Source organism: Rhamphochromis longiceps, linkage group LG20 (assembly GCF_057381845.1).
Source record: "Rhamphochromis longiceps isolate RC_006_pf linkage group LG20, R_longiceps_female_GT1.1, whole genome shotgun sequence".
In the NCBI taxonomy this organism is placed as follows: domain Eukaryota; kingdom Metazoa; phylum Chordata; class Actinopteri; order Cichliformes; family Cichlidae; genus Rhamphochromis; species Rhamphochromis longiceps.
This window is the reverse complement of record NC_140576.1, coordinates 19280608-19424786: the sequence shown is the minus strand read 5'-3', so window position 1 is coordinate 19424786 and position 144179 is coordinate 19280608.

Here is a 144179-nt window from a genome sequence, read left to right as displayed (position 1 = left end):
AGCCATAAACATGTGTATCCGAGTCTTCTATCAAAAGTTACAGCTATTTCTATGAAGTTGTACAAAAACGCTTTCTTTCGCCAAGACAGTGCGTTTCTCACTGTTACATGCATTTGAATGGGGAACTCGACCGAAACAAAGTATAGGTTTTCATTATGTGAATAACTTGGAAATCTTAGCTCAAACAGCTGCAAAACCTGATTTCCCAGCACGGAGACCTTGAGTTCTATAAGATAAAGCCATAAACATGTGTATCCGAGTCTTCTATCAAAAGTTACAGCTATTTCTATGAAGTTGTACAAAAACGCTTTCTTTCGCCAAGACAGTGCGTTTCTCACTGTTACATGCATTTGAATGGGGAACTCGACCGAAACAAAGTATAGGTTTTCATTATGTGAATAACTTGGAAATCTTAGCTCAAACAGCTGCAAAACCTGTTTTCCCAGCACGGAGACCTTGAGTTCTATAAGATAAAGCCATAAACATGTTTGTCTGAGTCTTCTATCAAAAGTTACAGCTATTTATATGAAGTTGTACAAAAACGCTTTCTTTCGCCAAGACAGTGCGTTTCTCACTGTTACATGCATTTGAATGGGGAACTCGACCGAAACAAAGTATAGGTTTTCATTATGTGAATAACTTGGAAATCTTAGCTCAAACAGCTGCAAAACCTGTTTTCCCAGCACGGAGACCTTGAGTTCTATAATATAAGGCCATAAACATGTTTGTCTGAGTCTTCTATCAAAAGTTACAGCTATTTCTATGAAGTTGTACAAAAACGCTTTCTTTCGCCAAGACAGTGCGTTTCTCACTATTACCTGCATTTGAATGGGGAACTCGACCGAAACAAAGTATAGGTTTTCATTATGTGAATAACTTGGAAATCTTAGCTCAAACAGCTGCAAAACCTGTTTTCCCAGCACGGAGACCTTGAGTTCTATAAGATAAAGCCATAAACATGTGTATCTGAGTCTTCTATCAAAAGTTACAGCTATTTATATGAAGTTGTACAAAAACGCTTTCTTTCGCCAAGACAGTGCGTTTCTCACTGTTACATGCATTTGAATGGGGAACTCGACCGAAACAAAGTATAGGTTTTCATTATGTGAATAACTTGGAAATCTTAGCTCAAACAGCTGCAAAACCTGTTTTCCCAGCACGGAGACCTTGAGTTCTATAAGATAAAGCCATAAACATGTGTGTCCGAGTCTTCTATCAAAAGTTACAGCTATTTCTATGAAGTTGTACAAAAACGCTTTCTTTCGCCAAGACAGTGCGTTTCTCACTGTTACATGCATTTGAATGGGGAACTCGACCGAAACAAAGTATAGGTTTTCATTATGTGAATAACTTGGAAATCTTAGCTCAAACAGCTGCAAAACCTGTTTTCCCAGCACGGAGACCTTGAGTTCTATAAGATAAAGCCATAAACATGTGTATCCGAGTCTTCTATCAAAAGTTACAGCTATTTCTATGAAGTTGTACAAAAACGCTTTCTTTCGCCAAGACAGTGCGTTTCTCACTGTTACATGCATTTGAATGGGGAACTCGACCGAAACAAAGTATAGGTTTTCATTATGTGAATAACTTGGAAATCTTAGCTCAAACAGCTGCAAAACCTGTTTTCCCAGCACGGAGACCTTGAGTTCTATAAGATAAAGCCATAAACATGTTTGTCTGAGTCTTCTATCAAAAGTTACAGCTATTTCTATGAAGTTGTACAAAAACGCTTTCTTTCGCCAAGACTGTGCGTTTCTCACTGTTACATGCATTTGAATGGGGAACTCGACCGAAACAAAGTATAGGTTTTCATTATGTGAATAACTTGGAAATCTTAGCTCAAACAGCTGCAAAACCTGTTTTCCCAGCACGGAGACCTTGAGTTCTATAAGATAAAGCCATAAACATGTGTAGCCGAGTCTTCTATCAAAAGTTACAGCTATTTATATGAAGTTGTACAAAAACGCTTTCTTTCGCCAAGACAGTGCGTTTCTCACTGTTACATGCATTTGAATGGGGAACTCCACCGAAACAAAGTATAAGTTTTCATTATGTGAATAACTTGGAAATCTTAGCTCAAACAGCTGCAAAACCTGTTTTCCCAGCACGGAGACCTTGAGTTCTATAATATAAGGCCATAAACATGTTTGTCTGAGTCTTCTATCAAAAGTTACAGCTATTTCTATGAAGTTGTACAAAAACGCTTTCTTTCGCCAAGACAGTGCGTTTCTCACTGTTACATGCATTTGAATGGGGAACTCGACCGAAACAAAGTATAGGTTTTCATTATGTGAATAACTTGGAAATCTTAGCTCAAACAGCTGCAAAACCTGTTTTCCCAGCACGGAGACCTTGAGTTCTATAATATAAGGCCATAAACATGTTTGTCTGAGTCTTCTATCAAAAGTTACAGCTATTTCTATGAAGTTGTACAAAAACGCTTTCTTTCGCCAAGACAGTGCGTTTCTCACTGTTACATGCATTTGAATGGGGAACTCGACCGAAACAAAGTATAAGTTTTCATTATGTGAATAACTTGGAAATCTTAGCTCAAACAGCTGCAAAACCTGTTTTCCCAGCACGGAGACCTTGAGTTCTATAAGATAAAGCCATAAACATGTGTATCCGAGTCTTCTATCAAAAGTTACAGCTATTTATATGAAGTTGTACAAAAACGCTTTCTTTCGCCAAGACAGTGCGTTTCTCACTGTTACATGCATTTGAATGGGGAACTCGACCGAAACAAAGTATAAGTTTTCATTATGTGAATAACTTGGAAATCTTAGCTCAAACAGCTGCAAAACCTGTTTTCCCAGCACGGAGACCTTGAGTTCTATAAGATAAAGCCATAAACATGTGTAACCGAGTCTTCTATCAAAAGTTACAACTATTTATATGAAGTTGTACAAAAACGCTTTCTTTCGCCAAGACAGTGCGTTTCTCACTGTTACATGCATTTGAATGGGGAACTCCACCGAAACAAAGTATAAGTTTTCATTATGTGAATAACTTGGAAATCTTAGCTCAAACAGCTGCAAAACCTGTTTTCCCAGCACGGAGATCTTGAGTTCTATAATATAAGGCCATAAACATGTTTGTCTGAGTCTTCTATCAAAAGTTACAGCTATTTCTATGAAGTTGTACAAAAACGCTTTCTTTCGCCAAGACAGTGCGTTTCTCACTGTTACATGCATTTGAATGGGGAACTCCACCGAAACAAAGTATAAGTTTTCATTATGTGAATAACTTGGAAATCTTAGCTCAAACAGCTGCAAAACCTGTTTTCCCAGCACGGAGACCTTGAGTTCTATAATATAAGGCCATAAACAGGTTTGTCTGAGTCTTCTATCAAAAGTTACAGCTATTTCTATGAAGTTGTACAAAAACGCTTTCTTTCGCCAAGACAGTGCGTTTCTCACTGTTACATGCATTTGAATGGGGAACTCGACCGAAACAAAGTATAGGTTTTCATTATGTGAATAACTTGGAAATCTTAGCTCAAACAGCTGCAAAACCTGATTTCCCAGCACGGAGACCTTGAGTTCTATAAGATAAAGCCATAAACATGTGTATCCGAGTCTTCTATCAAAAGTTACAGCTATTTCTATGAAGTTGTACAAAAACGCTTTCTTTCGCCAAGACAGTGCGTTTCTCACTGTTACATGCATTTGAATGGGGAACTCGACCGAAACAAAGTATAGGTTTTCATTATGTGAATAACTTGGAAATCTTAGCTCAAACAGCTGCAAAACCTGTTTTCCCAGCACGGAGACCTTGAGTTCTATAATATAAGGCCATAAACATGTTTGTCTGAGTCTTCTATCAAAAGTTACAGCTATTTCTATGAAGTTGTACAAAAACGCTTTCTTTCGCCAAGACTGTGCGTTTCTCACTGTTACATGCATTTGAATGGGGAACTCGACCGAAACAAAGTATAGGTTTTCATTATGTGAATAACTTGGAAATCTTAGCTCAAACAGCTGCAAAACCTGTTTTCCCAGCACGGAGACCTTGAGTTCTATAAGATAAAGCCATAAACATGTGTATCCGAGTCTTCTATCAAAAGTTACAGCTATTTATATGAAGTTGTACAAAAACGCTTTCTTTCGCCAAGACAGTGCGTTTCTCACTGTTACATGCATTTGAATGGGGAACTCGACCGAAACAAAGTATAGGTTTTCATTATGTGAATAACTTGGAAATCTTAGCTCAAACAGCTGCAAAACCTGATTTCCCAGCACGGAGACCTTGAGTTCTATAAGATAAAGCCATAAACATGTGTATCCGAGTCTTCTATCAAAAGTTACAGCTATTTCTATGAAGTTGTACAAAAACGCTTTCTTTCGCCAAGACAGTGCGTTTCTCACTGTTACATGCATTTGAATGGGGAACTCGACCGAAACAAAGTATAGGTTTTCATTATGTGAATAACTTGGAAATCTTAGCTCAAACAGCTGCAAAACCTGTTTTCCCAGCACGGAGACCTTGAGTTCTATAAGATAAAGCCATAAACATGTTTGTCTGAGTCTTCTATCAAAAGTTACAGCTATTTATATGAAGTTGTACAAAAACGCTTTCTTTCGCCAAGACAGTGCGTTTCTCACTGTTACATGCATTTGAATGGGGAACTCGACCGAAACAAAGTATAGGTTTTCATTATGTGAATAACTTGGAAATCTTAGCTCAAACAGCTGCAAAACCTGTTTTCCCAGCACGGAGACCTTGAGTTCTATCATATAAGGCCATAAACATGTTTGTCTGAGTCTTCTATCAAAAGTTACAGCTATTTCTATGAAGTTGTACAAAAACGCTTTCTTTCGCCAAGACAGTGCGTTTCTCACTATTACCTGCATTTGAATGGGGAACTCGACCGAAACAAAGTATAGGTTTTCATTATGTGAATAACTTGGAAATCTTAGCTCAAACAGCTGCAAAACCTGTTTTCCCAGCACGGAGACCTTGAGTTCTATAAGATAAAGCCATAAACATGTGTATCTGAGTCTTCTATCAAAAGTTACAGCTATTTATATGAAGTTGTACAAAAACGCTTTCTTTCGCCAAGACAGTGCGTTTCTCACTGTTACATGCATTTGAATGGGGAACTCGACCGAAACAAAGTATAGGTTTTCATTATGTGAATAACTTGGAAATCTTAGCTCAAACAGCTGCAAAACCTGTTTTCCCAGCACGGAGACCTTGAGTTCTATAAGATAAAGCCATAAACATGTTTGTCTGAGTCTTCTATCAAAAGTTACAGCTATTTCTATGAAGTTGTACAAAAACGCTTTCTTTCGCCAAGACAGTGCGTTTCTCACTGTTACATGCATTTGAATGGGGAACTCGACCGAAACAAAGTATAGGTTTTCATTATGTGAATAACTTGGAAATCTTAGCTCAAACAGCTGCAAAACCTGTTTTCCCAGCACGGAGACCTTGAGTTGTATAAGATAAAGCCATAAACATGTGTGTCCGAGTCTTCTATCAAAAGTTACAGCTATTTCTATGAAGTTGTACAAAAACGCTTTCTTTCGCCAAGACAGTGCGTTTCTCACTGTTACATGCATTTGAATGGGGAACTCGACCGAAACAAAGTATAGGTTTTCATTATGTGAATAACTTGGAAAGCTTAGCTCAAACAGCTGCAAAACCTGTTTTCCCAGCACGGAGACCTTGAGTTCTATAAGATAAAGCCATAAACATGTTTGTCTGAGTCTTCTATCAAAAGTTACAGCTATTTCTATGAAGTTGTACAAAAACGCTTTCTTTCGCCAAGACAGTGCGTTTCTCACTGTTACATGCATTTGAATGGGGAACTCGACCGAAACAAAGTATAAGTTTTCATTATGTGAATAACTTGGAAATCTTAGCTCAAACAGCTGCAAAACCTGTTTTCCCAGCACGGAGACCTTGAGTTCTATAAGATAAAGCCATAAACATGTGTAACCGAGTCTTCTATCAAAAGTTACAACTATTTATATGAAGTTGTACAAAAACGCTTTCTTTCGCCAAGACAGTGCGTTTCTCACTGTTACATGCATTTGAATGGGGAACTCCACCGAAACAAAGTATAAGTTTTCATTATGTGAATAACTTGGAAATCTTAGCTCAAACAGCTGCAAAACCTGTTTTCCCAGCACGGAGATCTTGAGTTCTATAATATAAGGCCATAAACATGTTTGTCTGAGTCTTCTATCAAAAGTTACAGCTATTTCTATGAAGTTGTACAAAAACGCTTTCTTTCGCCAAGACAGTGCGTTTCTCACTGTTACATGCATTTGAATGGGGAACTCCACCGAAACAAAGTATAAGTTTTCATTATGTGAATAACTTGGAAATCTTAGCTCAAACAGCTGCAAAACCTGTTTTCCCAGCACGGAGACCTTGAGTTCTATAATATAAGGCCATAAACAGGTTTGTCTGAGTCTTCTATCAAAAGTTACAGCTATTTCTATGAAGTTGTACAAAAACGCTTTCTTTCGCCAAGACAGTGCGTTTCTCACTGTTACATGCATTTGAATGGGGAACTCGACCGAAACAAAGTATAGGTTTTCATTATGTGAATAACTTGGAAATCTTAGCTCAAACAGCTGCAAAACCTGATTTCCCAGCACGGAGACCTTGAGTTCTATAAGATAAAGCCATAAACATGTGTATCCGAGTCTTCTATCAAAAGTTACAGCTATTTCTATGAAGTTGTACAAAAACGCTTTCTTTCGCCAAGACAGTGCGTTTCTCACTGTTACATGCATTTGAATGGGGAACTCGACCGAAACAAAGTATAGGTTTTCATTATGTGAATAACTTGGAAATCTTAGCTCAAACAGCTGCAAAACCTGTTTTCCCAGCACGGAGACCTTGAGTTCTATAATATAAGGCCATAAACATGTTTGTCTGAGTCTTCTATCAAAAGTTACAGCTATTTCTATGAAGTTGTACAAAAACGCTTTCTTTCGCCAAGACTGTGCGTTTCTCACTGTTACATGCATTTGAATGGGGAACTCGACCGAAACAAAGTATAGGTTTTCATTATGTGAATAACTTGGAAATCTTAGCTCAAACAGCTGCAAAACCTGTTTTCCCAGCACGGAGACCTTGAGTTCTATAAGATAAAGCCATAAACATGTGTATCCGAGTCTTCTATCAAAAGTTACAGCTATTTATATGAAGTTGTACAAAAACGCTTTCTTTCGCCAAGACAGTGCGTTTCTCACTGTTACATGCATTTGAATGGGGAACTCGACCGAAACAAAGTATAGGTTTTCATTATGTGAATAACTTGGAAATCTTAGCTCAAACAGCTGCAAAACCTGATTTCCCAGCACGGAGACCTTGAGTTCTATAAGATAAAGCCATAAACATGTGTATCCGAGTCTTCTATCAAAAGTTACAGCTATTTCTATGAAGTTGTACAAAAACGCTTTCTTTCGCCAAGACAGTGCGTTTCTCACTGTTACATGCATTTGAATGGGGAACTCGACCGAAACAAAGTATAGGTTTTCATTATGTGAATAACTTGGAAATCTTAGCTCAAACAGCTGCAAAACCTGTTTTCCCAGCACGGAGACCTTGAGTTCTATAAGATAAAGCCATAAACATGTTTGTCTGAGTCTTCTATCAAAAGTTACAGCTATTTATATGAAGTTGTACAAAAACGCTTTCTTTCGCCAAGACAGTGCGTTTCTCACTGTTACATGCATTTGAATGGGGAACTCGACCGAAACAAAGTATAGGTTTTCATTATGTGAATAACTTGGAAATCTTAGCTCAAACAGCTGCAAAACCTGTTTTCCCAGCACGGAGACCTTGAGTTCTATCATATAAGGCCATAAACATGTTTGTCTGAGTCTTCTATCAAAAGTTACAGCTATTTCTATGAAGTTGTACAAAAACGCTTTCTTTCGCCAAGACAGTGCGTTTCTCACTATTACCTGCATTTGAATGGGGAACTCGACCGAAACAAAGTATAGGTTTTCATTATGTGAATAACTTGGAAATCTTAGCTCAAACAGCTGCAAAACCTGTTTTCCCAGCACGGAGACCTTGAGTTCTATAAGATAAAGCCATAAACATGTGTATCTGAGTCTTCTATCAAAAGTTACAGCTATTTATATGAAGTTGTACAAAAACGCTTTCTTTCGCCAAGACAGTGCGTTTCTCACTGTTACATGCATTTGAATGGGGAACTCGACCGAAACAAAGTATAGGTTTTCATTATGTGAATAACTTGGAAATCTTAGCTCAAACAGCTGCAAAACCTGTTTTCCCAGCACGGAGACCTTGAGTTCTATAAGATAAAGCCATAAACATGTTTGTCTGAGTCTTCTATCAAAAGTTACAGCTATTTCTATGAAGTTGTACAAAAACGCTTTCTTTCGCCAAGACAGTGCGTTTCTCACTGTTACATGCATTTGAATGGGGAACTCGACCGAAACAAAGTATAGGTTTTCATTATGTGAATAACTTGGAAATCTTAGCTCAAACAGCTGCAAAACCTGTTTTCCCAGCACGGAGACCTTGAGTTGTATAAGATAAAGCCATAAACATGTGTGTCCGAGTCTTCTATCAAAAGTTACAGCTATTTCTATGAAGTTGTACAAAAACGCTTTCTTTCGCCAAGACAGTGCGTTTCTCACTGTTACATGCATTTGAATGGGGAACTCGACCGAAACAAAGTATAGGTTTTCATTATGTGAATAACTTGGAAAGCTTAGCTCAAACAGCTGCAAAACCTGTTTTCCCAGCACGGAGACCTTGAGTTCTATAAGATAAAGCCATAAACATGTTTGTCTGAGTCTTCTATCAAAAGTTACAGCTATTTCTATGAAGTTGTACAAAAACGCTTTCTTTCGCCAAGACAGTGCGTTTCTCACTGTTACATGCATTTGAATGGGGAACTCGACCGAAACAAAGTATAGGTTTTCATTATGTGAATAACTTGGAAATCTTAGCTCAAACAGCTGCAAAACCTGTTTTCCCAGCACGGAGACCTTGAGTTCTATAAGATAAAGCTATAAACATGTGTGTCCGAGTCTTCTATCAAAAGTTACAGCTATTTCTATGAAGTTGTACAAAAACGCTTTCTTTCGCCAAGACAGTGCGTTTCTCACTGTTACATGTATTTGAATGGGGAACTCGACCGAAACAAAGTATAGGTTTTCATTATGTGAATAACTTGGAAATCTTAGCTCAAACAGCTGCAAAACCTGTTTTCCCAGCACGGAGACCTTGAGTTCTATAAGATAAAGCTATAAACATGTGTGTCCGAGTCTTCTATCAAAAGTTACAGCTATTTCTATGAAGTTGTACAAAAACGCTTTCTTTCGCCAAGACAGTGCGTTTCTCACTGTTACATGCATTTGAATGGGGAACTCGACCGAAACAAAGTATAGGTTTTCATTATGTGAATAACTTGGAAATCTTAGCTCAAACAGCTGCAAAACCTGTTTTCCCAGCACGGAGACCTTGAGTTCTATAATATAAGGCCATAAACATGTTTGTCTGAGTCTTCTATCAAAAGTTACAGCTATTTCTATGAAGTTGTACAAAAACGCTTTCTTTCGCCAAGACAGTGCGTTTCTCACTGTTACATGCATTTGAATGGGGAACTCGACCGAAACAAAGTATAGGTTTTCATTATGTGAATAACTTGGAAATCTTAGCTCAAACAGCTGCAAAACCTGTTTTCCCAGCACGGAGACCTTGAGTTCTATAATATAAGGCCATAAACATGTTTGTCTGAGTCTTCTATCAAAAGTTACAGCTATTTCTATGAAGTTGTACAAAAACGCTTTCTTTCGCCAAGACTGTGCGTTTCTCACTGTTACATGCATTTGAATGGGGAACTCGACCGAAACAAAGTATAGGTTTTCATTATGTGAATAACTTGGAAATCTTAGCTCAAACAGCTGCAAAACCTGTTTTCCCAGCACGGAGACCTTGAGTTCTATAAGATAAAGCCATAAACATGTGTATCCGAGTCTTCTATCAAAAGTTACAGCTATTTATATGAAGTTGTACAAAAACGCTTTCTTTCGCCAAGACAGTGCGTTTCTCACTGTTACATGCATTTGAATGGGGAACTCGACCGAAACAAAGTATAGGTTTTCATTATGTGAATAACTTGGAAATCTTAGCTCAAACAGCTGCAAAACCTGATTTCCCAGCACGGAGACCTTGAGTTCTATAAGATAAAGCCATAAACATGTGTATCCGAGTCTTCTATCAAAAGTTACAGCTATTTCTATGAAGTTGTACAAAAACGCTTTCTTTCGCCAAGACAGTGCGTTTCTCACTGTTACATGCATTTGAATGGGGAACTCGACCGAAACAAAGTATAGGTTTTCATTATGTGAATAACTTGGAAATCTTAGCTCAAACAGCTGCAAAACCTGTTTTCCCAGCACGGAGACCTTGAGTTCTATAAGATAAAGCCATAAACATGTTTGTCTGAGTCTTCTATCAAAAGTTACAGCTATTTATATGAAGTTGTACAAAAACGCTTTCTTTCGCCAAGACAGTGCGTTTCTCACTGTTACATGCATTTGAATGGGGAACTCGACCGAAACAAAGTATAGGTTTTCATTATGTGAATAACTTGGAAATCTTAGCTCAAACAGCTGCAAAACCTGTTTTCCCAGCACGGAGACCTTGAGTTCTATCATATAAGGCCATAAACATGTTTGTCTGAGTCTTCTATCAAAAGTTACAGCTATTTCTATGAAGTTGTACAAAAACGCTTTCTTTCGCCAAGACAGTGCGTTTCTCACTGTTACATGCATTTGAATGGGGAACTCGACCGAAACAAAGTATAGGTTTTCATTATGTGAATAACTTGGAAAGCTTAGCTCAAACAGCTGCAAAACCTGTTTTCCCAGCACGGAGACCTTGAGTTCTATAAGATAAAGCCATAAACATGTTTGTCTGAGTCTTCTATCAAAAGTTACAGCTATTTCTATGAAGTTGTACAAAAACGCTTTCTTTCGCCAAGACAGTGCGTTTCTCACTGTTACATGCATTTGAATGGGGAACTCGACCGAAACAAAGTATAGGTTTTCATTATGTGAATAACTTGGAAATCTTAGCTCAAACAGCTGCAAAACCTGTTTTCCCAGCACGGAGACCTTGAGTTCTATAAGATAAAGCTATAAACATGTGTGTCCGAGTCTTCTATCAAAAGTTACAGCTATTTCTATGAAGTTGTACAAAAACGCTTTCTTTCGCCAAGACAGTGCGTTTCTCACTGTTACATGCATTTGAATGGGGAACTCGACCGAAACAAAGTATAGGTTTTCATTATGTGAATAACTTGGAAATCTTAGCTCAAACAGCTGCAAAACCTGTTTTCCCAGCACGGAGACCTTGAGTTCTATAAGATAAAGCCATAAACATGTGTGTCCGAGTCTTCTATCAAAAGTTACAGCTATTTCTATGAAGTTGTACAAAAACGCTTTCTTTCGCCAAGACAGTGCGTTTCTCACTGTTACATGCATTTGAATGGGGAACTCGACCGAAACAAAGTATAGGTTTTCATTATGTGAATAACTTGGAAATCTTAGCTCAAACAGCTGCAAAACCTGTTTTCCCAGCACGGAGACCTTGAGTTCTATAATATAAGGCCATAAACATGTTTGTCTGAGTCTTCTATCAAAAGTTACAGCTATTTCTATGAAGTTGTACAAAAACGCTTTCTTTCGCCAAGACAGTGCGTTTCTCACTGTTACATGCATTTGAATGGGGAACTCCACCGAAACAAAGTATAAGTTTTCATTATGTGAATAACTTGGAAATCTTAGCTCAAACAGCTGCAAAACCTGTTTTCCCAGCACGGAGACCTTGAGTTCTATAATATAAGGCCATAAACATGTTTGTCTGAGTCTTCTATCAAAAGTTACAGCTATTTCTATGAAGTTGTACAAAAACGCTTTCTTTCGCCAAGACAGTGCGTTTCTCACTATTACCTGCATTTGAATGGGGAACTCGACCGAAACAAAGTATAGGTTTTCATTATGTGAATAACTTGGAAATCTTAGCTCAAACAGCTGCAAAACCTGTTTTCCCAGCACGGAGACCTTGAGTTCTATAAGATAAAGCCATAAACATGTGTATCCGAGTCTTCTATCAAAAGTTACAGCTATTTATATGAAGTTGTACAAAAACGCTTTCTTTCGCCAAGACAGTGCGTTTCTCACTATTACATGCATTTGAATGGGGAACTCGACCGAAACAAAGTATAGGTTTTCATTATGTGAATAACTTGGAAATCTTAGCTCAAACAGCTGCAAAACCTGTTTTCCCAGCACGGAGACCTTGAGTTCTATAAGATAAAGCCATAAACATGTGTATCTGAGTCTTCTATCAAAAGTTACAGCTATTTATATGAAGTTGTACAAAAACGCTTTCTTTCGCCAAGACAGTGCGTTTCTCACTGTTACATGCATTTGAATGGGGAACTCGACCGAAACAAAGTATAGGTTTTCATTATGTGAATAACTTGGAAATCTTAGCTCAAACAGCTGCAAAACCTGTTTTCCCAGCACGGAGACCTTGAGTTCTATAAGATAAAGCCATAAACATGTTTGTCTGAGTCTTCTATCAAAAGTTACAGCTATTTCTATGAAGTTGTACAAAAACGCTTTCTTTCGCCAAGACAGTGCGTTTCTCACTGTTACATGCATTTGAATGGGGAACTCGACCGAAACAAAGTATAGGTTTTCATTATGTGAATAACTTGGAAATCTTAGCTCAAACAGCTGCAAAACCTGTTTTCCCAGCACGGAGACCTTGAGTTCTATAAGATAAAGCCATAAACATGTGTATCCGAGTCTTCTATCAAAAGTTACAGCTATTTATATGAAGTTGTACAAAAACGCTTTCTTTCGCCAAGACAGTGCGTTTCTCACTGTTACATGCATTTGAATGGGGAACTCGACCGAAACAAAGTATAGGTTTTCATTATGTGAATAACTTGGAAATCTTAGCTCAAACAGCTGCAAAACCTGTTTTCCCAGCACGAAGACCTTGAGTTCTATAATATAAGGCCATAAACATGTTTGTCTGAGTCTTCTATCAAAAGTTACAGCTATTTCTATGAAGTTGTACAAAAACGCTTTCTTTCGCCAAGACAGTGCGTTTCTCACTGTTACATGCATTTGAATGGGGAACTCGACCGAAACAAAGTATAGGTTTTCATTATGTGAATAACTTGGAAATCTTAGCTCAAACAGCTGCAAAACCTGTTTTCCCAGCACGGAGACCTTGAGTTCTATAATATAAGGCCATAAACATGTTTGTCTGAGTCTTCTATCAAAAGTTACAGCTATTTCTATGAAGTTGTACAAAAACGCTTTCTTTCGCCAAGACAGTGCGTTTCTCACTGTTACATGCATTTGAATGGGGAACTCGACCGAAACAAAGTATAAGTTTTCATTATGTGAATAACTTGGAAATCTTAGCTCAAACAGCTGCAAAACCTGTTTTCCCAGCACGGAGACCTTGAGTTCTATAAGATAAAGCCATAAACATGTGTATCCGAGTCTTCTATCAAAAGTTACAGCTATTTATATGAAGTTGTACAAAAACGCTTTCTTTCGCCAAGACAGTGCGTTTCTCACTGTTACATGCATTTGAATGGGGAACTCCACCGAAACAAAGTATAAGTTTTCATTATGTGAATAACTTGGAAATCTTAGCTCAAACAGCTGCAAAACCTGTTTTCCCAGCACGGAGACCTTGAGTTCTATAAGATAAAGCCATAAACATGTGTATCCGAGTCTTCTATCAAAAGTTACAGCTATTTATATGAAGTTGTACAAAAACGCTTTCTTTCGCCAAGACAGTGCGTTTCTCACTGTTACATGCATTTGAATGGGGAACTCCACCGAAACAAAGTATAAGTTTTCATTATGTGAATAACTTGGAAATCTTAGCTCAAACAGCTGCAAAACCTGTTTTCCCAGCACGGAGACCTTGAGTTCTATAAGATAAAGCCATAAACATGTGTATCCGAGTCTTCTATCAAAAGTTACAGCTATTTATATGAAGTTGTACAAAAACGCTTTCTTTCGCCAAGACAGTGCGTTTCTCACTGTTACATGCATTTGAATGGGGAACTCGACCGAAACAAAGTATAAGTTTTCATTATGTGAATAACTTGGAAATCTTAGCTCAAACAGCTGCAAAACCTGTTTTCCCAGCACGGAGACCTTGAGTTCTATAATATAAGGCCATAAACATGTTTGTCTGAGTCTTCTATCAAAAGTTACAGCTATTTCTATGAAGTTGTACAAAAACGCTTTCTTTCGCCAAGACAGTGCGTTTCTCACTGTTACATGCATTTGAATGGGGAACTCGACCGAAACAAAGTATAGGTTTTCATTATGTGAATAACTTGGAAATCTTAGCTCAAACAGCTGCAAAACCTGTTTTCCCAGCACGGAGACCTTGAGTTCTATAATATAAGGCCATAAACATGTTTGTCTGAGTCTTCTATCAAAAGTTACAGCTATTTCTATGAAGTTGTACAAAAACGCTTTCTTTCGCCAAGACAGTGCGTTTCTCACTGTTACATGCATTTGAATGGGGAACTCGACCGAAACAAAGTATAGGTTTTCATTATGTGAATAACTTGGAAATCTTAGCTCAAACAGCTGCAAAACCTGTTTTCCCAGCACGGAGACCTTGAGTTCTATAATATAAGGCCATAAACATGTTTGTCTGAGTCTTCTATCAAAAGTTACAGCTATTTCTATGAAGTTGTACAAAAACGCTTTCTTTCGCCAAGACAGTGCGTTTCTCACTGTTACATGCATTTGAATGGGGAACTCGACCGAAACAAAGTATAAGTTTTCATTATGTGAATAACTTGGAAATCTTAGCTCAAACAGCTGCAAAACCTGTTTTCCCAGCACGGAGACCTTGAGTTCTATAAGATAAAGCCATAAACATGTGTATCCGAGTCTTCTATCAAAAGTTACAGCTATTTATATGAAGTTGTACAAAAACGCTTTCTTTCGCCAAGACAGTGCGTTTCTCACTGTTACATGCATTTGAATGGGGAACTCCACCGAAACAAAGTATAAGTTTTCATTATGTGAATAACTTGGAAATCTTAGCTCAAACAGCTGCAAAACCTGTTTTCCCAGCACGGAGACCTTGAGTTCTATAAGATAAAGCCATAAACATGTGTATCCGAGTCTTCTATCAAAAGTTACAGCTATTTATATGAAGTTGTACAAAAACGCTTTCTTTCGCCAAGACAGTGCGTTTCTCACTGTTACATGCATTTGAATGGGGAACTCCACCGAAACAAAGTATAAGTTTTCATTATGTGAATAACTTGGAAATCTTAGCTCAAACAGCTGCAAAACCTGTTTTCCCAGCACGGAGACCTTGAGTTCTATAAGATAAAGCCATAAACATGTGTATCCGAGTCTTCTATCAAAAGTTACAGCTATTTATATGAAGTTGTACAAAAATGCTTTCTTTCGCCAAGACAGTGCGTTTCTCACTGTTACATGCATTTGAATGGGGAACTCGACCGAAACAAAGTATAGGTTTTCATTATGTGAATAACTTGGAAATCTTAGCTCAAACAGCTGCAAAACCTGTTTTCCCAGCACGGAGACCTTGAGTTCTATAAGATAAAGCCATAAACATGTGTATCCGAGTCTTCTATCAAAAGTTACAGCTATTTATATGAAGTTGTACAAAAACGCTTTCTTTCGCCAAGACAGTGCGTTTCTCACTGTTACATGCATTTGAATGGGGAACTCCACCGAAACAAAGTATAGGTTTTCATTATGTGAATAACTTGGAAATCTTAGCTCAAACAGCTGCAAAACCTGTTTTCCCAGCACGGAGACCTTGAGTTCTATAATATAAGGCCATAAACATGTTTGTCTGAGTCTTCTATCAAAAGTTACAGCTATTTCTATGAAGTTGTACAAAAACGCTTTCTTTCGCCAAGACAGTGCGTTTCTCACTGTTACATGCATTTGAATGGGGAACTCGACCGAAACAAAGTATAGGTTTTCATTATGTGAATAACTTGGAAATCTTAGCTCAAACAGCTGCAAAACCTGTTTTCCCAGCACGGAGACCTTGAGTTCTATAATATAAGGCCATAAACATGTTTGTCTGAGTCTTCTATCAAAAGTTACAGCTATTTCTATGAAGTTGTACAAAAACGCTTTCTTTCGCCAAGACAGTGCGTTTCTCACTGTTACATGCATTTGAATGGGGAACTCGACCGAAACAAAGTATAGGTTTTCATTATGTGAATAACTTGGAAATCTTAGCTCAAACAGCTGCAAAACCTGTTTTCCCAGCACGGAGACCTTGAGTTCTATAATATAAGGCCATAAACATGTTTGTCTGAGTCTTCTATCAAAAGTTACAGCTATTTCTATGAAGTTGTACAAAAACGCTTTCTTTCGCCAAGACAGTGCGTTTCTCACTGTTACATGCATTTGAATGGGGAACTCGACCGAAACAAAGTATAAGTTTTCATTATGTGAATAACTTGGAAATCTTAGCTCAAACAGCTGCAAAACCTGTTTTCCCAGCACGGAGACCTTGAGTTCTATAAGATAAAGCCATAAACATGTGTATCCGAGTCTTCTATCAAAAGTTACAGCTATTTATATGAAGTTGTACAAAAACGCTTTCTTTCGCCAAGACAGTGCGTTTCTCACTGTTACATGCATTTGAATGGGGAACTCCACCGAAACAAAGTATAAGTTTTCATTATGTGAATAACTTGGAAATCTTAGCTCAAACAGCTGCAAAACCTGTTTTCCCAGCACGGAGACCTTGAGTTCTATAAGATAAAGCCATAAACATGTGTATCCGAGTCTTCTATCAAAAGTTACAGCTATTTATATGAAGTTGTACAAAAACGCTTTCTTTCGCCAAGACAGTGCGTTTCTCACTGTTACATGCATTTGAATGGGGAACTCCACCGAAACAAAGTATAAGTTTTCATTATGTGAATAACTTGGAAATCTTAGCTCAAACAGCTGCAAAACCTGTTTTCCCAGCACGGAGACCTTGAGTTCTATAAGATAAAGCCATAAACATGTTTGTCTGAGTCTTCTATCAAAAGTTACAGCTATTTCTATGAAGTTGTACAAAAACGCTTTCTTTCGCCAAGACTGTGCGTTTCTCACTGTTACATGCATTTGAATGGGGAACTCGACCGAAACAAAGTATAGGTTTTCATTATGTGAATAACTTGGAAATCTTAGCTCAAACAGCTGCAAAACCTGTTTTCCCAGCACGGAGACCTTGAGTTCTATAATATAAGGCCATAAACATGTTTGTCTGAGTCTTCTATCAAAAGTTACAGCTATTTCTATGAAGTTGTACAAAAACGCTTTCTTTCGCCAAGACAGTGCGTTTCTCACTGTTACATGCATTTGAATGGGGAACTCGACCGAAACAAAGTATAGGTTTTCATTATGTGAATAACTTGGAAATCTTAGCTCAAACAGCTGCAAAACCTGTTTTCCCAGCACGGAGACCTTGAGTTCTATAAGATAAAGCCATAAACATGTGTATCCGAGTCTTCTATCAAAAGTTACAGCTATTTATATGAAGTTGTACAAAAACGCTTTCTTTCGCCAAGACAGTGCGTTTCTCACTATTACATGCATTTGAATGGGGAACTCGACCGAAACAAAGTATCGGTTTTCATTATGTGAATAACTTGGAAATCTTAGCTCAAACAGCTGCAAAACCTGTTTTCCCAGCACGGAGACCTTGAGTTCTATAATATAAGGCCATAAACATGTGTATCCGAGTCTTCTATCAAAAGTTACAGCTATTTCTATGAAGTTGTACAAAAACGCTTTCTTTCGCCAAGACAGTGCGTTTCTCACTGTTACATGCATTTGAATGGGGAACTCGACCGAAACAAAGTATAGGTTTTCATTATGTGAATAACTTGGAAATCTTAGCTCAAACAGCTGCAAAACCTGTTTTCCCAGCACGGAGACCTTGAGTTCTATAAGATAAAGCCATAAACATGTGTATCCGAGTCTTCTATCAAAAGTTACAGCTATTTATATGAAGTTGTACAAAAACGCTTTCTTTCGCCAAGACAGTGCGTTTCTCACTGTTACATGCATTTGAATGGGGAACTCGACCGAAACAAAGTATAGGTTTTCATTATGTGAATAACTTGGAAATCTTAGCTCAAACAGCTGCAAAACCTGTTTTCCCAGCACGGAGACCTTGAGTTCTATAATATAAGGCCATAAACATGTTTGTCTGAGTCTTCTATCAAAAGTTACAGCTATTTCTATGAAGTTGTACAAAAACGCTTTCTTTCGCCAAGACAGTGCGTTTCTCACTGTTACATGCATTTGAATGGGGAACTCGACCGAAACAAAGTATAAGTTTTCATTATGTGAATAACTTGGAAATCTTAGCTCAAACAGCTGCAAAACCTGTTTTCCCAGCACGGAGACCTTGAGTTCTATAAGATAAAGCCATAAACATGTGTATCCGAGTCTTCTATCAAAAGTTACAGCTATTTATATGAAGTTGTACAAAAACGCTTTCTTTCGCCAAGACAGTGCGTTTCTCACTGTTACATGCATTTGAATGGGGAACTCCACCGAAACAAAGTATAAGTTTTCATTATGTGAATAACTTGGAAATCTTAGCTCAAACAGCTGCAAAACCTGTTTTCCCAGCACGGAGACCTTGAGTTCTATAAGATAAAGCCATAAACATGTGTATCCGAGTCTTCTATCAAAAGTTACAGCTATTTATATGAAGTTGTACAAAAACGCTTTCTTTCGCCAAGACAGTGCGTTTCTCACTGTTACATGCATTTGAATGGGGAACTCCACCGAAACAAAGTATAAGTTTTCATTATGTGAATAACTTGGAAATCTTAGCTCAAACAGCTGCAAAACCTGTTTTCCCAGCACGGAGACCTTGAGTTCTATAAGATAAAGCCATAAACATGTTTGTCTGAGTCTTCTATCAAAAGTTACAGCTATTTCTATGAAGTTGTACAAAAACGCTTTCTTTCGCCAAGACTGTGCGTTTCTCACTGTTACATGCATTTGAATGGGGAACTCGACCGAAACAAAGTATAGGTTTTCATTATGTGAATAACTTGGAAATCTTAGCTCAAACAGCTGCAAAACCTGTTTTCCCAGCACGGAGACCTTGAGTTCTATAATATAAGGCCATAAACATGTTTGTCTGAGTCTTCTATCAAAAGTTACAGCTATTTCTATGAAGTTGTACAAAAACGCTTTCTTTCGCCAAGACAGTGCGTTTCTCACTGTTACATGCATTTGAATGGGGAACTCGACCGAAACAAAGTATAGGTTTTCATTATGTGAATAACTTGGAAATCTTAGCTCAAACAGCTGCAAAACCTGTTTTCCCAGCACGGAGACCTTGAGTTCTATAAGATAAAGCCATAAACATGTGTATCCGAGTCTTCTATCAAAAGTTACAGCTATTTATATGAAGTTGTACAAAAACGCTTTCTTTCGCCAAGACAGTGCGTTTCTCACTATTACATGCATTTGAATGGGGAACTCGACCGAAACAAAGTATCGGTTTTCATTATGTGAATAACTTGGAAATCTTAGCTCAAACAGCTGCAAAACCTGTTTTCCCAGCACGGAGACCTTGAGTTCTATAAGATAAAGCCATAAACATGTGTATCCGAGTCTTCTATCAAAAGTTACAGCTATTTATATGAAGTTGTACAAAAACGCTTTCTTTCGCCAAGACAGTGCGTTTCTCACTGTTACATGCATTTGAATGGGGAACTCCACCGAAACAAAGTATAAGTTTTCATTATGTGAATAACTTGGAAATCTTAGCTCAAACAGCTGCAAAACCTGTTTTCCCAGCACGGAGACCTTGAGTTCTATAAGATAAAGCCATAAACATGTGTATCCGAGTCTTCTATCAAAAGTTACAGCTATTTATATGAAGTTGTACAAAAACGCTTTCTTTCGCCAAGACAGTGCGTTTCTCACTGTTACATGCATTTGAATGGGGAACTCCACCGAAACAAAGTATAAGTTTTCATTATGTGAATAACTTGGAAATCTTAGCTCAAACAGCTGCAAAACCTGTTTTCCCAGCACGGAGACCTTGAGTTCTATAAGATAAAGCCATAAACATGTTTGTCTGAGTCTTCTATCAAAAGTTACAGCTATTTCTATGAAGTTGTACAAAAACGCTTTCTTTCGCCAAGACTGTGCGTTTCTCACTGTTACATGCATTTGAATGGGGAACTCGACCGAAACAAAGTATAGGTTTTCATTATGTGAATAACTTGGAAATCTTAGCTCAAACAGCTGCAAAACCTGTTTTCCCAGCACGGAGACCTTGAGTTCTATAATATAAGGCCATAAACATGTTTGTCTGAGTCTTCTATCAAAAGTTACAGCTATTTCTATGAAGTTGTACAAAAACGCTTTCTTTCGCCAAGACAGTGCGTTTCTCACTGTTACATGCATTTGAATGGGGAACTCGACCGAAACAAAGTATAGGTTTTCATTATGTGAATAACTTGGAAATCTTAGCTCAAACAGCTGCAAAACCTGTTTTCCCAGCACGGAGACCTTGAGTTCTATAAGATAAAGCCATAAACATGTGTATCCGAGTCTTCTATCAAAAGTTACAGCTATTTATATGAAGTTGTACAAAAACGCTTTCTTTCGCCAAGACAGTGCGTTTCTCACTATTACATGCATTTGAATGGGGAACTCGACCGAAACAAAGTATCGGTTTTCATTATGTGAATAACTTGGAAATCTTAGCTCAAACAGCTGCAAAACCTGTTTTCCCAGCACGGAGACCTTGAGTTCTATAAGATAAAGCCATAAACATGTGTATCCGAGTCTTCTATCAAAAGTTACAGCTATTTATATGAAGTTGTACAAAAACGCTTTCTTTCGCCAAGACAGTGCGTTTCTCACTGTTACATGCATTTGAATGGGGAACTCCACCGAAACAAAGTATAAGTTTTCATTATGTGAATAACTTGGAAATCTTAGCTCAAACAGCTGCAAAACCTGTTTTCCCAGCACGGAGACCTTGAGTTCTATAAGATAAAGCCATAAACATGTGTATCCGAGTCTTCTATCAAAAGTTACAGCTATTTATATGAAGTTGTACAAAAACGCTTTCTTTCGCCAAGACAGTGCGTTTCTCACTGTTACATGCATTTGAATGGGGAACTCCACCGAAACAAAGTATAAGTTTTCATTATGTGAATAACTTGGAAATCTTAGCTCAAACAGCTGCAAAACCTGTTTTCCCAGCACGGAGACCTTGAGTTCTATAAGATAAAGCCATAAACATGTTTGTCTGAGTCTTCTATCAAAAGTTACAGCTATTTCTATGAAGTTGTACAAAAACGCTTTCTTTCGCCAAGACTGTGCGTTTCTCACTGTTACATGCATTTGAATGGGGAACTCGACCGAAACAAAGTATAGGTTTTCATTATGTGAATAACTTGGAAATCTTAGCTCAAACAGCTGCAAAACCTGTTTTCCCAGCACGGAGACCTTGAGTTCTATAATATAAGGCCATAAACATGTTTGTCTGAGTCTTCTATCAAAAGTTACAGCTATTTCTATGAAGTTGTACAAAAACGCTTTCTTTCGCCAAGACAGTGCGTTTCTCACTGTTACATGCATTTGAATGGGGAACTCGACCGAAACAAAGTATAGGTTTTCATTATGTGAATAACTTGGAAATCTTAGCTCAAACAGCTGCAAAACCTGTTTTCCCAGCACGGAGACCTTGAGTTCTATAAGATAAAGCCATAAACATGTGTATCCGAGTCTTCTATCAAAAGTTACAGCTATTTATATGAAGTTGTACAAAAACGCTTTCTTTCGCCAAGACAGTGCGTTTCTCACTATTACATGCATTTGAATGGGGAACTCGACCGAAACAAAGTATCGGTTTTCATTATGTGAATAACTTGGAAATCTTAGCTCAAACAGCTGCAAAACCTGTTTTCCCAGCACGGAGACCTTGAGTTCTATAAGATAAAGCCATAAACATGTGTATCCGAGTCTTCTATCAAAAGTTACAGCTATTTATATGAAGTTGTACAAAAACGCTTTCTTTCGCCAAGACAGTGCGTTTCTCACTGTTACATGCATTTGAATGGGGAACTCGACCGAAACAAAGTATAGGTTTTCATTATGTGAATAACTTGGAAATCTTAGCTCAAACAGCTGCAAAACCTGTTTTCCCAGCACGGAGACCTTGAGTTCTATAAGATAAAGCCATAAACATGTGTATCCGAGTCTTCTATCAAAAGTTACAGCTATTTATATGAAGTTGTACAAAAACGCTTTCTTTCGCCAAGACAGTGCGTTTCTCACTGTTACATGCATTTGAATGGGGAACTCCACCGAAACAAAGTATAAGTTTTCATTATGTGAATAACTTGGAAATCTTAGCTCAAACAGCTGCAAAACCTGTTTTCCCAGCACGGAGACCTTGAGTTCTATAATATAAGGCCATAAACATGTTTGTCTGAGTCTTCTATCAAAAGTTACAGCTATTTCTATGAAGTTGTACAAAAACGCTTTCTTTCGCCAAGACAGTGCGTTTCTCACTGTTACATGCATTTGAATGGGGAACTCGACCGAAACAAAGTATAGGTTTTCATTATGTGAATAACTTGGAAATCTTAGCTCAAACAGCTGCAAAACCTGTTTTCCCAGCACGGAGACCTTGAGTTCTATAATATAAGGCCATAAACATGTTTGTCTGAGTCTTCTATCAAAAGTTACAGCTATTTCTATGAAGTTGTACAAAAACGCTTTCTTTCGCCAAGACAGTGCGTTTCTCACTGTTACATGCATTTGAATGGGGAACTCGACCGAAACAAAGTATAAGTTTTCATTATGTGAATAACTTGGAAATCTTAGCTCAAACAGCTGCAAAACCTGTTTTCCCAGCACGGAGACCTTGAGTTCTATAAGATAAAGCCATAAACATGTGTATCCGAGTCTTCTATCAAAAGTTACAGCTATTTATATGAAGTTGTACAAAAACGCTTTCTTTCGCCAAGACAGTGCGTTTCTCACTGTTACATGCATTTGAATGGGGAACTCGACCGAAACAAAGTATAAGTTTTCATTATGTGAATAACTTGGAAATCTTAGCTCAAACAGCTGCAAAACCTGTTTTCCCAGCACGGAGACCTTGAGTTCTATAAGATAAAGCCATAAACATGTGTATCCGAGTCTTCTATCAAAAGTTACAGCTATTTATATGAAGTTGTACAAAAACGCTTTCTTTCGCCAAGACAGTGCGTTTCTCACTGTTACATGCATTTGAATGGGGAACTCCACCGAAACAAAGTATAAGTTTTCATTATGTGAATAACTTGGAAATCTTAGCTCAAACAGCTGCAAAACCTGTTTTCCCAGCACGGAGATCTTGAGTTCTATAATATAAGGCCATAAACATGTTTGTCTGAGTCTTCTATCAAAAGTTACAGCTATTTCTATGAAGTTGTACAAAAACGCTTTCTTTCGCCAAGACAGTGCGTTTCTCACTGTTACATGCATTTGAATGGGGAACTCCACCGAAACAAAGTATAAGTTTTCATTATGTGAATAACTTGGAAATCTTAGCTCAAACAGCTGCAAAACCTGTTTTCCCAGCACAGAGACCTTGAGTTCTATAATATAAGGCCATAAACAGGTTTGTCTGAGTCTTCTATCAAAAGTTACAGCTATTTCTATGAAGTTGTACAAAAACGCTTTCTTTCGCCAAGACAGTGCGTTTCTCACTGTTACATGCATTTGAATGGGGAACTCGACCGAAACAAAGTATAGGTTTTCATTATGTGAATAACTTGGAAATCTTAGCTCAAACAGCTGCAAAACCTGATTTCCCAGCACGGAGACCTTGAGTTCTATAAGATAAAGCCATAAACATGTGTATCCGAGTCTTCTATCAAAAGTTACAGCTATTTCTATGAAGTTGTACAAAAACGCTTTCTTTCGCCAAGACAGTGCGTTTCTCACTGTTACATGCATTTGAATGGGGAACTCGACCGAAACAAAGTATAGGTTTTCATTATGTGAATAACTTGGAAATCTTAGCTCAAACAGCTGCAAAACCTGTTTTCCCAGCACGGAGACCTTGAGTTCTATAATATAAGGCCATAAACATGTTTGTCTGAGTCTTCTATCAAAAGTTACAGCTATTTCTATGAAGTTGTACAAAAACGCTTTCTTTCGCCAAGACTGTGCGTTTCTCACTGTTACATGCATTTGAATGGGGAACTCGACCGAAACAAAGTATAGGTTTTCATTATGTGAATAACTTGGAAATCTTAGCTCAAACAGCTGCAAAACCTGTTTTCCCAGCACGGAGACCTTGAGTTCTATAAGATAAAGCCATAAACATGTGTATCCGAGTCTTCTATCAAAAGTTACAGCTATTTATATGAAGTTGTACAAAAACGCTTTCTTTCGCCAAGACAGTGCGTTTCTCACTATTACATGCATTTGAATGGGGAACTCGACCGAAACAAAGTATAGGTTTTCATTATGTGAATAACTTGGAAATCTTAGCTCAAACAGCTGCAAAACCTGTTTTCCCAGCACGGAGACCTTGAGTTCTATAAGATAAAGCCATAAACATGTGTATCTGAGTCTTCTATCAAAAGTTACAGCTATTTATATGAAGTTGTACAAAAACGCTTTCTTTCGCCAAGACAGTGCGTTTCTCACTGTTACATGCATTTGAATGGGGAACTCGACCGAAACAAAGTATAGGTTTTCATTATGTGAATAACTTGGAAATCTTAGCTCAAACAGCTGCAAAACCTGTTTTCCCAGCACGGAGACCTTGAGTTCTATAAGATAAAGCCATAAACATGTTTGTCTGAGTCTTCTATCAAAAGTTACAGCTATTTCTATGAAGTTGTACAAAAACGCTTTCTTTCGCCAAGACAGTGCGTTTCTCACTGTTACATGCATTTGAATGGGGAACTCGACCGAAACAAAGTATAGGTTTTCATTATGTGAATAACTTGGAAATCTTAGCTCAAACAGCTGCAAAACCTGTTTTCCCAGCACGGAGACCTTGAGTTCTATAAGATAAAGCCATAAACATGTGTGTCCGAGTCTTCTATCAAAAGTTACAGCTATTTCTATGAAGTTGTACAAAAACGCTTTCTTTCGCCAAGACAGTGCGTTTCTCACTGTTACATGCATTTGAATGGGGAACTCGACCGAAACAAAGTATAGGTTTTCATTATGTGAATAACTTGGAAATCTTAGCTCAAACAGCTGCAAAACCTGTTTTCCCAGCACGGAGACCTTGAGTTCTATAAGATAAAGCCATAAACATGTTTGTCTGAGTCTTCTATCAAAAGTTACAGCTATTTATATGAAGTTGTACAAAAACGCTTTCTTTCGCCAAGACAGTGCGTTTCTCACTGTTACATGCATTTGAATGGGGAACTCGACCGAAACAAAGTATAGGTTTTCATTATGTGAATAACTTGGAAATCTTAGCTCAAACAGCTGCAAAACCTGTTTTCCCAGCACGGAGACCTTGAGTTCTATAATATAAGGCCATAAACATGTTTGTCTGAGTCTTCTATCAAAAGTTACAGCTATTTCTATGAAGTTGTACAAAAACGCTTTCTTTCGCCAAGACAGTGCGTTTCTCACTGTTACATGCATTTGAATGGGGAACTCGACCGAAACAAAGTATAGGTTTTCATTATGTGAATAACTTGGAAATCTTAGCTCAAACAGCTGCAAAACCTGTTTTCCCAGCACGGAGACCTTGAGTTCTATAATATAAGGCCATAAACATGTTTGTCTGAGTCTTCTATCAAAAGTTACAGCTATTTCTATGAAGTTGTACAAAAACGCTTTCTTTCGCCAAGACAGTGCGTTTCTCACTGTTACATGCATTTGAATGGGGAACTCGACCGAAACAAAGTATAGGTTTTCATTATGTGAATAACTTGGAAATCTTAGCTCAAACAGCTGCAAAACCTGTTTTCCCAGCACGGAGACCTTGAGTTCTATAATATAAGGCCATAAACATGTTTGTCTGAGTCTTCTATCAAAAGTTACAGCTATTTCTATGAAGTTGTACAAAAACGCTTTCTTTCGCCAAGACAGTGCGTTTCTCACTGTTACATGCATTTGAATGGGGAACTCGACCGAAACAAAGTATAAGTTTTCATTATGTGAATAACTTGGAAATCTTAGCTCAAACAGCTGCAAAACCTGTTTTCCCAGCACGGAGACCTTGAGTTCTATAAGATAAAGCCATAAACATGTGTATCCGAGTCTTCTATCAAAAGTTACAGCTATTTATATGAAGTTGTACAAAAACGCTTTCTTTCGCCAAGACAGTGCGTTTCTCACTGTTACATGCATTTGAATGGGGAACTCGACCGAAACAAAGTATAAGTTTTCATTATGTGAATAACTTGGAAATCTTAGCTCAAACAGCTGCAAAACCTGTTTTCCCAGCACGGAGACCTTGAGTTCTATAAGATAAAGCCATAAACATGTGTATCCGAGTCTTCTATCAAAAGTTACAGCTATTTATATGAAGTTGTACAAAAACGCTTTCTTTCGCCAAGACAGTGCGTTTCTCACTGTTACATGCATTTGAATGGGGAACTCCACCGAAACAAAGTATAAGTTTTCATTATGTGAATAACTTGGAAATCTTAGCTCAAACAGCTGCAAAACCTGTTTTCCCAGCACGGAGATCTTGAGTTCTATAATATAAGGCCATAAACATGTTTGTCTGAGTCTTCTATCAAAAGTTACAGCTATTTCTATGAAGTTGTACAAAAACGCTTTCTTTCGCCAAGACAGTGCGTTTCTCACTGTTACATGCATTTGAATGGGGAACTCCACCGAAACAAAGTATAAGTTTTCATTATGTGAATAACTTGGAAATCTTAGCTCAAACAGCTGCAAAACCTGTTTTCCCAGCACGGAGACCTTGAGTTCTATAATATAAGGCCATAAACAGGTTTGTCTGAGTCTTCTATCAAAAGTTACAGCTATTTCTATGAAGTTGTACAAAAACGCTTTCTTTCGCCAAGACAGTGCGTTTCTCACTGTTACATGCATTTGAATGGGGAACTCGACCGAAACAAAGTATAGGTTTTCATTATGTGAATAACTTGGAAATCTTAGCTCAAACAGCTGCAAAACCTGTTTTCCCAGCACGGAGACCTTGAGTTCTATAAGATAAAGCCATAAACATGTTTGTCTGAGTCTTCTATCAAAAGTTACAGCTATTTATATGAAGTTGTACAAAAACGCTTTCTTTCGCCAAGACAGTGCGTTTCTCACTGTTACATGCATTTGAATGGGGAACTCGACCGAAACAAAGTATAGGTTTTCATTATGTGAATAACTTGGAAATCTTAGCTCAAACAGCTGCAAAACCTGTTTTCCCAGCACGGAGACCTTGAGTTCTATAATATAAGGCCATAAACATGTTTGTCTGAGTCTTCTATCAAAAGTTACAGCTATTTCTATGAAGTTGTACAAAAACGCTTTCTTTCGCCAAGACAGTGCGTTTCTCACTGTTACATGCATTTGAATGGGGAACTCGACCGAAACAAAGTATAGGTTTTCATTATGTGAATAACTTGGAAATCTTAGCTCAAACAGCTGCAAAACCTGTTTTCCCAGCACGGAGACCTTGAGTTCTATAAGATAAAGCCATAAACATGTGTATCCGAGTCTTCTATCAAAAGTTACAGCTATTTATATGAAGTTGTACAAAAACGCTTTCTTTCGCCAAGACAGTGCGTTTCTCACTATTACATGCATTTGAATGGGGAACTCGACCGAAACAAAGTATAGGTTTTCATTATGTGAATAACTTGGAAATCTTAGCTCAAACAGCTGCAAAACCTGTTTTCCCAGCACGGAGACCTTGAGTTCTATAAGATAAAGCCATAAACATGTGTATCCGAGTCTTCTATCAAAAGTTACAGCTATTTATATGAAGTTGTACAAAAACGCTTTCTTTCGCCAAGACAGTGCGTTTCTCACTGTTACATGCATTTGAATGGGGAACTCGACCGAAACAAAGTATAAGTTTTCATTATGTGAATAACTTGGAAATCTTAGCTCAAACAGCTGCAAAACCTGTTTTCCCAGCACGGAGACCTTGAGTTCTATAATATAAGGCCATAAACATGTTTGTCTGAGTCTTCTATCAAAAGTTACAGCTATTTCTATGAAGTTGTACAAAAACGCTTTCTTTCGCCAAGACAGTGCGTTTCTCACTGTTACATGCATTTGAATGGGGAACTCGACCGAAACAAAGTATAGGTTTTCATTATGTGAATAACTTGGAAATCTTAGCTCAAACAGCTGCAAAACCTGTTTTCCCAGCACGGAGACCTTGAGTTCTATAATATAAGGCCATAAACATGTTTGTCTGAGTCTTCTATCAAAAGTTACAGCTATTTCTATGAAGTTGTACAAAAACGCTTTCTTTCGCCAAGACAGTGCGTTTCTCACTGTTACATGCATTTGAATGGGGAACTCGACCGAAACAAAGTATAGGTTTTCATTATGTGAATAACTTGGAAATCTTAGCTCAAACAGCTGCAAAACCTGTTTTCCCAGCACGGAGACCTTGAGTTCTATAATATAAGGCCATAAACATGTTTGTCTGAGTCTTCTATCAAAAGTTACAGCTATTTCTATGAAGTTGTACAAAAACGCTTTCTTTCGCCAAGACAGTGCGTTTCTCACTGTTACATGCATTTGAATGGGGAACTCGACCGAAACAAAGTATAAGTTTTCATTATGTGAATAACTTGGAAATCTTAGCTCAAACAGCTGCAAAACCTGTTTTCCCAGCACGGAGACCTTGAGTTCTATAAGATAAAGCCATAAACATGTGTATCCGAGTCTTCTATCAAAAGTTACAGCTATTTATATGAAGTTGTACAAAAACGCTTTCTTTCGCCAAGACAGTGCGTTTCTCACTGTTACATGCATTTGAATGGGGAACTCCACCGAAACAAAGTATAAGTTTTCATTATGTGAATAACTTGGAAATCTTAGCTCAAACAGCTGCAAAACCTGTTTTCCCAGCACGGAGACCTTGAGTTCTATAAGATAAAGCCATAAACATGTGTATCCGAGTCTTCTATCAAAAGTTACAGCTATTTATATGAAGTTGTACAAAAACGCTTTCTTTCGCCAAGACAGTGCGTTTCTCACTGTTACATGCATTTGAATGGGGAACTCCACCGAAACAAAGTATAAGTTTTCATTATGTGAATAACTTGGAAATCTTAGCTCAAACAGCTGCAAAACCTGTTTTCCCAGCACGGAGACCTTGAGTTCTATAAGATAAAGCCATAAACATGTTTGTCTGAGTCTTCTATCAAAAGTTACAGCTATTTCTATGAAGTTGTACAAAAACGCTTTCTTTCGCCAAGACTGTGCGTTTCTCACTGTTACATGCATTTGAATGGGGAACTCGACCGAAACAAAGTATAGGTTTTCATTATGTGAATAACTTGGAAATCTTAGCTCAAACAGCTGCAAAACCTGTTTTCCCAGCACGGAGACCTTGAGTTCTATAATATAAGGCCATAAACATGTTTGTCTGAGTCTTCTATCAAAAGTTACAGCTATTTCTATGAAGTTGTACAAAAACGCTTTCTTTCGCCAAGACAGTGCGTTTCTCACTGTTACATGCATTTGAATGGGGAACTCGACCGAAACAAAGTATAGGTTTTCATTATGTGAATAACTTGGAAATCTTAGCTCAAACAGCTGCAAAACCTGTTTTCCCAGCACGGAGACCTTGAGTTCTATAAGATAAAGCCATAAACATGTGTATCCGAGTCTTCTATCAAAAGTTACAGCTATTTATATGAAGTTGTACAAAAACGCTTTCTTTCGCCAAGACAGTGCGTTTCTCACTGTTACATGCATTTGAATGGGGAACTCGACCGAAACAAAGTATAGGTTTTCATTATGTGAATAACTTGGAAATCTTAGCTCAAACAGCTGCAAAACCTGTTTTCCCAGCACGGAGACCTTGAGTTCTATAAGATAAAGCCATAAACATGTGTATCCGAGTCTTCTATCAAAAGTTACAGCTATTTATATGAAGTTGTACAAAAACGCTTTCTTTCGCCAAGACAGTGCGTTTCTCACTGTTACATGCATTTGAATGGGGAACTCGACCGAAACAAAGTATAGGTTTTCATTATGTGAATAACTTGGAAATCTTAGCTCAAACAGCTGCAAAACCTGTTTTCCCAGCACGGAGACCTTGAGTTCTATAAGATAAAGCCATAAACATGTGTATCCGAGTCTTCTATCAAAAGTTACAGCTATTTATATGAAGTTGTACAAAAACGCTTTCTTTCGCCAAGACAGTGCGTTTCTCACTGTTACATGCATTTGAATGGGGAACTCGACCGAAACAAAGTATAGGTTTTCATTATGTGAATAACTTGGAAATCTTAGCTCAAACAGCTGCAAAACCTGTTTTCCCAGCACGGAGACCTTGAGTTCTATAATATAAGGCCATAAACATGTTTGTCTGAGTCTTCTATCAAAAGTTACAGCTATTTCTATGAAGTTGTACAAAAACGCTTTCTTTCGCCAAGACAGTGCGTTTCTCACTGTTACATGCATTTGAATGGGGAACTCGACCGAAACAAAGTATAAGTTTTCATTATGTGAATAACTTGGAAATCTTAGCTCAAACAGCTGCAAAACCTGTTTTCCCAGCACGGAGACCTTGAGTTCTATAAGATAAAGCCATAAACATGTGTATCCGAGTCTTCTATCAAAAGTTACAGCTATTTATATGAAGTTGTACAAAAACGCTTTCTTTCGCCAAGACAGTGCGTTTCTCACTGTTACATGCATTTGAATGGGGAACTCGACCGAAACAAAGTATAGGTTTTCATTATGTGAATAACTTGGAAATCTTAGCTCAAACAGCTGCAAAACCTGTTTTCCCAGCACGGAGACCTTGAGTTCTATAATATAAGGCCATAAACATGTTTGTCTGAGTCTTCTATCAAAAGTTACAGCTATTTCTATGAAGTTGTACAAAAACGCTTTCTTTCGCCAAGACAGTGCGTTTCTCACTGTTACATGCATTTGAATGGGGAACTCGACCGAAACAAAGTATAAGTTTTCATTATGTGAATAACTTGGAAATCTTAGCTCAAACAGCTGCAAAACCTGTTTTCCCAGCACGGAGACCTTGAGTTCTATAAGATAAAGCCATAAACATGTGTATCCGAGTCTTCTATCAAAAGTTACAGCTATTTATATGAAGTTGTACAAAAACGCTTTCTTTCGCCAAGACAGTGCGTTTCTCACTGTTACATGCATTTGAATGGGGAACTCCACCGAAACAAAGTATAAGTTTTCATTATGTGAATAACTTGGAAATCTTAGCTCAAACAGCTGCAAAACCTGTTTTCCCAGCACGGAGACCTTGAGTTCTATAAGATAAAGCCATAAACATGTGTATCCGAGTCTTCTATCAAAAGTTACAGCTATTTATATGAAGTTGTACAAAAACGCTTTCTTTCGCCAAGACAGTGCGTTTCTCACTGTTACATGCATTTGAATGGGGAACTCCACCGAAACAAAGTATAAGTTTTCATTATGTGAATAACTTGGAAATCTTAGCTCAAACAGCTGCAAAACCTGTTTTCCCAGCACGGAGACCTTGAGTTCTATAAGATAAAGCCATAAACATGTTTGTCTGAGTCTTCTATCAAAAGTTACAGCTATTTCTATGAAGTTGTACAAAAACGCTTTCTTTCGCCAAGACTGTGCGTTTCTCACTGTTACATGCATTTGAATGGGGAACTCGACCGAAACAAAGTATAGGTTTTCATTATGTGAATAACTTGGAAATCTTAGCTCAAACAGCTGCAAAACCTGTTTTCCCAGCACGGAGACCTTGAGTTCTATAAGATAAAGCCATAAACATGTGTATCCGAGTCTTCTATCAAAAGTTACAGCTATTTATATGAAGTTGTACAAAAACGCTTTCTTTCGCCAAGACAGTGCGTTTCTCACTGTTACATGCATTTGAATGGGGAACTCCACCGAAACAAAGTATAAGTTTTCATTATGTGAATAACTTGGAAATCTTAGCTCAAACAGCTGCAAAACCTGTTTTCCCAGCACGGAGACCTTGAGTTCTATAATATAAGGCCATAAACATGTTTGTCTGAGTCTTCTATCAAAAGTTACAGCTATTTCTATGAAGTTGTACAAAAACGCTTTCTTTCGCCAAGACAGTGCGTTTCTCACTGTTACATGCATTTGAATGGGGAACTCGACCGAAACAAAGTATAGGTTTTCATTATGTGAATAACTTGGAAATCTTAGCTCAAACAGCTGCAAAACCTGTTTTCCCAGCACGGAGACCTTGAGTTCTATAATATAAGGCCATAAACATGTTTGTCTGAGTCTTCTATCAAAAGTTACAGCTATTTCTATGAAGTTGTACAAAAACGCTTTCTTTCGCCAAGACAGTGCGTTTCTCACTGTTACATGCATTTGAATGGGGAACTCGACCGAAACAAAGTATAAGTTTTCATTATGTGAATAACTTGGAAATCTTAGCTCAAACAGCTGCAAAACCTGTTTTCCCAGCACGGAGACCTTGAGTTCTATAAGATAAAGCCATAAACATGTGTATCCGAGTCTTCTATCAAAAGTTACAGCTATTTATATGAAGTTGTACAAAAACGCTTTCTTTCGCCAAGACAGTGCGTTTCTCACTGTTACATGCATTTGAATGGGGAACTCCACCGAAACAAAGTATAAGTTTTCATTATGTGAATAACTTGGAAATCTTAGCTCAAACAGCTGCAAAACCTGTTTTCCCAGCACGGAGATCTTGAGTTCTATAATATAAGGCCATAAACATGTTTGTCTGAGTCTTCTATCAAAAGTTACAGCTATTTCTATGAAGTTGTACAAAAACGCTTTCTTTCACCAAGACAGTGCGTTTCTCACTGTTACATGCATTTGAATGGGGAACTCCACCGAAACAAAGTATAAGTTTTCATTATGTGAATAACTTGGAAATCTTAGCTCAAACAGCTGCAAAACCTGTTTTCCCAGCACGGAGACCTTGAGTTCTATAATATAAGGCCATAAACAGGTTTGTCTGAGTCTTCTATCAAAAGTTACAGCTATTTCTATGAAGTTGTACAAAAACGCTTTCTTTCGCCAAGACAGTGCGTTTCTCACTGTTACATGCATTTGAATGGGGAACTCGACCGAAACAAAGTATAGGTTTTCATTATGTGAATAACTTGGAAATCTTAGCTCAAACAGCTGCAAAACCTGATTTCCCAGCACGGAGACCTTGAGTTCTATAAGATAAAGCCATAAACATGTGTATCCGAGTCTTCTATCAAAAGTTACAGCTATTTCTATGAAGTTGTACAAAAACGCTTTCTTTCGCCAAGACAGTGCGTTTCTCACTGTTACATGCATTTGAATGGGGAACTCGACCGAAACAAAGTATAGGTTTTCATTATGTGAATAACTTGGAAATCTTAGCTCAAACAGCTGCAAAACCTGTTTTCCCAGCACGGAGACCTTGAGTTCTATAATATAAGGCCATAAACATGTTTGTCTGAGTCTTCTATCAAAAGTTACAGCTATTTCTATGAAGTTGTACAAAAACGCTTTCTTTCGCCAAGACTGTGCGTTTCTCACTGTTACATGCATTTGAATGGGGAACTCGACCGAAACAAAGTATAGGTTTTCATTATGTGAATAACTTGGAAATCTTAGCTCAAACAGCTGCAAAACCTGTTTTCCCAGCACGGAGACCTTGAGTTCTATAAGATAAAGCCATAAACATGTTTGTCTGAGTCTTCTATCAAAAGTTACAGCTATTTCTATGAAGTTGTACAAAAACGCTTTCTTTCGCCAAGACAGTGCGTTTCTCACTGTTACATGCATTTGAATGGGGAACTCCACCGAAACAAAGTATAGGTTTTCATTATGTGAATAACTTGGAAATCTTAGCTCAAACAGCTGCAAAACCTGTTTTCCCAGCACGGAGACCTTGAGTTCTATAAGATAAAGCCATAAACATGTGTGTCCGAGTCTTCTATCAAAAGTTACAGCTATTTCTATGAAGTTGTACAAAAACGCTTTCTTTCGCCAAGACAGTGCGTTTCTCACTGTTACATGCATTTGAATGGGGAACTCGACCGAAACAAAGTATAAGTTTTCATTATGTGAATAACTTGGAAATCTTAGCTCAAACAGCTGCAAAACCTGTTTTCCCAGCACGGAGACCTTGAGTTCTATAAGATAAAGCCATAAACATGTGTATCCGAGTCTTCTATCAAAAGTTACAGCTATTTATATGAAGTTGTACAAAAACGCTTTCTTTCGCCAAGACAGTGCGTTTCTCACTGTTACATGCATTTGAATGGGGAACTCCACCGAAACAAAGTATAAGTTTTCATTATGTGAATAACTTGGAAATCTTAGCTCAAACAGCTGCAAAACCTGTTTTCCCAGCACGGAGATCTTGAGTTCTATAATATAAGGCCATAAACATGTTTGTCTGAGTCTTCTATCAAAAGTTACAGCTATTTCTATGAAGTTGTACAAAAACGCTTTCTTTCGCCAAGACAGTGCGTTTCTCACTGTTACATGCATTTGAATGGGGAACTCCACCGAAACAAAGTATAAGTTTTCATTATGTGAATAACTTGGAAATCTTAGCTCAAACAGCTGCAAAACCTGTTTTCCCAGCACGGAGACCTTGAGTTCTATAATATAAGGCCATAAACAGGTTTGTCTGAGTCTTCTATCAAAAGTTACAGCTATTTCTATGAAGTTGTACAAAAACGCTTTCTTTCGCCAAGACAGTGCGTTTCTCACTGTTACATGCATTTGAATGGGGAACTCGACCGAAACAAAGTATAGGTTTTCATTATGTGAATAACTTGGAAATCTTAGCTCAAACAGCTGCAAAACCTGATTTCCCAGCACGGAGACCTTGAGTTCTATAAGATAAAGCCATAAACATGTGTATCCGAGTCTTCTATCAAAAGTTACAGCTATTTCTATGAAGTTGTACAAAAACGCTTTCTTTCGCCAAGACAGTGCGTTTCTCACTGTTACATGCATTTGAATGGGGAACTCGACCGAAACAAAGTATAGGTTTTCATTATGTGAATAACTTGGAAATCTTAGCTCAAACAGCTGCAAAACCTGTTTTCCCAGCACGGAGACCTTGAGTTCTATAAGATAAAGCCATAAACATGTGTGTCCGAGTCTTCTATCAAAAGTTACAGCTATTTCTATGAAGTTGTACAAAAACGCTTTCTTTCGCCAAGACAGTGCGTTTCTCACTGTTACATGCATTTGAATGGGGAACTCGACCGAAACAAAGTATAGGTTTTCATTATGTGAATAACTTGGAAATCTTAGCTCAAACAGCTGCAAAACCTGTTTTCCCAGCACGGAGACCTTGAGTTCTATAAGATAAAGCCATAAACATGTTTGTCTGAGTCTTCTATCAAAAGTTACAGCTATTTATATGAAGTTGTACAAAAACGCTTTCTTTCGCCAAGACAGTGCGTTTCTCACTGTTACATGCATTTGAATGGGGAACTCGACCGAAACAAAGTATAGGTTTTCATTATGTGAATAACTTGGAAATCTTAGCTCAAACAGCTGCAAAACCTGTTTTCCCAGCACGGAGACCTTGAGTTCTATAATATAAGGCCATAAACATGTTTGTCTGAGTCTTCTATCAAAAGTTACAGCTATTTCTATGAAGTTGTACAAAAACGCTTTCTTTCGCCAAGACAGTGCGTTTCTCACTGTTACATGCATTTGAATGGGGAACTCGACCGAAACAAAGTATAGGTTTTCATTATGTGAATAACTTGGAAATCTTAGCTCAAACAGCTGCAAAACCTGTTTTCCCAGCACGGAGACCTTGAGTTCTATAATATAAGGCCATAAACATGTTTGTCTGAGTCTTCTATCAAAAGTTACAGCTATTTCTATGAAGTTGTACAAAAACGCTTTCTTTCGCCAAGACAGTGCGTTTCTCACTGTTACATGCATTTGAATGGGGAACTCGACCGAAACAAAGTATAGGTTTTCATTATGTGAATAACTTGGAAATCTTAGCTCAAACAGCTGCAAAACCTGTTTTCCCAGCACGGAGACCTTGAGTTCTATAAGATAAAGCCATAAACATGTGTATCCGAGTCTTCTATCAAAAGTTACAGCTATTTATATGAAGTTGTACAAAAACGCTTTCTTTCGCCAAGACAGTGCGTTTCTCACTATTACATGCATTTGAATGGGGAACTCGACCGAAACAAAGTATCGGTTTTCATTATGTGAATAACTTGGAAATCTTAGCTCAAACAGCTGCAAAACCTGTTTTCCCAGCACGGAGACCTTGAGTTCTATAAGATAAAGCCATAAACATGTGTATCTGAGTCTTCTATCAAAAGTTACAGCTATTTATATGAAGTTGTACAAAAACGCTTTCTTTCGCCAAGACAGTGCGTTTCTCACTGTTACATGCATTTGAATGGGGAACTCGACCGAAACAAAGTATAGGTTTTCATTATGTGAATAACTTGGAAATCTTAGCTCAAACAGCTGCAAAACCTGTTTTCCCAGCACGGAGACCTTGAGTTCTATAAGATAAAGCCATAAACATGTTTGTCTGAGTCTTCTATCAAAAGTTACAGCTATTTCTATGAAGTTGTACAAAAACGCTTTCTTTCGCCAAGACAGTGCGTTTCTCACTGTTACATGCATTTGAATGGGGAACTCGACCGAAACAAAGTATAGGTTTTCATTATGTGAATAACTTGGAAATCTTAGCTCAAACAGCTGCAAAACCTGTTTTCCCAGCACGGAGACCTTGAGTTCTATAAGATAAAGCCATAAACATGTGTGTCCGAGTCTTCTATCAAAAGTTACAGCTATTTCTATGAAGTTGTACAAAAACGCTTTCTTTCGCCAAGACAGTGCGTTTCTCACTGTTACATGCATTTGAATGGGGAACTCGACCGAAACAAAGTATAGGTTTTCATTATGTGAATAACTTGGAAATCTTAGCTCAAACAGCTGCAAAACCTGTTTTCCCAGCACGGAGACCTTGAGTTCTATAAGATAAAGCCATAAACATGTGTATCCGAGTCTTCTATCAAAAGTTACAGCTATTTATATGAAGTTGTACAAAAACGCTTTCTTTCGCCAAGACAGTGCGTTTCTCACTGTTACATGCATTTGAATGGGGAACTCCACCGAAACAAAGTATAAGTTTTCATTATGTGAATAACTTGGAAATCTTAGCTCAAACAGCTGCAAAACCTGTTTTCCCAGCACGGAGATCTTGAGTTCTATAATATAAGGCCATAAACATGTTTGTCTGAGTCTTCTATCAAAAGTTACAGCTATTTCTATGAAGTTGTACAAAAACGCTTTCTTTCGCCAAGACAGTGCGTTTCTCACTGTTACATGCATTTGAATGGGGAACTCCACCGAAACAAAGTATAAGTTTTCATTATGTGAATAACTTGGAAATCTTAGCTCAAACAGCTGCAAAACCTGTTTTCCCAGCACGGAGACCTTGAGTTCTATAATATAAGGCCATAAACAGGTTTGTCTGAGTCTTCTATCAAAAGTTACAGCTATTTCTATGAAGTTGTACAAAAACGCTTTCTTTCGCCAAGACAGTGCGTTTCTCACTGTTACATGCATTTGAATGGGGAACTCGACCGAAACAAAGTATAGGTTTTCATTATGTGAATAACTTGGAAATCTTAGCTCAAACAGCTGCAAAACCTGATTTCCCAGCACGGAGACCTTGAGTTCTATAAGATAAAGCCATAAACATGTGTATCCGAGTCTTCTATCAAAAGTTACAGCTATTTCTATGAAGTTGTACAAAAACGCTTTCTTTCGCCAAGACAGTGCGTTTCTCACTGTTACATGCATTTGAATGGGGAACTCGACCGAAACAAAGTATAGGTTTTCATTATGTGAATAACTTGGAAATCTTAGCTCAAACAGCTGCAAAACCTGTTTTCCCAGCACGGAGACCTTGAGTTCTATAATATAAGGCCATAAACATGTTTGTCTGAGTCTTCTATCAAAAGTTACAGCTATTTCTATGAAGTTGTACAAAAACGCTTTCTTTCGCCAAGACTGTGCGTTTCTCACTGTTACATGCATTTGAATGGGGAACTCGACCGAAACAAAGTATAGGTTTTCATTATGTGAATAACTTGGAAATCTTAGCTCAAACAGCTGCAAAACCTGTTTTCCCAGCACGGAGACCTTGAGTTCTATAAGATAAAGCCATAAACATGTGTATCCGAGTCTTCTATCAAAAGTTACAGCTATTTATATGAAGTTGTACAAAAACGCTTTCTTTCGCCAAGACAGTGCGTTTCTCACTGTTACATGCATTTGAATGGGGAACTCGACCGAAACAAAGTATAGGTTTTCATTATGTGAATAACTTGGAAATCTTAGCTCAAACAGCTGCAAAACCTGTTTTCCCAGCACGGAGACCTTGAGTTCTATAATATAAGGCCATAAACATGTTTGTCTGAGTCTTCTATCAAAAGTTACAGCTATTTCTATGAAGTTGTACAAAAACGCTTTCTTTCGCCAAGACTGTGCGTTTCTCACTGTTACATGCATTTGAATGGGGAACTCGACCGAAACAAAGTATAGGTTTTCATTATGTGAATAACTTGGAAATCTTAGCTCAAACAGCTGCAAAACCTGTTTTCCCAGCACGGAGACCTTGAGTTCTATAAGATAAAGCCATAAACATGTTTGTCTGAGTCTTCTATCAAAAGTTACAGCTATTTATATGAAGTTGTACAAAAACGCTTTCTTTCGCCAAGACAGTGCGTTTCTCACTGTTACATGCATTTGAATGGGGAACTCGACCGAAACAAAGTATAGGTTTTCATTATGTGAATAACTTGGAAATCTTAGCTCAAACAGCTGCAAAACCTGTTTTCCCAGCACGGAGACCTTGAGTTCTATAAGATAAAGCCATAAACATGTGTATCCGAGTCTTCTATCAAAAGTTACAGCTATTTATATGAAGTTGTACAAAAACGCTTTCTTTCGCCAAGACAGTGCGTTTCTCACTATTACATGCATTTGAATGGGGAACTCGACCGAAACAAAGTATAGGTTTTCATTATGTGAATAACTTGGAAATCTTAGCTCAAACAGCTGCAAAACCTGTTTTCCCAGCACGGAGACCTTGAGTTCTATAAGATAAAGCCATAAACATGTGTATCTGAGTCTTCTATCAAAAGTTACAGCTATTTATATGAAGTTGTACAAAAACGCTTTCTTTCGCCAAGACAGTGCGTTTCTCACTGTTACATGCATTTGAATGGGGAACTCGACCGAAACAAAGTATAGGTTTTCATTATGTGAATAACTTGGAAATCTTAGCTCAAACAGCTGCAAAACCTGTTTTCCCAGCACGGAGACCTTGAGTTCTATAAGATAAAGCCATAAACATGTTTGTCTGAGTCTTCTATCAAAAGTTACAGCTATTTCTATGAAGTTGTACAAAAACGCTTTCTTTCGCCAAGACAGTGCGTTTCTCACTGTTACATGCATTTGAATGGGGAACTCGACCGAAACAAAGTATAGGTTTTCATTATGTGAATAACTTGGAAATCTTAGCTCAAACAGCTGCAAAACCTGTTTTCCCAGCACGGAGACCTTGAGTTCTATAAGATAAAGCCATAAACATGTGTGTCCGAGTCTTCTATCAAAAGTTACAGCTATTTCTATGAAGTTGTACAAAAACGCTTTCTTTCGCCAAGACAGTGCGTTTCTCACTGTTACATGCATTTGAATGGGGAACTCGACCGAAACAAAGTATAGGTTTTCATTATGTGAATAACTTGGAAATCTTAGCTCAAACAGCTGCAAAACCTGTTTTCCCAGCACGGAGACCTTGAGTTCTATAAGATAAAGCCATAAACATGTTTGTCTGAGTCTTCTATCAAAAGTTACAGCTATTTATATGAAGTTGTACAAAAACGCTTTCTTTCGCCAAGACAGTGCGTTTCTCACTGTTACATGCATTTGAATGGGGAACTCGACCGAAACAAAGTATAGGTTTTCATTATGTGAATAACTTGGAAATCTTAGCTCAAACAGCTGCAAAACCTGTTTTCCCAGCACGGAGACCTTGAGTTCTATAATATAAGGCCATAAACATGTTTGTCTGAGTCTTCTATCAAAAGTTACAGCTATTTCTATGAAGTTGTACAAAAACGCTTTCTTTCGCCAAGACAGTGCGTTTCTCACTGTTACATGCATTTGAATGGGGAACTCGACCGAAACAAAGTATAGGTTTTCATTATGTGAATAACTTGGAAATCTTAGCTCAAACAGCTGCAAAACCTGTTTTCCCAGCACGGAGACCTTGAGTTCTATAATATAAGGCCATAAACATGTTTGTCTGAGTCTTCTATCAAAAGTTACAGCTATTTATATGAAGTTGTACAAAAACGCTTTCTTTCGCCAAGACAGTGCGTTTCTCACTGTTACATGCATTTGAATGGGGAACTCGACCGAAACAAAGTATAGGTTTTCATTATGTGAATAACTTGGAAATCTTAGCTCAAACAGCTGCAAAACCTGTTTTCCCAGCACGGAGACCTTGAGTTCTATAAGATAAAGCCATAAACATGTGTATCCGAGTCTTCTATCAAAAGTTACAGCTATTTATATGAAGTTGTACAAAAACGCTTTCTTTCGCCAAGACAGTGCGTTTCTCACTATTACATGCATTTGAATGGGGAACTCGACCAAAACAAAGTATCGGTTTTCATTATGTGAATAACTTGGAAATCTTAGCTCAAACAGCTGCAAAACCTGTTTTCCCAGCACGGAGACCTTGAGTTCTATAAGATAAAGCCATAAACATGTGTATCTGAGTCTTCTATCAAAAGTTACAGCTATTTATATGAAGTTGTACAAAAACGCTTTCTTTCGCCAAGACAGTGCGTTTCTCACTGTTACATGCATTTGAATGGGGAACTCGACCGAAACAAAGTATAGGTTTTCATTATGTGAATAACTTGGAAATCTTAGCTCAAACAGCTGCAAAACCTGTTTTCCCAGCACGGAGACCTTGAGTTCTATAAGATAAAGCCATAAACATGTTTGTCTGAGTCTTCTATCAAAAGTTACAGCTATTTCTATGAAGTTGTACAAAAACGCTTTCTTTCGCCAAGACAGTGCGTTTCTCACTGTTACATGCATTTGAATGGGGAACTCGACCGAAACAAAGTATAGGTTTTCATTATGTGAATAACTTGGAAATCTTAGCTCAAACAGCTGCAAAACCTGTTTTCCCAGCACGGAGACCTTGAGTTCTATAAGATAGAGCCATAAACATGTGTGTCCGAGTCTTCTATCAAAAGTTACAGCTATTTCTATGAAGTTGTACAAAAACGCTTTCTTTCGCCAAGACAGTGCGTTTCTCACTGTTACATGCATTTGAATGGGGAACTCGACCGAAACAAAGTATAGGTTTTCATTATGTGAATAACTTGGAAATCTTAGCTCAAACAGCTGCAAAACCTGTTTTCCCAGCACGGAGACCTTGAGTTCTATAAGATAAAGCCATAAACATGTGTATCCGAGTCTTCTATCAAAAGTTACAGCTATTTATATGAAGTTGTACAAAAACGCTTTCTTTCGCCAAGACAGTGCGTTTCTCACTGTTACATGCATTTGAATGGGGAACTCCACCGAAACAAAGTATAAGTTTTCATTATGTGAATAACTTGGAAATCTTAGCTCAAACAGCTGCAAAACCTGTTTTCCCAGCACGGAGATCTTGAGTTCTATAATATAAGGCCATAAACATGTTTGTCTGAGTCTTCTATCAAAAGTTACAGCTATTTCTATGAAGTTGTACAAAAACGCTTTCTTTCGCCAAGACAGTGCGTTTCTCACTGTTACATGCATTTGAATGGGGAACTCCACCGAAACAAAGTATAAGTTTTCATTATGTGAATAACTTGGAAATCTTAGCTCAAACAGCTGCAAAACCTGTTTTCCCAGCACGGAGACCTTGAGTTCTATAATATAAGGCCATAAACAGGTTTGTCTGAGTCTTCTATCAAAAGTTACAGCTATTTCTATGAAGTTGTACAAAAACGCTTTCTTTCGCCAAGACAGTGCGTTTCTCACTGTTACATGCATTTGAATGGGGAACTCGACCGAAACAAAGTATAGGTTTTCATTATGTGAATAACTTGGAAATCTTAGCTCAAACAGCTGCAAAACCTGATTTCCCAGCACGGAGACCTTGAGTTCTATAAGATAAAGCCATAAACATGTGTATCCGAGTCTTCTATCAAAAGTTACAGCTATTTCTATGAAGTTGTACAAAAACGCTTTCTTTCGCCAAGACAGTGCGTTTCTCACTGTTACATGCATTTGAATGGGGAACTCGACCGAAACAAAGTATAGGTTTTCATTATGTGAATAACTTGGAAATCTTAGCTCAAACAGCTGCAAAACCTGTTTTCCCAGCACGGAGACCTTGAGTTCTATAATATAAGGCCATAAACATGTTTGTCTGAGTCTTCTATCAAAAGTTACAGCTATTTCTATGAAGTTGTACAAAAACGCTTTCTTTCGCCAAGACTGTGCGTTTCTCACTGTTACATGCATTTGAATGGGGAACTCGACCGAAACAAAGTATAGGTTTTCATTATGTGAATAACTTGGAAATCTTAGCTCAAACAGCTGCAAAACCTGTTTTCCCAGCACGGAGACCTTGAGTTCTATAAGATAAAGCCATAAACATGTGTATCCGAGTCTTCTATCAAAAGTTACAGCTATTTATATGAAGTTGTACAAAAACGCTTTCTTTCGCCAAGACAGTGCGTTTCTCACTGTTACATGCATTTGAATGGGGAACTCGACCGAAACAAAGTATAGGTTTTCATTATGTGAATAACTTGGAAATCTTAGCTCAAACAGCTGCAAAACCTGTTTTCCCAGCACGGAGACCTTGAGTTCTATAAGATAAAGCCATAAACATGTGTATCTGAGTCTTCTATCAAAAGTTACAGCTATTTATATGAAGTTGTACAAAAACGCTTTCTTTCGCCAAGACAGTGCGTTTCTCACTGTTACATGCATTTGAATGGGGAACTCGACCGAAACAAAGTATAGGTTTTCATTATGTGAATAACTTGGAAATCTTAGCTCAAACAGCTGCAAAACCTGTTTTCCCAGCACGGAGACCTTGAGTTCTATAAGATAAAGCCATAAACATGTGTGTCCGAGTCTTCTATCAAAAGTTACAGCTATTTCTATGAAGTTGTACAAAAACGCTTTCTTTCGCCAAGACAGTGCGTTTCTCACTGTTACATGCATTTGAATGGGGAACTCGACCGAAACAAAGTATAGGTTTTCATTATGTGAATAACTTGGAAATCTTAGCTCAAACAGCTGCAAAACCTGTTTTCCCAGCACGGAGACCTTGAGTTCTATAAGATAAAGCCATAAACATGTTTGTCTGAGTCTTCTATCAAAAGTTACAGCTATTTCTATGAAGTTGTACAAAAACGCTTTCTTTCGCCAAGACTGTGCGTTTCTCACTGTTACATGCATTTGAAGGGGGAACTCGACCGAAACAAAGTATAGGTTTTCATTATGTGAATAACTTGGAAATCTTAGCTCAAACAGCTGCAAAACCTGTTTTCCCAGCACGGAGACCTTGAGTTCTATAAGATAAAGCCATAAACATGTTTGTCTGAGTCTTCTATCAAAAGTTACAGCTATTTCTATGAAGTTGTACAAAAACGCTTTCTTTCGCCAAGACAGTGCGTTTCTCACTGTTACATGCATTTGAATGGGGAACTCGACCGAAACAAAGTATAGGTTTTCATTATGTGAATAACTTGGAAATCTTAGCTCAAACAGCTGCAAAACCTGTTTTCCCAGCACGGAGACCTTGAGTTCTATAATATAAGGCCATAAACATGTTTGTCTGAGTCTTCTATCAAAAGTTACAGCTATTTCTATGAAGTTGTACAAAAACGCTTTCTTTCGCCAAGACAGTGCGTTTCTCACTGTTACATGCATTTGAATGGGGAACTCGACCGAAACAAAGTATAGGTTTTCATTATGTGAATAACTTGGAAATCTTAGCTCAAACAGCTGCAAAACCTGTTTTCCCAGCACGGAGACCTTGAGTTCTATAATATAAGGCCATAAACATGTTTGTCTGAGTCTTCTATCAAAAGTTACAGCTATTTCTATGAAGTTGTACAAAAACGCTTTCTTTCGCCAAGACAGTGCGTTTCTCACTGTTACATGCATTTGAATGGGGAACTCGACCGAAACAAAGTATAGGTTTTCATTATGTGAATAACTTGGAAATCTTAGCTCAAACAGCTGCAAAACCTGTTTTCCCAGCACGGAGACCTTGAGTTCTATAAGATAAAGCCATAAACATGTGTATCCGAGTCTTCTATCAAAAGTTACAGCTATTTATATGAAGTTGTACAAAAACGCTTTCTTTCGCCAAGACAGTGCGTTTCTCACTATTACATGCATTTGAATGGGGAACTCGACCGAAACAAAGTATCGGTTTTCATTATGTGAATAACTTGGAAATCTTAGCTCAAACAGCTGCAAAACCTGTTTTCCCAGCACGGAGACCTTGAGTTCTATAAGATAAAGCCATAAACATGTGTATCCGAGTCTTCTATCAAAAGTTACAGCTATTTATATGAAGTTGTACAAAAACGCTTTCTTTCGCCAAGACAGTGCGTTTCTCACTGTTACATGCATTTGAATGGGGAACTCGACCGAAACAAAGTATAGGTTTTCATTATGTGAATAACTTGGAAATCTTAGCTCAAACAGCTGCAAAACCTGTTTTCCCAGCACGGAGACCTTGAGTTCTATAAGATAAAGCCATAAACATGTGTATCCGAGTCTTCTATCAAAAGTTACAGCTATTTATATGAAGTTGTACAAAAACGCTTTCTTTCGCCAAGACAGTGCGTTTCTCACTGTTACATGCATTTGAATGGGGAACTCCACCGAAACAAAGTATAAGTTTTCATTATGTGAATAACTTGGAAATCTTAGCTCAAACAGCTGCAAAACCTGTTTTCCCAGCACGGAGACCTTGAGTTCTATAATATAAGGCCATAAACATGTTTGTCTGAGTCTTCTATCAAAAGTTACAGCTATTTCTATGAAGTTGTACAAAAACGCTTTCTTTCGCCAAGACAGTGCGTTTCTCACTGTTACATGCATTTGAATGGGGAACTCGACCGAAACAAAGTATAGGTTTTCATTATGTGAATAACTTGGAAATCTTAGCTCAAACAGCTGCAAAACCTGTTTTCCCAGCACGGAGACCTTGAGTTCTATAATATAAGGCCATAAACATGTTTGTCTGAGTCTTCTATCAAAAGTTACAGCTATTTCTATGAAGTTGTACAAAAACGCTTTCTTTCGCCAAGACAGTGCGTTTCTCACTGTTACATGCATTTGAATGGGGAACTCGACCGAAACAAAGTATAAGTTTTCATTATGTGAATAACTTGGAAATCTTAGCTCAAACAGCTGCAAAACCTGTTTTCCCAGCACGGAGACCTTGAGTTCTATAAGATAAAGCCATAAACATGTGTATCCGAGTCTTCTATCAAAAGTTACAGCTATTTATATGAAGTTGTACAAAAACGCTTTCTTTCGCCAAGACAGTGCGTTTCTCACTGTTACATGCATTTGAATGGGGAACTCCACCGAAACAAAGTATAAGTTTTCATTATGTGAATAACTTGGAAATCTTAGCTCAAACAGCTGCAAAACCTGTTTTCCCAGCACGGAGATCTTGAGTTCTATAATATAAGGCCATAAACATGTTTGTCTGAGTCTTCTATCAAAAGTTACAGCTATTTCTATGAAGTTGTACAAAAACGCTTTCTTTCGCCAAGACAGTGCGTTTCTCACTGTTACATGCATTTGAATGGGGAACTCCACCGAAACAAAGTATAAGTTTTCATTATGTGAATAACTTGGAAATCTTAGCTCAAACAGCTGCAAAACCTGTTTTCCCAGCACGGAGACCTTGAGTTCTATAATATAAGGCCATAAACATGTTTGTCTGAGTCTTCTATCAAAAGTTACAGCTATTTCTATGAAGTTGTACAAAAACGCTTTCTTTCGCCAAGACAGTGCGTTTCTCACTGTTACATGCATTTGAATGGGGAACTCGACCGAAACAAAGTATAGGTTTTCATTATGTGAATAACTTGGAAATCTTAGCTCAAACAGCTGCAAAACCTGATTTCCCAGCACGGAGACCTTGAGTTCTATAAGATAAAGCCATAAACATGTGTATCCGAGTCTTCTATCAAAAGTTACAGCTATTTCTATGAAGTTGTACAAAAACGCTTTCTTTCGCCAAGACAGTGCGTTTCTCACTGTTACATGCATTTGAATGGGGAACTCGACCGAAACAAAGTATAGGTTTTCATTATGTGAATAACTTGGAAATCTTAGCTCAAACAGCTGCAAAACCTGTTTTCCCAGCACGGAGACCTTGAGTTCTATAATATAAGGCCATAAACATGTTTGTCTGAGTCTTCTATCAAAAGTTACAGCTATTTCTATGAAGTTGTACAAAAACGCTTTCTTTCGCCAAGACTGTGCGTTTCTCACTGTTACATGCATTTGAATGGGGAACTCGACCGAAACAAAGTATAGGTTTTCATTATGTGAATAACTTGGAAATCTTAGCTCAAACAGCTGCAAAACCTGTTTTCCCAGCACGGAGACCTTGAGTTCTATAAGATAAAGCCATAAACATGTGTATCCGAGTCTTCTATCAAAAGTTACAGCTATTTATATGAAGTTGTACAAAAACGCTTTCTTTCGCCAAGACAGTGCGTTTCTCACTGTTACATGCATTTGAATGGGGAACTCGACCGAAACAAAGTATAGGTTTTCATTATGTGAATAACTTGGAAATCTTAGCTCAAACAGCTGCAAAACCTGTTTTCCCAGCACGGAGACCTTGAGTTCTATAAGATAAAGCCATAAACATGTGTATCTGAGTCTTCTATCAAAAGTTACAGCTATTTATATGAAGTTGTACAAAAACGCTTTCTTTCGCCAAGACAGTGCGTTTCTCACTGTTACATGCATTTGAATGGGGAACTCGACCGAAACAAAGTATAGGTTTTCATTATGTGAATAACTTGGAAATCTTAGCTCAAACAGCTGCAAAACCTGTTTTCCCAGCACGGAGACCTTGAGTTCTATAAGATAAAGCCATAAACATGTTTGTCTGAGTCTTCTATCAAAAGTTACAGCTATTTCTATGAAGTTGTACAAAAACGCTTTCTTTCGCCAAGACACTGCGTTTCTCACTGTTACATGCATTTGAATGGGGAACTCGACCGAAACAAAGTATAGGTTTTCATTATGTGAATAACTTGGAAATCTTAGCTCAAACAGCTGCAAAACCTGTTTTCCCAGCACGGAGACCTTGAGTTCTATAAGATAAAGCCATAAACATGTGTGTCCGAGTCTTCTATCAAAAGTTACAGCTATTTCTATGAAGTTGTACAAAAACGCTTTCTTTCGCCAAGACAGTGCGTTTCTCACTGTTACATGCATTTGAATGGGGAACTCGACCGAAACAAAGTATAGGTTTTCATTATGTGAATAACTTGGAAATCTTAGCTCAAACAGCTGCAAAACCTGTTTTCCCAGCACGGAGATCTTGAGTTCTATAATATAAGGCCATAAACATGTTTGTCTGAGTCTTCTATCAAAAGTTACAGCTATTTCTATGAAGTTGTACAAAAACGCTTTCTTTCGCCAAGACAGTGCGTTTCTCACTGTTACATGCATTTGAATGGGGAACTCCACCGAAACAAAGTATAAGTTTTCATTATGTGAATAACTTGGAAATCTTAGCTCAAACAGCTGCAAAACCTGTTTTCCCAGCACGGAGACCTTGAGTTCTATAATATAAGGCCATAAACATGTTTGTCTGAGTCTTCTATCAAAAGTTACAGCTATTTCTATGAAGTTGTACAAAAACGCTTTCTTTCGCCAAGACAGTGCGTTTCTCACTGTTACATGCATTTGAATGGGGAACTCGACCGAAACAAAGTATAGGTTTTCATTATGTGAATAACTTGGAAATCTTAGCTCAAACAGCTGCAAAACCTGATTTCCCAGCACGGAGACCTTGAGTTCTATAAGATAAAGCCATAAACATGTGTATCCGAGTCTTCTATCAAAAGTTACAGCTATTTCTATGAAGTTGTACAAAAACGCTTTCTTTCGCCAAGACAGTGCGTTTCTCACTGTTACATGCATTTGAATGGGGAACTCGACCGAAACAAAGTATAGGTTTTCATTATGTGAATAACTTGGAAATCTTAGCTCAAACAGCTGCAAAACCTGTTTTCCCAGCACGGAGACCTTGAGTTCTATAATATAAGGCCATAAACATGTTTGTCTGAGTCTTCTATCAAAAGTTACAGCTATTTCTATGAAGTTGTACAAAAACGCTTTCTTTCGCCAAGACTGTGCGTTTCTCACTGTTACATGCATTTGAATGGGGAACTCGACCGAAACAAAGTATAGGTTTTCATTATGTGAATAACTTGGAAATCTTAGCTCAAACAGCTGCAAAACCTGTTTTCCCAGCACGGAGACCTTGAGTTCTATAAGATAAAGCCATAAACATGTGTATCCGAGTCTTCTATCAAAAGTTACAGCTATTTATATGAAGTTGTACAAAAACGCTTTCTTTCGCCAAGACAGTGCGTTTCTCACTGTTACATGCATTTGAATGGGGAACTCGACCGAAACAAAGTATAGGTTTTCATTATGTGAATAACTTGGAAATCTTAGCTCAAACAGCTGCAAAACCTGTTTTCCCAGCACGGAGACCTTGAGTTCTATAAGATAAAGCCATAAACATGTGTATCTGAGTCTTCTATCAAAAGTTACAGCTATTTATATGAAGTTGTACAAAAACGCTTTCTTTCGCCAAGACAGTGCGTTTCTCACTGTTACATGCATTTGAATGGGGAACTCGACCGAAACAAAGTATAGGTTTTCATTATGTGAATAACTTGGAAATCTTAGCTCAAACAGCTGCAAAACCTGTTTTCCCAGCACGGAGACCTTGAGTTCTATAAGATAAAGCCATAAACATGTTTGTCTGAGTCTTCTATCAAAAGTTACAGCTATTTCTATGAAGTTGTACAAAAACGCTTTCTTTCGCCAAGACAGTGCGTTTCTCACTGTTACATGCATTTGAATGGGGAACTCGACCGAAACAAAGTATAGGTTTTCATTATGTGAATAACTTGGAAATCTTAGCTCAAACAGCTGCAAAACCTGATTTCCCAGCACGGAGACCTTGAGTTCTATAAGATAAAGCCATAAACATGTGTATCCGAGTCTTCTATCAAAAGTTACAGCTATTTCTATGAAGTTGTACAAAAACGCTTTCTTTCGCCAAGACAGTGCGTTTCTCACTGTTACATGCATTTGAATGGGGAACTCGACCGAAACAAAGTATAGGTTTTCATTATGTGAATAACTTGGAAATCTTAGCTCAAACAGCTGCAAAACCTGTTTTCCCAGCACGGAGACCTTGAGTTCTATAATATAAGGCCATAAACATGTTTGTCTGAGTCTTCTATCAAAAGTTACAGCTATTTCTATGAAGTTGTACAAAAACGCTTTCTTTCGCCAAGACTGTGCGTTTCTCACTGTTACATGCATTTGAATGGGGAACTCGACCGAAACAAAGTATAGGTTTTCATTATGTGAATAACTTGGAAATCTTAGCTCAAACAGCTGCAAAACCTGTTTTCCCAGCACGGAGACCTTGAGTTCTATAAGATAAAGCCATAAACATGTGTATCCGAGTCTTCTATCAAAAGTTACAGCTATTTATATGAAGTTGTACAAAAACGCTTTCTTTCGCCAAGACAGTGCGTTTCTCACTGTTACATGCATTTGAATGGGGAACTCGACCGAAACAAAGTATAGGTTTTCATTATGTGAATAACTTGGAAATCTTAGCTCAAACAGCTGCAAAACCTGTTTTCCCAGCACGGAGACCTTGAGTTCTATAAGATAAAGCCATAAACATGTGTATCTGAGTCTTCTATCAAAAGTTACAGCTATTTATATGAAGTTGTACAAAAACGCTTTCTTTCGCCAAGACAGTGCGTTTCTCACTGTTACATGCATTTGAATGGGGAACTCGACCGAAACAAAGTATAGGTTTTCATTATGTGAATAACTTGGAAATCTTAGCTCAAACAGCTGCAAAACCTGTTTTCCCAGCACGGAGACCTTGAGTTCTATAAGATAAAGCCATAAACATGTTTGTCTGAGTCTTCTATCAAAAGTTACAGCTATTTCTATGAAGTTGTACAAAAACGCTTTCTTTCGCCAAGACAGTGCGTTTCTCACTGTTACATGCATTTGAATGGGGAACTCGACCGAAACAAAGTATAGGTTTTCATTATGTGAATAACTTGGAAATCTTAGCTCAAACAGCTGCAAAACCTGTTTTCCCAGCACGGAGACCTTGAGTTCTATAAGATAAAGCCATAAACATGTGTGTCCGAGTCTTCTATCAAAAGTTACAGCTATTTCTATGAAGTTGTACAAAAACGCTTTCTTTCGCCAAGACAGTGCGTTTCTCACTGTTACATGCATTTGAATGGGGAACTCGACCGAAACAAAGTATAGGTTTTCATTATGTGAATAACTTGGAAATCTTAGCTCAAACAGCTGCAAAACCTGTTTTCCCAGCACGGAGACCTTGAGTTCTATAAGATAAAGCCATAAACATGTTTGTCTGAGTCTTCTATCAAAAGTTACAGCTATTTCTATGAAGTTGTACAAAAACGCTTTCTTTCGCCAAGACTGTGCGTTTCTCACTGTTACATGCATTTGAAGGGGGAACTCGACCGAAACAAAGTATAGGTTTTCATTATGTGAATAACTTGGAAATCTTAGCTCAAACAGCTGCAAAACCTGTTTTCCCAGCACGGAGACCTTGAGTTCTATAATATAAGGCCATAAACATGTTTGTCTGAGTCTTCTATCAAAAGTTACAGCTATTTCTATGAAGTTGTACAAAAACGCTTTCTTTCGCCAAGACAGTGCGTTTCTCACTGTTACATGCATTTGAATGGGGAACTCGACCGAAACAAAGTATAGGTTTTCATTATGTGAATAACTTGGAAATCTTAGCTCAAACAGCTGCAAAACCTGTTTTCCCAGCACGGAGACCTTGAGTTCTATAATATAAGGCCATAAACATGTTTGTCTGAGTCTTCTATCAAAAGTTACAGCTATTTCTATGAAGTTGTACAAAAACGCTTTCTTTCGCCAAGACTGTGCGTTTCTCACTGTTACATGCATTTGAATGGGGAACTCGACCGAAACAAAGTATAGGTTTTCATTATGTGAATAACTTGGAAATCTTAGCTCAAACAGCTGCAAAACCTGTTTTCCCAGCACGGAGACCTTGAGTTCTATAAGATAAAGCCATAAACATGTGTATCCGAGTCTTCTATCAAAAGTTACAGCTATTTATATGAAGTTGTACAAAAACGCTTTCTTTCGCCAAGACAGTGCGTTTCTCACTGTTACATGCATTTGAATGGGGAACTCGACCGAAACAAAGTATAGGTTTTCATTATGTGAATAACTTGGAAATCTTAGCTCAAACAGCTGCAAAACCTGTTTTCCCAGCACGGAGACCTTGAGTTCTATAAGATAAAGCCATAAACATGTGTATCTGAGTCTTCTATCAAAAGTTACAGCTATTTATATGAAGTTGTACAAAAACGCTTTCTTTCGCCAAGACAGTGCGTTTCTCACTGTTACATGCATTTGAATGGGGAACTCGACCGAAACAAAGTATAGGTTTTCATTATGTGAATAACTTGGAAATCTTAGCTCAAACAGCTGCAAAACCTGTTTTCCCAGCACGGAGACCTTGAGTTCTATAAGATAAAGCCATAAACATGTTTGTCTGAGTCTTCTATCAAAAGTTACAGCTATTTCTATGAAGTTGTACAAAAACGCTTTCTTTCGCCAAGACACTGCGTTTCTCACTGTTACATGCATTTGAATGGGGAACTCGACCGAAACAAAGTATAGGTTTTCATTATGTGAATAACTTGGAAATCTTAGCTCAAACAGCTGCAAAACCTGTTTTCCCAGCACGGAGACCTTGAGTTCTATAAGATAAAGCCATAAACATGTGTGTCCGAGTCTTCTATCAAAAGTTACAGCTATTTCTATGAAGTTGTACAAAAACGCTTTCTTTCGCCAAGACAGTGCGTTTCTCACTGTTACATGCATTTGAATGGGGAACTCGACCGAAACAAAGTATAGGTTTTCATTATGTGAATAACTTGGAAATCTTAGCTCAAACAGCTGCAAAACCTGTTTTCCCAGCACGGAGATCTTGAGTTCTATAATATAAGGCCATAAACATGTTTGTCTGAGTCTTCTATCAAAAGTTACAGCTATTTCTATGAAGTTGTACAAAAACGCTTTCTTTCGCCAAGACAGTGCGTTTCTCACTGTTACATGCATTTGAATGGGGAACTCCACCGAAACAAAGTATAAGTTTTCATTATGTGAATAACTTGGAAATCTTAGCTCAAACAGCTGCAAAACCTGTTTTCCCAGCACGGAGACCTTGAGTTCTATAATATAAGGCCATAAACATGTTTGTCTGAGTCTTCTATCAAAAGTTACAGCTATTTCTATGAAGTTGTACAAAAACGCTTTCTTTCGCCAAGACAGTGCGTTTCTCACTGTTACATGCATTTGAATGGGGAACTCGACCGAAACAAAGTATAGGTTTTCATTATGTGAATAACTTGGAAATCTTAGCTCAAACAGCTGCAAAACCTGATTTCCCAGCACGGAGACCTTGAGTTCTATAAGATAAAGCCATAAACATGTGTATCCGAGTCTTCTATCAAAAGTTACAGCTATTTCTATGAAGTTGTACAAAAACGCTTTCTTTCGCCAAGACAGTGCGTTTCTCACTGTTACATGCATTTGAATGGGGAACTCGACCGAAACAAAGTATAGGTTTTCATTATGTGAATAACTTGGAAATCTTAGCTCAAACAGCTGCAAAACCTGTTTTCCCAGCACGGAGACCTTGAGTTCTATAATATAAGGCCATAAACATGTTTGTCTGAGTCTTCTATCAAAAGTTACAGCTATTTCTATGAAGTTGTACAAAAACGCTTTCTTTCGCCAAGACTGTGCGTTTCTCACTGTTACATGCATTTGAATGGGGAACTCGACCGAAACAAAGTATAGGTTTTCATTATGTGAATAACTTGGAAATCTTAGCTCAAACAGCTGCAAAACCTGTTTTCCCAGCACGGAGACCTTGAGTTCTATAAGATAAAGCCATAAACATGTGTATCCGAGTCTTCTATCAAAAGTTACAGCTATTTATATGAAGTTGTACAAAAACGCTTTCTTTCGCCAAGACAGTGCGTTTCTCACTGTTACATGCATTTGAATGGGGAACTCGACCGAAACAAAGTATAGGTTTTCATTATGTGAATAACTTGGAAATCTTAGCTCAAACAGCTGCAAAACCTGTTTTCCCAGCACGGAGACCTTGAGTTCTATAAGATAAAGCCATAAACATGTGTATCTGAGTCTTCTATCAAAAGTTACAGCTATTTATATGAAGTTGTACAAAAACGCTTTCTTTCGCCAAGACAGTGCGTTTCTCACTGTTACATGCATTTGAATGGGGAACTCGACCGAAACAAAGTATAGGTTTTCATTATGTGAATAACTTGGAAATCTTAGCTCAAACAGCTGCAAAACCTGTTTTCCCAGCACGGAGACCTTGAGTTCTATAAGATAAAGCCATAAACATGTTTGTCTGAGTCTTCTATCAAAAGTTACAGCTATTTCTATGAAGTTGTACAAAAACGCTTTCTTTCGCCAAGACAGTGCGTTTCTCACTGTTACATGCATTTGAATGGGGAACTCGACCGAAACAAAGTATAGGTTTTCATTATGTGAATAACTTGGAAATCTTAGCTCAAACAGCTGCAAAACCTGTTTTCCCAGCACGGAGACCTTGAGTTCTATAAGATAAAGCCATAAACATGTGTGTCCGAGTCTTCTATCAAAAGTTACAGCTATTTCTATGAAGTTGTACAAAAACGCTTTCTTTCGCCAAGACAGTGCGTTTCTCACTGTTACATGCATTTGAATGGGGAACTCGACCGAAACAAAGTATAGGTTTTCATTATGTGAATAACTTGGAAATCTTAGCTCAAACAGCTGCAAAACCTGTTTTCCCAGCACGGAGACCTTGAGTTCTATAAGATAAAGCCATAAACATGTTTGTCTGAGTCTTCTATCAAAAGTTACAGCTATTTCTATGAAGTTGTACAAAAACGCTTTCTTTCGCCAAGACTGTGCGTTTCTCACTGTTACATGCATTTGAAGGGGGAACTCGACCGAAACAAAGTATAGGTTTTCATTATGTGAATAACTTGGAAATCTTAGCTCAAACAGCTGCAAAACCTGTTTTCCCAGCACGGAGACCTTGAGTTCTATAAGATAAAGCCATAAACATGTTTGTCTGAGTCTTCTATCAAAAGTTACAGCTATTTCTATGAAGTTGTACAAAAACGCTTTCTTTCGCCAAGACAGTGCGTTTCTCACTGTTACATGCATTTGAATGGGGAACTCGACCGAAACAAAGTATAGGTTTTCATTATGTGAATAACTTGGAAATCTTAGCTCAAACAGCTGCAAAACCTGTTTTCCCAGCACGGAGACCTTGAGTTCTATAATATAAGGCCATAAACATGTTTGTCTGAGTCTTCTATCAAAAGTTACAGCTATTTCTATGAAGTTGTACAAAAACGCTTTCTTTCGCCAAGACAGTGCGTTTCTCACTGTTACATGCATTTGAATGGGGAACTCGACCGAAACAAAGTATAGGTTTTCATTATGTGAATAACTTGGAAATCTTAGCTCAAACAGCTGCAAAACCTGTTTTCCCAGCACGGAGACCTTGAGTTCTATAAGATAAAGCCATAAACATGTGTATCCGAGTCTTCTATCAAAAGTTACAGCTATTTATATGAAGTTGTACAAAAACGCTTTCTTTCGCCAAGACAGTGCGTTTCTCACTATTACATGCATTTGAATGGGGAACTCGACCGAAACAAAGTATCGGTTTTCATTATGTGAATAACTTGGAAATCTTAGCTCAAACAGCTGCAAAACCTGTTTTCCCAGCACGGAGACCTTGAGTTCTATAAGATAAAGCCATAAACATGTGTATCCGAGTCTTCTATCAAAAGTTACAGCTATTTATATGAAGTTGTACAAAAACGCTTTCTTTCGCCAAGACAGTGCGTTTCTCACTGTTACATGCATTTGAATGGGGAACTCGACCGAAACAAAGTATAGGTTTTCATTATGTGAATAACTTGGAAATCTTAGCTCAAACAGCTGCAAAACCTGTTTTCCCAGCACGGAGACCTTGAGTTCTATAAGATAAAGCCATAAACATGTGTATCCGAGTCTTCTATCAAAAGTTACAGCTATTTATATGAAGTTGTACAAAAACGCTTTCTTTCGCCAAGACAGTGCGTTTCTCACTGTTACATGCATTTGAATGGGGAACTCCACCGAAACAAAGTATAAGTTTTCATTATGTGAATAACTTGGAAATCTTAGCTCAAACAGCTGCAAAACCTGTTTTCCCAGCACGGAGACCTTGAGTTCTATAATATAAGGCCATAAACATGTTTGTCTGAGTCTTCTATCAAAAGTTACAGCTATTTCTATGAAGTTGTACAAAAACGCTTTCTTTCGCCAAGACAGTGCGTTTCTCACTGTTACATGCATTTGAATGGGGAACTCGACCGAAACAAAGTATAGGTTTTCATTATGTGAATAACTTGGAAATCTTAGCTCAAACAGCTGCAAAACCTGTTTTCCCAGCACGGAGACCTTGAGTTCTATAATATAAGGCCATAAACATGTTTGTCTGAGTCTTCTATCAAAAGTTACAGCTATTTCTATGAAGTTGTACAAAAACGCTTTCTTTCGCCAAGACAGTGCGTTTCTCACTGTTACATGCATTTGAATGGGGAACTCGACCGAAACAAAGTATAAGTTTTCATTATGTGAATAACTTGGAAATCTTAGCTCAAACAGCTGCAAAACCTGTTTTCCCAGCACGGAGACCTTGAGTTCTATAAGATAAAGCCATAAACATGTGTATCCGAGTCTTCTATCAAAAGTTACAGCTATTTATATGAAGTTGTACAAAAACGCTTTCTTTCGCCAAGACAGTGCGTTTCTCACTGTTACATGCATTTGAATGGGGAACTCGACCGAAACAAAGTATAGGTTTTCATTATGTGAATAACTTGGAAATCTTAGCTCAAACAGCTGCAAAACCTGTTTTCCCAGCACGGAGACCTTGAGTTCTATAATATAAGGCCATAAACATGTTTGTCTGAGTCTTCTATCAAAAGTTACAGCTATTTCTATGAAGTTGTACAAAAACGCTTTCTTTCGCCAAGACAGTGCGTTTCTCACTGTTACATGCATTTGAATGGGGAACTCGACCGAAACAAAGTATAGGTTTTCATTATGTGAATAACTTGGAAATCTTAGCTCAAACAGCTGCAAAACCTGTTTTCCCAGCACGGAGACCTTGAGTTCTATAAGATAAAGCCATAAACATGTGTATCCGAGTCTTCTATCAAAAGTTACAGCTATTTATATGAAGTTGTACAAAAACGCTTTCTTTCGCCAAGACAGTGCGTTTCTCACTATTACATGCATTTGAATGGGGAACTCGACCGAAACAAAGTATCGGTTTTCATTATGTGAATAACTTGGAAATCTTAGCTCAAACAGCTGCAAAACCTGTTTTCCCAGCACGGAGACCTTGAGTTCTATAAGATAAAGCCATAAACATGTGTATCCGAGTCTTCTATCAAAAGTTACAGCTATTTATATGAAGTTGTACAAAAACGCTTTCTTTCGCCAAGACAGTGCGTTTCTCACTGTTACATGCATTTGAATGGGGAACTCGACCGAAACAAAGTATAGGTTTTCATTATGTGAATAACTTGGAAATCTTAGCTCAAACAGCTGCAAAACCTGTTTTCCCAGCACGGAGACCTTGAGTTCTATAAGATAAAGCCATAAACATGTGTATCCGAGTCTTCTATCAAAAGTTACAGCTATTTATATGAAGTTGTACAAAAACGCTTTCTTTCGCCAAGACAGTGCGTTTCTCACTGTTACATGCATTTGAATGGGGAACTCCACCGAAACAAAGTATAAGTTTTCATTATGTGAATAACTTGGAAATCTTAGCTCAAACAGCTGCAAAACCTGTTTTCCCAGCACGGAGACCTTGAGTTCTATAATATAAGGCCATAAACATGTTTGTCTGAGTCTTCTATCAAAAGTTACAGCTATTTCTATGAAGTTGTACAAAAACGCTTTCTTTCGCCAAGACAGTGCGTTTCTCACTGTTACATGCATTTGAATGGGGAACTCGACCGAAACAAAGTATAGGTTTTCATTATGTGAATAACTTGGAAATCTTAGCTCAAACAGCTGCAAAACCTGTTTTCCCAGCACGGAGACCTTGAGTTCTATAATATAAGGCCATAAACATGTTTGTCTGAGTCTTCTATCAAAAGTTACAGCTATTTCTATGAAGTTGTACAAAAACGCTTTCTTTCGCCAAGACAGTGCGTTTCTCACTGTTACATGCATTTGAATGGGGAACTCGACCGAAACAAAGTATAAGTTTTCATTATGTGAATAACTTGGAAATCTTAGCTCAAACAGCTGCAAAACCTGTTTTCCCAGCACGGAGACCTTGAGTTCTATAAGATAAAGCCATAAACATGTGTATCCGAGTCTTCTATCAAAAGTTACAGCTATTTATATGAAGTTGTACAAAAACGCTTTCTTTCGCCAAGACAGTGCGTTTCTCACTGTTACATGCATTTGAATGGGGAACTCGACCGAAACAAAGTATAAGTTTTCATTATGTGAATAACTTGGAAATCTTAGCTCAAACAGCTGCAAAACCTGTTTTCCCAGCACGGAGACCTTGAGTTCTATAAGATAAAGCCATAAACATGTGTATCCGAGTCTTCTATCAAAAGTTACAGCTATTTATATGAAGTTGTACAAAAACGCTTTCTTTCGCCAAGACAGTGCGTTTCTCACTGTTACATGCATTTGAATGGGGAACTCCACCGAAACAAAGTATAAGTTTTCATTATGTGAATAACTTGGAAATCTTAGCTCAAACAGCTGCAAAACCTGTTTTCCCAGCACGGAGATCTTGAGTTCTATAATATAAGGCCATAAACATGTTTGTCTGAGTCTTCTATCAAAAGTTACAGCTATTTCTATGAAGTTGTACAAAAACGCTTTCTTTCGCCAAGACAGTGCGTTTCTCACTGTTACATGCATTTGAATGGGGAACTCCACCGAAACAAAGTATAAGTTTTCATTATGTGAATAACTTGGAAATCTTAGCTCAAACAGCTGCAAAACCTGTTTTCCCAGCACGGAGACCTTGAGTTCTATAATATAAGGCCATAAACATGTTTGTCTGAGTCTTCTATCAAAAGTTACAGCTATTTATATGAAGTTGTACAAAAACGCTTTCTTTCGCCAAGACAGTGCGTTTCTCACTGTTACATGCATTTGAATGGGGAACTCGACCGAAACAAAGTATAGGTTTTCATTATGTGAATAACTTGGAAATCTTAGCTCAAACAGCTGCAAAACGTGATTTCCCAGCACGGAGACCTTGAGTTCTATAAGATAAAGCCATAAACATGTGTATCCGAGTCTTCTATCAAAAGTTACAGCTATTTCTATGAAGTTGTACAAAAACGCTTTCTTTCGCCAAGACAGTGCGTTTCTCACTGTTACATGCATTTGAATGGGGAACTCGACCGAAACAAAGTATAGGTTTTCATTATGTGAATAACTTGGAAATCTTAGCTCAAACAGCTGCAAAACCTGTTTTCCCAGCACGGAGACCTTGAGTTCTATAATATAAGGCCATAAACATGTTTGTCTGAGTCTTCTATCAAAAGTTACAGCTATTTCTATGAAGTTGTACAAAAACGCTTTCTTTCGCCAAGACTGTGCGTTTCTCACTGTTACATGCATTTGAATGGGGAACTCGACCGAAACAAAGTATAGGTTTTCATTATGTGAATAACTTGGAAATCTTAGCTCAAACAGCTGCAAAACCTGTTTTCCCAGCACGGAGACCTTGAGTTCTATAAGATAAAGCCATAAACATGTGTATCCGAGTCTTCTATCAAAAGTTACAGCTATTTATATGAAGTTGTACAAAAACGCTTTCTTTCGCCAAGACAGTGCGTTTCTCACTGTTACATGCATTTGAATGGGGAACTCGACCGAAACAAAGTATAGGTTTTCATTATGTGAATAACTTGGAAATCTTAGCTCAAACAGCTGCAAAACCTGTTTTCCCAGCACGGAGACCTTGAGTTCTATAATATAAGGCCATAAACATGTTTGTCTGAGTCTTCTATCAAAAGTTACAGCTATTTCTATGAAGTTGTACAAAAACGCTTTCTTTCGCCAAGACAGTGCGTTTCTCACTGTTACATGCATTTGAATGGGGAACTCGACCGAAACAAAGTATAAGTTTTCATTATGTGAATAACTTGGAAATCTTAGCTCAAACAGCTGCAAAACCTGTTTTCCCAGCACGGAGACCTTGAGTTCTATAAGATAAAGCCATAAACATGTGTATCCGAGTCTTCTATCAAAAGTTACAGCTATTTATATGAAGTTGTACAAAAACGCTTTCTTTCGCCAAGACAGTGCGTTTCTCACTGTTACATGCATTTGAATGGGGAACTCGACCGAAACAAAGTATAAGTTTTCATTATGTGAATAACTTGGAAATCTTAGCTCAAACAGCTGCAAAACCTGTTTTCCCAGCACGGAGACCTTGAGTTCTATAAGATAAAGCCATAAACATGTGTATCCGAGTCTTCTATCAAAAGTTACAGCTATTTATATGAAGTTGTACAAAAACGCTTTCTTTCGCCAAGACAGTGCGTTTCTCACTATTACATGCATTTGAATGGGGAACTCGACCGAAACAAAGTATAAGTTTTCATTATGTGAATAACTTGGAAATCTTAGCTCAAACAGCTGCAAAACCTGTTTTCCCAGCACGGAGACCTTGAGTTCTATAAGATAAAGCCATAAACATGTGTATCCGAGTCTTCTATCAAAAGTTACAGCTATTTATATGAAGTTGTACAAAAACGCTTTCTTTCGCCAAGACAGTGCGTTTCTCACTGTTACATGCATTTGAATGGGGAACTCGACCGAAACAAAGTATAGGTTTTCATTATGTGAATAACTTGGAAATCTTAGCTCAAACAGCTGCAAAACCTGTTTTCCCAGCACGGAGACCTTGAGTTCTATAAGATAAAGCCATAAACATGTGTATCCGAGTCTTCTATCAAAAGTTACAGCTATTTATATGAAGTTGTACAAAAACGCTTTCTTTCGCCAAGACAGTGCGTTTCTCACTGTTACATGCATTTGAATGGGGAACTCCACCGAAACAAAGTATAGGTTTTCATTATGTGAATAACTTGGAAATCTTAGCTCAAACAGCTGCAAAACCTGTTTTCCCAGCACGGAGACCTTGAGTTCTATAATATAAGGCCATAAACATGTTTGTCTGAGTCTTCTATCAAAAGTTACAGCTATTTCTATGAAGTTGTACAAAAACGCTTTCTTTCGCCAAGACAGTGCGTTTCTCACTGTTACATGCATTTGAATGGGGAACTCGACCGAAACAAAGTATAAGTTTTCATTATGTGAATAACTTGGAAATCTTAGCTCAAACAGCTGCAAAACCTGTTTTCCCAGCACGGAGACCTTGAGTTCTATAAGATAAAGCCATAAACATGTGTATCCGAGTCTTCTATCAAAAGTTACAGCTATTTATATGAAGTTGTACAAAAGCGCTTTCTTTCGCCAAGACAGTGCGTTTCTCACTGTTACATGCATTTGAATGGGGAACTCCACCGAAACAAAGTATAAGTTTTCATTATGTGAATAACTTGGAAATCTTAGCTCAAACAGCTGCAAAACCTGTTTTCCCAGCACGGAGATCTTGAGTTCTATAATATAAGGCCATAAACATGTTTGTCTGAGTCTTCTATCAAAAGTTACAGCTATTTCTATGAAGTTGTACAAAAACGCTTTCTTTCGCCAAGACAGTGCGTTTCTCACTGTTACATGCATTTGAATGGGGAACTCCACCGAAACAAAGTATAAGTTTTCATTATGTGAATAACTTGGAAATCTTAGCTCAAACAGCTGCAAAACCTGTTTTCCCAGCACGGAGACCTTGAGTTCTATAATATAAGGCCATAAACAGGTTTGTCTGAGTCTTCTATCAAAAGTTACAGCTATTTCTATGAAGTTGTACAAAAACGCTTTCTTTCGCCAAGACAGTGCGTTTCTCACTGTTACATGCATTTGAATGGGGAACTCGACCGAAACAAAGTATAAGTTTTCATTATGTGAATAACTTGGAAATCTTAGCTCAAACAGCTGCAAAACCTGTTTTCCCAGCACGGAGACCTTGAGTTCTATAAGATAAAGCCATAAACATGTGTATCCGAGTCTTCTATCAAAAGTTACAGCTATTTATATGAAGTTGTACAAAAACGCTTTCTTTCGCCAAGACAGTGCGTTTCTCACTGTTACATGCATTTGAATGGGGAACTCCACCGAAACAAAGTATAAGTTTTCATTATGTGAATAACTTGGAAATCTTAGCTCAAACAGCTGCAAAACCTGTTTTCCCAGCACGGAGATCTTGAGTTCTATAATATAAGGCCATAAACATGTTTGTCTGAGTCTTCTATCAAAAGTTACAGCTATTTCTATGAAGTTGTACAAAAACGCTTTCTTTCGCCAAGACAGTGCGTTTCTCACTGTTACATGCATTTGAATGGGGAACTCGACCGAAACAAAGTATAGGTTTTCATTATGTGAATAACTTGGAAATCTTAGCTCAAACAGCTGCAAAACCTGTTTTCCCAGCACGGAGACCTTGAGTTCTATAATATAAGGCCATAAACATGTTTGTCTGAGTCTTCTATCAAAAGTTACAGCTATTTCTATGAAGTTGTACAAAAACGCTTTCTTTCGCCAAGACAGTGCGTTTCTCACTGTTACATGCATTTGAATGGGGAACTCGACCGAAACAAAGTATAGGTTTTCATTATGTGAATAACTTGGAAATCTTAGCTCAAACAGCTGCAAAACCTGTTTTCCCAGCACGGAGACCTTGAGTTCTATAATATAAGGCCATAAACATGTTTGTCTGAGTCTTCTATCAAAAGTTACAGCTATTTCTATGAAGTTGTACAAAAACGCTTTCTTTCGCCAAGACAGTGCGTTTCTCACTGTTACATGCATTTGAATGGGGAACTCGACCGAAACAAAGTATAGGTTTTCATTATGTGAATAACTTGGAAATCTTAGCTCAAACAGCTGCAAAACCTGTTTTCCCAGCACGGAGACCTTGAGTTCTATAAGATAAAGCCATAAACATGTGTATCCGAGTCTTCTATCAAAAGTTACAGCTATTTATATGAAGTTGTACAAAAACGCTTTCTTTCGCCAAGACAGTGCGTTTCTCACTGTTACATGCATTTGAATGGGGAACTCGACCGAAACAAAGTATAGGTTTTCATTATGTGAATAACTTGGAAATCTTAGCTCAAACAGCTGCAAAACCTGTTTTCCCAGCACGGAGACCTTGAGTTCTATAATATAAGGCCATAAACATGTTTGTCTGAGTCTTCTATCAAAAGTTACAGCTATTTCTATGAAGTTGTATAAAAACGCTTTCTTTCGCCAAGACAGTGCGTTTCTCACTGTTACATGCATTTGAATGGGGAACTCGACCGAAACAAAGTATAAGTTTTCATTATGTGAATAACTTGGAAATCTTAGCTCAAACAGCTGCAAAACCTGTTTTCCCAGCACGGAGACCTTGAGTTCTATAAGATAAAGCCATAAACATGTGTATCCGAGTCTTCTATCAAAAGTTACAGCTATTTATATGAAGTTGTACAAAAACGCTTTCTTTCGCCAAGACAGTGCGTTTCTCACTGTTACATGCATTTGAATGGGGAACTCGACCGAAACAAAGTATAAGTTTTCATTATGTGAATAACTTGGAAATCTTAGCTCAAACAGCTGCAAAACCTGTTTTCCCAGCACGGAGACCTTGAGTTCTATAAGATAAAGCCATAAACATGTGTATCCGAGTCTTCTATCAAAAGTTACAGCTATTTATATGAAGTTGTACAAAAACGCTTTCTTTCGCCAAGACAGTGCGTTTCTCACTGTTACATGCATTTGAATGGGGAACTCCACCGAAACAAAGTATAAGTTTTCATTATGTGAATAACTTGGAAATCTTAGCTCAAACAGCTGCAAAACCTGTTTTCCCAGCACGGAGACCTTGAGTTCTATAATATAAGGCCATAAACATGTTTGTCTGAGTCTTCTATCAAAAGTTACAGCTATTTCTATGAAGTTGTACAAAAACGCTTTCTTTCGCCAAGACAGTGCGTTTCTCACTGTTACATGCATTTGAATGGGGAACTCCACCGAAACAAAGTATAAGTTTTCATTATGTGAATAACTTGGAAATCTTAGCTCAAACAGCTGCAAAACCTGTTTTCCCAGCACGGAGACCTTGAGTTCTATAATATAAGGCCATAAACAGGTTTGTCTGAGTCTTCTATCAAAAGTTACAGCTATTTCTATGAAGTTGTACAAAAACGCTTTCTTTCGCCAAGACAGTGCGTTTCTCACTGTTACATGCATTTGAATGGGGAACTCGACCGAAACAAAGTATAGGTTTTCATTATGTGAATAACTTGGAAATCTTAGCTCAAACAGCTGCAAAACCTGATTTCCCAGCACGGAGACCTTGAGTTCTATAAGATAAAGCCATAAACATGTGTATCCGAGTCTTCTATCAAAAGTTACAGCTATTTATATGAAGTTGTACAAAAACGCTTTCTTTCGCCAAGACAGTGCGTTTCTCACTGTTACATGCATTTGAATGGGGAACTCCACCGAAACAAAGTATAAGTTTTCATTATGTGAATAACTTGGAAATCTTAGCTCAAACAGCTGCAAAACCTGTTTTCCCAGCACGGAGACCTTGAGTTCTATAAGATAAAGCCATAAACATGTTTGTCTGAGTCTTCTATCAAAAGTTACAGCTATTTCTATGAAGTTGTACAAAAACGCTTTCTTTCGCCAAGACAGTGCGTTTCTCACTGTTACATGCATTTGAATGGGGAACTCGACCGAAACAAAGTATAGGTTTTCATTATGTGAATAACTTGGAAATCTTAGCTCAAACAGCTGCAAAACCTGTTTTCCCAGCACGGAGACCTTGAGTTCTATAATATAAGGCCATAAACATGTTTGTCTGAGTCTTCTATCAAAAGTTACAGCTATTTCTATGAAGTTGTACAAAAACGCTTTCTTTCGCCAAGACAGTGCGTTTCTCACTGTTACATGCATTTGAATGGGGAACTCGACCGAAACAAAGTATAGGTTTTCATTATGTGAATAACTTGGAAATCTTAGCTCAAACAGCTGCAAAACCTGTTTTCCCAGCACGGAGACCTTGAGTTCTATAAGATAAAGCCATAAACATGTTTGTCTGAGTCTTCTATCAAAAGTTACAGCTATTTCTATGAAGTTGTACAAAAACGCTTTCTTTCGCCAAGACTGTGCGTTTCTCACTGTTACATGCATTTGAATGGGGAACTCGACCGAAACAAAGTATAGGTTTTCATTATGTGAATAACTTGGAAATCTTAGCTCAAACAGCTGCAAAACCTGTTTTCCCAGCACGGAGACCTTGAGTTCTATAAGATAAAGCCATAAACATGTTTGTCTGAGTCTTCTATCAAAAGTTACAGCTATTTATATGAAGTTGTACAAAAACGCTTTCTTTCGCCAAGACAGTGCGTTTCTCACTGTTACATGCATTTGAATGGGGAACTCGACCGAAACAAAGTATAGGTTTTCATTATGTGAATAACTTGGAAATCTTAGCTCAAACAGCTGCAAAACCTGTTTTCCCAGCACGGAGACCTTGAGTTCTATAATATAAGGCCATAAACATGTTTGTCTGAGTCTTCTATCAAAAGTTACAGCTATTTCTATGAAGTTGTACAAAAACGCTTTCTTTCGCCAAGACAGTGCGTTTCTCACTGTTACATGCATTTGAATGGGGAACTCGACCGAAACAAAGTATAGGTTTTCATTATGTGAATAACTTGGAAATCTTAGCTCAAACAGCTGCAAAACCTGTTTTCCCAGCACGGAGACCTTGAGTTCTATAATATAAGGCCATAAACATGTTTGTCTGAGTCTTCTATCAAAAGTTACAGCTATTTCTATGAAGTTGTACAAAAACGCTTTCTTTCGCCAAGACAGTGCGTTTCTCACTGTTACATGCATTTGAATGGGGAACTCGACCGAAACAAAGTATAGGTTTTCATTATGTGAATAACTTGGAAATCTTAGCTCAAACAGCTGCAAAACCTGTTTTCCCAGCACGGAGACCTTGAGTTCTATAAGATAAAGCCATAAACATGTGTATCCGAGTCTTCTATCAAAAGTTACAGCTATTTATATGAAGTTGTACAAAAACGCTTTCTTTCGCCAAGACAGTGCGTTTCTCACTGTTACATGCATTTGAATGGGGAACTCGACCGAAACAAAGTATAGGTTTTCATTATGTGAATAACTTGGAAATCTTAGCTCAAACAGCTGCAAAACCTGTTTTCCCAGCACGGAGACCTTGAGTTCTATAAGATAAAGCCATAAACATGTGTATCCGAGTCTTCTATCAAAAGTTACAGCTATTTATATGAAGTTGTACAAAAACGCTTTCTTTCGCCAAGACAGTGCGTTTCTCACTGTTACATGCATTTGAATGGGGAACTCCACCGAAACAAAGTATAAGTTTTCATTATGTGAATAACTTGGAAATCTTAGCTCAAACAGCTGCAAAACCTGTTTTCCCAGCACGGAGACCTTGAGTTCTATAATATAAGGCCATAAACATGTTTGTCTGAGTCTTCTATCAAAAGTTACAGCTATTTCTATGAAGTTGTACAAAAACGCTTTCTTTCGCCAAGACAGTGCGTTTCTCACTGTTACATGCATTTGAATGGGGAACTCGACCGAAACAAAGTATAGGTTTTCATTATGTGAATAACTTGGAAATCTTAGCTCAAACAGCTGCAAAACCTGTTTTCCCAGCACGGAGACCTTGAGTTCTATAATATAAGGCCATAAACATGTTTGTCTGAGTCTTCTATCAAAAGTTACAGCTATTTCTATGAAGTTGTACAAAAACGCTTTCTTTCGCCAAGACAGTGCGTTTCTCACTGTTACATGCATTTGAATGGGGAACTCGACCGAAACAAAGTATAGGTTTTCATTATGTGAATAACTTGGAAATCTTAGCTCAAACAGCTGCAAAACCTGTTTTCCCAGCACGGAGACCTTGAGTTCTATAATATAAGGCCATAAACATGTTTGTCTGAGTCTTCTATCAAAAGTTACAGCTATTTCTATGAAGTTGTACAAAAACGCTTTCTTTCGCCAAGACAGTGCGTTTCTCACTGTTACATGCATTTGAATGGGGAACTCGACCGAAACAAAGTATAGGTTTTCATTATGTGAATAACTTGGAAATCTTAGCTCAAACAGCTGCAAAACCTGTTTTCCCAGCACGGAGACCTTGAGTTCTATAAGATAAAGCCATAAACATGTGTATCCGAGTCTTCTATCAAAAGTTACAGCTATTTATATGAAGTTGTACAAAAACGCTTTCTTTCGCCAAGACAGTGCGTTTCTCACTATTACATGCATTTGAATGGGGAACTCGACCGAAACAAAGTATCGGTTTTCATTATGTGAATAACTTGGAAATCTTAGCTCAAACAGCTGCAAAACCTGTTTTCCCAGCACGGAGACCTTGAGTTCTATAAGATAAAGCCATAAACATGTGTATCCGAGTCTTCTATCAAAAGTTACAGCTATTTATATGAAGTTGTACAAAAACGCTTTCTTTCGCCAAGACAGTGCGTTTCTCACTGTTACATGCATTTGAATGGGGAACTCGACCGAAACAAAGTATAGGTTTTCATTATGTGAATAACTTGGAAATCTTAGCTCAAACAGCTGCAAAACCTGTTTTCCCAGCACGGAGACCTTGAGTTCTATAAGATAAAGCCATAAACATGTGTATCCGAGTCTTCTATCAAAAGTTACAGCTATTTATATGAAGTTGTACAAAAACGCTTTCTTTCGCCAAGACAGTGCGTTTCTCACTGTTACATGCATTTGAATGGGGAACTCCACCGAAACAAAGTATAAGTTTTCATTATGTGAATAACTTGGAAATCTTAGCTCAAACAGCTGCAAAACCTGTTTTCCCAGCACGGAGACCTTGAGTTCTATAATATAAGGCCATAAACATGTTTGTCTGAGTCTTCTATCAAAAGTTACAGCTATTTCTATGAAGTTGTACAAAAACGCTTTCTTTCGCCAAGACAGTGCGTTTCTCACTGTTACATGCATTTGAATGGGGAACTCGACCGAAACAAAGTATAGGTTTTCATTATGTGAATAACTTGGAAATCTTAGCTCAAACAGCTGCAAAACCTGTTTTCCCAGCACGGAGACCTTGAGTTCTATAATATAAGGCCATAAACATGTTTGTCTGAGTCTTCTATCAAAAGTTACAGCTATTTCTATGAAGTTGTACAAAAACGCTTTCTTTCGCCAAGACAGTGCGTTTCTCACTGTTACATGCATTTGAATGGGGAACTCGACCGAAACAAAGTATAGGTTTTAATTATGTGAATAACTTGGAAATCTTAGCTCAAACAGCTGCAAAACCTGTTTTCCCAGCACGGAGACCTTGAGTTCTATAATATAAGGCCATAAACATGTTTGTCTGAGTCTTCTATCAAAAGTTACAGCTATTTCTATGAAGTTGTACAAAAACGCTTTCTTTCGCCAAGACAGTGCGTTTCTCACTGTTACATGCATTTGAATGGGGAACTCGACCGAAACAAAGTATAGGTTTTCATTATGTGAATAACTTGGAAATCTTAGCTCAAACAGCTGCAAAACCTGTTTTCCCAGCACGGAGACCTTGAGTTCTATAAGATAAAGCCATAAACATGTTTGTCTGAGTCTTCTATCAAAAGTTACAGCTATTTATATGAAGTTGTACAAAAACGCTTTCTTTCGCCAAGACAGTGCGTTTCTCACTGTTACATGCATTTGAATGGGGAACTCGACCGAAACAAAGTATAGGTTTTCATTATGTGAATAACTTGGAAATCTTAGCTCAAACAGCTGCAAAACCTGTTTTCCCAGCACGGAGACCTTGAGTTCTATAATATAAGGCCATAAACATGTTTGTCTGAGTCTTCTATCAAAAGTTACAGCTATTTCTATGAAGTTGTACAAAAACGCTTTCTTTCGCCAAGACAGTGCGTTTCTCACTGTTACATGCATTTGAATGGGGAACTCGACCGAAACAAAGTATAGGTTTTCATTATGTGAATAACTTGGAAATCTTAGCTCAAACAGCTGCAAAACCTGTTTTCCCAGCACGGAGACCTTGAGTTCTATAAGATAAAGCCATAAACATGTTTGTCTGAGTCTTCTATCAAAAGTTACAGCTATTTATATGAAGTTGTACAAAAACGCTTTCTTTCGCCAAGACAGTGCGTTTCTCACTGTTACATGCATTTGAATGGGGAACTCGACCGAAACAAAGTATAGGTTTTCATTATGTGAATAACTTGGAAATCTTAGCTCAAACAGCTGCAAAACCTGTTTTCCCAGCACGGAGACCTTGAGTTCTATAAGATAAAGCCATAAACATGTGTATCCGAGTCTTCTATCAAAAGTTACAGCTATTTATATGAAGTTGTACAAAAACGCTTTCTTTCGCCAAGACAGTGCGTTTCTCACTGTTACATGCATTTGAATGGGGAACTCGACCGAAACAAAGTATAGGTTTTCATTATGTGAATAACTTGGAAATCTTAGCTCAAACAGCTGCAAAACCTGTTTTCCCAGCACGGAGACCTTGAGTTCTATAAGATAAAGCCATAAACATGTTTGTCTGAGTCTTCTATCAAAAGTTACAGCTATTTATATGAAGTTGTACAAAAACGCTTTCTTTCGCCAAGACAGTGCGTTTCTCACTGTTACATGCATTTGAATGGGGAACTCGACCGAAACAAAGTATAGGTTTTCATTATGTGAATAACTTGGAAATCTTAGCTCAAACAGCTGCAAAACCTGTTTTCCCAGCACGGAGACCTTGAGTTCTATAAGATAAAGCCATAAACATGTGTATCCGAGTCTTCTATCAAAAGTTACAGCTATTTATATGAAGTTGTACAAAAACGCTTTCTTTCGCCAAGACAGTGCGTTTCTCACTGTTACATGCATTTGAATGGGGAACTCCACCGAAACAAAGTATAAGTTTTCATTATGTGAATAACTTGGAAATCTTAGCTCAAACAGCTGCAAAACCTGTTTTCCCAGCACGGAGACCTTGAGTTCTATAATATAAGGCCATAAACATGTTTGTCTGAGTCTTCTATCAAAAGTTACAGCTATTTCTATGAAGTTGTACAAAAACGCTTTCTTTCGCCAAGACAGTGCGTTTCTCACTGTTACATGCATTTGAATGGGGAACTCGACCGAAACAAAGTATAGGTTTTCATTATGTGAATAACTTGGAAATCTTAGCTCAAACAGCTGCAAAACCTGTTTTCCCAGCACGGAGACCTTGAGTTCCATAAGATAAAGCCATAAACATGTGTATCCGAGTCTTCTATCAAAAGTTACAGCTATTTATATGAAGTTGTACAAAAACGCTTTCTTTCGCCAAGACAGTGCGTTTCTCACTGTTACATGCATTTGAATGGGGAACTCGACCGAAACAAAGTATAAGTTTTCATTATGTGAATAACTTGGAAATCTTAGCTCAAACAGCTGCAAAACCTGTTTTCCCAGCACGGAGACCTTGAGTTCTATAAGATAAAGCCATAAACATGTGTATCCGAGTCTTCTATCAAAAGTTACAGCTATTTATATGAAGTTGTACAAAAACGCTTTCTTTCGCCAAGACAGTGCGTTTCTCACTGTTACATGCATTTGAATGGGGAACTCCACCGAAACAAAGTATAAGTTTTCATTATGTGAATAACTTGGAAATCTTAGCTCAAACAGCTGCAAAACCTGTTTTCCCAGCACGGAGATCTTGAGTTCTATAATATAAGGCCATAAACATGTTTGTCTGAGTCTTCTATCAAAAGTTACAGCTATTTCTATGAAGTTGTACAAAAACGCTTTCTTTCGCCAAGACAGTGCGTTTCTCACTGTTACATGCATTTGAATGGGGAACTCGACCGAAACAAAGTATAGGTTTTCATTATGTGAATAACTTGGAAATCTTAGCTCAAACAGCTGCAAAACCTGTTTTCCCAGCACGGAGACCTTGAGTTCTATAAGATAAAGCCATAAACATGTGTGTCCGAGTCTTCTATCAAAAGTTACAGCTATTTCTATGAAGTTGTACAAAAACGCTTTCTTTCGCCAAGACAGTGCGTTTCTCACTGTTACATGCATTTGAATGGGGAACTCGACCGAAACAAAGTATAGGTTTTCATTATGTGAATAACTTGGAAATCTTAGCTCAAACAGCTGCAAAACCTGTTTTCCCAGCACGGAGACCTTGAGTTCTATAAGATAAAGCCATAAACATGTGTGTCCGAGTCTTCTATCAAAAGTTACAGCTATTTCTATGAAGTTGTACAAAAACGCTTTCTTTCGCCAAGACAGTGCGTTTCTCACTGTTACATGCATTTGAATGGGGAACTCGACCGAAACAAAGTATAGGTTTTCATTATGTGAATAACTTGGAAATCTTAGCTCAAACAGCTGCAAAACCTGTTTTCCCAGCACGGAGACCTTGAGTTCTATAAGATAAAGTCATAAACATGTGTATCCGAGTCTTCTATCAAAAGTTACAGCTATTTATATGAAGTTGTACAAAAACGCTTTCTTTCGCCAAGACAGTGCGTTTCTCACTGTTACATGCATTTGAATGGGGAACTCCACCGAAACAAAGTATAAGTTTTCATTATGTGAATAACTTGGAAATCTTAGCTCAAACAGCTGCAAAACCTGTTTTCCCAGCACGGAGACCTTGAGTTCTATAATATAAGGCCATAAACATGTTTGTCTGAGTCTTCTATCAAAAGTTACAGCTATTTCTATGAAGTTGTACAAAAACGCTTTCTTTCGCCAAGACAGTGCGTTTCTCACTGTTACATGCATTTGAATGGGGAACTCGACCGAAACAAAGTATAGGTTTTCATTATGTGAATAACTTGGAAATCTTAGCTCAAACAGCTGCAAAACCTGTTTTCCCAGCACGGAGACCTTGAGTTCTATAATATAAGGCCATAAACATGTTTGTCTGAGTCTTCTATCAAAAGTTACAGCTATTTCTATGAAGTTGTACAAAAACGCTTTCTTTCGCCAAGACAGTGCGTTTCTCACTGTTACATGCATTTGAATGGGGAACTCGACCGAAACAAAGTATAGGTTTTCATTATGTGAATAACTTGGAAATCTTAGCTCAAACAGCTGCAAAACCTGTTTTCCCAGCACGGAGACCTTGAGTTCTATAATATAAGGCCATAAACATGTTTGTCTGAGTCTTCTATCAAAAGTTACAGCTATTTCTATGAAGTTGTACAAAAACGCTTTCTTTCGCCAAGACAGTGCGTTTCTCACTGTTACATGCATTTGAATGGGGAACTCGACCGAAACAAAGTATAGGTTTTCATTATGTGAATAACTTGGAAATCTTAGCTCAAACAGCTGCAAAACCTGTTTTCCCAGCACGGAGACCTTGAGTTCTATAAGATAAAGCCATAAACATGTGTATCCGAGTCTTCTATCAAAAGTTACAGCTATTTATATGAAGTTGTACAAAAACGCTTTCTTTCGCCAAGACAGTGCGTTTCTCACTATTACATGCATTTGAATGGGGAACTCGACCGAAACAAAGTATCGGTTTTCATTATGTGAATAACTTGGAAATCTTAGCTCAAACAGCTGCAAAACCTGTTTTCCCAGCACGGAGACCTTGAGTTCTATAATATAAGGCCATAAACATGTTTGTCTGAGTCTTCTATCAAAAGTTACAGCTATTTCTATGAAGTTGTACAAAAACGCTTTCTTTCGCCAAGACAGTGCGTTTCTCACTGTTACATGCATTTGAATGGGGAACTCGACCGAAACAAAGTATAGGTTTTCATTATGTGAATAACTTGGAAATCTTAGCTCAAACAGCTGCAAAACCTGTTTTCCCAGCACGGAGACCTTGAGTTCTATAAGATAAAGCCATAAACATGTTTGTCTGAGTCTTCTATCAAAAGTTACAGCTATTTATATGAAGTTGTACAAAAACGCTTTCTTTCGCCAAGACAGTGCGTTTCTCACTGTTACATGCATTTGAATGGGGAACTCGACCGAAACAAAGTATAGGTTTTCATTATGTGAATAACTTGGAAATCTTAGCTCAAACAGCTGCAAAACCTGTTTTCCCAGCACGGAGACCTTGAGTTCTATAAGATAAAGCCATAAACATGTGTATCCGAGTCTTCTATCAAAAGTTACAGCTATTTATATGAAGTTGTACAAAAACGCTTTCTTTCGCCAAGACAGTGCGTTTCTCACTATTACATGCATTTGAATGGGGAACTCGACCGAAACAAAGTATAGGTTTTCATTATGTGAATAACTTGGAAATCTTAGCTCAAACAGCTGCAAAACCTGTTTTCCCAGCACGGAGACCTTGAGTTCTATAAGATAAAGCCATAAACATGTGTATCTGAGTCTTCTATCAAAAGTTACAGCTATTTATATGAAGTTGTACAAAAACGCTTTCTTTCGCCAAGACAGTGCGTTTCTCACTGTTACATGCATTTGAATGGGGAACTCGACCGAAACAAAGTATAGGTTTTCATTATGTGAATAACTTGGAAATCTTAGCTCAAACAGCTGCAAAACCTGTTTTCCCAGCACGGAGACCTTGAGTTCTATAAGATAAAGCCATAAACATGTTTGTCTGAGTCTTCTATCAAAAGTTACAGCTATTTCTATGAAGTTGTACAAAAACGCTTTCTTTCGCCAAGACAGTGCGTTTCTCACTGTTACATGCATTTGAATGGGGAACTCGACCGAAACAAAGTATAGGTTTTCATTATGTGAATAACTTGGAAATCTTAGCTCAAACAGCTGCAAAACCTGTTTTCCCAGCACGGAGACCTTGAGTTCTATAAGATAAAGCCATAAACATGTGTATCCGAGTCTTCTATCAAAAGTTACAGCTATTTCTATGAAGTTGTACAAAAACGCTTTCTTTCGCCAAGACAGTGCGTTTCTCACTGTTACATGCATTTGAATGGGGAACTCGACCGAAACAAAGTATAGGTTTTCATTATGTGAATAACTTGGAAATCTTAGCTCAAACAGCTGCAAAACCTGTTTTCCCAGCACGGAGACCTTGAGTTCTATAAGATAAAGCCATAAACATGTTTGTCTGAGTCTTCTATCAAAAGTTACAGCTATTTATATGAAGTTGTACAAAAACGCTTTCTTTCGCCAAGACAGTGCGTTTCTCACTATTACATGCATTTGAATGGGGAACTCGACCGAAACAAAGTATAGGTTTTCATTATGTGAATAACTTGGAAATCTTAGCTCAAACAGCTGCAAAACCTGTTTTCCCAGCACGGAGACCTTGAGTTCTATAAGATAAAGCCATAAACATGTGTATCCGAGTCTTCTATCAAAAGTTACAGCTATTTATATGAAGTTGTACAAAAACGCTTTCTTTCGCCAAGACAGTGCGTTTCTCACTATTACATGCATTTGAATGGGGAACTCGACCGAAACAAAGTATAGGTTTTCATTATGTGAATAACTTGGAAATCTTAGCTCAAACAGCTGCAAAACCTGTTTTCCCAGCACGGAGACCTTGAGTTCTATAATATAAGGCCATAAACATGTTTGTCTGAGTCTTCTATCAAAAGTTACAGCTATTTCTATGAAGTTGTACAAAAACGCTTTCTTTCGCCAAGACAGTGCGTTTCTCACTGTTACATGCATTTGAATGGGGAACTCGACCGAAACAAAGTATAGGTTTTCATTATGTGAATAACTTGGAAATCTTAGCTCAAACAGCTGCAAAACCTGTTTTCCCAGCACGGAGACCTTGAGTTCTATAAGATAAAGCCATAAACATGTGTGTCCGAGTCTTCTATCAAAAGTTACAGCTATTTCTATGAAGTTGTACAAAAACGCTTTCTTTCGCCAAGACAGTGCGTTTCTCACTGTTACATGCATTTGAATGGGGAACTCGACCGAAACAAAGTATAGGTTTTCATTATGTGAATAACTTGGAAATCTTAGCTCAAACAGCTGCAAAACCTGTTTTCCCAGCACGGAGACCTTGAGTTCTATAAGATAAAGCCATAAACATGTGTGTCCGAGTCTTCTATCAAAAGTTACAGCTATTTCTATGAAGTTGTACAAAAACGCTTTCTTTCGCCAAGACAGTGCGTTTCTCACTGTTACATGCATTTGAATGGGGAACTCGACCGAAACAAAGTATAGGTTTTCATTATGTGAATAACTTGGAAATCTTAGCTCAAACAGCTGCAAAACCTGTTTTCCCAGCACGGAGACCTTGAGTTCTATAATATAAGGCCATAAACATGTTTGTCTGAGTCTTCTATCAAAAGTTACAGCTATTTCTATGAAGTTGTACAAAAACGCTTTCTTTCGCCAAGACAGTGCGTTTCTCACTGTTACATGCATTTGAATGGGGAACTCGACCGAAACAAAGTATAGGTTTTCATTATGTGAATAACTTGGAAATCTTAGCTCAAACAGCTGCAAAACCTGTTTTCCCAGCACGGAGACCTTGAGTTCTATAAGATAAAGCCATAAACATGTGTATCTGAGTCTTCTATCAAAAGTTACAGCTATTTATATGAAGTTGTACAAAAACGCTTTCTTTCGCCAAGACAGTGCGTTTCTCACTGTTACATGCATTTGAATGGGGAACTCGACCGAAACAAAGTATAGGTTTTCATTATGTGAATAACTTGGAAATCTTAGCTCAAACAGCTGCAAAACCTGTTTTCCCAGCACGGAGACCTTGAGTTCTATAAGATAAAGCCATAAACATGTTTGTCTGAGTCTTCTATCAAAAGTTACAGCTATTTCTATGAAGTTGTACAAAAACGCTTTCTTTCGCCAAGACAGTGCGTTTCTCACTGTTACATGCATTTGAATGGGGAACTCGACCGAAACAAAGTATAGGTTTTCATTATGTGAATAACTTGGAAATCTTAGCTCAAACAGCTGCAAAACCTGTTTTCCCAGCACGGAGACCTTGAGTTCTATAAGATAAAGCCATAAACATGTGTATCCGAGTCTTCTATCAAAAGTTACAGCTATTTATATGAAGTTGTACAAAAACGCTTTCTTTCGCCAAGACAGTGCGTTTCTCACTGTTACATGCATTTGAATGGGGAACTCCACCGAAACAAAGTATAAGTTTTCATTATGTGAATAACTTGGAAATCTTAGCTCAAACAGCTGCAAAACCTGTTTTCCCAGCACGGAGACCTTGAGTTCTATAATATAAGGCCATAAACATGTTTGTCTGAGTCTTCTATCAAAAGTTACAGCTATTTCTATGAAGTTGTACAAAAACGCTTTCTTTCGCCAAGACAGTGCGTTTCTCACTGTTACATGCATTTGAATGGGGAACTCGACCGAAACAAAGTATAGGTTTTCATTATGTGAATAACTTGGAAATCTTAGCTCAAACAGCTGCAAAACCTGTTTTCCCAGCACGGAGACCTTGAGTTCTATAATATAAGGCCATAAACATGTTTGTCTGAGTCTTCTATCAAAAGTTACAGCTATTTCTATGAAGTTGTACAAAAACGCTTTCTTTCGCCAAGACAGTGCGTTTCTCACTGTTACATGCATTTGAATGGGGAACTCCACCGAAACAAAGTATAGGTTTTCATTATGTGAATAACTTGGAAATCTTAGCTCAAACAGCTGCAAAACCTGTTTTCCCAGCACGGAGACCTTGAGTTCTATAATATAAGGCCATAAACATGTTTGTCTGAGTCTTCTATCAAAAGTTACAGCTATTTCTATGAAGTTGTACAAAAACGCTTTCTTTCGCCAAGACAGTGCGTTTCTCACTGTTACATGCATTTGAATGGGGAACTCGACCGAAACAAAGTATAGGTTTTCATTATGTGAATAACTTGGAAATCTTAGCTCAAACAGCTGCAAAACCTGTTTTCCCAGCACGGAGACCTTGAGTTCTATAAGATAAAGCCATAAACATGTGTATCCGAGTCTTCTATCAAAAGTTACAGCTATTTATATGAAGTTGTACAAAAACGCTTTCTTTCGCCAAGACAGTGCGTTTCTCACTATTACATGCATTTGAATGGGGAACTCGACCGAAACAAAGTATCGGTTTTCATTATGTGAATAACTTGGAAATCTTAGCTCAAACAGCTGCAAAACCTGTTTTCCCAGCACGGAGACCTTGAGTTCTATAAGATAAAGCCATAAACATGTGTATCCGAGTCTTCTATCAAAAGTTACAGCTATTTATATGAAGTTGTACAAAAACGCTTTCTTTCGCCAAGACAGTGCGTTTCTCACTGTTACATGCATTTGAATGGGGAACTCGACCGAAACAAAGTATAGGTTTTCATTATGTGAATAACTTGGAAATCTTAGCTCAAACAGCTGCAAAACCTGTTTTCCCAGCACGGAGACCTTGAGTTCTATAAGATAAAGCCATAAACATGTGTATCCGAGTCTTCTATCAAAAGTTACAGCTATTTATATGAAGTTGTACAAAAACGCTTTCTTTCGCCAAGACAGTGCGTTTCTCACTGTTACATGCATTTGAATGGGGAACTCCACCGAAACAAAGTATAAGTTTTCATTATGTGAATAACTTGGAAATCTTAGCTCAAACAGCTGCAAAACCTGTTTTCCCAGCACGGAGACCTTGAGTTCTATAATATAAGGCCATAAACATGTTTGTCTGAGTCTTCTATCAAAAGTTACAGCTATTTCTATGAAGTTGTACAAAAACGCTTTCTTTCGCCAAGACAGTGCGTTTCTCACTGTTACATGCATTTGAATGGGGAACTCCACCGAAACAAAGTATAGGTTTTCATTATGTGAATAACTTGGAAATCTTAGCTCAAACAGCTGCAAAACCTGTTTTCCCAGCACGGAGACCTTGAGTTCTATAAGATAAAGCCATAAACATGTTTGTCTGAGTCTTCTATCAAAAGTTACAGCTATTTATATGAAGTTGTACAAAAACGCTTTCTTTCGCCAAGACAGTGCGTTTCTCACTGTTACATGCATTTGAATGGGGAACTCGACCGAAACAAAGTATAGGTTTTCATTATGTGAATAACTTGGAAATCTTAGCTCAAACAGCTGCAAAACCTGTTTTCCCAGCACGGAGACCTTGAGTTCTATAAGATAAAGCCATAAACATGTGTATCCGAGTCTTCTATCAAAAGTTACAGCTATTTATATGAAGTTGTACAAAAACGCTTTCTTTCGCCAAGACAGTGCGTTTCTCACTATTACATGCATTTGAATGGGGAACTCGACCGAAACAAAGTATAGGTTTTCATTATGTGAATAACTTGGAAATCTTAGCTCAAACAGCTGCAAAACCTGTTTTCCCAGCACGGAGACCTTGAGTTCTATAAGATAAAGCCATAAACATGTGTATCTGAGTCTTCTATCAAAAGTTACAGCTATTTATATGAAGTTGTACAAAAACGCTTTCTTTCGCCAAGACAGTGCGTTTCTCACTGTTACATGCATTTGAATGGGGAACTCGACCGAAACAAAGTATAGGTTTTCATTATGTGAATAACTTGGAAATCTTAGCTCAAACAGCTGCAAAACCTGTTTTCCCAGCACGGAGACCTTGAGTTCTATAAGATAAAGCCATAAACATGTTTGTCTGAGTCTTCTATCAAAAGTTACAGCTATTTCTATGAAGTTGTACAAAAACGCTTTCTTTCGCCAAGACAGTGCGTTTCTCACTGTTACATGCATTTGAATGGGGAACTCGACCGAAACAAAGTATAGGTTTTCATTATGTGAATAACTTGGAAATCTTAGCTCAAACAGCTGCAAAACCTGTTTTCCCAGCACGGAGACCTTGAGTTCTATAAGATAAAGCCATAAACATGTTTGTCTGAGTCTTCTATCAAAAGTTACAGCTATTTCTATGAAGTTGTACAAAAACGCTTTCTTTCGCCAAGACTGTGCGTTTCTCACTGTTACATGCATTTGAATGGGGAACTCGACCGAAACAAAGTATAGGTTTTCATTATGTGAATAACTTGGAAATCTTAGCTCAAACAGCTGCAAAACCTGTTTTCCCAGCACGGAGACCTTGAGTTCTATAAGATAAAGCCATAAACATGTGTATCCGAGTCTTCTATCAAAAGTTACAGCTATTTATATGAAGTTGTACAAAAACGCTTTCTTTCGCCAAGACAGTGCGTTTCTCACTATTACATGCATTTGAATGGGGAACTCGACCGAAACAAAGTATCGGTTTTCATTATGTGAATAACTTGGAAATCTTAGCTCAAACAGCTGCAAAACCTGTTTTCCCAGCACGGAGACCTTGAGTTCTATAAGATAAAGCCATAAACATGTGTATCCGAGTCTTCTATCAAAAGTTACAGCTATTTATATGAAGTTGTACAAAAACGCTTTCTTTCGCCAAGACAGTGCGTTTCTCACTGTTACATGCATTTGAATGGGGAACTCGACCGAAACAAAGTATAGGTTTTCATTATGTGAATAACTTGGAAATCTTAGCTCAAACAGCTGCAAAACCTGTTTTCCCAGCACGGAGACCTTGAGTTCTATAAGATAAAGCCATAAACATGTGTATCCGAGTCTTCTATCAAAAGTTACAGCTATTTATATGAAGTTGTACAAAAACGCTTTCTTTCGCCAAGACAGTGCGTTTCTCACTGTTACATGCATTTGAATGGGGAACTCCACCGAAACAAAGTATAAGTTTTCATTATGTGAATAACTTGGAAATCTTAGCTCAAACAGCTGCAAAACCTGTTTTCCCAGCACGGAGACCTTGAGTTCTATAATATAAGGCCATAAACATGTTTGTCTGAGTCTTCTATCAAAAGTTACAGCTATTTCTATGAAGTTGTACAAAAACGCTTTCTTTCGCCAAGACAGTGCGTTTCTCACTGTTACATGCATTTGAATGGGGAACTCGACCGAAACAAAGTATAGGTTTTCATTATGTGAATAACTTGGAAATCTTAGCTCAAACAGCTGCAAAACCTGTTTTCCCAGCACGGAGACCTTGAGTTCTATAAGATAAAGCCATGAACATGTTTGTCTGAGTCTTCTATCAAAAGTTACAGCTATTTATATGAAGTTGTACAAAAACGCTTTCTTTCGCCAAGACAGTGCGTTTCTCACTGTTACATGCATTTGAATGGGGAACTCGACCGAAACAAAGTATAGGTTTTCATTATGTGAATAACTTGGAAATCTTAGCTCAAACAGCTGCAAAACCTGTTTTCCCAGCACGGAGACCTTGAGTTCTATAAGATAAAGCCATAAACATGTGTATCCGAGTCTTCTATCAAAAGTTACAGCTATTTATATGAAGTTGTACAAAAACGCTTTCTTTCGCCAAGACAGTGCGTTTCTCACTATTACATGCATTTGAATGGGGAACTCGACCGAAACAAAGTATAGGTTTTCATTATGTGAATAACTTGGAAATCTTAGCTCAAACAGCTGCAAAACCTGTTTTCCCAGCACGGAGACCTTGAGTTCTATAAGATAAAGCCATAAACATGTGTATCTGAGTCTTCTATCAAAAGTTACAGCTATTTATATGAAGTTGTACAAAAACGCTTTCTTTCGCCAAGACAGTGCGTTTCTCACTGTTACATGCATTTGAATGGGGAACTCGACCGAAACAAAGTATAGGTTTTCATTATGTGAATAACTTGGAAATCTTAGCTCAAACAGCTGCAAAACCTGTTTTCCCAGCACGGAGACCTTGAGTTCTATAAGATAAAGCCATAAACATGTTTGTCTGAGTCTTCTATCAAAAGTTACAGCTATTTCTATGAAGTTGTACAAAAACGCTTTCTTTCGCCAAGACAGTGCGTTTCTCACTGTTACATGCATTTGAATGGGGAACTCGACCGAAACAAAGTATAGGTTTTCATTATGTGAATAACTTGGAAATCTTAGCTCAAACAGCTGCAAAACCTGTTTTCCCAGCACGGAGACCTTGAGTTCTATAAGATAAAGCCATAAACATGTTTGTCTGAGTCTTCTATCAAAAGTTACAGCTATTTCTATGAAGTTGTACAAAAACGCTTTCTTTCGCCAAGACAGTGCGTTTCTCACTGTTACATGCATTTGAATGGGGAACTCGACCGAAACAAAGTATAGGTTTTCATTATGTGAATAACTTGGAAATCTTAGCTCAAACAGCTGCAAAACCTGTTTTCCCAGCACGGAGACCTTGAGTTCTATAAGATAAAGCCATAAACATGTTTGTCTGAGTCTTCTATCAAAAGTTACAGCTATTTCTATGAAGTTGTACAAAAACGCTTTCTTTCGCCAAGACTGTGCGTTTCTCACTGTTACATGCATTTGAATGGGGAACTCGACCGAAACAAAGTATAGGTTTTCATTATGTGAATAACTTGGAAATCTTAGCTCAAACAGCTGCAAAACCTGTTTTCCCAGCACGGAGACCTTGAGTTCTATAAGATAAAGCCATAAACATGTTTGTCTGAGTCTTCTATCAAAAGTTACAGCTATTTCTATGAAGTTGTACAAAAACGCTTTCTTTCGCCAAGACAGTGCGTTTCTCACTGTTACATGCATTTGAATGGGGAACTCGACCGAAACAAAGTATAGGTTTTCATTATGTGAATAACTTGGAAATCTTAGCTCAAACAGCTGCAAAACCTGTTTTCCCAGCACGGAGACCTTGAGTTCTATAAGATAAAGCCATAAACATGTGTATCCGAGTCTTCTATCAAAAGTTACAGCTATTTATATGAAGTTGTACAAAAACGCTTTCTTTCGCCAAGACAGTGCGTTTCTCACTGTTACATGCATTTGAATGGGGAACTCGACCGAAACAAAGTATAGGTTTTCATTATGTGAATAACTTGGAAATCTTAGCTCAAACAGCTGCAAAACCTGTTTTCCCAGCACGGAGACCTTGAGTTCTATAAGATAAAGCCATAAACATGTGTATCCGAGTCTTCTATCAAAAGTTACAGCTATTTATATGAAGTTGTACAAAAACGCTTTCTTTCGCCAAGACAGTGCGTTTCTCACTGTTACATGCATTTGAATGGGGAACTCCACCGAAACAAAGTATAAGTTTTCATTATGTGAATAACTTGGAAATCTTAGCTCAAACAGCTGCAAAACCTGTTTTCCCAGCACGGAGACCTTGAGTTCTATAATATAAGGCCATAAACATGTTTGTCTGAGTCTTCTATCAAAAGTTACAGCTATTTCTATGAAGTTGTACAAAAACGCTTTCTTTCGCCAAGACAGTGCGTTTCTCACTGTTACATGCATTTGAATGGGGAACTCGACCGAAACAAAGTATAGGTTTTCATTATGTGAATAACTTGGAAATCTTAGCTCAAACAGCTGCAAAACCTGTTTTCCCAGCACGGAGACCTTGAGTTCTATAAGATAAAGCCATAAACATGTGTATCCGAGTCTTCTATCAAAAGTTACAGCTATTTATATGAAGTTGTACAAAAACGCTTTCTTTCGCCAAGACAGTGCGTTTCTCACTGTTACATGCATTTGAATGGGGAACTCCACCGAAACAAAGTATAAGTTTTCATTATGTGAATAACTTGGAAATCTTAGCTCAAACAGCTGCAAAACCTGTTTTCCCAGCACGGAGACCTTGAGTTCTATAATATAAGGCCATAAACATGTTTGTCTGAGTCTTCTATCAAAAGTTACAGCTATTTCTATGAAGTTGTACAAAAACGCTTTCTTTCGCCAAGACAGTGCGTTTCTCACTGTTACATGCATTTGAATGGGGAACTCGACCGAAACAAAGTATAGGTTTTCATTATGTGAATAACTTGGAAATCTTAGCTCAAACAGCTGCAAAACCTGTTTTCCCAGCACGGAGACCTTGGGTTCTATAATATAAGGCCATAAACATGTTTGTCTGAGTCTTCTATCAAAAGTTACAGCTATTTCTATGAAGTTGTACAAAAACGCTTTCTTTCGCCAAGACAGTGCGTTTCTCACTGTTACATGCATTTGAATGGGGAACTCGACCGAAACAAAGTATAGGTTTTCATTATGTGAATAACTTGGAAATCTTAGCTCAAACAGCTGCAAAACCTGTTTTCCCAGCACGGAGACCTTGAGTTCTATAAGATAAAGCCATAAACATGTGTATCCGAGTCTTCTATCAAAAGTTACAGCTATTTATATGAAGTTGTACAAAAACGCTTTCTTTCGCCAAGACAGTGCGTTTCTCACTATTACATGCATTTGAATGGGGAACTCGACCGAAACAAAGTATCGGTTTTCATTATGTGAATAACTTGGAAATCTTAGCTCAAACAGCTGCAAAACCTGTTTTCCCAGCACGGAGACCTTGAGTTCTATAAGATAAAGCCATAAACATGTGTATCCGAGTCTTCTATCAAAAGTTACAGCTATTTATATGAAGTTGTACAAAAACGCTTTCTTTCGCCAAGACAGTGCGTTTCTCACTGTTACATGCATTTGAATGGGGAACTCGACCGAAACAAAGTATAGGTTTTCATTATGTGAATAACTTGGAAATCTTAGCTCAAACAGCTGCAAAACCTGTTTTCCCAGCACGGAGACCTTGAGTTCTATAAGATAAAGCCATAAACATGTGTATCCGAGTCTTCTATCAAAAGTTACAGCTATTTATATGAAGTTGTACAAAAACGCTTTCTTTCGCCAAGACAGTGCGTTTCTCACTGTTACATGCATTTGAATGGGGAACTCCACCGAAACAAAGTATAAGTTTTCATTATGTGAATAACTTGGAAATCTTAGCTCAAACAGCTGCAAAACCTGTTTTCCCAGCACGGAGACCTTGAGTTCTATAATATAAGGCCATAAACATGTTTGTCTGAGTCTTCTATCAAAAGTTACAGCTATTTCTATGAAGTTGTACAAAAACGCTTTCTTTCGCCAAGACAGTGCGTTTCTCACTGTTACATGCATTTGAATGGGGAACTCGACCGAAACAAAGTATAGGTTTTCATTATGTGAATAACTTGGAAATCTTAGCTCAAACAGCTGCAAAACCTGTTTTCCCAGCACGGAGACCTTGAGTTCTATAAGATAAAGCCATAAACATGTTTGTCTGAGTCTTCTATCAAAAGTTACAGCTATTTATATGAAGTTGTACAAAAACGCTTTCTTTCGCCAAGACAGTGCGTTTCTCACTGTTACATGCATTTGAATGGGGAACTCGACCGAAACAAAGTATAGGTTTTCATTATGTGAATAACTTGGAAATCTTAGCTCAAACAGCTGCAAAACCTGTTTTCCCAGCACGGAGACCTTGAGTTCTATAAGATAAAGCCATAAACATGTGTATCCGAGTCTTCTATCAAAAGTTACAGCTATTTATATGAAGTTGTACAAAAACGCTTTCTTTCGCCAAGACAGTGCGTTTCTCACTATTACATGCATTTGAATGGGGAACTCGACCGAAACAAAGTATAGGTTTTCATTATGTGAATAACTTGGAAATCTTAGCTCAAACAGCTGCAAAACCTGTTTTCCCAGCACGGAGACCTTGAGTTCTATAAGATAAAGCCATAAACATGTGTATCTGAGTCTTCTATCAAAAGTTACAGCTATTTATATGAAGTTGTACAAAAACGCTTTCTTTCGCCAAGACAGTGCGTTTCTCACTGTTACATGCATTTGAATGGGGAACTCGACCGAAACAAAGTATAGGTTTTCATTATGTGAATAACTTGGAAATCTTAGCTCAAACAGCTGCAAAACCTGTTTTCCCAGCACGGAGACCTTGAGTTCTATAAGATAAAGCCATAAACATGTTTGTCTGAGTCTTCTATCAAAAGTTACAGCTATTTCTATGAAGTTGTACAAAAACGCTTTCTTTCGCCAAGACAGTGCGTTTCTCACTGTTACATGCATTTGAATGGGGAACTCCACCGAAACAAAGTATAGGTTTTCATTATGTGAATAACTTGGAAATCTTAGCTCAAACAGCTGCAAAACCTGTTTTCCCAGCACGGAGACCTTGAGTTCTATAAGATAAAGCCATAAACATGTTTGTCTGAGTCTTCTATCAAAAGTTACAGCTATTTCTATGAAGTTGTACAAAAACGCTTTCTTTCGCCAAGACTGTGCGTTTCTCACTGTTACATGCATTTGAATGGGGAACTCGACCGAAACAAAGTATAGGTTTTCATTATGTGAATAACTTGGAAATCTTAGCTCAAACAGCTGCAAAACCTGTTTTCCCAGCACGGAGACCTTGAGTTCTATAAGATAAAGCCATAAACATGTTTGTCTGAGTCTTCTATCAAAAGTTACAGCTATTTATATGAAGTTGTACAAAAACGCTTTCTTTCGCCAAGACAGTGCGTTTCTCACTGTTACATGCATTTGAATGGGGAACTCGACCGAAACAAAGTATAGGTTTTCATTATGTGAATAACTTGGAAATCTTAGCTCAAACAGCTGCAAAACCTGTTTTCCCAGCACGGAGACCTTGAGTTCTATAAGATAAAGCCATAAACATGTTTGTCTGAGTCTTCTATCAAAAGTTACAGCTATTTATATGAAGTTGTACAAAAACGCTTTCTTTCGCCAAGACAGTGCGTTTCTCACTGTTACATGCATTTGAATGGGGAACTCGACCGAAACAAAGTATAGGTTTTCATTATGTGAATAACTTGGAAATCTTAGCTCAAACAGCTGCAAAACCTGTTTTCCCAGCACGGAGACCTTGAGTTCTATAAGATAAAGCCATAAACATGTGTATCCGAGTCTTCTATCAAAAGTTACAGCTATTTATATGAAGTTGTACAAAAACGCTTTCTTTCGCCAAGACAGTGCGTTTCTCACTGTTACATGCATTTGAATGGGGAACTCGACCGAAACAAAGTATAGGTTTTCATTATGTGAATAACTTGGAAATCTTAGCTCAAACAGCTGCAAAACCTGTTTTCCCAGCACGGAGACCTTGAGTTCTATAATATAAGGCCATAAACATGTTTGTCTGAGTCTTCTATCAAAAGTTACAGCTATTTCTATGAAGTTGTACAAAAACGCTTTCTTTCGCCAAGACAGTGCGTTTCTCACTGTTACATGCATTTGAATGGGGAACTCGACCGAAACAAAGTATAGGTTTTCATTATGTGAATAACTTGGAAATCTTAGCTCAAACAGCTGCAAAACCTGTTTTCCCAGCACGGAGACCTTGAGTTCTATAATATAAGGCCATAAACATGTTTGTCTGAGTCTTCTATCAAAAGTTACAGCTATTTCTATGAAGTTGTACAAAAACGCTTTCTTTCGCCAAGACAGTGCGTTTCTCACTGTTACATGCATTTGAATGGGGAACTCGACCGAAACAAAGTATAGGTTTTCATTATGTGAATAACTTGGAAATCTTAGCTCAAACAGCTGCAAAACCTGTTTTCCCAGCACGGAGACCTTGAGTTCTATAAGATAAAGCCATAAACATGTGTATCCGAGTCTTCTATCAAAAGTTACAGCTATTTATATGAAGTTGTACAAAAACGCTTTCTTTCGCCAAGACAGTGCGTTTCTCACTATTACATGCATTTGAATGGGGAACTCGACCGAAACAAAGTATCGGTTTTCATTATGTGAATAACTTGGAAATCTTAGCTCAAACAGCTGCAAAACCTGTTTTCCCAGCACGGAGACCTTGAGTTCTATAAGATAAAGCCATAAACATGTGTATCCGAGTCTTCTATCAAAAGTTACAGCTATTTATATGAAGTTGTACAAAAACGCTTTCTTTCGCCAAGACAGTGCGTTTCTCACTGTTACATGCATTTGAATGGGGAACTCGACCGAAACAAAGTATAGGTTTTCATTATGTGAATAACTTGGAAATCTTAGCTCAAACAGCTGCAAAACCTGTTTTCCCAGCACGGAGACCTTGAGTTCAATAAGATAAAGCCATAAACATGTGTATCCGAGTCTTCTATCAAAAGTTACAGCTATTTATATGAAGTTGTACAAAAACGCTTTCTTTCGCCAAGACAGTGCGTTTCTCACTGTTACATGCATTTGAATGGGGAACTCGACCGAAACAAAGTATAGGTTTTCATTATGTGAATAACTTGGAAATCTTAGCTCAAACAGCTGCAAAACCTGTTTTCCCAGCACGGAGACCTTGAGTTCTATAAGATAAAGCCATAAACATGTGTATCCGAGTCTTCTATCAAAAGTTACAGCTATTTATATGAAGTTGTACAAAAACGCTTTCTTTCGCCAAGACAGTGCGTTTCTCACTGTTACATGCATTTGAATGGGGAACTCCACCGAAACAAAGTATAGGTTTTCATTATGTGAATAACTTGGAAATCTTAGCTCAAACAGCTGCAAAACCTGTTTTCCCAGCACGGAGACCTTGAGTTCTATAAGATAAAGCCATAAACATGTTTGTCTGAGTCTTCTATCAAAAGTTACAGCTATTTCTATGAAGTTGTACAAAAACGCTTTCTTTCGCCAAGACTGTGCGTTTCTCACTGTTACATGCATTTGAATGGGGAACTCGACCGAAACAAAGTATAGGTTTTCATTATGTGAATAACTTGGAAATCTTAGCTCAAACAGCTGCAAAACCTGTTTTCCCAGCACGGAGACCTTGAGTTCTATAAGATAAAGCCATAAACATGTGTATCCGAGTCTTCTATCAAAAGTTACAGCTATTTATATGAAGTTGTACAAAAACGCTTTCTTTCGCCAAGACAGTGCGTTTCTCACTGTTACATGCATTTGAATGGGGAACTCGACCGAAACAAAGTATAGGTTTTCATTATGTGAATAACTTGGAAATCTTAGCTCAAACAGCTGCAAAACCTGTTTTCCCAGCACGGAGACCTTGAGTTCTATAAGATAAAGCCATAAACATGTGTATCCGAGTCTTCTATCAAAAGTTACAGCTATTTATATGAAGTTGTACAAAAACGCTTTCTTTCGCCAAGACAGTGCGTTTCTCACTGTTACATGCATTTGAATGGGGAACTCCACCGAAACAAAGTATAAGTTTTCATTATGTGAATAACTTGGAAATCTTAGCTCAAACAGCTGCAAAACCTGTTTTCCCAGCACGGAGACCTTGAGTTCTATAATATAAGGCCATAAACATGTTTGTCTGAGTCTTCTATCAAAAGTTACAGCTATTTCTATGAAGTTGTACAAAAACGCTTTCTTTCGCCAAGACAGTGCGTTTCTCACTGTTACATGCATTTGAATGGGGAACTCGACCGAAACAAAGTATAGGTTTTCATTATGTGAATAACTTGGAAATCTTAGCTCAAACAGCTGCAAAACCTGTTTTCCCAGCACGGAGACCTTGAGTTCTATAAGATAAAGCCATAAACATGTGTGTCCGAGTCTTCTATCAAAAGTTACAGCTATTTCTATGAAGTTGTACAAAAACGCTTTCTTTCGCCAAGACAGTGCGTTTCTCACTGTTACATGCATTTGAATGGGGAACTCGACCGAAACAAAGTATAGGTTTTCATTATGTGAATAACTTGGAAATCTTAGCTCAAACAGCTGCAAAACCTGTTTTCCCAGCACGGAGACCTTGAGTTCTATAATATAAGGCCATAAACATGTTTGTCTGAGTCTTCTATCAAAAGTTACAGCTATTTCTATGAAGTTGTACAAAAACGCTTTCTTTCGCCAAGACAGTGCGTTTCTCACTGTTACATGCATTTGAATGGGGAACTCGACCGAAACAAAGTATAGGTTTTCATTATGTGAATAACTTGGAAATCTTAGCTCAAACAGCTGCAAAACCTGTTTTCCCAGCACGGAGACCTTGAGTTCTATAAGATAAAGCCATAAACATGTGTATCTGAGTCTTCTATCAAAAGTTACAGCTATTTATATGAAGTTGTACAAAAACGCTTTCTTTCGCCAAGACAGTGCGTTTCTCACTGTTACATGCATTTGAATGGGGAACTCGACCGAAACAAAGTATAGGTTTTCATTATGTGAATAACTTGGAAATCTTAGCTCAAACAGCTGCAAAACCTGTTTTCCCAGCACGGAGACCTTGAGTTCTATAAGATAAAGCCATAAACATGTTTGTCTGAGTCTTCTATCAAAAGTTACAGCTATTTCTATGAAGTTGTACAAAAACGCTTTCTTTCGCCAAGACAGTGCGTTTCTCACTGTTACATGCATTTGAATGGGGAACTCGACCGAAACAAAGTATAGGTTTTCATTATGTGAATAACTTGGAAATCTTAGCTCAAACAGCTGCAAAACCTGTTTTCCCAGCACGGAGACCTTGAGTTCTATAAGATAAAGCCATAAACATGTGTATCCGAGTCTTCTATCAAAAGTTACAGCTATTTATATGAAGTTGTACAAAAACGCTTTCTTTCGCCAAGACAGTGCGTTTCTCACTGTTACATGCATTTGAATGGGGAACTCGACCGAAACAAAGTATAGGTTTTCATTATGTGAATAACTTGGAAATCTTAGCTCAAACAGCTGCAAAACCTGTTTTCCCAGCACGGAGACCTTGAGTTCTATAAGATAAAGCCATAAACATGTGTATCCGAGTCTTCTATCAAAAGTTACAGCTATTTATATGAAGTTGTACAAAAACGCTTTCTTTCGCCAAGACAGTGCGTTTCTCACTGTTACATGCATTTGAATGGGGAACTCCACCGAAACAAAGTATAAGTTTTCATTATGTGAATAACTTGGAAATCTTAGCTCAAACAGCTGCAAAACCTGTTTGCCCAGCACGGAGACCTTGAGTTCTATAAGATAAAGCCATAAACATGTGTATCCGAGTCTTCTATCAAAAGTTACAGCTATTTCTATGAAGTTGTACAAAAACGCTTTCTTTCGCCAAGACAGTGCGTTTCTCACTGTTACATGCATTTGAATGGGGAACTCGACCGAAACAAAGTATAGGTTTTCATTATGTGAATAACTTGGAAATCTTAGCTCAAACAGCTGCAAAACCTGTTTTCCCAGCACGGAGACCTTGAGTTCTATAAGATAAAGCCATAAACATGTTTGTCTGAGTCTTCTATCAAAAGTTACAGCTATTTCTATGAAGTTGTACAAAAACGCTTTCTTTCGCCAAGACAGTGCGTTTCTCACTGTTACATGCATTTGAATGGGGAACTCGACCGAAACAAAGTATAGGTTTTCATTATGTGAATAACTTGGAAATCTTAGCTCAAACAGCTGCAAAACCTGTTTTCCCAGCACGGAGACCTTGAGTTCTATAAGATAAAGCCATAAACATGTGTATCCGAGTCTTCTATCAAAAGTTACAGCTATTTATATGAAGTTGTACAAAAACGCTTTCTTTCGCCAAGACAGTGCGTTTCTCACTGTTACATGCATTTGAATGGGGAACTCGACCGAAACAAAGTATAGGTTTTCATTATGTGAATAACTTGGAAATCTTAGCTCAAACAGCTGCAAAACCTGTTTTCCCAGCACGGAGACCTTGAGTTCTATAAGATAAAGCCATAAACATGTGTATCCGAGTCTTCTATCAAAAGTTACAGCTATTTATATGAAGTTGTACAAAAACGCTTTCTTTCGCCAAGACAGTGCGTTTCTCACTGTTACATGCATTTGAATGGGGAACTCCACCGAAACAAAGTATAAGTTTTCATTATGTGAATAACTTGGAAATCTTAGCTCAAACAGCTGCAAAACCTGTTTTCCCAGCACGGAGACCTTGAGTTCTATAAGATAAAGCCATAAACATGTGTATCCGAGTCTTCTATCAAAAGTTACAGCTATTTATATGAAGTTGTACAAAAACGCTTTCTTTCGCCAAGACAGTGCGTTTCTCACTGTTACATGCATTTGAATGGGGAACTCGACCGAAACAAAGTATAGGTTTTCATTATGTGAATAACTTGGAAATCTTAGCTCAAACAGCTGCAAAACCTGTTTTCCCAGCACGGAGACCTTGAGTTCTATAAGATAAAGCCATAAACATGTTTGTCTGAGTCTTCTATCAAAAGTTACAGCTATTTATATGAAGTTGTACAAAAACGCTTTCTTTCGCCAAGACAGTGCGTTTCTCACTGTTACATGCATTTGAATGGGGAACTCGACCGAAACAAAGTATAGGTTTTCATTATGTGAATAACTTGGAAATCTTAGCTCAAACAGCTGCAAAACCTGTTTTCCCAGCACGGAGACCTTGAGTTCTATAAGATAAAGCCATAAACATGTGTATCCGAGTCTTCTATCAAAAGTTACAGCTATTTATATGAAGTTGTACAAAAACGCTTTCTTTCGCCAAGACAGTGCGTTTCTCACTATTACATGCATTTGAATGGGGAACTCGACCGAAACAAAGTATAGGTTTTCATTATGTGAATAACTTGGAAATCTTAGCTCAAACAGCTGCAAAACCTGTTTTCCCAGCACGGAGACCTTGAGTTCTATAAGATAAAGCCATAAACATGTGTATCTGAGTCTTCTATCAAAAGTTACAGCTATTTATATGAAGTTGTACAAAAACGCTTTCTTTCGCCAAGACAGTGCGTTTCTCACTGTTACATGCATTTGAATGGGGAACTCGACCGAAACAAAGTATAGGTTTTCATTATGTGAATAACTTGGAAATCTTAGCTCAAACAGCTGCAAAACCTGTTTTCCCAGCACGGAGACCTTGAGTTCTATAAGATAAAGCCATAAACATGTTTGTCTGAGTCTTCTATCAAAAGTTACAGCTATTTCTATGAAGTTGTACAAAAACGCTTTCTTTCGCCAAGACAGTGCGTTTCTCACTGTTACATGCATTTGAATGGGGAACTCCACCGAAACAAAGTATAGGTTTTCATTATGTGAATAACTTGGAAATCTTAGCTCAAACAGCTGCAAAACCTGTTTTCCCAGCACGGAGACCTTGAGTTCTATAAGATAAAGCCATAAACATGTTTGTCTGAGTCTTCTATCAAAAGTTACAGCTATTTCTATGAAGTTGTACAAAAACGCTTTCTTTCGCCAAGACTGTGCGTTTCTCACTGTTACATGCATTTGAATGGGGAACTCGACCGAAACAAAGTATAGGTTTTCATTATGTGAATAACTTGGAAATCTTAGCTCAAACAGCTGCAAAACCTGTTTTCCCAGCACGGAGACCTTGAGTTCTATAAGATAAAGCCATAAACATGTGTATCCGAGTCTTCTATCAAAAGTTACAGCTATTTATATGAAGTTGTACAAAAACGCTTTCTTTCGCCAAGACAGTGCGTTTCTCACTGTTACATGCATTTGAATGGGGAACTCGACCGAAACAAAGTATAGGTTTTCATTATGTGAATAACTTGGAAATCTTAGCTCAAACAGCTGCAAAACCTGTTTTCCCAGCACGGAGACCTTGAGTTCTATAAGATAAAGCCATAAACATGTGTATCCGAGTCTTCTATCAAAAGTTACAGCTATTTATATGAAGTTGTACAAAAACGCTTTCTTTCGCCAAGACAGTGCGTTTCTCACTGTTACATGCATTTGAATGGGGAACTCCACCGAAACAAAGTATAAGTTTTCATTATGTGAATAACTTGGAAATCTTAGCTCAAACAGCTGCAAAACCTGTTTTCCCAGCACGGAGACCTTGAGTTCTATAATATAAGGCCATAAACATGTTTGTCTGAGTCTTCTATCAAAAGTTACAGCTATTTCTATGAAGTTGTACAAAAACGCTTTCTTTCGCCAAGACAGTGCGTTTCTCACTGTTACATGCATTTGAATGGGGAACTCGACCGAAACAAAGTATAGGTTTTCATTATGTGAATAACTTGGAAATCTTAGCTCAAACAGCTGCAAAACCTGTTTTCCCAGCACGGAGACCTTGAGTTCTATAAGATAAAGCCATAAACATGTGTATCCGAGTCTTCTATCAAAAGTTACAGCTATTTATATGAAGTTGTACAAAAACGCTTTCTTTCGCCAAGACAGTGCGTTTCTCACTGTTACATGCATTTGAATGGGGAACTCGACCGAAACAAAGTATAAGTTTTCATTATGTGAATAACTTGGAAATCTTAGCTCAAACAGCTGCAAAACCTGTTTTCCCAGCACGGAGACCTTGAGTTCTATAAGATAAAGCCATAAACATGTGTATCCGAGTCTTCTATCAAAAGTTACAGCTATTTATATGAAGTTGTACAAAAACGCTTTCTTTCGCCAAGACAGTGCGTTTCTCACTGTTACATGCATTTGAATGGGGAACTCCACCGAAACAAAGTATAAGTTTTCATTATGTGAATAACTTGGAAATCTTAGCTCAAACAGCTGCAAAACCTGTTTTCCCAGCACGGAGATCTTGAGTTCTATAATATAAGGCCATAAACATGTTTGTCTGAGTCTTCTATCAAAAGTTACAGCTATTTCTATGAAGTTGTACAAAAACGCTTTCTTTCGCCAAGACAGTGCGTTTCTCACTGTTACATGCATTTGAATGGGGAACTCGACCGAAACAAAGTATAGGTTTTCATTATGTGAATAACTTGGAAATCTTAGCTCAAACAGCTGCAAAACCTGTTTTCCCAGCACGGAGACCTTGAGTTCTATAAGATAAAGCCATAAACATGTGTATCCGAGTCTTCTATCAAAAGTTACAGCTATTTATATGAAGTTGTACAAAAACGCTTTCTTTCGCCAAGACAGTGCGTTTCTCACTGTTACATGCATTTGAATGGGGAACTCGACCGAAACAAAGTATAGGTTTTCATTATGTGAATAACTTGGAAATCTTAGCTCAAACAGCTGCAAAACCTGTTTTCCCAGCACGGAGACCTTGAGTTCTATAAGATAAAGCCATAAACATGTGTATCCGAGTCTTCTATCAAAAGTTACAGCTATTTATATGAAGTTGTACAAAAACGCTTTCTTTCGCCAAGACAGTGCGTTTCTCACTGTTACATGCATTTGAATGGGGAACTCCACCGAAACAAAGTATAAGTTTTCATTATGTGAATAACTTGGAAATCTTAGCTCAAACAGCTGCAAAACCTGTTTTCCCAGCACGGAGACCTTGAGTTCTATAATATAAGGCCATAAACATGTTTGTCTGAGTCTTCTATCAAAAGTTACAGCTATTTCTATGAAGTTGTACAAAAACGCTTTCTTTCGCCAAGACAGTGCGTTTCTCACTGTTACATGCATTTGAATGGGGAACTCGACCGAAACAAAGTATAGGTTTTCATTATGTGAATAACTTGGAAATCTTAGCTCAAACAGCTGCAAAACCTGTTTTCCCAGCACGGAGACCTTGAGTTCTATAAGATAAAGCCATAAACATGTGTATCCGAGTCTTCTATCAAAAGTTACAGCTATTTATATGAAGTTGTACAAAAACGCTTTCTTTCGCCAAGACAGTGCGTTTCTCACTGTTACATGCATTTGAATGGGGAACTCGACCGAAACAAAGTATAAGTTTTCATTATGTGAATAACTTGGAAATCTTAGCTCAAACAGCTGCAAAACCTGTTTTCCCAGCACGGAGACCTTGAGTTCTATAAGATAAAGCCATAAACATGTGTATCCGAGTCTTCTATCAAAAGTTACAGCTATTTATATGAAGTTGTACAAAAACGCTTTCTTTCGCCAAGACAGTGCGTTTCTCACTGTTACATGCATTTGAATGGGGAACTCCACCGAAACAAAGTATAAGTTTTCATTATGTGAATAACTTGGAAATCTTAGCTCAAACAGCTGCAAAACCTGTTTTCCCAGCACGGAGATCTTGAGTTCTATAATATAAGGCCATAAACATGTTTGTCTGAGTCTTCTATCAAAAGTTACAGCTATTTCTATGAAGTTGTACAAAAACGCTTTCTTTCGCCAAGACAGTGCGTTTCTCACTGTTACATGCATTTGAATGGGGAACTCGACCGAAACAAAGTATAGGTTTTCATTATGTGAATAACTTGGAAATCTTAGCTCAAACAGCTGCAAAACCTGTTTTCCCAGCACGGAGACCTTGAGTTCTATAAGATAAAGCCATAAACATGTGTGTCCGAGTCTTCTATCAAAAGTTACAGCTATTTCTATGAAGTTGTACAAAAACGCTTTCTTTCGCCAAGACAGTGCGTTTCTCACTGTTACATGCATTTGAATGGGGAACTCGACCGAAACAAAGTATAGGTTTTCATTATGTGAATAACTTGGAAATCTTAGCTCAAACAGCTGCAAAACCTGTTTTCCCAGCACGGAGACCTTGAGTTCTATAAGATAAAGCCATAAACATGTGTGTCCGAGTCTTCTATCAAAAGTTACAGCTATTTCTATGAAGTTGTACAAAAACGCTTTCTTTCGCCAAGACAGTGCGTTTCTCACTGTTACATGCATTTGAATGGGGAACTCGACCGAAACAAAGTATAGGTTTTCATTATGTGAATAACTTGGAAATCTTAGCTCAAACAGCTGCAAAACCTGTTTTCCCAGCACGGAGACCTTGAGTTCTATAATATAAGGCCATAAACATGTTTGTCTGAGTCTTCTATCAAAAGTTACAGCTATTTCTATGAAGTTGTACAAAAACGCTTTCTTTCGCCAAGACAGTGCGTTTCTCACTGTTACATGCATTTGAATGGGGAACTCGACCGAAACAAAGTATAGGTTTTCATTATGTGAATAACTTGGAAATCTTAGCTCAAACAGCTGCAAAACCTGTTTTCCCAGCACGGAGACCTTGAGTTCTATAAGATAAAGCCATAAACATGTGTATCTGAGTCTTCTATCAAAAGTTACAGCTATTTATATGAAGTTGTACAAAAACGCTTTCTTTCGCCAAGACAGTGCGTTTCTCACTGTTACATGCATTTGAATGGGGAACTCGACCGAAACAAAGTATAGGTTTTCATTATGTGAATAACTTGGAAATCTTAGCTCAAACAGCTGCAAAACCTGTTTTCCCAGCACGGAGACCTTGAGTTCTATAAGATAAAGCCATAAACATGTTTGTCTGAGTCTTCTATCAAAAGTTACAGCTATTTCTATGAAGTTGTACAAAAACGCTTTCTTTCGCCAAGACAGTGCGTTTCTCACTGTTACATGCATTTGAATGGGGAACTCGACCGAAACAAAGTATAGGTTTTCATTATGTGAATAACTTGGAAATCTTAGCTCAAACAGCTGCAAAACCTGTTTTCCCAGCACGGAGACCTTGAGTTCTATAAGATAAAGCCATAAACATGTGTGTCCGAGTCTTCTATCAAAAGTTACAGCTATTTCTATGAAGTTGTACAAAAACGCTTTCTTTCGCCAAGACAGTGCGTTTCTCACTGTTACATGCATTTGAATGGGGAACTCGACCGAAACAAAGTATAGGTTTTCATTATGTGAATAACTTGGAAATCTTAGCTCAAACAGCTGCAAAACCTGTTTTCCCAGCACGGAGACCTTGAGTTCTATAAGATAAAGCCATAAACATGTGTGTCCGAGTCTTCTATCAAAAGTTACAGCTATTTCTATGAAGTTGTACAAAAACGCTTTCTTTCGCCAAGACAGTGCGTTTCTCACTGTTACATGCATTTGAATGGGGAACTCGACCGAAACAAAGTATAGGTTTTCATTATGTGAATAACTTGGAAATCTTAGCTCAAACAGCTGCAAAACCTGTTTTCCCAGCACGGAGACCTTGAGTTCTATAATATAAGGCCATAAACATGTTTGTCTGAGTCTTCTATCAAAAGTTACAGCTATTTCTATGAAGTTGTACAAAAACGCTTTCTTTCGCCAAGACAGTGCGTTTCTCACTGTTACATGCATTTGAATGGGGAACTCGACCGAAACAAAGTATAGGTTTTCATTATGTGAATAACTTGGAAATCTTAGCTCAAACAGCTGCAAAACCTGTTTTCCCAGCACGGAGACCTTGAGTTCTATAAGATAAAGCCATAAACATGTTTGTCTGAGTCTTCTATCAAAAGTTACAGCTATTTCTATGAAGTTGTACAAAAACGCTTTCTTTCGCCAAGACAGTGCGTTTCTCACTGTTACATGCATTTGAATGGGGAACTCGACCGAAACAAAGTATAGGTTTTCATTATGTGAATAACTTGGAAATCTTAGCTCAAACAGCTGCAAAACCTGTTTTCCCAGCACGGAGACCTTGAGTTCTATAAGATAAAGCCATAAACATGTTTGTCTGAGTCTTCTATCAAAAGTTACAGCTATTTATATGAAGTTGTACAAAAACGCTTTCTTTCGCCAAGACAGTGCGTTTCTCACTGTTACATGCATTTGAATGGGGAACTCGACCGAAACAAAGTATAGGTTTTCATTATGTGAATAACTTGGAAATCTTAGCTCAAACAGCTGCAAAACCTGTTTTCCCAGCACGGAGACCTTGAGTTCTATAATATAAGGCCATAAACATGTTTGTCTGAGTCTTCTATCAAAAGTTACAGCTATTTCTATGAAGTTGTACAAAAACGCTTTCTTTCGCCAAGACAGTGCGTTTCTCACTGTTACATGCATTTGAATGGGGAACTCGACCGAAACAAAGTATAGGTTTTCATTATGTGAATAACTTGAAAATCTTAGCTCAAACAGCTGCAAAACCTGTTTTCCCAGCACGGAGACCTTGAGTTCTATAAGATAAAGCCATAAACATGTGTATCCGAGTCTTCTATCAAAAGTTACAGCTATTTATATGAAGTTGTACAAAAACGCTTTCTTTCGCCAAGACAGTGCGTTTCTCACTATTACATGCATTTGAATGGGGAACTCGACCGAAACAAAGTATAGGTTTTCATTATGTGAATAACTTGGAAATCTTAGCTCAAACAGCTGCAAAACCTGTTTTCCCAGCACGGAGACCTTGAGTTCTATAAGATAAAGCCATAAACATGTGTATCCGAGTCTTCTATCAAAAGTTACAGCTATTTATATGAAGTTGTACAAAAACGCTTTCTTTCGCCAAGACAGTGCGTTTCTCACTATTACATGCATTTGAATGGGGAACTCGACCGAAACAAAGTATAGGTTTTCATTATGTGAATAACTTGGAAATCTTAGCTCAAACAGCTGCAAAACCTGTTTTCCCAGCACGGAGACCTTGAGTTCTATAAGATAAAGCCATAAACATGTGTATCCGAGTCTTCTATCAAAAGTTACAGCTATTTATATGAAGTTGTACAAAAACGCTTTCTTTCGCCAAGACAGTGCGTTTCTCACTGTTACATGCATTTGAATGGGGAACTCGACCGAAACAAAGTATAGGTTTTCATTATGTGAATAACTTGGAAATCTTAGCTCAAACAGCTGCAAAACCTGTTTTCCCAGCACGGAGACCTTGAGTTCTATAAGATAAAGCCATAAACATGTGTATCCGAGTCTTCTATCAAAAGTTACAGCTATTTATATGAAGTTGTACAAAAACGCTTTCTTTCGCCAAGACAGTGCGTTTCTCACTGTTACATGCATTTGAATGGGGAACTCGACCGAAACAAAGTATAGGTTTTCATTATGTGAATAACTTGGAAATCTTAGCTCAAACAGCTGCAAAACCTGTTTTCCCAGCACGGAGACCTTGAGTTCTATAAGATAAAGCCATAAACATGTGTATCCGAGTCTTCTATCAAAAGTTACAGCTATTTATATGAAGTTGTACAAAAACGCTTTCTTTCGCCAAGACAGTGCGTTTCTCACTGTTACATGCATTTGAATGGGGAACTCCACCGAAACAAAGTATAAGTTTTCATTATGTGAATAACTTGGAAATCTTAGCTCAAACAGCTGCAAAACCTGTTTTCCCAGCACGGAGACCTTGAGTTCTATAATATAAGGCCATAAACATGTTTGTCTGAGTCTTCTATCAAAAGTTACAGCTATTTCTATGAAGTTGTACAAAAACGCTTTCTTTCGCCAAGACAGTGCGTTTCTCACTGTTACATGCATTTGAATGGGGAACTCGACCGAAACAAAGTATAGGTTTTCATTATGTGAATAACTTGGAAATCTTAGCTCAAACAGCTGCAAAACCTGTTTTCCCAGCACGGAGACCTTGAGTTCTATAAGATAAAGCCATAAACATGTGTATCCGAGTCTTCTATCAAAAGTTACAGCTATTTATATGAAGTTGTACAAAAACGCTTTCTTTCGCCAAGACAGTGCGTTTCTCACTGTTACATGCATTTGAATGGGGAACTCCACCGAAACAAAGTATAAGTTTTCATTATGTGAATAACTTGGAAATCTTAGCTCAAACAGCTGCAAAACCTGTTTTCCCAGCACGGAGACCTTGAGTTCTATAATATAAGGCCATAAACATGTTTGTCTGAGTCTTCTATCAAAAGTTACAGCTATTTCTATGAAGTTGTACAAAAACGCTTTCTTTCGCCAAGACAGTGCGTTTCTCACTGTTACATGCATTTGAATGGGGAACTCGACCGAAACAAAGTATAGGTTTTCATTATGTGAATAACTTGGAAATCTTAGCTCAAACAGCTGCAAAACCTGTTTTCCCAGCACGGAGACCTTGAGTTCTATAATATAAGGCCATAAACATGTTTGTCTGAGTCTTCTATCAAAAGTTACAGCTATTTCTATGAAGTTGTACAAAAACGCTTTCTTTCGCCAAGACAGTGCGTTTCTCACTGTTACATGCATTTGAATGGGGAACTCGACCGAAACAAAGTATAGGTTTTCATTATGTGAATAACTTGGAAATCTTAGCTCAAACAGCTGCAAAACCTGTTTTCCCAGCACGGAGACCTTGAGTTCTATAATATAAGGCCATAAACATGTTTGTCTGAGTCTTCTATCAAAAGTTACAGCTATTTCTATGAAGTTGTACAAAAACGCTTTCTTTCGCCAAGACAGTGCGTTTCTCACTGTTACATGCATTTGAATGGGGAACTCGACCGAAACAAAGTATAGGTTTTCATTATGTGAATAACTTGGAAATCTTAGCTCAAACAGCTGCAAAACCTGTTTTCCCAGCACGGAGACCTTGAGTTCTATAATATAAGGCCATAAACATGTTTGTCTGAGTCTTCTATCAAAAGTTACAGCTATTTCTATGAAGTTGTACAAAAACGCTTTCTTTCGCCAAGACAGTGCGTTTCTCACTGTTACATGCATTTGAATGGGGAACTCGACCGAAACAAAGTATAGGTTTTCATTATGTGAATAACTTGGAAATCTTAGCTCAAACAGCTGCAAAACCTGTTTTCCCAGCACGGAGACCTTGAGTTCTATAAGATAAAGCCATAAACATGTTTGTCTGAGTCTTCTATCAAAAGTTACAGCTATTTATATGAAGTTGTACAAAAACGCTTTCTTTCGCCAAGACAGTGCGTTTCTCACTGTTACATGCATTTGAATGGGGAACTCGACCGAAACAAAGTATAGGTTTTCATTATGTGAATAACTTGGAAATCTTAGCTCAAACAGCTGCAAAACCTGTTTTCCCAGCACGGAGACCTTGAGTTCTATAAGATAAAGCCATAAACATGTGTATCCGAGTCTTCTATCAAAAGTTACAGCTATTTATATGAAGTTGTACAAAAACGCTTTCTTTCGCCAAGACAGTGCGTTTCTCACTGTTACATGCATTTGAATGGGGAACTCGACCGAAACAAAGTATAGGTTTTCATTATGTGAATAACTTGGAAATCTTAGCTCAAACAGCTGCAAAACCTGTTTTCCCAGCACGGAGACCTTGAGTTCTATAAGATAAAGCCATAAACATGTTTGTCTGAGTCTTCTATCAAAAGTTACAGCTATTTCTATGAAGTTGTACAAAAACGCTTTCTTTCGCCAAGACAGTGCGTTTCTCACTGTTACATGCATTTGAATGGGGAACTCGACCGAAACAAAGTATAGGTTTTCATTATGTGAATAACTTGGAAATCTTAGCTCAAACAGCTGCAAAACCTGTTTTCCCAGCACGGAGACCTTGAGTTCTATAAGATAAAGCCATAAACATGTGTATCCGAGTCTTCTATCAAAAGTTACAGCTATTTATATGAAGTTGTACAAAAACGCTTTCTTTCGCCAAGACAGTGCGTTTCTCACTATTACATGCATTTGAATGGGGAACTCGACCGAAACAAAGTATAGGTTTTCATTATGTGAATAACTTGGAAATCTTAGCTCAAACAGCTGCAAAACCTGTTTTCCCAGCACGGAGACCTTGAGTTCTATAAGATAAAGCCATAAACATGTGTATCCGAGTCTTCTATCAAAAGTTACAGCTATTTATATGAAGTTGTACAAAAACGCTTTCTTTCGCCAAGACAGTGCGTTTCTCACTGTTACATGCATTTGAATGGGGAACTCGACCGAAACAAAGTATAGGTTTTCATTATGTGAATAACTTGGAAATCTTAGCTCAAACAGCTGCAAAACCTGTTTTCCCAGCACGGAGACCTTGAGTTCTATAAGATAAAGCCATAAACATGTTTGTCTGAGTCTTCTATCAAAAGTTACAGCTATTTCTATGAAGTTGTACAAAAACGCTTTCTTTCGCCAAGACAGTGCGTTTCTCACTGTTACATGCATTTGAATGGGGAACTCGACCGAAACAAAGTATAGGTTTTCATTATGTGAATAACTTGGAAATCTTAGCTCAAACAGCTGCAAAACCTGTTTTCCCAGCACGGAGACCTTGAGTTCTATAAGATAAAGCCATAAACATGTGTATCCGAGTCTTCTATCAAAAGTTACAGCTATTTATATGAAGTTGTACAAAAACGCTTTCTTTCGCCAAGACAGTGCGTTTCTCACTATTACATGCATTTGAATGGGGAACTCGACCGAAACAAAGTATAGGTTTTCATTATGTGAATAACTTGGAAATCTTAGCTCAAACAGCTGCAAAACCTGTTTTCCCAGCACGGAGACCTTGAGTTCTATAAGATAAAGCCATAAACATGTGTATCCGAGTCTTCTATCAAAAGTTACAGCTATTTATATGAAGTTGTACAAAAACGCTTTCTTTCGCCAAGACAGTGCGTTTCTCACTGTTACATGCATTTGAATGGGGAACTCGACCGAAACAAAGTATAGGTTTTCATTATGTGAATAACTTGGAAATCTTAGCTCAAACAGCTGCAAAACCTGTTTTCCCAGCACGGAGACCTTGAGTTCTATAAGATAAAGCCATAAACATGTTTGTCTGAGTCTTCTATCAAAAGTTACAGCTATTTCTATGAAGTTGTACAAAAACGCTTTCTTTCGCCAAGACAGTGCGTTTCTCACTGTTACATGCATTTGAATGGGGAACTCGACCGAAACAAAGTATAGGTTTTCATTATGTGAATAACTTGGAAATCTTAGCTCAAACAGCTGCAAAACCTGTTTTCCCAGCACGGAGACCTTGAGTTCTATAATATAAGGCCATAAACATGTTTGTCTGAGTCTTCTATCAAAAGTTACAGCTATTTCTATGAAGTTGTACAAAAACGCTTTCTTTCGCCAAGACAGTGCGTTTCTCACTGTTACATGCATTTGAATGGGGAACTCGACCGAAACAAAGTATAGGTTTTCATTATGTGAATAACTTGGAAATCTTAGCTCAAACAGCTGCAAAACCTGTTTTCCCAGCACGGAGACCTTGAGTTCTATAATATAAGGCCATAAACATGTTTGTCTGAGTCTTCTATCAAAAGTTACAGCTATTTATATGAAGTTGTACAAAAACGCTTTCTTTCGCCAAGACTGTGCGTTTCTCACTGTTACATGCATTTGAATGGGGAACTCGACCAAAACAAAGTATAGGTTTTCATTATGTGAATAACTTGGAAATCTTAGCTCAAACAGCTGCAAAACCTGTTTTCCCAACACGGAGACCTTGAGTTCTATAAGATAAAGCCATAAACATGTGTATCCGAGTCTTCTATCAAAAGTTACAGCTATTTCTATGAAGTTGTACAAAAACGCTTTCTTTCGCCAAGACAGTGCGTTTCTCACTGTTACATGCATTTGAATGGGGAACTCGACCGAAACAAAGTATAGGTTTTCATTATGTGAATAACTTGGAAATCTTAGCTCAAACAGCTGCAAAACCTGTTTTCCCAGCACGGAGACCTTGAGTTCTATAAGATAAAGCCATAAACATGTTTGTCTGAGTCTTCTATCAAAAGTTACAGCTATTTCTATGAAGTTGTACAAAAACGCTTTCTTTCGCCAAGACAGTGCGTTTCTCACTGTTACATGCATTTGAATGGGGAACTCGACCGAAACAAAGTATAGGTTTTCATTATGTGAATAACTTGGAAATCTTAGCTCAAACAGCTGCAAAACCTGTTTTCCCAGCACGGAGACCTTGAGTTCTATAAGATAAAGCCATAAACATGTGTATCCGAGTCTTCTATCAAAAGTTACAGCTATTTATATGAAGTTGTACAAAAACGCTTTCTTTCGCCAAGACAGTGCGTTTCTCACTATTACATGCATTTGAATGGGGAACTCGACCGAAACAAAGTATAGGTTTTCATTATGTGAATAACTTGGAAATCTTAGCTCAAACAGCTGCAAAACCTGTTTTCCCAGCACGGAGACCTTGAGTTCTATAAGATAAAGCCATAAACATGTGTATCCGAGTCTTCTATCAAAAGTTACAGCTATTTATATGAAGTTGTACAAAAACGCTTTCTTTCGCCAAGACAGTGCGTTTCTCACTGTTACATGCATTTGAATGGGGAACTCGACCGAAACAAAGTATAGGTTTTCATTATGTGAATAACTTGGAAATCTTAGCTCAAACAGCTGCAAAACCTGTTTTCCCAGCACGGAGACCTTGAGTTCTATAAGATAAAGCCATAAACATGTTTGTCTGAGTCTTCTATCAAAAGTTACAGCTATTTCTATGAAGTTGTACAAAAACGCTTTCTTTCGCCAAGACAGTGCGTTTCTCACTGTTACATGCATTTGAATGGGGAACTCGACCGAAACAAAGTATAGGTTTTCATTATGTGAATAACTTGGAAATCTTAGCTCAAACAGCTGCAAAACCTGTTTTCCCAGCACGGAGACCTTGAGTTCTATAAGATAAAGCCATAAACATGTGTATCCGAGTCTTCTATCAAAAGTTACAGCTATTTATATGAAGTTGTACAAAAACGCTTTCTTTCGCCAAGACAGTGCGTTTCTCACTGTTACATGCATTTGAATGGGGAACTCGACCGAAACAAAGTATAGGTTTTCATTATGTGAATAACTTGGAAATCTTAGCTCAAACAGCTGCAAAACCTGTTTTCCCAGCACGGAGACCTTGAGTTCTATAAGATAAAGCCATAAACATGTGTATCCGAGTCTTCTATCAAAAGTTACAGCTATTTATATGAAGTTGTACAAAAACGCTTTCTTTCGCCAAGACAGTGCGTTTCTCACTGTTACATGCATTTGAATGGGGAACTCGACCGAAACAAAGTATAGGTTTTCATTATGTGAATAACTTGGAAATCTTAGCTCAAACAGCTGCAAAACCTGTTTTCCCAGCACGGAGACCTTGAGTTCTATAAGATAAAGCCATAAACATGTGTATCCGAGTCTTCTATCAAAAGTTACAGCTATTTATATGAAGTTGTACAAAAACGCTTTCTTTCGCCAAGACAGTGCGTTTCTCACTGTTACATGCATTTGAATGGGGAACTCCACCGAAACAAAGTATAAGTTTTCATTGTGTGAATAACTTGGAAATCTTAGCTCAAACAGCTGCAAAACCTGTTTTCCCAGCACGGAGACCTTGAGTTCTATAATATAAGGCCATAAACATGTTTGTCTGAGTCTTCTATCAAAAGTTACAGCTATTTCTATGAAGTTGTACAAAAACGCTTTCTTTCGCCAAGACAGTGCGTTTCTCACTGTTACATGCATTTGAATGGGGAACTCGACCGAAACAAAGTATAGGTTTTCATTATGTGAATAACTTGGAAATCTTAGCTCAAACAGCTGCAAAACCTGTTTTCCCAGCACGGAGACCTTGAGTTCTATAAGATAAAGCCATAAACATGTGTATCCGAGTCTTCTATCAAAAGTTACAGCTATTTATATGAAGTTGTACAAAAACGCTTTCTTTCGCCAAGACAGTGCGTTTCTCACTGTTACATGCATTTGAATGGGGAACTCCACCGAAACAAAGTATAAGTTTTCATTATGTGAATAACTTGGAAATCTTAGCTCAAACAGCTGCAAAACCTGTTTTCCCAGCACGGAGACCTTGAGTTCTATAATATAAGGCCATAAACATGTTTGTCTGAGTCTTCTATCAAAAGTTACAGCTATTTCTATGAAGTTGTACAAAAACGCTTTCTTTCGCCAAGACAGTGCGTTTCTCACTGTTACATGCATTTGAATGGGGAACTCGACCGAAACAAAGTATAGGTTTTCATTATGTGAATAACTTGGAAATCTTAGCTCAAACAGCTGCAAAACCTGTTTTCCCAGCACGGAGACCTTGAGTTCTATAATATAAGGCCATAAACATGTTTGTCTGAGTCTTCTATCAAAAGTTACAGCTATTTCTATGAAGTTGTACAAAAACGCTTTCTTTCGCCAAGACAGTGCGTTTCTCACTGTTACATGCATTTGAATGGGGAACTCGACCGAAACAAAGTATAGGTTTTCATTATGTGAATAACTTGGAAATCTTAGCTCAAACAGCTGCAAAACCTGTTTTCCCAGCACGGAGACCTTGAGTTCTATAATATAAGGCCATAAACATGTTTGTCTGAGTCTTCTATCAAAAGTTACAGCTATTTCTATGAAGTTGTACAAAAACGCTTTCTTTCGCCAAGACAGTGCGTTTCTCACTGTTACATGCATTTGAATGGGGAACTCGACCGAAACAAAGTATAGGTTTTCATTATGTGAATAACTTGGAAATCTTAGCTCAAACAGCTGCAAAACCTGTTTTCCCAGCACGGAGACCTTGAGTTCTATAATATAAGGCCATAAACATGTTTGTCTGAGTCTTCTATCAAAAGTTACAGCTATTTCTATGAAGTTGTACAAAAACGCTTTCTTTCGCCAAGACAGTGCGTTTCTCACTGTTACATGCATTTGAATGGGGAACTCGACCGAAACAAAGTATAGGTTTTCATTATGTGAATAACTTGGAAATCTTAGCTCAAACAGCTGCAAAACCTGTTTTCCCAGCACGGAGACCTTGAGTTCTATAAGATAAAGCCATAAACATGTTTGTCTGAGTCTTCTATCAAAAGTTACAGCTATTTATATGAAGTTGTACAAAAACGCTTTCTTTCGCCAAGACAGTGCGTTTCTCACTGTTACATGCATTTGAATGGGGAACTCGACCGAAACAAAGTATAGGTTTTCATTATGTGAATAACTTGGAAATCTTAGCTCAAACAGCTGCAAAACCTGTTTTCCCAGCACGGAGACCTTGAGTTCTATAAGATAAAGCCATAAACATGTGTATCCGAGTCTTCTATCAAAAGTTACAGCTATTTCTATGAAGTTGTACAAAAACGCTTTCTTTCGCCAAGACAGTGCGTTTCTCACTGTTACATGCATTTGAATGGGGAACTCGACCGAAACAAAGTATAGGTTTTCATTATGTGAATAACTTGGAAATCTTAGCTCAAACAGCTGCAAAACCTGTTTTCCCAGCACGGAGACCTTGAGTTCTATAAGATAAAGCCATAAACATGTTTGTCTGAGTCTTCTATCAAAAGTTACAGCTATTTCTATGAAGTTGTACAAAAACGCTTTCTTTCGCCAAGACAGTGCGTTTCTCACTGTTACATGCATTTGAATGGGGAACTCGACCGAAACAAAGTATAGGTTTTCATTATGTGAATAACTTGGAAATCTTAGCTCAAACAGCTGCAAAACCTGTTTTCCCAGCACGGAGACCTTGAGTTCTATAAGATAAAGCCATAAACATGTGTATCCGAGTCTTCTATCAAAAGTTACAGCTATTTATATGAAGTTGTACAAAAACGCTTTCTTTCGCCAAGACAGTGCGTTTCTCACTATTACATGCATTTGAATGGGGAACTCGACCGAAACAAAGTATAGGTTTTCATTATGTGAATAACTTGGAAATCTTAGCTCAAACAGCTGCAAAACCTGTTTTCCCAGCACGGAGACCTTGAGTTCTATAAGATAAAGCCATAAACATGTGTATCCGAGTCTTCTATCAAAAGTTACAGCTATTTATATGAAGTTGTACAAAAACGCTTTCTTTCGCCAAGACAGTGCGTTTCTCACTGTTACATGCATTTGAATGGGGAACTCGACCGAAACAAAGTATAGGTTTTCATTATGTGAATAACTTGGAAATCTTAGCTCAAACAGCTGCAAAACCTGTTTTCCCAGCACGGAGACCTTGAGTTCTATAAGATAAAGCCATAAACATGTTTGTCTGAGTCTTCTATCAAAAGTTACAGCTATTTCTATGAAGTTGTACAAAAACGCTTTCTTTCGCCAAGACAGTGCGTTTCTCACTGTTACATGCATTTGAATGGGGAACTCGACCGAAACAAAGTATAGGTTTTCATTATGTGAATAACTTGGAAATCTTAGCTCAAACAGCTGCAAAACCTGTTTTCCCAGCACGGAGACCTTGAGTTCTATAAGATAAAGCCATAAACATGTGTATCCGAGTCTTCTATCAAAAGTTACAGCTATTTATATGAAGTTGTACAAAAACGCTTTCTTTCGCCAAGACAGTGCGTTTCTCACTATTACATGCATTTGAATGGGGAACTCGACCGAAACAAAGTATAGGTTTTCATTATGTGAATAACTTGGAAATCTTAGCTCAAACAGCTGCAAAACCTGTTTTCCCAGCACGGAGACCTTGAGTTCTATAAGATAAAGCCATAAACATGTGTATCCGAGTCTTCTATCAAAAGTTACAGCTATTTATATGAAGTTGTACAAAAACGCTTTCTTTCGCCAAGACAGTGCGTTTCTCACTGTTACATGCATTTGAATGGGGAACTCGACCGAAACAAAGTATAGGTTTTCATTATGTGAATAACTTGGAAATCTTAGCTCAAACAGCTGCAAAACCTGTTTTCCCAGCACGGAGACCTTGAGTTCTATAAGATAAAGCCATAAACATGTTTGTCTGAGTCTTCTATCAAAAGTTACAGCTATTTCTATGAAGTTGTACAAAAACGCTTTCTTTCGCCAAGACAGTGCGTTTCTCACTGTTACATGCATTTGAATGGGGAACTCGACCGAAACAAAGTATAGGTTTTCATTATGTGAATAACTTGGAAATCTTAGCTCAAACAGCTGCAAAACCTGTTTTCCCAGCACGGAGACCTTGAGTTCTATAAGATAAAGCCATAAACATGTGTATCCGAGTCTTCTATCAAAAGTTACAGCTATTTATATGAAGTTGTACAAAAACGCTTTCTTTCGCCAAGACAGTGCGTTTCTCACTATTACATGCATTTGAATGGGGAACTCGACCGAAACAAAGTATAGGTTTTCATTATGTGAATAACTTGGAAATCTTAGCTCAAACAGCTGCAAAACCTGTTTTCCCAGCACGGAGACCTTGAGTTCTATAAGATAAAGCCATAAACATGTGTATCCGAGTCTTCTATCAAAAGTTACAGCTATTTATATGAAGTTGTACAAAAACGCTTTCTTTCGCCAAGACAGTGCGTTTCTCACTGTTACATGCATTTGAATGGGGAACTCGACCGAAACAAAGTATAGGTTTTCATTATGTGAATAACTTGGAAATCTTAGCTCAAACAGCTGCAAAACCTGTTTTCCCAGCACGGAGACCTTGAGTTCTATAAGATAAAGCCATAAACATGTTTGTCTGAGTCTTCTATCAAAAGTTACAGCTATTTCTATGAAGTTGTACAAAAACGCTTTCTTTCGCCAAGACAGTGCGTTTCTCACTGTTACATGCATTTGAATGGGGAACTCGACCGAAACAAAGTATAGGTTTTCATTATGTGAATAACTTGGAAATCTTAGCTCAAACAGCTGCAAAACCTGTTTTCCCAGCACGGAGACCTTGAGTTCTATAAGATAAAGCCATAAACATGTGTATCCGAGTCTTCTATCAAAAGTTACAGCTATTTATATGAAGTTGTACAAAAACGCTTTCTTTCGCCAAGACAGTGCGTTTCTCACTATTACATGCATTTGAATGGGGAACTCGACCGAAACAAAGTATAGGTTTTCATTATGTGAATAACTTGGAAATCTTAGCTCAAACAGCTGCAAAACCTGTTTTCCCAGCACGGAGACCTTGAGTTCTATAAGATAAAGCCATAAACATGTGTATCCGAGTCTTCTATCAAAAGTTACAGCTATTTATATGAAGTTGTACAAAAACGCTTTCTTTCGCCAAGACAGTGCGTTTCTCACTGTTACATGCATTTGAATGGGGAACTCGACCGAAACAAAGTATAGGTTTTCATTATGTGAATAACTTGGAAATCTTAGCTCAAACAGCTGCAAAACCTGTTTTCCCAGCACGGAGACCTTGAGTTCTATAAGATAAAGCCATAAACATGTTTGTCTGAGTCTTCTATCAAAAGTTACAGCTATTTCTATGAAGTTGTACAAAAACGCTTTCTTTCGCCAAGACAGTGCGTTTCTCACTGTTACATGCATTTGAATGGGGAACTCGACCGAAACAAAGTATAGGTTTTCATTATGTGAATAACTTGGAAATCTTAGCTCAAACAGCTGCAAAACCTGTTTTCCCAGCACGGAGACCTTGAGTTCTATAATATAAGGCCATAAACATGTTTGTCTGAGTCTTCTATCAAAAGTTACAGCTATTTCTATGAAGTTGTACAAAAACGCTTTCTTTCGCCAAGACAGTGCGTTTCTCACTGTTACATGCATTTGAATGGGGAACTCGACCGAAACAAAGTATAGGTTTTCATTATGTGAATAACTTGGAAATCTTAGCTCAAACAGCTGCAAAACCTGTTTTCCCAGCACGGAGACCTTGAGTTCTATAATATAAGGCCATAAACATGTTTGTCTGAGTCTTCTATCAAAAGTTACAGCTATTTATATGAAGTTGTACAAAAACGCTTTCTTTTGCCAAGACTGTGCGTTTCTCACTGTTACATGCATTTGAATGGGGAACTCGACCAAAACAAAGTATAGGTTTTCATTATGTGAATAACTTGGAAATCTTAGCTCAAACAGCTGCAAAACCTGTTTTCCCAACACGGAGACCTTGAGTTCTATAAGATAAAGCCATAAACATGTGTATCCGAGTCTTCTATCAAAAGTTACAGCTATTTCTATGAAGTTGTACAAAAACGCTTTCTTTCGCCAAGACAGTGCGTTTCTCACTGTTACATGCATTTGAATGGGGAACTCGACCGAAACAAAGTATAGGTTTTCATTATGTGAATAACTTGGAAATCTTAGCTCAAACAGCTGCAAAACCTGTTTTCCCAGCACGGAGACCTTGAGTTCTATAAGATAAAGCCATAAACATGTTTGTCTGAGTCTTCTATCAAAAGTTACAGCTATTTCTATGAAGTTGTACAAAAACGCTTTCTTTCGCCAAGACAGTGCGTTTCTCACTGTTACATGCATTTGAATGGGGAACTCGACCGAAACAAAGTATAGGTTTTCATTATGTGAATAACTTGGAAATCTTAGCTCAAACAGCTGCAAAACCTGTTTTCCCAGCACGGAGACCTTGAGTTCTATAAGATAAAGCCATAAACATGTGTATCCGAGTCTTCTATCAAAAGTTACAGCTATTTATATGAAGTTGTACAAAAACGCTTTCTTTCGCCAAGACAGTGCGTTTCTCACTATTACATGCATTTGAATGGGGAACTCGACCGAAACAAAGTATAGGTTTTCATTATGTGAATAACTTGGAAATCTTAGCTCAAACAGCTGCAAAACCTGTTTTCCCAGCACGGAGACCTTGAGTTCTATAAGATAAAGCCATAAACATGTGTATCCGAGTCTTCTATCAAAAGTTACAGCTATTTATATGAAGTTGTACAAAAACGCTTTCTTTCGCCAAGACAGTGCGTTTCTCACTGTTACATGCATTTGAATGGGGAACTCGACCGAAACAAAGTATAGGTTTTCATTATGTGAATAACTTGGAAATCTTAGCTCAAACAGCTGCAAAACCTGTTTTCCCAGCACGGAGACCTTGAGTTCTATAAGATAAAGCCATAAACATGTTTGTCTGAGTCTTCTATCAAAAGTTACAGCTATTTCTATGAAGTTGTACAAAAACGCTTTCTTTCGCCAAGACAGTGCGTTTCTCACTGTTACATGCATTTGAATGGGGAACTCGACCGAAACAAAGTATAGGTTTTCATTATGTGAATAACTTGGAAATCTTAGCTCAAACAGCTGCAAAACCTGTTTTCCCAGCACGGAGACCTTGAGTTCTATAAGATAAAGCCATAAACATGTGTATCCGAGTCTTCTATCAAAAGTTACAGCTATTTATATGAAGTTGTACAAAAACGCTTTCTTTCGCCAAGACAGTGCGTTTCTCACTATTACATGCATTTGAATGGGGAACTCGACCGAAACAAAGTATAGGTTTTCATTATGTGAATAACTTGGAAATCTTAGCTCAAACAGCTGCAAAACCTGTTTTCCCAGCACGGAGACCTTGAGTTCTATAAGATAAAGCCATAAACATGTGTATCCGAGTCTTCTATCAAAAGTTACAGCTATTTATATGAAGTTGTACAAAAACGCTTTCTTTCGCCAAGACAGTGCGTTTCTCACTGTTACATGCATTTGAATGGGGAACTCGACCGAAACAAAGTATAGGTTTTCATTATGTGAATAACTTGGAAATCTTAGCTCAAACAGCTGCAAAACCTGTTTTCCCAGCACGGAGACCTTGAGTTCTATAAGATAAAGCCATAAACATGTTTGTCTGAGTCTTCTATCAAAAGTTACAGCTATTTCTATGAAGTTGTACAAAAACGCTTTCTTTCGCCAAGACAGTGCGTTTCTCACTGTTACATGCATTTGAATGGGGAACTCGACCGAAACAAAGTATAGGTTTTCATTATGTGAATAACTTGGAAATCTTAGCTCAAACAGCTGCAAAACCTGTTTTCCCAGCACGGAGACCTTGAGTTCTATAATATAAGGCCATAAACATGTTTGTCTGAGTCTTCTATCAAAAGTTACAGCTATTTCTATGAAGTTGTACAAAAACGCTTTCTTTCGCCAAGACAGTGCGTTTCTCACTGTTACATGCATTTGAATGGGGAACTCGACCGAAACAAAGTATAGGTTTTCATTATGTGAATAACTTGGAAATCTTAGCTCAAACAGCTGCAAAACCTGTTTTCCCAGCACGGAGACCTTGAGTTCTATAATATAAGGCCATAAACATGTTTGTCTGAGTCTTCTATCAAAAGTTACAGCTATTTATATGAAGTTGTACAAAAACGCTTTCTTTCGCCAAGACTGTGCGTTTCTCACTGTTACATGCATTTGAATGGGGAACTCGACCGAAACAAAGTATAGGTTTTCATTATGTGAATAACTTGGAAATCTTAGCTCAAACAGCTGCAAAACCTGTTTTCCCAACACGGAGACCTTGAGTTCTATAAGATAAAGCCATAAACATGTGTATCCGAGTCTTCTATCAAAAGTTACAGCTATTTATATGAAGTTGTACAAAAACGCTTTCTTTCGCCAAGACAGTGCGTTTCTCACTGTTACATGCATTTGAATGGGGAACTCGACCGAAACAAAGTATAAGTTTTCATTATGTGAATAACTTGGAAATCTTAGCTCAAACAGCTGCAAAACCTGTTTTCCCAGCACGGAGACCTTGAGTTCTATAATATAAGGCCATAAACATGTTTGTCTGAGTCTTCTATCAAAAGTTACAGCTATTTCTATGAAGTTGTACAAAAACGCTTTCTTTCGCCAAGACAGTGCGTTTCTCACTGTTACATGCATTTGAATGGGGAACTCGACCGAAACAAAGTATAGGTTTTCATTATGTGAATAACTTGGAAATCTTAGCTCAAACAGCTGCAAAACCTGTTTTCCCAGCACGGAGACCTTGAGTTCTATAATATAAGGCCATAAACATGTTTGTCTGAGTCTTCTATCAAAAGTTACAGCTATTTCTATGAAGTTGTACAAAAACGCTTTCTTTCGCCAAGACAGTGCGTTTCTCACTGTTACATGCATTTGAATGGGGAACTCGACCGAAACAAAGTATAGGTTTTCATTATGTGAATAACTTGGAAATCTTAGCTCAAACAGCTGCAAAACCTGTTTTCCCAGCACGGAGACCTTGAGTTCTATAATATAAGGCCATAAACATGTTTGTCTGAGTCTTCTATCAAAAGTTACAGCTATTTCTATGAAGTTGTACAAAAACGCTTTCTTTCGCCAAGACAGTGCGTTTCTCACTGTTACATGCATTTGAATGGGGAACTCGACCGAAACAAAGTATAGGTTTTCATTATGTGAATAACTTGGAAATCTTAGCTCAAACAGCTGCAAAACCTGTTTTCCCAGCACGGAGACCTTGAGTTCTATAATATAAGGCCATAAACATGTTTGTCTGAGTCTTCTATCAAAAGTTACAGCTATTTCTATGAAGTTGTACAAAAACGCTTTCTTTCGCCAAGACAGTGCGTTTCTCACTGTTACATGCATTTGAATGGGGAACTCGACCGAAACAAAGTATAGGTTTTCATTATGTGAATAACTTGAAAATCTTAGCTCAAACAGCTGCAAAACCTGTTTTCCCAGCACGGAGACCTTGAGTTCTATAAGATAAAGCCATAAACATGTGTATCCGAGTCTTCTATCAAAAGTTACAGCTATTTATATGAAGTTGTACAAAAACGCTTTCTTTCGCCAAGACAGTGCGTTTCTCACTATTACATGCATTTGAATGGGGAACTCGACCGAAACAAAGTATAGGTTTTCATTATGTGAATAACTTGGAAATCTTAGCTCAAACAGCTGCAAAACCTGTTTTCCCAGCACGGAGACCTTGAGTTCTATAAGATAAAGCCATAAACATGTGTATCCGAGTCTTCTATCAAAAGTTACAGCTATTTATATGAAGTTGTACAAAAACGCTTTCTTTCGCCAAGACAGTGCGTTTCTCACTATTACATGCATTTGAATGGGGAACTCGACCGAAACAAAGTATAGGTTTTCATTATGTGAATAACTTGGAAATCTTAGCTCAAACAGCTGCAAAACCTGTTTTCCCAGCACGGAGACCTTGAGTTCTATAAGATAAAGCCATAAACATGTGTATCCGAGTCTTCTATCAAAAGTTACAGCTATTTATATGAAGTTGTACAAAAACGCTTTCTTTCGCCAAGACAGTGCGTTTCTCACTGTTACATGCATTTGAATGGGGAACTCGACCGAAACAAAGTATAGGTTTTCATTATGTGAATAACTTGGAAATCTTAGCTCAAACAGCTGCAAAACCTGTTTTCCCAGCACGGAGACCTTGAGTTCTATAAGATAAAGCCATAAACATGTGTATCCGAGTCTTCTATCAAAAGTTACAGCTATTTATATGAAGTTGTACAAAAACGCTTTCTTTCGCCAAGACAGTGCGTTTCTCACTGTTACATGCATTTGAATGGGGAACTCCACCGAAACAAAGTATAAGTTTTCATTATGTGAATAACTTGGAAATCTTAGCTCAAACAGCTGCAAAACCTGTTTTCCCAGCACGGAGACCTTGAGTTCTATAATATAAGGCCATAAACATGTTTGTCTGAGTCTTCTATCAAAAGTTACAGCTATTTCTATGAAGTTGTACAAAAACGCTTTCTTTCGCCAAGACAGTGCGTTTCTCACTGTTACATGCATTTGAATGGGGAACTCGACCGAAACAAAGTATAGGTTTTCATTATGTGAATAACTTGGAAATCTTAGCTCAAACAGCTGCAAAACCTGTTTTCCCAGCACGGAGACCTTGAGTTCTATAAGATAAAGCCATAAACATGTGTATCCGAGTCTTCTATCAAAAGTTACAGCTATTTATATGAAGTTGTACAAAAACGCTTTCTTTCGCCAAGACAGTGCGTTTCTCACTGTTACATGCATTTGAATGGGGAACTCCACCGAAACAAAGTATAAGTTTTCATTATGTGAATAACTTGGAAATCTTAGCTCAAACAGCTGCAAAACCTGTTTTCCCAGCACGGAGACCTTGAGTTCTATAATATAAGGCCATAAACATGTTTGTCTGAGTCTTCTATCAAAAGTTACAGCTATTTCTATGAAGTTGTACAAAAACGCTTTCTTTCGCCAAGACAGTGCGTTTCTCACTGTTACATGCATTTGAATGGGGAACTCCACCGAAACAAAGTATAGGTTTTCATTATGTGAATAACTTGGAAATCTTAGCTCAAACAGCTGCAAAACCTGTTTTCCCAGCACGGAGACCTTGAGTTCTATAATATAAGGCCATAAACATGTTTGTCTGAGTCTTCTATCAAAAGTTACAGCTATTTCTATGAAGTTGTACAAAAACGCTTTCTTTCGCCAAGACAGTGCGTTTCTCACTGTTACATGCATTTGAATGGGGAACTCGACCGAAACAAAGTATAGGTTTTCATTATGTGAATAACTTGGAAATCTTAGCTCAAACAGCTGCAAAACCTGTTTTCCCAGCACGGAGACCTTGAGTTCTATAATATAAGGCCATAAACATGTTTGTCTGAGTCTTCTATCAAAAGTTACAGCTATTTCTATGAAGTTGTACAAAAACGCTTTCTTTCGCCAAGACAGTGCGTTTCTCACTGTTACATGCATTTGAATGGGGAACTCGACCGAAACAAAGTATAGGTTTTCATTATGTGAATAACTTGGAAATCTTAGCTCAAACAGCTGCAAAACCTGTTTTCCCAGCACGGAGACCTTGAGTTCTATAATATAAGGCCATAAACATGTTTGTCTGAGTCTTCTATCAAAAGTTACAGCTATTTCTATGAAGTTGTACAAAAACGCTTTCTTTCGCCAAGACAGTGCGTTTCTCACTGTTACATGCATTTGAATGGGGAACTCGACCGAAACAAAGTATAGGTTTTCATTATGTGAATAACTTGGAAATCTTAGCTCAAACAGCTGCAAAACCTGTTTTCCCAGCACGGAGACCTTGAGTTCTATAAGATAAAGCCATAAACATGTTTGTCTGAGTCTTCTATCAAAAGTTACAGCTATTTCTATGAAGTTGTACAAAAACGCTTTCTTTCGCCAAGACAGTGCGTTTCTCACTGTTACATGCATTTGAATGGGGAACTCGACCGAAACAAAGTATAGGTTTTCATTATGTGAATAACTTGGAAATCTTAGCTCAAACAGCTGCAAAACCTGTTTTCCCAGCACGGAGACCTTGAGTTCTATAAGATAAAGCCATAAACATGTGTATCCGAGTCTTCTATCAAAAGTTACAGCTATTTATATGAAGTTGTACAAAAACGCTTTCTTTCGCCAAGACAGTGCGTTTCTCACTGTTACATGCATTTGAATGGGGAACTCGACCGAAACAAAGTATAGGTTTTCATTATGTGAATAACTTGGAAATCTTAGCTCAAACAGCTGCAAAACCTGTTTTCCCAGCACGGAGACCTTGAGTTCTATAAGATAAAGCCATAAACATGTTTGTCTGAGTCTTCTATCAAAAGTTACAGCTATTTCTATGAAGTTGTACAAAAACGCTTTCTTTCGCCAAGACAGTGCGTTTCTCACTGTTACATGCATTTGAATGGGGAACTCGACCGAAACAAAGTATAGGTTTTCATTATGTGAATAACTTGGAAATCTTAGCTCAAACAGCTGCAAAACCTGTTTTCCCAGCACGGAGACCTTGAGTTCTATAAGATAAAGCCATAAACATGTGTATCCGAGTCTTCTATCAAAAGTTACAGCTATTTATATGAAGTTGTACAAAAACGCTTTCTTTCGCCAAGACAGTGCGTTTCTCACTATTACATGCATTTGAATGGGGAACTCGACCGAAACAAAGTATAGGTTTTCATTATGTGAATAACTTGGAAATCTTAGCTCAAACAGCTGCAAAACCTGTTTTCCCAGCACGGAGACCTTGAGTTCTATAAGATAAAGCCATAAACATGTGTATCCGAGTCTTCTATCAAAAGTTACAGCTATTTATATGAAGTTGTACAAAAACGCTTTCTTTCGCCAAGACAGTGCGTTTCTCACTGTTACATGCATTTGAATGGGGAACTCGACCGAAACAAAGTATAGGTTTTCATTATGTGAATAACTTGGAAATCTTAGCTCAAACAGCTGCAAAACCTGTTTTCCCAGCACGGAGACCTTGAGTTCTATAAGATAAAGCCATAAACATGTTTGTCTGAGTCTTCTATCAAAAGTTACAGCTATTTCTATGAAGTTGTACAAAAACGCTTTCTTTCGCCAAGACAGTGCGTTTCTCACTGTTACATGCATTTGAATGGGGAACTCGACCGAAACAAAGTATAGGTTTTCATTATGTGAATAACTTGGAAATCTTAGCTCAAACAGCTGCAAAACCTGTTTTCCCAGCACGGAGACCTTGAGTTCTATAATATAAGGCCATAAACATGTTTGTCTGAGTCTTCTATCAAAAGTTACAGCTATTTCTATGAAGTTGTACAAAAACGCTTTCTTTCGCCAAGACAGTGCGTTTCTCACTGTTACATGCATTTGAATGGGGAACTCGACCGAAACAAAGTATAGGTTTTCATTATGTGAATAACTTGGAAATCTTAGCTCAAACAGCTGCAAAACCTGTTTTCCCAGCACGGAGACCTTGAGTTCTATAATATAAGGCCATAAACATGTTTGTCTGAGTCTTCTATCAAAAGTTACAGCTATTTATATGAAGTTGTACAAAAACGCTTTCTTTCGCCAAGACTGTGCGTTTCTCACTGTTACATGCATTTGAATGGGGAACTCGACCAAAACAAAGTATAGGTTTTCATTATGTGAATAACTTGGAAATCTTAGCTCAAACAGCTGCAAAACCTGTTTTCCCAACACGGAGACCTTGAGTTCTATAAGATAAAGCCATAAACATGTGTATCCGAGTCTTCTATCAAAAGTTACAGCTATTTATATGAAGTTGTACAAAAACGCTTTCTTTCGCCAAGACAGTGCGTTTCTCACTGTTACATGCATTTGAATGGGGAACTCGACCGAAACAAAGTATAGGTTTTCATTATGTGAATAACTTGGAAATCTTAGCTCAAACAGCTGCAAAACCTGTTTTCCCAGCACGGAGACCTTGAGTTCTATAAGATAAAGCCATAAACATGTTTGTCTGAGTCTTCTATCAAAAGTTACAGCTATTTCTATGAAGTTGTACAAAAACGCTTTCTTTCGCCAAGACAGTGCGTTTCTCACTGTTACATGCATTTGAATGGGGAACTCGACCGAAACAAAGTATAGGTTTTCATTATGTGAATAACTTGGAAATCTTAGCTCAAACAGCTGCAAAACCTGTTTTCCCAGCACGGAGACCTTGAGTTCTATAAGATAAAGCCATAAACATGTGTATCCGAGTCTTCTATCAAAAGTTACAGCTATTTATATGAAGTTGTACAAAAACGCTTTCTTTCGCCAAGACAGTGCGTTTCTCACTATTACATGCATTTGAATGGGGAACTCGACCGAAACAAAGTATAGGTTTTCATTATGTGAATAACTTGGAAATCTTAGCTCAAACAGCTGCAAAACCTGTTTTCCCAGCACGGAGACCTTGAGTTCTATAAGATAAAGCCATAAACATGTGTATCCGAGTCTTCTATCAAAAGTTACAGCTATTTATATGAAGTTGTACAAAAACGCTTTCTTTCGCCAAGACAGTGCGTTTCTCACTGTTACATGCATTTGAATGGGGAACTCGACCGAAACAAAGTATAGGTTTTCATTATGTGAATAACTTGGAAATCTTAGCTCAAACAGCTGCAAAACCTGTTTTCCCAGCACGGAGACCTTGAGTTCTATAAGATAAAGCCATAAACATGTTTGTCTGAGTCTTCTATCAAAAGTTACAGCTATTTCTATGAAGTTGTACAAAAACGCTTTCTTTCGCCAAGACAGTGCGTTTCTCACTGTTACATGCATTTGAATGGGGAACTCGACCGAAACAAAGTATAGGTTTTCATTATGTGAATAACTTGGAAATCTTAGCTCAAACAGCTGCAAAACCTGTTTTCCCAGCACGGAGACCTTGAGTTCTATAATATAAGGCCATAAACATGTTTGTCTGAGTCTTCTATCAAAAGTTACAGCTATTTCTATGAAGTTGTACAAAAACGCTTTCTTTCGCCAAGACAGTGCGTTTCTCACTGTTACATGCATTTGAATGGGGAACTCGACCGAAACAAAGTATAGGTTTTCATTATGTGAATAACTTGGAAATCTTAGCTCAAACAGCTGCAAAACCTGTTTTCCCAGCACGGAGACCTTGAGTTCTATAATATAAGGCCATAAACATGTTTGTCTGAGTCTTCTATCAAAAGTTACAGCTATTTATATGAAGTTGTACAAAAACGCTTTCTTTCGCCAAGACTGTGCGTTTCTCACTGTTACATGCATTTGAATGGGGAACTCGACCAAAACAAAGTATAGGTTTTCATTATGTGAATAACTTGGAAATCTTAGCTCAAACAGCTGCAAAACCTGTTTTCCCAACACGGAGACCTTGAGTTCTATAAGATAAAGCCATAAACATGTGTATCCGAGTCTTCTATCAAAAGTTACAGCTATTTATATGAAGTTGTACAAAAACGCTTTCTTTCGCCAAGACAGTGCGTTTCTCACTGTTACATGCATTTGAATGGGGAACTCGACCGAAACAAAGTATAGGTTTTCATTATGTGAATAACTTGGAAATCTTAGCTCAAACAGCTGCAAAACCTGTTTTCCCAGCACGGAGACCTTGAGTTCTATAATATAAGGCCATAAACATGTTTGTCTGAGTCTTCTATCAAAAGTTACAGCTATTTCTATGAAGTTGTACAAAAACGCTTTCTTTCGCCAAGACAGTGCGTTTCTCACTGTTACATGCATTTGAAGGGGGAACTCCACCGAAACAAAGTATAAGTTTTCATTATGTGAATAACTTGGAAATCTTAGCTCAAACAGCTGCAAAACCTGTTTTCCCAGCACGGAGACCTTGAGTTCTATAATATAAGGCCATAAACATGTTTGTCTGAGTCTTCTATCAAAAGTTACAGCTATTTCTATGAAGTTGTACAAAAACGCTTTCTTTCGCCAAGACAGTGCGTTTCTAACTGTTACATGCATTTGAAGGGGGAACTCGACCGAAACAAAGTATAAGTTTTCATTATGTGAATAACTTGGAAATCTTAGCTCAAACAGCTGCAAAACCTGTTTTCCCAGCACGGAGACCTTGAGTTCTATAAGATAAAGCCATAAACATGTTTGTCTGAGTCTTCTATCAAAAGTTACAGCTATTTCTATGAAGTTGTACAAAAACGTTTTCTTTCGCCAAGACAGTGCGTTTCTCACTGTTACATGCATTTGAATGGGGAACTCCACCGAAACAAAGTATAGGTTTTCATTATGTGAATAACTTGGAAATCTTAGCTCAAACAGCTGCAAAACCTGTTTTCCCAGCACGTACACCTTGAGTTCTATAAGATAAAGCCATAAACATGTGTATCCGAGTCTTCTATCAAAAGTTACAGCTATTTATATGAAGTTGTACAAAAACGCTTTCTTTCGCCAAGACAGTGCGTTTCTCACTATTACATGCATTTGAATGGGGAACTCGACCGAAACAAAGTATAAGTTTTCATTATGTGAATAACTTGGAAATCTTAGCTCAAACAGCTGCAAAACCTGTTTTCCCAGCACGGAGACCTTGAGTTCTATAATATAAGGCCATAAACATGTTTGTCTGAGTCTTCTATCAAAAGTTACAGCTATTTCTATGAAGTTGTACAAAAACGCTTTCTTTCGCCAAGACAGTGCGTTTCTCACTGTTACATGCATTTGAATGGGGAACTCGACCGAAACAAAGTATAAGTTTTCATTATGTGAATAACTTGGAAATCTTAGCTCAAACAGCTGCAAAACCTGTTTTCCCAGCACGGAGACCTTGAGTTCTATAATATAAGGCCATAAACATGTTTGTCTGAGTCTTCTATCAAAAGTTACAGCTATTTCTATGAAGTTGTACAAAAACGCTTTCTTTCGCCAAGACAGTGCGTTTCTCACTGTTACATGCATTTGAATGGGGAACTCGACCGAAACAAAGTATAGGTTTTCATTATGTGAATAACTTGGAAATCTTAGCTCAAACAGCTGCAAAACCTGTTTTCCCAGCACGGAGACCTTGGGTTCTATAAGATAAAGCCATAAACATGTGTATCCGAGTCTTCTATCAAAAGTTACAGCTATTTATATGAAGTTGTACAAAAACGCTTTCTTTCGCCAAGACTGTGCGTTTCTCACTGTTACATGCATTTGAATGGGGAACTCGACCAAAACAAAGTATAGGTTTTCATTATGTGAATAACTTGGAAATCTTAGCTCAAACAGCTGCAAAACCTGTTTTCCCAGCACGGAGACCTTGAGTTCTATAAGATAAAGCCATAAACATGTGTATCCGAGTCTTCTATCAAAAGTTACAGCTATTTATATGAAGTTGTACAAAAACGCTTTCTTTCGCCAAGACTGTGCGTTTCTCACTGTTACATGCATTTGAATGGGGAACTCGACCGAAACAAAGTATAGGTTTTCATTATGTGAATAACTTGGAAATCTTAGCTCAAACAGCTGCAAAACCTGTTTTCCCAGCACGGAGACCTTGAGTTCTATAAGATAAAGCCATAAACATGTGTATCCGAGTCTTCTATCAAAAGTTACAGCTATTTATATGAAGTTGTACAAAAACGCTTTCTTTCGCCAAGACAGTGCGTTTCTCACTGTTACATGCATTTGAATGGGGAACTCGACCGAAACAAAGTATAGGTTTTCATTATGTGAATAACTTGGAAATCTTAGCTCAAACAGCTGCAAAACCTGTTTTCCCAGCACGGAGACCTTGAGTTCTATAAGATAAAGCCATAAACATGTGTATCCGAGTCTTCTATCAAAAGTTACAGCTATTTATATGAAGTTGTACAAAAACGCTTTCTTTCGCCAAGACAGTGCGTTTCTCACTGTTACATGCATTTGAATGGGGAACTCGACCGAAACAAAGTATAAGTTTTCATTATGTGAATAACTTGGAAATCTTAGCTCAAACAGCTGCAAAACCTGTTTTCCCAGCACGGAGACCTTGAGTTCTATAATATAAGGCCATAAACATGTTTGTCTGAGTCTTCTATCAAAAGTTACAGCTATTTCTATGAAGTTGTACAAAAACGCTTTCTTTCGCCAAGACAGTGCGTTTCTCACTGTTACATGCATTTGAATGGGGAACTCGACCGAAACAAAGTATAGGTTTTCATTATGTGAATAACTTGGAAATCTTAGCTCAAACAGCTGCAAAACCTGTTTTCCCAGCACGGAGACCTTGAGTTATATAAGATAAAGCCATAAACATGTTTGTCTGAGTCTTCTATCAAAAGTTACAGCTATTTCTATGAAGTTGTACAAAAACGCTTTCTTTCGCCAAGACAGTGCGTTTCTCACTGTTACATGCATTTGAATGGGGAACTCCACCGAAACAAAGTATAAGTTTTCATTATGTGAATAACTTGGAAATCTTAGCTCAAACAGCTGCAAAACCTGTTTTCCCAGCACGGAGACCTTGAGTTCTATAAGATAAAGCCATAAACATGTGTATCCGAGTCTTCTATCAAAAGTTACAGCTATTTATATGAAGTTGTACAAAAACGCTTTCTTTCGCCAAGACAGTGCGTTTCTCACTGTTACATGCATTTGAATGGGGAACTCGACCGAAACAAAGTATAAGTTTTCATTATGTGAATAACTTGGAAATCTTAGCTCAAACAGCTGCAAAACCTGTTTTCCCAGCACGGAGACCTTGAGTTCTATAATATAAGGCCATAAACATGTTTGTCTGAGTCTTCTATCAAAAGTTACAGCTATTTCTATGAAGTTGTACAAAAACGCTTTCTTTCGCCAAGACAGTGCGTTTCTCACTGTTACATGCATTTGAATGGGGAACTCGACCGAAACAAAGTATAGGTTTTCATTATGTGAATAACTTGGAAATCTTAGCTCAAACAGCTGCAAAACCTGTTTTCCCAGCACGGAGACCTTGAGTTCTATAATATAAGGCCATAAACATGTTTGTCTGAGTCTTCTATCAAAAGTTACAGCTATTTCTATGAAGTTGTACAAAAACGCTTTCTTTCGCCAAGACTGTGCGTTTCTCACTGTTACATGCATTTGAATGGGGAACTCGACCAAAACAAAGTATAGGTTTTCATTATGTGAATAACTTGGAAATCTTAGCTCAAACAGCTGCAAAACCTGTTTTCCCAACACGGAGACCTTGAGTTCTATAAGATAAAGCCATAAACATGTGTATCCGAGTCTTCTATCAAAAGTTACAGCTATTTATATGAAGTTGTACAAAAACGCTTTCTTTCGCCAAGACAGTGCGTTTCTCACTGTTACATGCATTTGAATGGGGAACTCGACCGAAACAAAGTATAAGTTTTCATTATGTGAATAACTTGGAAATCTTAGCTCAAACAGCTGCAAAACCTGTTTTCCCAGCACGGAGACCTTGAGTTCTATAATATAAGGCCATAAACATGTTTGTCTGAGTCTTCTATCAAAAGTTACAGCTATTTCTATGAAGTTGTACAAAAACGCTTTCTTTCGCCAAGACAGTGCGTTTCTCACTGTTACATGCATTTGAATGGGGAACTCGACCGAAACAAAGTATAGGTTTTCATTATGTGAATAACTTGGAAATCTTAGCTCAAACAGCTGCAAAACCTGTTTTCCCAGCACGGAGACCTTGAGTTCTATAATATAAGGCCATAAACATGTTTGTCTGAGTCTTCTATCAAAAGTTACAGCTATTTCTATGAAGTTGTACAAAAACGCTTTCTTTCGCCAAGACAGTGCGTTTCTCACTGTTACATGCATTTGAATGGGGAACTCGACCGAAACAAAGTATAGGTTTTCATTATGTGAATAACTTGGAAATCTTAGCTCAAACAGCTGCAAAACCTGTTTTCCCAGCACGGAGACCTTGAGTTCTATAATATAAGGCCATAAACATGTTTGTCTGAGTCTTCTATCAAAAGTTACAGCTATTTCTATGAAGTTGTACAAAAACGCTTTCTTTCGCCAAGACAGTGCGTTTCTCACTGTTACATGCATTTGAAGGGGGAACTCCACCGAAACAAAGTATAAGTTTTCATTATGTGAATAACTTGGAAATCTTAGCTCAAACAGCTGCAAAACCTGTTTTCCCAGCACGGAGACCTTGAGTTCTATAATATAAGGCCATAAACATGTTTGTCTGAGTCTTCTATCAAAAGTTACAGCTATTTCTATGAAGTTGTACAAAAACGCTTTCTTTCGCCAAGACAGTGCGTTTCTAACTGTTACATGCATTTGAATGGGGAACGCGACCGAAACAAAGTATAAGTTTTCATTATGTGAATAACTTGGAAATCTTAGCTCAAACAGCTGCAAAACCTGTTTTCCCAGCACGGAGACCTTGAGTTCTATAAGATAAAGCCATAAACATGTGTATCCGAGTCTTCTATCAAAAGTTACAGCTATTTCTATGAAGTTGTACAAAAACGCTTTCTTTCGCCAAGACAGTGCGTTTCTCACTGTTACATGCATTTGAATGGGGAACTCCACCGAAACAAAGTATAGGTTTTCATTATGTGAATAACTTGGAAATCTTAGCTCAAACAGCTGCAAAACCTGTTTTCCCAGCACGGAGACCTTGAGTTCTATAAGATAAAGCCATAAACATGTTTGTCTGAGTCTTCTATCAAAAGTTACAGCTATTTCTATGAAGTTGTACAAAAACGTTTTCTTTCGCCAAGACAGTGCGTTTCTCACTGTTACATGCATTTGAATGGGGAACTCCACCGAAACAAAGTATAGGTTTTCATTATGTGAATAACTTGGAAATCTTAGCTCAAACAGCTGCAAAACCTGTTTTCCCAGCACGGAGACCTTGAGTTCTATAAGATAAAGCCATAAACATGTGTATCCGAGTCTTCTATCAAAAGTTACAGCTATTTATATGAAGTTGTACAAAAACGCTTTCTTTCGCCAAGACAGTGCGTTTCTCACTATTACATGCATTTGAATGGGGAACTCGACCGAAACAAAGTATAAGTTTTCATTATGTGAATAACTTGGAAATCTTAGCTCAAACAGCTGCAAAACCTGTTTTCCCAGCACGGAGACCTTGAGTTCTATAATATAAGGCCATAAACATGTTTGTCTGAGTCTTCTATCAAAAGTTACAGCTATTTCTATGAAGTTGTACAAAAACGCTTTCTTTCGCCAAGACAGTGCGTTTCTCACTGTTACATGCATTTGAATGGGGAACTCGACCGAAACAAAGTATAAGTTTTCATTATGTGAATAACTTGGAAATCTTAGCTCAAACAGCTGCAAAACCTGTTTTCCCAGCACGGAGACCTTGAGTTCTATAATATAAGGCCATAAACATGTTTGTCTGAGTCTTCTATCAAAAGTTACAGCTATTTCTATGAAGTTGTACAAAAACGCTTTCTTTCGCCAAGACAGTGCGTTTCTCACTGTTACATGCATTTGAATGGGGAACTCGACCGAAACAAAGTATAGGTTTTCATTATGTGAATAACTTGGAAATCTTAGCTCAAACAGCTGCAAAACCTGTTTTCCCAGCACGGAGACCTTGGGTTCTATAAGATAAAGCCATAAACATGTGTATCCGAGTCTTCTATCAAAAGTTACAGCTATTTATATGAAGTTGTACAAAAACGCTTTCTTTCGCCAAGACTGTGCGTTTCTCACTGTTACATGCATTTGAATGGGGAACTCGACCAAAACAAAGTATAGGTTTTCATTATGTGAATAACTTGGAAATCTTAGCTCAAACAGCTGCAAAACCTGTTTTCCCAGCACGGAGACCTTGAGTTCTATAAGATAAAGCCATAAACATGTGTATCCGAGTCTTCTATCAAAAGTTACAGCTATTTATATGAAGTTGTACAAAAACGCTTTCTTTCGCCAAGACAGTGCGTTTCTCACTGTTACATGCATTTGAATGGGGAACTCGACCGAAACAAAGTATAGGTTTTCATTATGTGAATAACTTGGAAATCTTAGCTCAAACAGCTGCAAAACCTGTTTTCCCAGCACGGAGACCTTGAGTTCTATAAGATAAAGCCATAAACATGTTTGTCTGAGTCTTCTATCAAAAGTTATAGCTATTTCTATGAAGTTGTACAAAAACGCTTTCTTTCGCCAAGACAGTGCGTTTCTCACTGTTACATGCATTTGAATGGGGAACTCGACCGAAACAAAGTATAGGTTTTCATTATGTGAATAACTTGGAAATCTTAGCTCAAACAGCTGCAAAACCTGTTTTCCCAGCACGGAGACCTTGAGTTCTATAAGATAAAGCCATAAACATGTTTGTCTGAGTCTTCTATCAAAAGTTACAGCTATTTCTATGAAGTTGTACAAAAACGTTTTCTTTCGCCAAGTCAGTGCGTTTCTCACTGTTACATGCATTTGAATGGGGAACTCGACCGAAACAAAGTATAGGTTTTCATTATGTGAATAACTTGGAAATCTTAGCTCAAACAGCTGCAAAACCTGTTTTCCCAGCACGGAGACCTTGAGTTCTATAAGATAAAGCCATAAACATGTGTATCCGAGTCTTCTATCAAAAGTTACAGCTATTTATATGAAGTTGTACAAAAACGCTTTCTTTCGCCAAGACAGTGCGTTTCTCACTGTTACATGCATTTGAATGGGGAACTCCACCGAAACAAAGTATAAGTTTTCATTATGTGAATAACTTGGAAATCTTAGCTCAAACAGCTGCAAAACCTGTTTTCCCAGCACGGAGACCTTGAGTTCTATAAGATAAAGCCATAAACATGTGTATCCGAGTCTTCTATCAAAAGTTACAGCTATTTATATGAAGTTGTACAAAAACGCTTTCTTTCGCCAAGACAGTGCGTTTCTCACTGTTACATGCATTTGAATGGGGAACTCGACCGAAACAAAGTATAGGTTTTCATTATGTGAATAACTTGGAAATCTTAGCTCAAACAGCTGCAAAACCTGTTTTCCCAGCACGGAGACCTTGAGTTCTATAATATAAGGCCATAAACATGTTTGTCTGAGTCTTCTATCAAAAGTTACAGCTATTTATATGAAGTTGTACAAAAACGCTTTCTTTCGCCAAGACAGTGCGTTTCTCACTGTTACATGCATTTGAATGGGGAACTCGACCGAAACAAAGTATAGGTTTTCATTATGTGAATAACTTGGAAATCTTAGCTCAAACAGCTGCAAAACCTGTTTTCCCAGCACGGAGACCTTGAGTTCTATAATATAAGGCCATAAACATGTTTGTCTGAGTCTTCTATCAAAAGTTACAGCTATTTCTATGAAGTTGTACAAAAACGCTTTCTTTCGCCAAGACAGTGCGTTTCTCACTGTTACATGCATTTGAATGGGGAACTCGACCGAAACAAAGTATAGGTTTTCATTATGTGAATAACTTGGAAATCTTAGCTCAAACAGCTGCAAAACCTGTTTTCCCAGCACGGAGACCTTGAGTTCTATAAGATAAAGCCATAAACATGTTTGTCTGAGTCTTCTATCAAAAGTTACAGCTATTTCTATGAAGTTGTACAAAAACGCTTTCTTTCGCCAAGACAGTGCGTTTCTCACTGTTACATGCATTTGAATGGGGAACTCCACCGAAACAAAGTATAAGTTTTCATTATGTGAATAACTTGGAAATCTTAGCTCAAACAGCTGCAAAACCTGTTTTCCCAGCACGGAGACCTTGAGTTCTATAAGATAAAGCCATAAACATGTGTATCCGAGTCTTCTATCAAAAGTTACAGCTATTTATATGAAGTTGTACAAAAACGCTTTCTTTCGCCAAGACAGTGCGTTTCTCACTGTTACATGCATTTGAATGGGGAACTCGACCGAAACAAAGTATAGGTTTTCATTATGTGAATAACTTGGAAATCTTAGCTCAAACAGCTGCAAAACCTGTTTTCCCAGCACGGAGACCTTGAGTTCTATAATATAAGGCCATAAACATGTTTGTCTGAGTCTTCTATCAAAAGTTACAGCTATTTCTATGAAGTTGTACAAAAACGCTTTCTTTCGCCAAGACAGTGCGTTTCTCACTGTTACATGCATTTGAATGGGGAACTCGACCGAAACAAAGTATAGGTTTTCATTATGTGAATAACTTGGAAATCTTAGCTCAAACAGCTGCAAAACCTGTTTTCCCAGCACGGAGACCTTGAGTTCTATAAGATAAAGCCATAAACATGTGTATCCGAGTCTTCTATCAAAAGTTACAGCTATTTATATGAAGTTGTACAAAAACGCTTTCTTTCGCCAAGACAGTGCGTTTCTCACTGTTACATGCATTTGAATGGGGAACTCGACCGAAACAAAGTATAGGTTTTCATTATGTGAATAACTTGGAAATCTTAGCTCAAACAGCTGCAAAACCTGTTTTCCCAGCACGGAGACCTTGAGTTCTATAAGATAAAGCCATAAACATGTGTATCCGAGTCTTCTATCAAAAGTTACAGCTATTTATATGAAGTTGTACAAAAACGCTTTCTTTCGCCAAGACAGTGCGTTTCTCACTGTTACATGCATTTGAATGGGGAACTCGACCGAAACAAAGTATAGGTTTTCATTATGTGAATAACTTGGAAATCTTAGCTCAAACAGCTGCAAAACCTGTTTTCCCAGCACGGAGACCTTGAGTTCTATAAGATAAAGCCATAAACATGTGTATCCGAGTCTTCTATCAAAAGTTACAGCTATTTATATGAAGTTGTACAAAAACGCTTTCTTTCGCCAAGACAGTGCGTTTCTCACTGTTACATGCATTTGAAGGGGGAACTCCACCGAAACAAAGTATAAGTTTTCATTATGTGAATAACTTGGAAATCTTAGCTCAAACAGCTGCAACACCTGTTTTCCCAGCACGGAGACCTTGAGTTCTATAATATAAGGCCATAAACATGTTTGTCTGAGTCTTCTATCAAAAGTTACAGCTATTTCTATGAAGTTGTACAAAAACGCTTTCTTTCGCCAAGACAGTGCGTTTCTCACTGTTACATGCATTTGAATGGGGAACTCGACCGAAACAAAGTATAGGTTTTCATTATGTGAATAACTTGGAAATCTTAGCTCAAACAGCTGCAAAACCTGTTTTCCCAGCACGGAGACCTTGAGTTCTATAATATAAGGCCATAAACATGTTTGTCTGAGTCTTCTATCAAAAGTTACAGCTATTTCTATGAAGTTGTACAAAAACGCTTTCTTTCGCCAAGACAGTGCGTTTCTCACTGTTACATGCATTTGAAGGGGGAACTCGACCGAAACAAAGTATAAGTTTTCATTATGTGAATAACTTGGAAATCTTAGCTCAAACAGCTGCAAAACCTGTTTTCCCAGCACGGAGACCTTGAGTTCTATAAGATAAAGCCATAAACATGTGTATCCGAGTCTTCTATCAAAAGTTACAGCTATTTCTATGAAGTTGTACAAAAACGCTTTCTTTCGCCAAGACTGTGCGTTTCTCACTGTTACATGCATTTGAATGGGGAACTCGACCGAAACAAAGTATAGGTTTTCATTATGTGAATAACTTGGAAATCTTAGCTCAAACAGCTGCAAAACCTGTTTTCCCAGCACGGAGACCTTGAGTTCTATAAGATAAAGCCATAAACATGTGTATCCGAGTCTTCTATCAAAAGTTACAGCTATTTATATGAAGTTGTACAAAAACGCTTTCTTTCGCCAAGACAGTGCGTTTCTCACTATTACATGCATTTGAATGGGGAACTCGACCGAAACAAAGTATAAGTTTTCATTATGTGAATAACTTGGAAATCTTAGCTCAAACAGCTGCAAAACCTGTTTTCCCAGCACGGAGACCTTGAGTTCTATAATATAAGGCCATAAACATGTTTGTCTGAGTCTTCTATCAAAAGTTACAGCTATTTCTATGAAGTTGTACAAAAACGCTTTCTTTCGCCAAGACAGTGCGTTTCTCACTGTTACATGCATTTGAATGGGGAACTCGACCGAAACAAAGTATAGGTTTTCATTATGTGAATAACTTGGAAATCTTAGCTCAAACAGCTGCAAAACCTGTTTTCCCAGCACGGAGACCTTGAGTTCTATAATATAAGGCCATAAACATGTTTGTCTGAGTCTTCTATCAAAAGTTACAGCTATTTCTATGAAGTTGTACAAAAACGCTTTCTTTCGCCAAGACAGTGCGTTTCTCACTGTTACATGCATTTGAAGGGGGAACTCGACCGAAACAAAGTATAAGTTTTCATTATGTGAATAACTTGGAAATCTTAGCTCAAACAGCTGCAAAACCTGTTTTCCCAGCACGGAGACCTTGAGTTCTATAAGATAAAGCCATAAACATGTGTATCCGAGTCTTCTATCAAAAGTTACAGCTATTTCTATGAAGTTGTACAAAAACGCTTTCTTTCGCCAAGACTGTGCGTTTCTCACTGTTACATGCATTTGAATGGGGAACTCGACCGAAACAAAGTATAGGTTTTCATTATGTGAATAACTTGGAAATCTTAGCTCAAACAGCTGCAAAACCTGTTTTCCCAGCACGGAGACCTTGAGTTCTATAAGATAAAGCCATAAACATGTGTATCCGAGTCTTCTATCAAAAGTTACAGCTATTTATATGAAGTTGTACAAAAACGCTTTCTTTCGCCAAGACAGTGCGTTTCTCACTATTACATGCATTTGAATGGGGAACTCGACCGAAACAAAGTATAAGTTTTCATTATGTGAATAACTTGGAAATCTTAGCTCAAACAGCTGCAAAACCTGTTTTCCCAGCACGGAGACCTTGAGTTCTATAATATAAGGCCATAAACATGTTTGTCTGAGTCTTCTATCAAAAGTTACAGCTATTTCTATGAAGTTGTACAAAAACGCTTTCTTTCGCCAAGACAGTGCGTTTCTCACTGTTACATGCATTTGAATGGGGAACTCGACCGAAACAAAGTATAAGTTTTCATTATGTGAATAACTTGGAAATCTTAGCTCAAACAGCTGCAAAACCTGTTTTCCCAGCACGGAGACCTTGAGTTCTATAAGATAAAGCCATAAACATGTGTATCCGAGTCTTCTATCAAAAGTTACAGCTATTTATATGAAGTTGTACAAAAACGCTTTCTTTCGCCAAGACTGTGCGTTTCTCACTGTTACATGCATTTGAATGGGGAACTCGACCAAAACAAAGTATAGGTTTTCATTATGTGAATAACTTGGAAATCTTAGCTCAAACAGCTGCAAAACCTGTTTTCCCAGCACGGAGACGTTGAGTTCTATAAGATAAAGCCATAAACATGTGTATCCGAGTCTTCTATCAAAAGTTACAGCTATTTATATGAAGTTGTACAAAAACGCTTTCTTTCGCCAAGACAGTGCGTTTCTCACTGTTACATGCATTTGAATGGGGAACTCGACCGAAACAAAGTATAGGTTTTCATTATGTGAATAACTTGGAAATCTTAGCTCAAACAGCTGCAAAACCTGTTTTCCCAGCACGGAGACCTTGAGTTATATAAGATAAAGCCATAAACATGTTTGTCTGAGTCTTCTATCAAAAGTTACAGCTATTTCTATGAAGTTGTACAAAAACGCTTTCTTTCGCCAAGACAGTGCGTTTCTCACTGTTACATGCATTTGAATGGGGAACTCCACCGAAACAAAGTATAAGTTTTCATTATGTGAATAACTTGGAAATCTTAGCTCAAACAGCTGCAAAACCTGTTTTCCCAGCACGGAGACCTTGAGTTCTATAAGATAAAGCCATAAACATGTGTATCCGAGTCTTCTATCAAAAGTTACAGCTATTTATATGAAGTTGTACAAAAACGCTTTCTTTCGCCAAGACAGTGCGTTTCTCACTGTTACATGCATTTGAATGGGGAACTCGACCGAAACAAAGTATAAGTTTTCATTATGTGAATAACTTGGAAATCTTAGCTCAAACAGCTGCAAAACCTGTTTTCCCAGCACGGAGACCTTGAGTTCTATAATATAAGGCCATAAACATGTTTGTCTGAGTCTTCTATCAAAAGTTACAGCTATTTCTATGAAGTTGTACAAAAACGCTTTCTTTCGCCAAGACAGTGCGTTTCTCACTGTTACATGCATTTGAATGGGGAACTCGACCGAAACAAAGTATAGGTTTTCATTATGTGAATAACTTGGAAATCTTAGCTCAAACAGCTGCAAAACCTGTTTTCCCAGCACGGAGACCTTGAGTTCTATAATATAAGGCCATAAACATGTTTGTCTGAGTCTTCTATCAAAAGTTACAGCTATTTCTATGAAGTTGTACAAAAACGCTTTCTTTCGCCAAGACTGTGCGTTTCTCACTGTTACATGCATTTGAATGGGGAACTCGACCAAAACAAAGTATAGGTTTTCATTATGTGAATAACTTGGAAATCTTAGCTCAAACAGCTGCAAAACCTGTTTTCCCAACACGGAGACCTTGAGTTCTATAAGATAAAGCCATAAACATGTGTATCCGAGTCTTCTATCAAAAGTTACAGCTATTTATATGAAGTTGTACAAAAACGCTTTCTTTCGCCAAGACAGTGCGTTTCTCACTGTTACATGCATTTGAATGGGGAACTCGACCGAAACAAAGTATAAGTTTTCATTATGTGAATAACTTGGAAATCTTAGCTCAAACAGCTGCAAAACCTGTTTTCCCAGCACGGAGACCTTGAGTTCTATAATATAAGGCCATAAACATGTTTGTCTGAGTCTTCTATCAAAAGTTACAGCTATTTCTATGAAGTTGTACAAAAACGCTTTCTTTCGCCAAGACAGTGCGTTTCTCACTGTTACATGCATTTGAATGGGGAACTCGACCGAAACAAAGTATAGGTTTTCATTATGTGAATAACTTGGAAATCTTAGCTCAAACAGCTGCAAAACCTGTTTTCCCAGCACGGAGACCTTGAGTTCTATAATATAAGGCCATAAACATGTTTGTCTGAGTCTTCTATCAAAAGTTACAGCTATTTCTATGAAGTTGTACAAAAACGCTTTCTTTCGCCAAGACAGTGCGTTTCTCACTGTTACATGCATTTGAATGGGGAACTCGACCGAAACAAAGTATAGGTTTTCATTATGTGAATAACTTGGAAATCTTAGCTCAAACAGCTGCAAAACCTGTTTTCCCAGCACGGAGACCTTGAGTTCTATAATATAAGGCCATAAACATGTTTGTCTGAGTCTTCTATCAAAAGTTACAGCTATTTCTATGAAGTTGTACAAAAACGCTTTCTTTCGCCAAGACAGTGCGTTTCTCACTGTTACATGCATTTGAAGGGGGAACTCCACCGAAACAAAGTATAAGTTTTCATTATGTGAATAACTTGGAAATCTTAGCTCAAACAGCTGCAAAACCTGTTTTCCCAGCACGGAGACCTTGAGTTATATAAGATAAAGCCATAAACATGTTTGTCTGAGTCTTCTATCAAAAGTTACAGCTATTTCTATGAAGTTGTACAAAAACGCTTTCTTTCGCCAAGACAGTGCGTTTCTCACTGTTACATGCATTTGAATGGGGAACTCCACCGAAACAAAGTATAAGTTTTCATTATGTGAATAACTTGGAAATCTTAGCTCAAACAGCTGCAAAACCTGTTTTCCCAGCACGGAGACCTTGAGTTCTATAAGATAAAGCCATAAACATGTGTATCCGAGTCTTCTATCAAAAGTTACAGCTATTTATATGAAGTTGTACAAAAACGCTTTCTTTCGCCAAGACAGTGCGTTTCTCACTGTTACATGCATTTGAATGGGGAACTCGACCGAAACAAAGTATAAGTTTTCATTATGTGAATAACTTGGAAATCTTAGCTCAAACAGCTGCAAAACCTGTTTTCCCAGCACGGAGACCTTGAGTTCTATAATATAAGGCCATAAACATGTTTGTCTGAGTCTTCTATCAAAAGTTACAGCTATTTCTATGAAGTTGTACAAAAACGCTTTCTTTCGCCAAGACAGTGCGTTTCTCACTGTTACATGCATTTGAATGGGGAACTCGACCGAAACAAAGTATAGGTTTTCATTATGTGAATAACTTGGAAATCTTAGCTCAAACAGCTGCAAAACCTGTTTTCCCAGCACGGAGACCTTGAGTTCTATAATATAAGGCCATAAACATGTTTGTCTGAGTCTTCTATCAAAAGTTACAGCTATTTCTATGAAGTTGTACAAAAACGCTTTCTTTCGCCAAGACTGTGCGTTTCTCACTGTTACATGCATTTGAATGGGGAACTCGACCAAAACAAAGTATAGGTTTTCATTATGTGAATAACTTGGAAATCTTAGCTCAAACAGCTGCAAAACCTGTTTTCCCAACACGGAGACCTTGAGTTCTATAAGATAAAGCCATAAACATGTGTATCCGAGTCTTCTATCAAAAGTTACAGCTATTTATATGAAGTTGTACAAAAACGCTTTCTTTCGCCAAGACAGTGCGTTTCTCACTGTTACATGCATTTGAATGGGGAACTCGACCGAAACAAAGTATAAGTTTTCATTATGTGAATAACTTGGAAATCTTAGCTCAAACAGCTGCAAAACCTGTTTTCCCAGCACGGAGACCTTGAGTTCTATAATATAAGGCCATAAACATGTTTGTCTGAGTCTTCTATCAAAAGTTACAGCTATTTCTATGAAGTTGTACAAAAACGCTTTCTTTCGCCAAGACAGTGCGTTTCTCACTGTTACATGCATTTGAATGGGGAACTCGACCGAAACAAAGTATAGGTTTTCATTATGTGAATAACTTGGAAATCTTAGCTCAAACAGCTGCAAAACCTGTTTTCCCAGCACGGAGACCTTGAGTTCTATAATATAAGGCCATAAACATGTTTGTCTGAGTCTTCTATCAAAAGTTACAGCTATTTCTATGAAGTTGTACAAAAACGCTTTCTTTCGCCAAGACAGTGCGTTTCTCACTGTTACATGCATTTGAATGGGGAACTCGACCGAAACAAAGTATAGGTTTTCATTATGTGAATAACTTGGAAATCTTAGCTCAAACAGCTGCAAAACCTGTTTTCCCAGCACGGAGACCTTGAGTTCTATAATATAAGGCCATAAACATGTTTGTCTGAGTCTTCTATCAAAAGTTACAGCTATTTCTATGAAGTTGTACAAAAACGCTTTCTTTCGCCAAGACAGTGCGTTTCTCACTGTTACATGCATTTGAAGGGGGAACTCCACCGAAACAAAGTATAAGTTTTCATTATGTGAATAACTTGGAAATCTTAGCTCAAACAGCTGCAAAACCTGTTTTCCCAGCACGGAGACCTTGAGTTCTATAATATAAGGCCATAAACATGTTTGTCTGAGTCTTCTATCAAAAGTTACAGCTATTTCTATGAAGTTGTACAAAAACGCTTTCTTTCGCCAAGACAGTGCGTTTCTAACTGTTACATGCATTTGAATGGGGAACGCGACCGAAACAAAGTATAAGTTTTCATTATGTGAATAACTTGGAAATCTTAGCTCAAACAGCTGCAAAACCTGTTTTCCCAGCACGGAGACCTTGAGTTCTATAAGATAAAGCCATAAACATGTGTATCCGAGTCTTCTATCAAAAGTTACAGCTATTTCTATGAAGTTGTACAAAAACGCTTTCTTTCGCCAAGACAGTGCGTTTCTCACTGTTACATGCATTTGAATGGGGAACTCCACCGAAACAAAGTATAGGTTTTCATTATGTGAATAACTTGGAAATCTTAGCTCAAACAGCTGCAAAACCTGTTTTCCCAGCACGGAGACCTTGAGTTCTATAAGATAAAGCCATAAACATGTTTGTCTGAGTCTTCTATCAAAAGTTACAGCTATTTCTATGAAGTTGTACAAAAACGTTTTCTTTCGCCAAGACAGTGCGTTTCTCACTGTTACATGCATTTGAATGGGGAACTCCACCGAAACAAAGTATAGGTTTTCATTATGTGAATAACTTGGAAATCTTAGCTCAAACAGCTGCAAAACCTGTTTTCCCAGCACGGAGACCTTGAGTTCTATAAGATAAAGCCATAAACATGTGTATCCGAGTCTTCTATCAAAAGTTACAGCTATTTATATGAAGTTGTACAAAAACGCTTTCTTTCGCCAAGACAGTGCGTTTCTCACTATTACATGCATTTGAATGGGGAACTCGACCGAAACAAAGTATAAGTTTTCATTATGTGAATAACTTGGAAATCTTAGCTCAAACAGCTGCAAAACCTGTTTTCCCAGCACGGAGACCTTGAGTTCTATAATATAAGGCCATAAACATGTTTGTCTGAGTCTTCTATCAAAAGTTACAGCTATTTCTATGAAGTTGTACAAAAACGCTTTCTTTCGCCAAGACAGTGCGTTTCTCACTGTTACATGCATTTGAATGGGGAACTCGACCGAAACAAAGTATAAGTTTTCATTATGTGAATAACTTGGAAATCTTAGCTCAAACAGCTGCAAAACCTGTTTTCCCAGCACGGAGACCTTGAGTTCTATAATATAAGGCCATAAACATGTTTGTCTGAGTCTTCTATCAAAAGTTACAGCTATTTCTATGAAGTTGTACAAAAACGCTTTCTTTCGCCAAGACAGTGCGTTTCTCACTGTTACATGCATTTGAATGGGGAACTCGACCGAAACAAAGTATAGGTTTTCATTATGTGAATAACTTGGAAATCTTAGCTCAAACAGCTGCAAAACCTGTTTTCCCAGCACGGAGACCTTGGGTTCTATAAGATAAAGCCATAAACATGTGTATCCGAGTCTTCTATCAAAAGTTACAGCTATTTATATGAAGTTGTACAAAAACGCTTTCTTTCGCCAAGACTGTGCGTTTCTCACTGTTACATGCATTTGAATGGGGAACTCGACCAAAACAAAGTATAGGTTTTCATTATGTGAATAACTTGGAAATCTTAGCTCAAACAGCTGCAAAACCTGTTTTCCCAGCACGGAGACCTTGAGTTCTATAAGATAAAGCCATAAACATGTGTATCCGAGTCTTCTATCAAAAGTTACAGCTATTTATATGAAGTTGTACAAAAACGCTTTCTTTCGCCAAGACTGTGCGTTTCTCACTGTTACATGCATTTGAATGGGGAACTCGACCGAAACAAAGTATAGGTTTTCATTATGTGAATAACTTGGAAATCTTAGCTCAAACAGCTGCAAAACCTGTTTTCCCAGCACGGAGACCTTGAGTTCTATAAGATAAAGCCATAAACATGTTTGTCTGAGTCTTCTATCAAAAGTTATAGCTATTTCTATGAAGTTGTACAAAAACGCTTTCTTTCGCCAAGACAGTGCGTTTCTCACTGTTACATGCATTTGAATGGGGAACTCGACCGAAACAAAGTATAGGTTTTCATTATGTGAATAACTTGGAAATCTTAGCTCAAACAGCTGCAAAACCTGTTTTCCCAGCACGGAGACCTTGAGTTCTATAAGATAAAGCCATAAACATGTTTGTCTGAGTCTTCTATCAAAAGTTACAGCTATTTCTATGAAGTTGTACAAAAACGTTTTCTTTCGCCAAGACAGTGCGTTTCTCACTGTTACATGCATTTGAATGGGGAACTCGACCGAAACAAAGTATAGGTTTTCATTATGTGAATAACTTGGAAATCTTAGCTCAAACAGCTGCAAAACCTGTTTTCCCAGCACGGAGACCTTGAGTTCTATAAGATAAAGCCATAAACATGTTTGTCTGAGTCTTCTATCAAAAGTTACAGCTATTTCTATGAAGTTGTACAAAAACGCTTTCTTTCGCCAAGACAGTGCGTTTCTCACTGTTACATGCATTTGAATGGGGAACTCCACCGAAACAAAGTATAAGTTTTCATTATGTGAATAACTTGGAAATCTTAGCTCAAACAGCTGCAAAACCTGTTTTCCCAGCACGGAGACCTTGAGTTCTATAAGATAAAGCCATAAACATGTGTATCCGAGTCTTCTATCAAAAGTTACAGCTATTTATATGAAGTTGTACAAAAACGCTTTCTTTCGCCAAGACAGTGCGTTTCTCACTGTTACATGCATTTGAATGGGGAACTCGACCGAAACAAAGTATAGGTTTTCATTATGTGAATAACTTGGAAATCTTAGCTCAAACAGCTGCAAAACCTGTTTTCCCAGCACGGAGACCTTGAGTTCTATAATATAAGGCCATAAACATGTTTGTCTGAGTCTTCTATCAAAAGTTACAGCTATTTATATGAAGTTGTACAAAAACGCTTTCTTTCGCCAAGACAGTGCGTTTCTCACTGTTACATGCATTTGAATGGGGAACTCGACCGAAACAAAGTATAGGTTTTCATTATGTGAATAACTTGGAAATCTTAGCTCAAACAGCTGCAAAACCTGTTTTCCCAGCACGGAGACCTTGAGTTCTATAATATAAGGCCATAAACATGTTTGTCTGAGTCTTCTATCAAAAGTTACAGCTATTTCTATGAAGTTGTACAAAAACGCTTTCTTTCGCCAAGACAGTGCGTTTCTCACTGTTACATGCATTTGAATGGGGAACTCGACCGAAACAAAGTATAGGTTTTCATTATGTGAATAACTTGGAAATCTTAGCTCAAACAGCTGCAAAACCTGTTTTCCCAGCACGGAGACCTTGAGTTCTATAAGATAAAGCCATAAACATGTTTGTCTGAGTCTTCTATCAAAAGTTACAGCTATTTCTATGAAGTTGTACAAAAACGCTTTCTTTCGCCAAGACAGTGCGTTTCTCACTGTTACATGCATTTGAATGGGGAACTCCACCGAAACAAAGTATAAGTTTTCATTATGTGAATAACTTGGAAATCTTAGCTCAAACAGCTGCAAAACCTGTTTTCCCAGCACGGAGACCTTGAGTTCTATAAGATAAAGCCATAAACATGTGTATCCGAGTCTTCTATCAAAAGTTACAGCTATTTATATGAAGTTGTACAAAAACGCTTTCTTTCGCCAAGACAGTGCGTTTCTCACTGTTACATGCATTTGAATGGGGAACTCGACCGAAACAAAGTATAGGTTTTCATTATGTGAATAACTTGGAAATCTTAGCTCAAACAGCTGCAAAACCTGTTTTCCCAGCACGGAGACCTTGAGTTCTATAATATAAGGCCATAAACATGTTTGTCTGAGTCTTCTATCAAAAGTTACAGCTATTTCTATGAAGTTGTACAAAAACGCTTTCTTTCGCCAAGACAGTGCGTTTCTCACTGTTACATGCATTTGAATGGGGAACTCGACCGAAACAAAGTATAGGTTTTCATTATGTGAATAACTTGGAAATCTTAGCTCAAACAGCTGCAAAACCTGTTTTCCCAGCACGGAGACCTTGAGTTCTATAAGATAAAGCCATAAACATGTGTATCCGAGTCTTCTATCAAAAGTTACAGCTATTTATATGAAGTTGTACAAAAACGCTTTCTTTCGCCAAGACAGTGCGTTTCTCACTGTTACATGCATTTGAATGGGGAACTCGACCGAAACAAAGTATAGGTTTTCATTATGTGAATAACTTGGAAATCTTAGCTCAAACAGCTGCAAAACCTGTTTTCCCAGCACGGAGACCTTGAGTTCTATAAGATAAAGCCATAAACATGTGTATCCGAGTCTTCTATCAAAAGTTACAGCTATTTATATGAAGTTGTACAAAAACGCTTTCTTTCGCCAAGACAGTGCGTTTCTCACTGTTACATGCATTTGAATGGGGAACTCGACCGAAACAAAGTATAGGTTTTCATTATGTGAATAACTTGGAAATCTTAGCTCAAACAGCTGCAAAACCTGTTTTCCCAGCACGGAGACCTTGAGTTCTATAAGATAAAGCCATAAACATGTGTATCCGAGTCTTCTATCAAAAGTTACAGCTATTTATATGAAGTTGTACAAAAACGCTTTCTTTCGCCAAGACAGTGCGTTTCTCACTGTTACATGCATTTGAAGGGGGAACTCCACCGAAACAAAGTATAAGTTTTCATTATGTGAATAACTTGGAAATCTTAGCTCAAACAGCTGCAACACCTGTTTTCCCAGCACGGAGACCTTGAGTTCTATAATATAAGGCCATAAACATGTTTGTCTGAGTCTTCTATCAAAAGTTACAGCTATTTCTATGAAGTTGTACAAAAACGCTTTCTTTCGCCAAGACAGTGCGTTTCTCACTGTTACATGCATTTGAATGGGGAACTCGACCGAAACAAAGTATAGGTTTTCATTATGTGAATAACTTGGAAATCTTAGCTCAAACAGCTGCAAAACCTGTTTTCCCAGCACGGAGACCTTGAGTTCTATAATATAAGGCCATAAACATGTTTGTCTGAGTCTTCTATCAAAAGTTACAGCTATTTCTATGAAGTTGTACAAAAACGCTTTCTTTCGCCAAGACAGTGCGTTTCTCACTGTTACATGCATTTGAAGGGGGAACTCGACCGAAACAAAGTATAAGTTTTCATTATGTGAATAACTTGGAAATCTTAGCTCAAACAGCTGCAAAACCTGTTTTCCCAGCACGGAGACCTTGAGTTCTATAAGATAAAGCCATAAACATGTGTATCCGAGTCTTCTATCAAAAGTTACAGCTATTTCTATGAAGTTGTACAAAAACGCTTTCTTTCGCCAAGACTGTGCGTTTCTCACTGTTACATGCATTTGAATGGGGAACTCGACCGAAACAAAGTATAGGTTTTCATTATGTGAATAACTTGGAAATCTTAGCTCAAACAGCTGCAAAACCTGTTTTCCCAGCACGGAGACCTTGAGTTCTATAAGATAAAGCCATAAACATGTGTATCCGAGTCTTCTATCAAAAGTTACAGCTATTTATATGAAGTTGTACAAAAACGCTTTCTTTCGCCAAGACAGTGCGTTTCTCACTATTACATGCATTTGAATGGGGAACTCGACCGAAACAAAGTATAAGTTTTCATTATGTGAATAACTTGGAAATCTTAGCTCAAACAGCTGCAAAACCTGTTTTCCCAGCACGGAGACCTTGAGTTCTATAATATAAGGCCATAAACATGTTTGTCTGAGTCTTCTATCAAAAGTTACAGCTATTTCTATGAAGTTGTACAAAAACGCTTTCTTTCGCCAAGACAGTGCGTTTCTCACTGTTACATGCATTTGAATGGGGAACTCGACCGAAACAAAGTATAGGTTTTCATTATGTGAATAACTTGGAAATCTTAGCTCAAACAGCTGCAAAACCTGTTTTCCCAGCACGGAGACCTTGAGTTCTATAATATAAGGCCATAAACATGTTTGTCTGAGTCTTCTATCAAAAGTTACAGCTATTTCTATGAAGTTGTACAAAAACGCTTTCTTTCGCCAAGACAGTGCGTTTCTCACTGTTACATGCATTTGAAGGGGGAACTCGACCGAAACAAAGTATAAGTTTTCATTATGTGAATAACTTGGAAATCTTAGCTCAAACGGCTGCAAAACCTGTTTTCCCAGCACGGAGACCTTGAGTTCTATAAGATAAAGCCATAAACATGTGTATCCGAGTCTTCTATCAAAAGTTACAGCTATTTCTATGAAGTTGTACAAAAACGCTTTCTTTCGCCAAGACTGTGCGTTTCTCACTGTTACATGCATTTGAATGGGGAACTCGACCGAAACAAAGTATAGGTTTTCATTATGTGAATAACTTGGAAATCTTAGCTCAAACAGCTGCAAAACCTGTTTTCCCAGCACGGAGACCTTGAGTTCTATAAGATAAAGCCATAAACATGTGTATCCGAGTCTTCTATCAAAAGTTACAGCTATTTATATGAAGTTGTACAAAAACGCTTTCTTTCGCCAAGACAGTGCGTTTCTCACTATTACATGCATTTGAATGGGGAACTCGACCGAAACAAAGTATAAGTTTTCATTATGTGAATAACTTGGAAATCTTAGCTCAAACAGCTGCAAAACCTGTTTTCCCAGCACGGAGACCTTGAGTTCTATAATATAAGGCCATAAACATGTTTGTCTGAGTCTTCTATCAAAAGTTACAGCTATTTCTATGAAGTTGTACAAAAACGCTTTCTTTCGCCAAGACAGTGCGTTTCTCACTGTTACATGCATTTGAATGGGGAACTCGACCGAAACAAAGTATAAGTTTTCATTATGTGAATAACTTGGAAATCTTAGCTCAAACAGCTGCAAAACCTGTTTTCCCAGCACGGAGACCTTGAGTTCTATAAGATAAAGCCATAAACATGTGTATCCGAGTCTTCTATCAAAAGTTACAGCTATTTATATGAAGTTGTACAAAAACGCTTTCTTTCGCCAAGACTGTGCGTTTCTCACTGTTACATGCATTTGAATGGGGAACTCGACCAAAACAAAGTATAGGTTTTCATTATGTGAATAACTTGGAAATCTTAGCTCAAACAGCTGCAAAACCTGTTTTCCCAGCACGGAGACGTTGAGTTCTATAAGATAAAGCCATAAACATGTGTATCCGAGTCTTCTATCAAAAGTTACAGCTATTTATATGAAGTTGTACAAAAACGCTTTCTTTCGCCAAGACAGTGCGTTTCTCACTGTTACATGCATTTGAATGGGGAACTCGACCGAAACAAAGTATAGGTTTTCATTATGTGAATAACTTGGAAATCTTAGCTCAAACAGCTGCAAAACCTGTTTTCCCAGCACGGAGACCTTGAGTTCTATAAGATAAAGCCATAAACATGTTTGTCTGAGTCTTCTATCAAAAGTTACAGCTATTTCTATGAAGTTGTACAAAAACGCTTTCTTTCGCCAAGACAGTGCGTTTCTCACTGTTACATGCATTTGAATGGGGAACTCGACCGAAACAAAGTATAGGTTTTCATTATGTGAATAACTTGGAAATCTTAGCTCAAACAGCTGCAAAACCTGTTTTCCCAGCACGGAGACCTTGAGTTCTATAAGATAAAGCCATAAACATGTGTATCCGAGTCTTCTATCAAAAGTTACAGCTATTTATATGAAGTTGTACAAAAACGCTTTCTTTCGCCAAGACTGTGCGTTTCTCACTGTTACATGCATTTGAATGGGGAACTCGACCAAAACAAAGTATAGGTTTTCATTATGTGAATAACTTGGAAATCTTAGCTCAAACAGCTGCAAAACCTGTTTTCCCAGCACGGAGACCTTGAGTTCTATAAGATAAAGCCATAAACATGTGTATCCGAGTCTTCTATCAAAAGTTACAGCTATTTATATGAAGTTGTACAAAAACGCTTTCTTTCGCCAAGACAGTGCGTTTCTCACTGTTACATGCATTTGAATGGGGAACTCGACCGAAACAAAGTATAGGTTTTCATTATGTGAATAACTTGGAAATCTTAGCTCAAACAGCTGCAAAACCTGTTTTCCCAGCACGGAGACCTTGAGTTCTATAAGATAAAGCCATAAACATGTGTATCCGAGTCTTCTATCAAAAGTTACAGCTATTTATATGAAGTTGTACAAAAACGCTTTCTTTCGCCAAGACTGTGCGTTTCTCACTGTTACATGCATTTGAATGGGGAACTCGACCAAAACAAAGTATAGGTTTTCATTATGTGAATAACTTGGAAATCTTAGCTCAAACAGCTGCAAAACCTGTTTTCCCAGCACGGAGACCTTGAGTTCTATAATATAAGGCCATAAACATGTTTGTCTGAGTCTTCTATCAAAAGTTACAGCTATTTCTATGAAGTTGTACAAAAACGCTTTCTTTCGCCAAGACAGTGCGTTTCTCACTGTTACATGCATTTGAATGGGGAACTCGACCGAAACAAAGTATAGGTTTTCATTATGTGAATAACTTGGAAATCTTAGCTCAAACAGCTGCAAAACCTGTTTTCCCAGCACGGAGACCTTGAGTTCTATAAGATAAAGCCATAAACATGTGTATCCGAGTCTTCTATCAAAAGTTACAGCTATTTATATGAAGTTGTACAAAAACGCTTTCTTTCGCCAAGACTGTGCGTTTCTCACTGTTACATGCATTTGAATGGGGAACTCGACCAAAACAAAGTATAGGTTTTCATTATGTGAATAACTTGGAAATCTTAGCTCAAACAGCTGCAAAACCTGTTTTCCCAGCACGGAGACCTTGAGTTCTATAAGATAAAGCCATAAACATGTGTATCCGAGTCTTCTATCAAAAGTTACAGCTATTTATATGAAGTTGTACAAAAACGCTTTCTTTCGCCA